The sequence below is a fragment of the Mercenaria mercenaria genome, chromosome 13 (genome assembly GCF_021730395.1).
Source record: "Mercenaria mercenaria strain notata chromosome 13, MADL_Memer_1, whole genome shotgun sequence".
In the NCBI taxonomy this organism is placed as follows: domain Eukaryota; kingdom Metazoa; phylum Mollusca; class Bivalvia; order Venerida; family Veneridae; genus Mercenaria; species Mercenaria mercenaria.
The window spans coordinates 71,775,278-71,919,456 of NC_069373.1; the positions used below are offsets into that span (position 1 = coordinate 71,775,278).

The 144,179-nt window shown below is 35.0% G+C and overlaps 1 protein-coding gene across 1 annotated transcript; it reads right to left on the bottom strand.

Annotated features, from left to right (window-relative positions):
* Nucleotides 1–19,401: 19,401 nt before the first annotated feature.
* LOC123529217 (E3 ubiquitin-protein ligase Mdm2-like) lies at nucleotides 19,402–79,047 on the bottom strand. Its single transcript, XM_053522223.1, has 8 exons — nucleotides 78,934–79,047; nucleotides 76,197–76,271; nucleotides 73,758–73,891; nucleotides 66,043–66,518; nucleotides 51,477–51,673; nucleotides 43,691–43,861; nucleotides 36,102–36,194; nucleotides 19,402–33,679 (listed from the first exon to the last, which is right to left on the bottom strand). Exons 1-8 carry the CDS (start codon nucleotides 79,012–79,014, stop codon nucleotides 33,149–33,151), a joined length of 1,758 nt encoding a protein of 585 aa, XP_053378198.1. The 5' UTR covers nucleotides 79,015–79,047; the 3' UTR covers nucleotides 19,402–33,148.
* Between the last annotated feature and the right edge of the window lie 65,132 nt (nucleotides 79,048–144,179).

Below are 144,179 nucleotides of genomic sequence, written 5' to 3' on the forward strand. Positions count from 1 at the left end.
TTTTATACTTAGGGATCAATTCTTAGATGTATGTACCAGAGAACTGTATCAGAATTTGAGTAGTAAGAGGTTAGTTAAAGCTAGGGATGTAGCAGAAGATGCAGATTTGTTTGCAAAGACTCGTGGAGGTCCCAAGTATGTCGTGAATCGAACCAATAAGGACCGAAGCCACAAACCATATGAAATACCTCAGAGACAGTATCCTAGTAGTCGTAATGTAGGCACTAGTAATAGAGGTAGTAGCAATGTTGCAAATAGAGGTAGAGGTTATCAACCCTTGGTGTACTGAAGTGTACTAATTGTGGTCGTATAGGGCATAGCTCATATTACTGTAGGAGTGGAAAGTACGGTAATAGTGCTAATGCAGCAGCAGATATAGAGGTAGAGCAGGAACAGGAAAGTAGTAAAGGGGAGAATAGAAATAGTAAGGAAAATAGAAATAGAGGTAGAGACCGTGACCGATCTAGGAGTAGAGGTAGAGGAAGAAATAGAGATAGAGATAGGAGTAAGTCAAGTAGGTCAGAGAGTGGAAATAGTATTATAGAACTCAGTGATGTTGAGGAGTTAGGTCTGCTTAGTGTAAGTACATGTCCTACAAAACCCGGTACTTGTAATGGTAGGGATGTAATCGCTATGCGAGATACAGGTTGTACATGTGTGATAGTGAAACGGGACTTAGTAGAAGCAAGTCAGTTTGTAGAGAAAACCTGTAGATGTAAGTACGTAGATGGGAGTGAACATAGGCTAGATGTAGCTAGAATAAATATTGATTGTTCATATTTCAAGGGTACAGTAGAGGCGTTGGTTGTAGATAATCCTACCAATGATGTTATAATTAGAAATGTAGTGGGAGCTGTAGAACCTCAGTTTAGTAGCTTAACGTCAGCAGTAGAAACTAGGGCGCAAGCCAAAGTTAAGAAGCAAGTAAAGCTTAAAGCTCCGTCTTTTAGAGGAATTCTTAGAAAAGCAACAGAAAGATAGTAATTTTGATTTGTGTAGAAAGAAGGCTGAGGAAGGTACGATTAAGCAGTGTAGAGGTAAGGGTTCAGTTAGGTTTGAAATTAGGAATAAATTGTTATATAGAGGGTATACTGCCCAGAATTTAGACAAAAGTAGACAGTTGATTGTACCTAAATGTCTTAGAGAAACTGTGATGAAAGTTGCACACGATTCGTTACTGTCAGGACATTTAGGTGTAAGGAAAACTAGTGATAGGGTATTAGGCAAATTTTACTGGCCAGGAGTAATGGCAGAGGTTAGGAGGTACTGTCAGTCATGTAGTACTTGTCAACGTACTATAGCTAAGGGTAGAGTAAGTAAAGTTCCGTTAGGAAAAATGCCTTTGATTGATACTCCGTTTAAGAGAGTTGCTGTCGACATTGTTGGTCCGATCGAACCTATGACTGATAGGAAAAACAGATATATTTTGACTATGGTAGATTATGCTACTAGATATCCGGAAGCCATAGCACTATCTAGTATTGAAACTGAGAGAGTAGCAGAGGTATTAGTAGATATATATAGTAGATTAGGAGTGCCAGGGGAAATGCTTACCGACTGTGGATCGCAGTTTACGTCAGACCTTATGGCAGAAGTTAGTAGATTATTGTCATTAAGGCAGTTAACTACAACACCATATCACCCTATGTGTAACGGTTTAGTAGAGAAGTTTAACGGTAGTTTGAAGCAAATGTTGAAGCGTATGTGTAGTGAGAGACTTAGAGATTAGGATAGGTATTTGAATGCTATGTTTGCTTACCGTGAAGTTCCGCAAGAAAGTTTGGGATTTTCTCCCTTTGAGTTACTTTACGGCAGAACAATCCGTGGACCGATAACTGTGCTAAGAGAGTTATGGGCTGGTAAGACGGAGAATGATGAGGTTAAAACCACTTACCAGTATGTTATGGATTTGCAGAAAAGTTGGAGGATACGTGTAAGATAGCTCAGAAACAGTTAGCAAAAAGTAGTGCTAGATACAAGATCTTCGAATTATTACAATAGGAAGGCTAGAGATAGGAGGTTTAAGGCAGGTAGTAAGGTACTTGTATTGTTACCTACGAAACATAGTACGTTGTTGTTACATTGGAAGGGTCCTTACGTAGTAGTAGAGGTAGTAAATAGACATGCTGAAACAGTACTGTGAAAGGAAGGATGATAGTAAGTCTATACCAGATAAGGGTATATTAAGTAAGGTTGGAGCAGCTATTGTAGAGGAGGATCAGAGAGATTATGACAGATTAGATCCGAATGAAAGTAGTGATGAGTTTTCGATTAGAGTAGAAAAGGATATAGTTTTGTGTCCTAAAAAGCAGGATACAGAAACGTACAAAGATGTAGAGATAAATCCAGAGTTACCAGTAGAATGTAAACAGGAAGTAGTAGATTTGTTAGAAAATTTCTCAGATGTACTGACAGATATTCCTGGAATACTAACTTAGTTGAACATGATATTCAGTTGTCAACTACAGATCCGATAAGAGTAAAGGTTATCCTATCCTTTTCATTCACAGCCAGAGTGAAAGAGGAAGTAGAAAAAAACTTTTCCTCCCCTATTGCCTCATAAGGAAAAAAGATAACAGTATCAGGTTCTGTATAGATTTTCGCCAGGTCAACAAACTGACGGTTTTCGATGCTGAACCTATGCCAAACATGGATGAGATGTTTTCAAAATTATCGAAGTATAGACATTTTTTCTAAACTAGACTTGAGCAAAGGTTACTGACAGGTTCCTTTGTCTGAAAAGGCAAAACCCATGACTGCTTTTGAAACCCCGAAAGGTTTGTTTCAATTCCGTAAGATGCCCTTTGGATTAGTTAAAGCACCTGCAACGTTTTGTGGACAGATGCGGAAGGTTTTGAAGGACCTTGGGCACTCGGATAGCTTCATTGATGATATCCCGGTGTATACAATCACATGGCTAGAACATGTAATAGCTCTTACTGAGTTGTTAACCAGACTAAGTGAGGCTAAGTTAACAGCAAAACCGACTAAGTGTTTTATAGGTTTTCAGAAGTTAGAATGTTAGGGCACATGATAGGAGATGTACAGACCCTTGAACCAGTTCCAAATAAGATACAGGCCATACAGAAAGCCGAGAGACCTAAAACCAAGAAGGCAATACGTTCATTCTTAGGTGTAGTCGGATTTTACAAAAGTTTATCCCAAATTTTGCCGCCAATGCAGTTCCACTCACAGATTTGACGAAAAAGGGTCAGCCAAATCTTGTAGAGTGGGGTGAAAGTCAAGAAAAGGCTTTCCAGACTTTGAAGGCTAGCTTAATGGGTCCGCCTATTTTGAAGTTGCCAGATTTTTCATCAGACTTTTTATACGAGAGTAGATGCTTCAGATGTAGGTTTAGCTCAGTATTGCTTCAGGAAAATGAGGAAGAAAATTACTGTACGTCTAGCTAGTAGGAATTGCTACCTAGAAGCAAAATTTCATAAGAGATGTTAAGCGCTAGTATGGGCAGTAGCTAAGTTTCACCGGTATTTGTTCGGTAAAGACTTTGTCTTAGAAACAGATCATCAGCCGCTCACTTATTTGAATAAAGCGAAACTTAGCAATTCCAGGTTGATGAGATGGGCATTCGCATTACAGCCATATAGGATCAGGATTAGAGCAATTCCTGGTAGAGAAAATGAAAGCGCAGATTATTTGAGTAGAGTGTAGACAGGTGGCTATATTATATGGTGTACAGATAGTGACAGTGTTGTTTTTTTTTTGTGTTTGTTATTTTCAGTATGTCATTTTGTTTTCATTTATGAAAATTTTCTTTTTAAGGGGGGGGGGTGTGTCACAATTGACATACGGGCCTCATTTGTATCTGTAGTGTAAATTTCAGGTATTGCATTTATCTTTTTGTAAATTTTTGAGTTATTGAGGTAAATGTCAGATTTCACTCATAAAGTACCTCTAATGTTTTTCTGTATTTCATAACTTAAATTTTCATGTAAATTTTATTAAATTTGGTTCAGTAATAAGAAAGTTGATATTTTATAAACTTCAGTAATTCATGTTTTTATCCCCAAAACCACTATAACGGGCCTCAAATTGTCAATTTCAATCCGCGCCAAAGTAGACATATTTCCCGGCTATATCATGATTCCCGTGGAAAAGTAAATAGTCGGAGTTCACGCATAAGCCGTGAGTCCCATGAAATTTAGTATTTGGCGAGACATTACCCTACAAATAGACTGGACTAGATATGCCTAGCCCACACCATATTTCGACATTAGATGAATCTATGTCAAATTGATTTTTCTTGCTAGAAATTTATGCTCGATCGAGGTAAGAAGTTTATTTGTTAAATTTTTGTATGATTTTTGAATTACGATTTTTACTTGGTATATTTTTGTTCATTCTACAGAATTCTGTAACATTTACTTCTCGGCATGTGATTTTGGCTAGTTTCGGTATGTCAGGATAATTTAAAATTTTCAGACTTTTGTAAATTATTTCGGAAAAAAGGAGTCTAAAATGTTCGTTTCTATAAGCTGTAAGATTTTTTATTGAATATTTGTGTAACATGATAATTGTAAAGAACTCTTTTTCAAAAACTATGTCAAACATTTCGTTGTTTATGGAACGCCGATACTGCATTGCACTGTAATGTATAAATCTATATGACAAGTCTAGTACCATGTATGTAATATGTTATTGTAATTTGAAATAAATTGTGTGCCAGTCTATAGCACATCTAAGCAGCGTCCGTTTTGATGTTATATTGATGCCAACTATGGTAAAACGTTTGATTTGCATTGAATTTTGTTAATTTGTAGTTGTAAATAATAGCTGCAGTTTATCATTTCCGTATCTATAATGTTTCATCAAACTTCTTATCTTTTTCATACTACAACTTTGGACTTTTAAATTTTTAATTTTAGATATAATGAAAGTAATAAGTGACGTATTTTAATCACGTGACGTATGAACTTAGTAGCACATATATTTTGTATAAGTAGCACGTATAATTTATGGGAGCCTACGGAGGTATGGTGTACCCAAAGGAGCAGTTTTATTCCCTGACTTATTTGTTTTTTAATGGTGCTTACTATATGTTATATATTTTAGCTTCTTCCGCCAGACGATTATTACCTGGTGATGATGTCACAACCCGGAAGTAAAATACCCGAGGTTGACTTGTCTTCATCCGCCTGGATGTGATTTTCCCAGCGCAGAGCTTTCGTCCCATGGTTGTGCCGTAAACAGCAAAGACGATGATTTTTGTTATCCTCTGAAGTCAGCTCAGAGATGCAATCACCTACCATCATAGGGAGCCAAAACGGAGTCAACGTATTCACGGTTTAAAGGCACTTTTCTTGAAGTTATGTTATAGTTTTTGTGCTACTTAAAGTTCGGAATTAACTGAAACAACTGTGCCACGTCACGTTACAACTGTCAATGTTAGAACTTTGTATCTAGAGATACTGAACTCTGATTTTCTTTTTTTTTTTTCCTTTTTATAATCAGTTTTTTTTTCTATTTTATTCATTGTTAATAATCATTTTATGTAAATAAATTTGTAAATATTGTAAAGGGTGTTGATTTGTTCTGATAGTTATTGTCGCCGGTACGTCCATCCTTGTCACAGTCATCTGCTGAATGTTCATTAAAAATTTTTTTTTATAGAATCCCGAGGGGGTATGTAAACAACACCAAATAATACTTTATTTTTCAAGATGGCCTCATCAATTGTGAACCACAAAAAATTCTCACAACTTGATTCCAGTACCTTGACATGTTTAACTAAACAAAAAAAAAATTAAAATACCAACTCCCCCAGATTTTTTTTAAACAAGAACTGTCACAGGAGTGACTCATACCCCCACCATACAGTCTTGTCACAGAAGAATGGCAACCATAAGTAATCTTAAAAATACTTAGAATAATATAAAAATGTCAAAAAAGCTTAATACTTAAAAAGAAGTTTACTCATCTTTGGAGTACTTCATCCTGGGCTTCCACATATAAGTAATACTAGTATAATTATGTGCCCTGGATGAGGGATGAGGTAAATATAAAAAATCTCTAATATTAGAGATACACTAAAAGTGAATACAAAAAAGTGTCTTACCGACCCATGTTACCCAGAAAAATGTATTTACTTTTTACATAGGACTGATAATAAAAAAGTTAGAAAAATACCTAAAATATTGAAAATCTAAAAATAGGATTTCTAAAAATAGACTAATTCCTGGAATTTAAGGGGAAGAAACTTAGTACAAAAGTTAAAAAAAGGTTACAGGTTACTTCCCTTTGGCTCTAAGCCAATCAGAATGAAATATAGTGAAAATACATCAAAATTAACCTTAAATTCTAAGTAAAAGGGGACATAATTCAAGAAAAATTGGTGTCAGAGTTATGCACCTTAATTGTGTCACATTATGTGGGTGATGAGGTGGAACATCTATTTTAAGTTTAAATGAAATCCATTCAGTAGTTAACTGAGATACAGTGAATATACATCAAAATTAACCTTAAATTCTAAGTAAAAAGGGGCATAATTCACGAAAAATTGGTGTCAGAGTATGCACCTTGTGTCACATGATGTGGGTGATGAGGTGGAACATCTATGTTAAGTTTTAATCAAATCCATTTTGTAATAACTGAGATATAGTGAAAATACATCACAATTAACCTTAAATTTAAAGTAAAAAGGGGACATAATTCATAAAAATTGAAGTCAGAGTTAAGCACATTATGTCACATGATGTGGGTGATGAGGTGGAATAACTATTTTAAGTTTGAATAAAATCCATCTAGTAATAACTGAGATATAGTGAAAATACATCAAAATTAACCTTAAATTCTAAGTACAAGAGGGCCAAGATGGTCCTAGGTCGCTCACCTGAGAAACACACCATAACACACCATAACAGTGTAAATATATTTGACCTAGTGATTTCATGGAAAAAAATATTCTGACAAAAAAAAAATTATCATTAAAATTGGAGCAAAAATCTTGAGTATAAATAAATATTATCTTTGATTCGACCTGTGACCTAATTTTTGACCCCAGAGTACGAGACCCATATTCGAATTTGACCTAGATTTCATCAAGACTATCATTCTGACCAATTTCATGAAGATCAATTGAAAAATAAAGCCTCTATCGCATACACTAGGTTTTTCTTTGATTTGACCTAGTGACCTACTTTTTGACCCAAGATGACCCATTTTCAAACTCTGCCTAGATTTCATTAAGATTATCATTTTGGACTTAATTTCAGGAAGATCAATTGAAAAATACATCCTCTATCGCATATACAAGCTTTTCCTTTGATTTGACCTAGTGACCTACTTTTTGATCCAAGAGGACCCATATTCGAACTTGACCTAGATTTCATCAAGGTAATCATTCTGACCAAAATTCATGAAGATTAATTGAAAAATACAGCCTCTATCGCATACACAAGGTTTTTATTTGATTTGACCTAGTGACCTAGTTTTTGACCCCAGATGACCCGTTTTCGCATTCGGCTTAGATGTCATCAAGTAATCATTCTGACCAAAATTCATGAAGATTAATTGAAAAATACAGCCTCTATCGCATACACAAGGTTTTTCTTTGATTTGACATAGTGACCTAGTTGTTGACCCCCAGATGACCCATTTTCGAACTCAGCCTAGATTTTATCAAGGTAATCATTCTGACCAAAATTCATGAAGATTAATTGAAAAATACAGCCGCTATCGCATACACAAGGTTTTTCTTTGATTTGACCTAGTGACCTACTTTTTGACCCAAGATGACCCATTTTCAAACTCTGCCTAGATTTCATTAAGGTTATCATTTTGGACTTAATTTCAGGAAGATCAATTGAAAAATACAGCCTCTATCACATATACAAGCTTTTCCTTTGATTTGACCTAGTGACCTACATTTTGATCCTAGAGGACCCATATTCGAACTTGACCTAGATTTCATCAAGGCAATCATTCTTACCAAAATTCATGAAGATTAATTGAAAAATACAGCCTCTATCGCATACACAAGGTTTTTCTTTGATTTGACCTAGTGACCTAGTTTTTGACCCCAGATGACCCGTTTTCGCATTCGGCTTAGATGTCATCAAGGTAATCATTCTGATCAAAATTCATGAAGATTAATTGAAAAATACAGCCTCTATCGCATACACAAGGTTTTTCTTTGATTTGACCTAGAGACCTAGTTGTTGACCCCCAGATGACCCATTTTCGAACTCGGCCTAGATTTTATCAAGGTAATCATTCTGACCAAAATTCATGAAGATTAATTGAAAAATACAGCCTCTATCGCATTCACAAGGTTTTTCTTTGATTTGACCTAGTGACCTAGTTTTTGACCCCAGATGACCCGTTTTCGAACTCGGCCTAGATTTCATGAAGGTTATCATTCTGACCAAAATTCATGAAGATTAATTGAAAATACAGCCTCTATCGCATACACAAGGTTTTTCTTTGATTTGACCTAGTGACCTAGTTTTTAACCCCAGATGACCCATTTTCGAACTCGGCCTAGATTTCATCAAGGTTATCATTCTGACCAAAATTCATGAGGATTAATTGAAAAATACAGCCTCTATCGCATACACAAGGTTTTTCTTTGATTTGACCTATAACCTAGTTTTTGACCCCAGATGACCCATTTTCGAACTCGGCCTAGATTTCATCAAGGTAATCATTCTGACCAATTTTCATGAAGATCAGTTGAAAAATACAGCCTCTATCGCATACACAAGCTAAATGTTGACAGACAGACGACAGACGACGGACATCGAGCGATCAGAAAAACTCACCTGAGCATTGCTCAGGTGAGCTACAAAGGGGACATAATTCATGAAAACTTGGTGTCAGAGTTACGCACCTTGTGTCACATGATGTGGGTGATAAGGTGGAACATCTATTTTAAGTTTGAATCAAAACCATTTAGTAATAACTGAGATAATAGATTTCAGGACGGGTTGTTTCACCAAACCCTATTACATCAAAGTTATCTGCAAAATAAAAAATATCAGGAAACGCAGCTTATTTTCTATACCACATATATTTAGAGTAGCAAATTTTAACAATAAAACAGTTTTAAGATTACAATTAGAGTAGCAAATTTTAACAATAAAACAGTTTTAAGACTACAATTATGGTTTGCTGTGACTTCAACAGTTATTCTTTTCTTCAGACTATGATGTCTTCCAGCTTAAATAATCTCTTCATCGTGTAATACACGTATCTCGCATTAAAGTATTTGCTGAAACAGAAAAGTGTTCAGTTTCTTTGGGCAAATTGAATTCATCGACATTAGACGATGTAGCACTGATACTACGCTGTATTTCACTTTGTGTTATATATTCATTTTGTGTTGCTGAATTTACTGAAAAAGAAAAGGGTTCAGTTTTTTTCAGGATCTTTCTCTTTACTAACACAAGGCATGCCAAAAGTATTTCTTAAATTTTGACGCGTCTTACGATACTATATTTGCTGAAATAAAAAAAAATGTTCAGTTTTTTAATTCCTTGAAGAATTTTTTAGAATCAATACAATTTAAAAACACGAACTATTCAGCAGAACATCGCTAGTATAACTTTTACACGAAACAACATTGCCATCATATCTGGCCGCACCACCACCTTCCGACTTCTATTCGTATAGCAGTAAAATTAATACCTCCATATCATGAAATATCTCCATCCGAAATCCCAGGCATTCAGCGCATTTGTTTGGTTAATAATGGTGATATATAGGATAAAACCATTTATAGACCGCAACATTTATAAATGTTTTATCTACATAATGACCATTATTGACCAAACAAATGCGCCGAATGCCTATGTCTGAACAAAGAGTTTTATTACCTGCGGCCAGATATATTTGAATACAACAAGAAGTGCAGCACACGGTGACTGGATTATTTCACGTGACTTTTTACCGTTATGCGATTGGCTTATTGCATTTATGGAACGCCATTTTGCAATATAGCTGGCACTCTATATGATATATAGAGAAATGCGCGGCGGTCCGGGGTTCCATTCCCGACGCGGTCATCTTTTTTTTTCTTGATTTAGAATTTTAAAAATATTTTAGAGACAAAAATTCATATTCTAATGTTCATTATATGACCAAAACTTCAATCTAAACAAAGATTTTTTTAGCCAAATCTTGAGGCATGCTGCTTTAATTATCACGAAAATTTTTAACTTCCATTTACTGACAAACTTAAGACGTGTTCATCCATATCAATTACAGAATAAATCTGTTAGCGGCCACATTGTCTCAAATGATTAGTACATGTTTTACAGTATTAATTCATTTAAATGGCACAATTAAGATTTATGTCACAAGAACATTGAGGCAAGCTACTAATTTCAGCTATTCTAAACCAGAAACGTTTTCTCCGCTCTTTTAGAAAAAAAGCCTTATAAGTTTTTATTTTTTAATTTTATTTAAATGTTTTTTCCGTCAATTTATGCAAGACCACTAGGATAAGAGATGGTTCTTGTCTAACAAAGACTTCTTGACATGTACGCAACCATTTTTAACTTTATCTGTGTTATAAAAGGGACTTGCAGAGAACATAATTTCACTTGTCCAATGTAAATAAATCTTACAGTATTTATCCTCTGGAGGAATTTTACCATGGTAGTCGAGCCCTTTAATATTATACACTATTAGAAAACAAACTATGGCACTGGCATATGAATAATACATAAATGCAATATGACAAACTTTCATAACATTACGAAGACTAGGGCCCGACTGATATAAAACAATTATTTATAAAATTTTCATCCAATGTATCCAGCCTGACCAAATATGAAATATAATTAAAAAAGATGTTGTATTCACAAAAAAATTGAAATTATCAGCTTTGTGTACATGTACTTTTGATGCAACCAACGCAGCAACTGATGTGTCATTAGTATTTTAATATTACTAATTTGTTAGTGCAATTTTAAATGTTGTCATTCGCTGCAGAACAGTGTAGCTTTGGATACGTATATACGAATGTTCATTTTACGAATTTGACCCGTTTAACACATGTTGATAATTATTTTGTTATTAGGATATGATTTGTTGAGATATCATAAAAATACTACTTTGTATAAGTTTCTTGCAAATTCCAAAACATGTGTTATGTTTCATTAGGTTTTTAGCTCTGCTATCCGAAAAAAAGCAAATGAACTTCCGTAACTTTCACAGGAATGTAACCTGTTCACAGACAGATCAAAACAACTATTTTACAGATAGTAAAGGTGATTTTACAAGACTCCTCTTGCTAAGTTTACAATATTATTTAAACGAACATTCACACTAGGCTAATATTGACTCATTGAAAAATAAAAACATGTCTGACTGAACCTGAACATCCATTGGAAATTTACTTATAATACAATATGATTAATGTGAGAGTTTTGACGAAATTAGTTAATTCAAACATTTTACTATTAATATACATAATTGTATATAAAAATTGTTCGTTATATTAGATATTTTATAACTGTTAAAGAAGCGGTACATTCATGTTTTTATGCACTTGAAAATTCTATCTTAACTAGAATATATTGAAATAAATTGATTATTTATTAGTAAATATTTACATGAATATGCATTGTGATGTCGTAAAGTTTGTTTTGACCATACATTTTTTGCTTAATTTCAATATATAAATCAATAAAGGGGTTAAAATGCTCGTTGGTCTTTTATCACAGCTTATTCTAAAATAAATTAACTGGCAGGAATCATTTGTAGTTCCTCGAATCTTTACGTTTCGGAAGGAAATGTACACACTCGGATGGACTCTGGTATTTGCAAACAATTTAAATGCATATTTTATGTAAATATTGATAGTCGTATTTGATATTTTATTTTCAACAATAGTATTTGATATTTTATTTTCAACAAAGTAAAGGATGTAAATAACACTATATATCTGGAAAAATGAGGTCAGTATACCACCCGTAACAGTTTGAGGAGAGGGACTGATCCGTATCTCTAGTATTAGATTCTAGAGGTACGAATACGTACCACTAAATAAATAGTGAATCGGATCTTAGTCATCGATGGTTCAATTTAGTTTGTATGTTATGTAATATGTAATCTAAGAGAGCGTAGTATGTTTGTGGTTTCCGGCCCATGTGGAATAGCGTATTGGAGTTTGCATACGATGGTTTATTGATTTTTCTTAGCTGAATTCAGATAGCGAATGGGTTCATAATAACTACTTCTCGTCTAAATATGTAGAGTTGGCCTTCGTTTAAACTCACGCTTCTTATCCGAATTCAGCTAGTGAATCGGGGCTTATACATCGCCTGTTCATTTATTTTGTTTATCCAAATTCTGATAGCGAGTAGGACAATTGGGTATTTCAGATAGTGTATAGGACATTTGCCATTGCTAGCCCAATAAACATTGCTTAGCAGAATTTAGTTTTATACTGCAGCTTGCATTCTATAGTCAATTAATATTGCCTATCCGAATTCGGATAGTGAATAAGACCATGGCGCGTCTAAATACTACCTTTCAAAATTCAGATAGTGCTGGTAGAGTTTGCCATAATTTTAAAATAATGCTCTTTATCCAAAATCAGTTAGGTTCTACGCTTATTCGTATACAAATAGTGAATCGCCTATTCATTTTATTTTGCTTATCCAAATTCGGATAGCAAGTAAGTCGATTGGCATCGCTTGCTCATCTTATAGTGCTTATCAGAATTCAGGTAGCGTATAACAATTGTCATTCACCTTTTAATTTGTGTTGTTTATAAGCCAAATTAACTTATTTCGAAAACCTTCTTTGTACTTGTATATCAAATATGAAAATAAATTTTGTAAATTTCAACTGAACTGGTGTTTATTTCTTAATATATCTACAAAAATCAAGTGTTTTGACAGTTTGGAAACTGTCAAATACAAATGGAACGTGTTTATGTTGACTTTGATTACACATATAAATTTGTATGGCTAAACATCAGTAGGTTATAAATATTGACTATTACAATACTTGTTGCGTTTCTTTTTCGTGTCAGTTTACAATGTTGACTATTATCCATATAACATTTTGGGCTTTATCTTCGAAATTTCTGTGAACACTTTGGTCAGTATCCATCGACTAATACATATGCTTATATATTTGTAAATTTGGGTTATTTGATCCGAGATAAAAACTTCCTAACATGTTCATATCATTGTTTATATAATAACTGAAAATTACAAAATAACATTCATTACCAAAAGTCCATTAAATGAGGTTGACAACGGTTTGAATCGCCAAAGTCGTTCTCAAAAGCAAAATGTAAACATTGTTAAAGGGTTTCCAAAGTGAATAATATGTCCCATATGCAAATTGTTTAATGCAAATGGTACAGCTTGTAAACTATTTTGAATCAGTTATAATACTTTAAACAATCAGAATGAGTAAACAGAAAATATTGAAATAAACAATGTTCTTACCAAGTTTGACAGTTCATCCAGTTTGTAGTATTTTGGAATTATCATATCATTTCGTATTATCCGGGTAACAAGGGTGAACAAGTTAAAATATATGTATCTTGTGCTCCGACGTGTTGGCTAGTTTTATATAGTAAATGTAGAGGTCTTAATTTGACATGTAGATGACGTATATGTACTGAATATTGTCTTTCATCGATTTATATATACTCAGCTTCTTTAAAACTAAGCACTTTAGCTTAATGCAGGAGAACATAATATTGTATGAACATCAATTCATATGCATTTCCTTTACGAGATATTAGTTTGAGAAACTGAAACATATTTTGTATTATTACATACTCATTTCTATTCCCCGTTAAGTTATACTGGTACCGGAAACGTCAATATTTTTCCATACACTGACGCCTGAATTTCATATCGGGTGCGTGACGTAATTCAGTGCGTGTTTTTGCACTATTTTTTCTATTTTGTTCGGTATTGTCAATCCTTTTCAGGCTATTGAACAAATTTATGATATTTACATTATATTTATACGTATAGATGCGTATGTAATAAAAAGGTTATTATCTTCAGCGGAAGAATATTGCGCTCCTAAAAACTCGTGCATATTTCCCGATACAAAGCTAATAACCTATAATTATAACTTAAACATGTTAGGATTTGAGAATAATTACGTTATAAAGAAGTATTCCTGTTTAATAGCGAACTTTCTAAGTCTTTTTTTTTTTTCAAAAATGTGTTGATGATAACATTCATTTGATTTTTTTGACAATCTTGCTTGTTGTATGTTTTTTTCGACTTTGTGGCTATTATAGATATATACATGTAAACCGGACTCGTTTATTATCTTATATTTAATTAAAATCTTGCAGACACTTATACTGCATGTACTTGTTTACATCAAAACCAAGCTTATAATTAAACTGTTACGACATAGTGTTATGAAGCTTTATTTTGTAATAATACAAGCATTTTTGACCTAATATAACAAATAATGATTTAATTAAATTATGCAAGAATTCATCAGTTCATTCACAATGTCTTTCATAAACTTCTCTGTCGAACCTAGCCTGCTACTATTTTACTTAGATACATTCTATGATTCCAGAGTATCTTCTCCTGATTTAATTCTAAACTAACTGCATGTAGCACGTATTGTAATGAATAATGAAAAAGTCTTGCAGGGATTTTCTTCGATAAGCATTTTTGCTCGTTGTATTTTTAAATACCCGATGTGGCGATCGGAGAAAAGGGTTACTGAAATTGAGCATGAATTGATCAATATATTAACCATGCTTAACACGTTAATATAATATGTATCTCGTGCTTCGATGTGTTAGCTAGATTTGTACTGTAAATAATGTAAGTCTTAATTTGACATTTAAATGATATAGTACTGAATATTGTCTCAGTATTTACATCAAAGAAGACTTTTGCAAAAATCTAAAATGCTTTTATAACACTAGCTGCTGGGGCAATTTGATCTGCCTTTGCGACCATGCAAAGATCAGCCTGCAATCCGTGCAATTAGTCAATATTTTGGTAAGCACTAGAAATTTAGCAGGCTAAGGTTAAAGAGAACATGTATTATAGAACATTAATTTGTATTCATTCGACATATATCTGCCTTTGCGTATTAGTTTCAGAATGTGTACATAGTTTTGTTTCATTTATTCATTTATTGGTTTTACGGCACCAACCAGTATGGGTTTATGGCGCAAGAGGACTACAAATTAAGTTTACATCTCATTTACATCGAAATAAAACATGAGGTATGGAACATATCGAACTTTCTGTACTAAGGGATGTGTAAGCCTTGCTGAAAAATCGATAATCTTGTAACTATGATCGTTATCTTTGTACATTTAATCATCTCCGAAAATTTAGCTGGGGTCCATAACCATGTTTCAAAAATCGAATTTATTGCCTTAAGCTAATATTAATGCTCAGTGGACACTTTTTACTGGGTAGAAAAACGTCAGTAATATTAGGAAAAAGATTTACTGAAGCCATGTCTCTCTCTCTTCTCTTATTTTTTATGCTAGTACAAAAAACTATAGATCATTAATTGTTAAAAAACACTTATCTATCCTTTTTTTCGTTATGTTATAAACGGTTATTCTATGAAAACTTAACTTAATAATTCTTCTTTTTCTCTTTTAATGTAAGCACAGCTAACTGTGCTGCCGTTGAAAAATGACAATAATCAGGTTTTAGCTTTGCATACAAAAACTCAAGTTTCATCATTACTGATATACCGTGGTTTAAACGCTTACTTTTCATGTTTTAATTAGGTGCCTAAACCTTATTTAAAAACAACTATAAAATGCAAATTTATATGCGATAGATTTATTCGTTCTCCAATTTATTTTACAACAATAAGCGTAGTATGATTAGGGATGATTAAACAGATCGTGCGAAATTAAAGAGAATCTTTCAATATATCAGAAAATCTATTCTTTTTCAAGTTATGGACCTATAAGACTAAGTTGCATTGAATTGAAGGCGTTTGTAATCGGATACGGAGTAAACTGCCTTATAATATATACTTTTTTTAGAATTTTAGATCAAAAACAAAAACTCTGTGTTATAGTGTTCATCATTTTTCACTTTAAGAAAGATCATTTTAACCAATTGGAGCCAGTGACTTGATTGACTAATTATGTCATTTATCCCTTTGACAGTAGATATGTTACTTCGCATTATATAATTTACATGACAATATTATTTAAGAATCTTTATTCGTTGCGAGGTATACCTAAATGAAGTAGCGCGAATAGCATATAAATTTGTTAAGTAGAAAAAAACTTATGTTCATTTTATGGCTTTTATGTTATTGCTGCAATTAATGTTTCCTTTCTTTCAACAACAGTTCATTGTGTACAGTGTCATAAGGGCCAAATACCATATCAGTCCCATCATTACATTCTTTACCCCTAATATGGTTTCTAGATTATTTCCGCTAAAGGTAATCAAAAGTAATAAGCACTGGTCACTTACTTAGAACAGTGCGTACGCAAAATTGGTTTGATTTATGTACCGTTGGAATATCTATAATATTTCAACAATTTGACAAAAATAATTGAATGAAAAATTATTAATTGTCATACGTTTGAAAGTGGATTTTACAAACATCTTAAATTCATCAAATTCATATTTATACGCCCGTTCGAAAGCAAGAATAGTTGGGTTTAAACAAAGAACTTTAAATCACAGTATTATATAACATGTTATATTATCATTTATGCTCTTTGTTTAACTTGATAATTTAAATAGATGTCTGCTAAAATTTTCAGTTTTTGATCTCATAGTTGGGGAGATCTAATGCACATGTGAACATGCTAATGAAACGGTTCAAATATTTATATCCTTGGGTGAATTGACGTCAAAAACATAAATAATCAAGATGACACTTTCTTTCAAGAACACACAACTTCATCCTTGTGGGTGTAATTTTTTCACTAAAAATCCTGTGTATATCTATTGTTCCTTCTTTCAGCCGAAATGTGTGATGATAAGACGTTTTGATTTCAACAAGTTTAAATCAGTCTATGAAAAAAGAACTAAAAACTGATAAATAATGATGATCTAAAACATTAAATGACTCGGACATAGACATTTATCTTTAGATCACAAAGTGTACAGGTTAAAATTAAAACAAGTCGTCTGCTTAGATATTACCTCTCGCATTCGGGAAACTTCGGAAATTTCCGAGCCGGTCCGAGTCTCAATTTTAAAAGTAATAGTGATTGTATAAAAAGCACAAAAGGTAAGCGAAATAATGAAAATATTAATTTTATTTATACACAGTTGAGTCGAGCACTAATTTTTCTTTGCAACATCACGAAGCAAAAACGATTATGTTTCCGTTTTCCTTATTTTGAGCGATATATCAATGAAAATGACCCTAAATTTTGTCCAAAATTAGACTTTTACTATTGACTTCAATAGAAAATAAGGGTGGTAACATAAATGGTTTAAAAGGTAAGTGAAATAATAAACTTACAATTTTTAAAATTATATCATCATTTAGAGGAAAGATTAAATCAACGATTGCCGCCGAAGCAAATTCATTATTTTAAACAATTTAAAAGATATAACGAATAAATCGAATTTATCCTTCTTTATTTAAGGTGTCAAAAAAATCGATAATACCGATTATTGGAAAAATTGAAAGTTCAATGTCAAGATTTGCATACCTGCTGGAATCACAGAGTTACAGCAAAACCAAATGTTAAGACCCTGTTAGCCGCCTCTTACGATCATGCAAGAGAAATGCAGTGGTTCCATTTCTTTTCAACACAGATCGTCCCAGAACCACATGGGGCTTAGTATTAGAACTTAAATATGTAAGGATTTGGGCATAATTACGTTAGGAAAAATTATACCTGTTAAATATTGAACCTCTCTGAACACGAATCAATTCTTCAAACTATTTTTTATAGTAACTCTACTTTGCTTTTTCTTTGACGGTCTTTCTGATTGTATGTTTTCTATCTCGACTTTTTGGCTTTTTCATACCATAGAAATATATATATATATATACGTGTGTGTAAACCGTAATCGTTAATTATCTTATATCTTTTCAATCTTGCTTAGTTGTATATAGAATGTTATTGTTAGCACCAAAACGAAGTTTGTTATTAAACTGTGATGACATAGTGTTATCAAGTTTAACTTTGTAATGTATCTGGCTTTCAACTTGCATTACGGTTTAATAGTTTGCCTAGGTTTAAGGCAGATGAATATTTAGGAATGCATAACTCATGAAGAAAATCATACAAAACGTGTGCAATAATAAATCTGGTTATTTTCTATGCCCATCTCTTTAATGACGTTTGTTCCATTTTTATGTCAGAAATATAGACGTCTTCATTTTGTCCAAATACATAGGTATATAGAATATCAAAACATGTACAATGTATGTATAAATGTGAAATTCGTTGTAAAATGTATATATACATTGCAGTAATTCACTTCAAACTAAATAAAATATTACCCCCAGCGTTTTCATAAGGAAGTCGACACATTTCTTATGATTATCTCTTTAGCGATGTAACTTTTGTGTAGTTCGGCTTTTTTACCCCTGTTATAGCATAAATATATCCGTGAACTGTAGCCCTTGTTCTTTATAAGTACATCCTTGTAGGGTTTTCTTTGTTCATGATGATAATTTTAGGAATGAACGTGTGATAAAAAGAACATTACATTGGTGACTTTCCGCATTGAATTTAGTAAACTTGTCTTGTTGACTAAAATGGATAGTCATTCATTTTATATCCTCTATAAAAGTAAATTTACTAGAATTAGAATAACATAATACCATCATCAATATTACTTTGGTCTTGCAGTTCAACTTTTATATCCAACAGTGTGACGTCTTTTATGCAAATATGAGTTGGAGAAATACATGTATTTACCGGTATTTTGATTATAACATATATACCAGCTCTACATACGTCATTATGTTAGAGAAAAGTCTAACTGAATATTACTGAATCGGGTTGGACTTGTATCAATTCGTCCCTAAAAAGTGAAATACGAGATTAATTCATTTTGACATGTTTTCCTTTTGTAAATCGACATTTTGACAATATTTAAGTACAATTCGTTGTAAAATGCATAAATACATTGCAGGAAATCGCTGCTAACTTTATGAAATATAGTTTTCAACGTCTTCATAACAGAATCGACTTATTTGCTACGCTCCTTCTCTTTCATAATACAAATCTTGTGTTTTCAAAATTTTGACCAGTTTATAGCAGAAGTATATTTGTAAACTATAGTCGTTTAGTTCTATATACGTACATTCTTGTGTGGGGTTTTATTGCATAAACGTATATATTTCCATAAATTTTAAAGTTCTAATTCAACTACACTCACGTGGATTTTGTAATTAATTTTACCAGTACGAACACTGGTTTTCGTGACATAACAACAATTTTATTGATATTTTTAAATTGTACACATGCTTTTTTATTGACATGAAAGAACATACAAAATGATTTCGTAACTTACAATATATATTTAACTTCGGATTCAACATTTTGGCCAGTATTACATCATAAATATATAGGTCTTGGATGCATTGTTGTTACATGGGATAAAAGAACCTGTAAAACAGAGTTCCCCTTTAGCCGGTGCTAAGGGGCATAGGGGTGACCCGTCATGAACGACTCTGTCGAACTGAGTCTGTTATTACTTTACTCAGATGCATTCTATGCTTCGTGAAGATTTTCTCCAGATTTAATTCTAAATTTGCTGCATATAGCACATACGTATAGTACTAAATAATAAAACAGTCTTGCATGGATTTATCTCGGGTCAGCTTTTTTGTTCACTCATTGACTTTCAATGACCTGATGGAGCATGAAGAAAGAGTAACTAATGAATTGATAAAAAATTTTACTGTGCCTATCACGTTAATATATATATGTATCATCTGCTTTGACGTTTGGGCTCGTTTGATACAGTAAATATATAGGTCTTAAAATGACACACAGAGGGCGTATATTACTGAATATATTGTCTTTCAGCGATATTTATATAATCAGCTTCTTTGCAAAAATCAAAGCACTTTTATTTAAAGCTGAAGAACATGATACCATTAGGATATCATGAAAACAATTTCATCTTCCAGACTTATTTTGTCTTCACTTCGACAATATAAAAACATTTATGCAGAATTCGTTTGAAAAATATAAAGATTTTGTAATTATAACTTTGATATGTCAGGTTTCCGGCATATTACCGTTAGGAAGAAGTATACCTGTTAAATAAGACCTCTCTCAACTGGTATAAATTCTTTTTCAAACTATTTATTGATAGTAACATTGATTAATTACCGTTTTATTTGACGATCATGCTAATAGTACGTTGTTGTTTCGGCTGTTTTGATATCATTAATATATGTATAAACCGTAATCAATTATTTTCTGATATTTAATAACAATCTTTAAGACTACTTGTTTGCTTCAAAACCAAGCTTGTCATATAAAACAGTTATTTATTGAAAAAAGATATCTGAATACGAAAATATGAAAATTATAAGTATTTCAAAATAGAGAAAAGTGGAAACTTCACAGGTCGCTCAACACGACAGAAACGAAACTGTTGCAGGCTCTGTTTGATTCAAAACTTTTTTAATGTTAAAAATCAGTAAATGACCAAAAAAGATATTACAAGGCCATGAAGGCCCTGTATCGCTTACCTGACCTACTGACCTCTAAGATCATCAAGATTAACATTCTGACCAAGTTTCAGTAAGATATGGTCATAAATGTGGCCTCTAAAATATTAACTAGTCTTTCTTCTGTTTGACCCGGTGACCTAGTTTTTGACCCCACATGACCCAGATTCGAACTTGACCTAAAAATCATCAAGATTAACATTCTGACTAAGTTTCATGAAGATGCAGTTGTAAATGTGGCCTCTAGAGTGTTAAGCTTTTCCTTCGATTTCACCTATTGACCTAGTTATTGACCCCACCTCCCAGATTTGAACATGATCTATAGATCACCAAGATTAACATTCTAACCAAGTTTCACTAAGATATGGTCATAAATGTGGCCTCTAGAGTGTTAAATAGCTTTTCCTTTGATTTGACCTAGATTCAAACTGGACCTTGAGATCATCAAGATTAACATTCTGACCAAGTTTCATGAAGATAGTCATAAATGTGGCCTCTAAAGAGTTAACAAGCTTTTCCTTTGATTTGACCTGGTGACCTAGTTTTTGACCCCAGATGAACCAGTATCAAACTCATCTAAGATTTTATTGAGGGTAACATTCTGACCAAGTTTCATTAAGATTGGGCCAAAATTGTGACCTCTAGAGTGTTAATAAGCTTCTCCTCTGATTTGAACTTGTGACCTAGTTTTTGACTCCAGATGACCCAATATAGAACCCGTCCAAGATTTTATTGAGGGTAACATTCTGACCAAGTTTCATTAAGATTGGACCAAAATTGTGACCTCTAGGGAGTGTGTTAATAAGCTTTTCCTTTGATTTGACCTGGTGACCTAGTTTTTGAACCCAGATGATCCAATATCAAACTCGTATAAGATTTTATTGAGGGTAACATTCTGACCAAGTTTCATTAAGATTGGACCAAAATTGTGACCTCTAGAGTGTCAACAGTCAAATTGTTGACGACAGACGGAAGAGGGACGGACGTAAGACGGACGACGACGGACACAGGGCAATCACAAAAGCTCACCTTGAGCACACTTCGTACTGAGGTGAGCTAAAAAGACCATCAAAGGATCATCTCTGTGAAGTTTCATCAAAATTGGCAATGTGGTTTAGGAGATGTTGTTTTAAGGAAAGTGTGGATGGACGACGGACAATGGACAAAAGCTGTACAGTGAGCGATCTCAATACCTCATCCTGAGCCTTTGGCTTAGAGGACCCCTCGAGGCAGGGCCATATTTGATCCTAGGGTGGATAATTCGAACAATCTCAATTGACAAAAATAAAAACTGCTCTACAATAAAAGCAATTGCTTGTGACAGTTTTCTACAATACAACTCCAACAACAAGAGCTGGACTATTCAACAGCCTTGTCAATTTCATGTAAACAAAAGTCGAAAATGGGGCATAATTTTGTAAAAATGCAAAACAGGGTTATGGAACCTGCACAGTGCTTATCAGCTCAAGACAGTGGACAAGTGTGTGAAGTTTCAATCCATTCCCATTAGTGGGTACTAAGAATTTAACCAAAAACTGCTAAGCTGAAAAAGGGGCATAATTTGGTAAAATGCAAAGTAGAGTTATTGAACCTTTGCACTGCAGGTCAAATCCTGACAATTAGTGGATACTGAGATACCAGCTTGCATACAAAAACTTAACCCAAAACTGCTAAGTCAAAAAAGGGGCATAATTTTGTAAAATTGCAAAGTAGAGTTATGGGACCTTCACTGTGCATGTCAGATCATGACAATGAACAAGGTGTGAAGTTTTAAACTATTCATAATAGTGGATACTGAGATACCACTGCTTACATACAACAAGAGGGCCATGATGGCCCTATATTGCTCACCTGTTATCATTGCACTTGAGGACAAGGTTCTCAGAAAAGGACAGGAACAACAATGGGAAGAAATTAAACCAAAAAGAAAAAAAAAATTCTTACAAGGTATAGATATGTCAAAATACACCTAAAAATTGGAGGTACCATCCATGTTGTACCACAGAAAAGTGGTCTCGGTTTTTCCCTACGGCCAATAATAAAAAAGTTACTAAAAATAAGCTATTTATAGTAACGTAAAAGGGAAGTAATTAAAAAAATATATATCGTAAGTGAACAAAAGAAGGATCTGCCAAATAAATCTGTTGACATAAATGAAATTTCAGATCAGTATCTTCATTAGTTAAGGAGATATACCCATTTTAATTTGAAATAAAGGGAGATAATTTACCATAAAATCAGTCCAAAGTTATCTACCCATATTGTCTCAGTCCAACTAATAACAATAATGAAAATTCAAATATGTCCTGTACGTACTTACTGATATAAATCCATTTTGATTACAATCAGGGGAGGTAATCAGATATAAAATAACTCTGGAACCTAAGATTGGATCTGATTTGTCATGGAATCCAAGATTTATTATTGTTAAAGATATTTTGGAATTTTGTATCAAATAAAACCATAAATGAAGTCTCTATATGGCTGCAAAAGCCAAAATAGCCAATTTTGGACCTTTAAGGGGCCATAACTCTGGAACCCATGATGGAATCTAGCCAGTTCAAGAAAGGAAGCAAGATCTTGTGGTAATACAAGTTGTTTGCAAGTTTGGTTAAAATCAAATCATAAATAAAGCTGCTATTGTGCAGACAAGGTCAAAATAGCTAATGTTGGCCCTTTCAGGGGCCATAACTCTGGAACCCATAATGGGATCTGGCCAGTTCAAGAAAGGAATCAAGACCTTATGGTGACACAAGTTTTGTGCAAGTTTGATTAAATTCAAATCATAAATGAAGCTGCTATTGTGCAGACAAGGTCAAAATAGCTAATTCTGGCCCTTTCAGGGGCCATCACTCTGGAACCAATAATGGAATCTCGCCAGTTCAAGAAAGGAACCAAGTTCTTATGATTATACAAGTTGTGTGCAAGTTTGGTTAAAATAAAATCATAAATGAAGCTGCTATTGTGCAGACAAGGTCAAAAGAGCTAATTCTGGCCCTTTCAGGGGCCATAACTCTGGAACCCATAAAGGAATCTGGCCAGTTCAAGAAAGGAACTAAGATCTTATGGGGATACAAGTTTTATGCCAGTCTGGTAAAAATCAAATCATAAATAAAGCTGCTATTGTGCAGACAAGGTCAAAATAGCTAATTTTGGCCCTTTCAGGGGCCCTAACTCTCGAACCCATAATGGGATCTGGCCAGTTCAAGAAAGGAACCGTGATCTTATGGTGATACAAGTTGTGTGCAAGTTTGGTTAAAATAAAATCATAAAACCACTATCGTGCAGACAAGAAATTGTTGACGCACGCACGGACAGACGACGGACGAAGGGTGATCACAAAAGCTCACCTTGTCACTATGTGACAGGTGAGCTAAAACTTAACCAAAAGCTGCTAAGTTGAAAAAGAGGCAAAATTTTGAAAAAAAAAAAAAACAAAACAAAAGTAGAGTTATGCGACCTTCTTAGTGCATGTCAGATCATGACAATGAATAAGTATGTGAAGTTTCAATTCATTCTCACAAGTGGTTACTGAGATACCAGCTTACACACAAAAAAATAACCATTTCTTAGTCGAAAAAAGGGGCATAATTTTGTAAAAATTCAAAATAGAGTTATGGAACCTGTGCAATGTATGTCAGTTTATCACAGTGAATAAGTGTGTAAAGTTTCAATCCATTCCAACAAGTGGTTACTGAGATACCAGCTTACATACAAAACCTTAACCAAATTAGAATCGGGATGTGGACGCTGATGCACAGGCGAGTCCGATTCTATGAATATAGTCAAGCTAAAAAGCAGATCATATAAGAAAACAAGAGGACCATGATGGTCCTGAATCACTCACCTGTCCCCATGTGACCCAGTTTTGAACTAAGTATGACGTCGTTTTTTCTATCATTTGACACAGTGACCTAGTTTTTTAGCTCATGTGACCCAATTTTGAATTTGGCCTAGATATCATCAAGATAAAAATTCTGACAAATTTTCATGAAAATCCATTGAAAAATATGGCCTCTAGAGAGGTCACAATGTTTTTCTATTATCTGACCTAATGACCTAGTTTTTAAAAGCACGTGACCCAGTTTTGAACCTGACCTAGATATCATCAAGGTGAACATTCTCACCAATTTTCATGAAGATCTCAAGAAAAATATGGCCTCTAGAGAGGTCACAAGGTTTTTCTATTATTTAACCTGACCTAGATATCATCAAGGTGAACATTCAGACCAATTTTCATTAAGATCCATTAAACAAGAGGACCATGATGGTCCTGAATCGCTCACCTCTTCCCACATGACCCAGTTTTGAGTATGACGTCGTTTTTTCTATTATTTGACATAGTGACCTAGTTTTTAAACTCATGTGACCCAGTTTTGATCTTGACCTAGATATTATCAGGATAAAAATTCTGACCAATTTTCAAGAAGATCCATTGAAAAATATGGTATCTACAGAGGTCACAAGGTTTTTCTATTATTTGACCTATTGACCTAGTTTTCAAAGGTATGTGACCCTGTTTTGAATTTTACCTAGATATCATCAAGGTGAACATTCTCACTAATTTTCATGAAGATCTCATGAAAAAAATGGCCTCTAGAGAGGTCACAAGGTTTTTCTATTTTTATACCTACTGGCCTAGTTATTGACCGCACGTGACCCAGTTTCGAAACTGACCTAGATATCATCAAGGTGAACATTCAAATCAATTTTCATGAAGATCCATTGAAAAATATGGCCTCTAGAGAGGTCAAAAGATTTTAATAATTTTAGACCTACTGACCTAGTTTTTGATCACAGTTGACCCAGTTTCAAACTTGACCTAGATATCATCAAGATGAACATTCAGACCAACTTTCATACAGATCCCATGAAAAGTATGGCCTCTAGAGAGGTCACAATGTTTTTTTATTATTTGACCTACTGACCTAGTTTTTAAGGCACGTGACCCAGTTTCAAACTTGACCTAGATATCATCAAGATGAACATTCTGACCAATTTTTTTATGGAGATCCATTCACAAGTATGGCCTCTAGAGAGGCCACAAGGTTTTTCTATTTTTAGACCTACTGACATAGTTTTTGACCGCACATGACCCTGTTTTGAACCGGACCTAGATATCAAGATGAACATTCAGACTAACTTTCATACAGATCCCATGAAAAATATGGCCTTTAGAGAGGTCACAAAGTTTTTCTATTATTTGACCTACTGACCTAGTTTTTGATGGCACATGACCCACTTTCGAAACTGACCTAGATATCATCAAGATGAACATTCAGACCAACTTTCATACATATCCCATGAAAAATATGGCCTCTAGAGAGGTCAAAAGGTTTTTCTATTTTTAGACCTACTGACCTAGTTTTTGACCGCACATGACCCAGTTCTGAACTTGACCTAGATATCATCAAGATGAACATTCAGACCAAATTTCATACAGATCCCATGAAAAATTTGGCCTTTAGAGAGGTCACAAGATTTTTCTATTATTTGACCTACTGACCTAGTTTTTGATGGCACGTAACCCGGTTTCTAACTTGACCTAGAAATCATCAAGATGAACGTTCTTACCAATTTTCATGAAGATCTTGTGAAATATATGGCCTCTAGAGAGGTCACAAGGTTTTTCTATTTTTAGACCTACTGACCTAGTTTTTGACGGCACGTGACCCAGTTTCAAACTTGACCTAGATATCATCAAGGTTAACATTCTGACCAATTTTCATGAAGATCTTGTGAAATATATGGCCTCTAGAGAGGTCACAAGGTTTTTCTATTTTTAGACCTACTGACCTAGTTTTTGAAGGCACGTGACCCAGTTTCGAACTTGACCTAGATATCATCAGGATGAACATTCTGACCAACTTTCATAAAGATCCCATGAAAAATTTGACCTCTAGAGTGGTCACAAGCAAAAGTTTACGGACGCATGGACAGACGACAGACGACTGACACCGCGCGATCACAAAAGCTCACCTTGTCACTTTGTGACAGGTGAGCTAAAAATGTGGCCTCTAGAGAGGTAAAAAGGTTTTCCTATTTTTAGATCTACTGACCTAGTTTTTGACCGCAGTTGACCCAGTTTTGAAGCTGACCTAGATATCAAGATGAACATTCAGACCAACTTTCATACAGATCCCATGAAAAATATGGCCTTAGAGAGGTCACAAGGATTTTTTTATTATTTGACCTACTGACCTAGTTTTTTGATGGCATGTGACCCAGTTTCGAACTTGACCTAGATATCATCAAGTTGAACATTCTGACAAATTTTCATGAAGATCCATTCAAAAGTATGGCCTCTAGAGAGGTCACAAGGTTTTTCTATTTTTAGACCTACTGACCTAGTTTTTGATCCAGTTTCGAACTTGACCTAGATATAATCAAGATGGACATTCAGCTCAACTTTCATACAGATCCCATGAAAAATATGGCCTCTAGAGAGGTCACAAGTTTTTTTTTATTATTTGACCTACTGACCTAGTTTTTGAAGGCACGTGACCCAGTTTCAAAACTGTCCTAGTTATCATCAAGATGGACATTTAGGACAACTTTCATACAGATCCCATGAAAAATATGGCCTCTAGAGAGGTCAAAAGTTTTTTTTATTATTTGACCTACTGACCTAGTTTTTGACGGCAAGTGACCCAGTTTCGAACCTGACCTGGATATCATCAAGATGAACACTCTGACTAACTTTCATGAAGATCCATTGAAAAGTATTGCCTCTAGAGAGGTCACAAGGTTTTTCTATTTTTAGACCTACTGACCTAGTTTTGGACCGCACGTAACCCAGTTTCGAACATGACCTAGAGATCACAAAGATAAACAGTCAGACCAACTTTCATACAGATCCCATGAAAAATATGGTCTCTAGAGAGGTCACAAGGTTTTTTTATTATTTGACCTACTGACCTAGTTTTTGACGGCACTTAACCCAGTTTCAAACTTGACCTAGATGTCATCAAGTTGAACATTCTGACTAATTTTCATGAAGATCCATTGAAAAGTATGGCCTCTAGAGAGGTCACAAGGTTTTTCTATTTTTAGACCTACTGACCTAATTTTTGACCGCACGTGACCCAGTTTCGAACTTGACCGAGATATCATCATGGTAAACATTCTGACCAATTTTCATAAAGATCCAATGAAAAATGTGACCTCTAGAGTGGTCACAAGCAAAAGTTTACGCACGCACGCATGGACTGACGGACGACGGCTGCGTGATCACAAAAGCTCATCTTGTCACTTTGTGACAGGTGAGCTAAAAATAGCACTTTAAAAGTAACATGGAAGTTTTGCAGTAAAACTCATATCATGGAAAATTTTTGCAGAAAACATTATAACATGGATATGTGGCAGTGAATAAAAAGTGCCTGAAAGAAAAACAAGAGCTGTCAGAGGACAGCAATGCTCGACTATTCAACAGCCTTGTCGATTGAATGAATATAAAAGTTGAAAAAGGGGCATCATTTAGTAAACAAGAGGGCCAAAATGGCCCTATAACGCTCACTTGTTATCATTGCACTTAAGGACAAGAAGGTCAAAAAATCATAATCAAGATCAATCAAAAGAATTATGAGAAAATATAGTTGAAATTTTCTTAAAGTTACTTCAAATAAAATTATTTTCAAATCAGGCCAGTAGTTTCATGCCCGAAGGATTACATCGAGCAAAATTTTGACTGATGAAGCCCAAAGGACAGGAACAACAAAGGGAAGAAATTAAAAATAAATCTAAGTCCTCAGAAAAAAATATCTAAGTCCAAAGGACAGAAACAACAAAGGGCGAAATTTAACCAAAAAGAAATAAAAAATTCTTACAAGGTACAGATATGTCAAAATACACCTAAAAATTGGAGGTACCATCCATGTTTTACCACAGGAAAGTGGTCTCGGTTTTTCCCTACAGCCAATAATAATAAAGTTACTTAATAAGCTATTTATAGTAACATAAAAGGGAAGTAACTGAAAACGAGCTGTCTCCATAGGATGACACATGCCCCCGATGGCACTTTGAATGAATAGTTATGGCCGATGTTAGAGTTTAGGACCTTTGACCTACGGAGCTGGGTCTTGCGCACGACACGTCGTCTTACTGTGTCACACATTCATGCGTAGTTATTTTAAAATCCATGCATGAATGACAATGATATGGACCGGACACGTCCATCAATGCACTATCATGAAAAATGACCGTTAATGTCTAAGTGTGACCTTGACCTTTGAGCTATGGACCTGGGTCTTGCGCGCGACACGTCGTCTTACTGTGGTACACATTCATGCCAAGTTATTTGAAAATCCATCCATCGATGACAAAGATATGGACCGGACACGCCCATCAATGCACTAATCTTTAACGTCTAAGTGTGACCTTGACCTTTTAGCAACGGACCTGGGTCTTGCGCGCGACACGTCGTCTTACTGTGGTACACATTCAAGCCAAGTTATTTGAAAATCCATCCATCGATGACAAAGATATGGACCGGACACGCCCATCAATGCACTATCCTTTAATGTCTAAGTGTGACCTTGACTTTTGAGCTACGGACCTGGGTCTTGCGCGCGACACGTGTTACTGTGGTACACATTCAAGCCAAGTTATTTGAAAATCCATCCATCGATGACAAAGATATGGACCGGACACGAAAATTGTGGACAGACTGACAGACTGACAGACTGCCAGACGGTTCAAAAACTATATGCCTCCCTTTGGGGGCATAAAAATTATTGTTGGTCAACAAAAGAAGGATCTGCCAAATAAAAACAAGAGCACTGCAATCGACGCAAATGCAGAGCAATATACACACAAAACAAAGTCATATGACCTTTGACCCCTAAGTGTGACCTTGACCTTGAAGTGAGCCATCCAAATGCACTCTGCACATTGTTTCAATGAGGTGAACATTTGTGTCAGGTTTCTTTGAAATCCTTCAAGGGGTTCAACAGTTACAGAGCAGAAGGGAAATTGCTAACCAACAGACATACAGACTGACAGACACCAAGGCGATAACATAATATGTCCCTTTGGGCGTATAAAAAAGAATCAAGATCTTATGCTGATACAAGTTTTGTGCAAATTTGGTTAAAATCAAATATTAAATGAAGCTGCTATTATGCCGAAAAGGTCAAAATAGCTAATTTTGGCCCTTTCAGGGGCCGTAACTCTGGAACCCATGTCTCTGGCCGAGGTCTCATGGTCAAAGATTTTTTGTTCAAGTTTGGTGAAGATCGGATGAGAAATGTTCGACTTAGAGTGCGGACAAGAGTAAAAAGGCCGATTTTTTTCGATAATTCAAGGGCCGTAACTCCAAAATGTCTGGACTGATTTGGCTAGTTATCGAACTTGGCCGAGGTCTCATGGTCAAACACATTTTGTTTAAGTTTGGTGAAGATCGGATGAGAAATGTTCGACTTAGAGTGCGGACAAGAGTAAAAAGGCCGATTTTTTTCGATAATTCAAGGGCCGTAACTCCAAAATGTCTGGACTGATTTGGCTAGTTATCGAACTTGGCCGAGGTCTCATGGTCAAACACATTTTGTTTAAGTTTGGTGAAGATCGGATGAGAAATGTTTGATAAAGAATGCGGACAAGAGTAAAAAGGCCGATTTTTCGATAATTCAAGGGCCGTAACTCAAAAATGCCTGGACTAGTTATTGAACTTGGCCGAGGTCTTATGGTCAAACATATTTTGTTCAAGTTTGGTGAAAATCGGATGAGAAATGTTCGACTTAGAGTGCGGACAAGCTTTGTGACAGACACACAGACAGACACACACAGACTGGAGTAAATCAATATGTCTCCCACACCACTGTGTGGTCGGAGACATAATGAAGCTGCTATTGTGCAGACAAGGTCAACAAGAGCTGTCTGATGACAGCGCGCTCGACTATTCGAAGAATTGATTGAAGAATGGAGTCAAAATATTTCCACAGATATTCAGACAAAAGAAATAAATACATTAGACAAACAATGTTCCTGTATTTCTTTGATTTCGATAAGTCTTGCACTAAATGGCAATGTATGAACCAATTTCAAAGTCCAAAAAGGGCCATAATTCAGTCAAAATAGTTATGTACTCTTGCCTACAGTTGGAAATCATAATGATAAACAAGTGTTCAAAGTTTAAAAGCCATATGTCAAATAGTTTTGACAAAACGTGGACTTGTATGAAAACAGAACCAATTTCGAAGTCCAGAAAGGGCCATAATTCAGCCAAAATAGATGACAGAGTTATGTACTCTTTCCTACAGATAGAGACTATTATACTAAACAAGTGATAAAAGTTTCAAAGCCATATGTCAAACACTTTACAAAAAATATGAACTGTTACGGAAAACTTTACCAAGATTTCTAAGTCAAAAGGGGCCATAATTCAGCCAAAATCCTTGATGGAGTTATGTACTCTTGCCTATAACTGGATATGGTGATGGTAAACAGGTGTTGAAAGTTTCAAAGCTTTATCTCAAAAGACTTTGTCAAAATATGAACTGGTACGAAATATTAACCCAGATTTCTAAGTCAAAAAGGGCCATAATTCAGCCAAAATCCTTGATGGAGATATGTGCTCTTGCCTATAACTGGACATGGTGATGGTAAACAAGTGTTGAAAGTTTCAAAGCTTTATCTAAAAAGACTTTGTCAAAATATGAACTGGTACGAAAAACTTAACCAAGATTTCTAAGTCGAAAGGGGCCATAATTCAGCCAAAATCCTTGATGGAGTTATGTACTCTTGCCTATAACTGGCCATGGTGATGGTAAACAAGTGTTGAAAGTTTCAAAGCTTTATCTTAAAAGACTTTGTCAAAATATGAACTGGTACGAAAAACTTAACCATGATTTCTAAGTCAAAAGGGGCCATAATTCAGCCAAAATCCTTGATGGAGTTACATACTCTTGCCTATAACTGGCCATGGTGATGGTAAATAAGTGTTGAAAGTTTCAAAGCTTTATCTCTAAAGACTTTGTCAAAATGTGGACTGGTACGAAAAACTTAACCAAGGTGTGACGCCGACGCCGTGGTGAGTAGGATAGCTCTACTTATTCTTCGAATAGTCGAGCTAAAAAAGCTAATTTTGGCCCTTTCAGGGTCCATAACTCTGGAACCCATAATGGGATCTGGTCAGTTCAAGAAAGGAATCAAGATCTTATGGTGACACAAGTTTTGTGCAAGTTTTATTAAATTCAAATCATAAATGACGCTGCTATTGTGCAGACAAGGTCAAAATAGCTAATTCTGGCCCTTTCAGGGGCCATAACTCTGGAACCCATAAAGGAATCTGGCCAGTTCAAGAAAGGAACCAAGATCTCACGGTGATACAAGTTGTGTGCAAGTTTGGTAAAAATCAAATCATAAATGAAGCTGCTATTGTGCAGACAAGGTCAAAATAGCTAATTTTGGCCCTTCAGGGGCCATAACTCTGGAACCCATAATTGGATCTAGCCGGTTTAAGAAAGGAACCAAGATCTTATGGTGATACAAGTTGTGTGCAAGTTTGGTTAAAATAAAATCATAAATGAAACCAATATGATGCAGACAAGAAATTGCTGACGCACAAAAATAACAAATTCTGGCCCTTTAAGGGGCAATAACTCAAGAACCCATGACGGGATCCGGCCAGTTTTCGAAGAACTGAGATATCATGCCAATACAAGTTTTGTACAAGTTTGATCAAAATTGCTTACAAAATGTGGTCTCTATCTTGTTCACAAGAAATTGTGGATGGAGGGACGGACGGACGAAGGGTGATCACAAAAGCTCACTCTGTCACTACGTGACAGGTGAGCTAAAAAGCAAAAATATTGTTATGGAACCTGCATAGAGCTTATTAGTTCATAACAGTGGACAAGTGTGTGAAGTTTCAATCCATTCCCATTAGTGGGTACTGAGATACCAGCTCACATATAAGAATTTAACCAAAATCTCCTAAGTTGAAAAAGGGGCATAATTTTGTAAAATGCAAATTTGAGTTATTGACCCTTTGCACTGCATGTCATATCATGACAGTGAACAAGTGTGTGAAGTTTCAATCCTTTCCCATTAGTGGATACTGAGATACCAGCTTACATACAAAAACTTAACCAAAAATTTCTATGTTGAAAAAGGGGCATAATTTTGTAAAAAGGCAAAACAGAGTTATGGAACCTGCTTTGTTCATGTCAGATCATGACAGTGAACAAGTGTGTGAAGTTTCAATCCATTCCCATCGGTGAGTATTGAGATACCAGCTTACATACAAAACCTTCCCTAAAAATTTATAAGTCAAAAAAGGGGCATAATTTTGTAAAAAAGCAAAATAGAGTTATGGAACCTGTATAATGTAAGTCAGTTTATCACAGTGAATAAGTGTGTGAAGTTTCAATCCATTCCCACAAGTGCTTGCTGAGATACCAGCTTACATACAAAAACAACCAAATCAGGATGCGGACGCCGGCGCATGGGCGAGTCCAATAGTTCTACTATTCTATGAATATTCGAGCTAAAAATGTGATGAAACTAAACTGGATCTGAACACAACTGGCAATTAGAACTACAAAATGTAATTTCTGACAACTTTTTGTATTGGTCTACGACACACTGGGCACAATTTTCCACGTCTCTTCAAATCTTTACCGCAAGAAAGACAACAAACTTGATGACCTGATGAACCATGAATAAGACTAGCCATCTTCGAGCGTGTCAAACAAATTATGCAAGGATCTTCTAATGCAACACTAGGGGGTTTGGTAACTATTGCACTGGCACTCTCCTTGTCATTTGCATTACAACTACTCTCACTTTGTTTCAGCTGCATATTGGAGAAAGAATATCGAGGTTCTGCAAGTTCTTTCATCAATGTATCATTTAAAGTTGTAACGCCTTCTTCACAAATTTCAGAAGCACTTTTACAAAGACTTTTGTCTTTTTCTTTCATTGATGTGACTCTGTCAAATTTATCTATGTGTCTGTCATCAGATCCATGCTGAGAGCATAACCAGTCTGTCCGCAGTTTCCAACACCTCCCACAATACCTCTGTACTGGTGGATTTGACTGGTTACATTCTGTACAAGTCCAACTGTCCTAAAAAGGAACAAGCAAATTCGATGAATTGGAATCCCCCGCCGAAAGGGTCAGAGTTGAGGAACGGCAAAAAATATATCCAGCAAAAAGTTAAGAATGTTACCAAGAAGCAAATAATTTCATTAGTCAAAATCAAATTAAAAGAAAATGAATGGTTTGTTTGGGTGGGGCTGGGGGGAGGGGGTGGGGGTGAGGATACAACAGTTTACATGTTCATTATAAATATTGATAGAAAATGAAAAATGAAAAAAAAAAAAAAAAAAAAAATGGTGGGGGGGGGGGGGGGGGACCAAGGTAAGGTGGTGACCAGGTGTAGGTACACAACATCACATGTTTATAATAAATGTTCATGGAAAAGAATGAAAGAAGTTTAATGAAATTCTTCCAATTGGTTGGTTTGTTATGTACAGATCTGTGGATTTTTAAACAATTCAAGGACAATAACTATATGGAAAATTGAACAATCGAAAAAAACCTTGAGGGCATCGTCGCAGTATCTTGGTTCATGTCTGTTTCAAGTTTGATGAAATTCTACCTGCTAGTTACTGAGAAATGGCTGCAGACGGACATTTTTCATTAAATCAAGGGCAATAACTCTGACGGAAATTGACCTATCAAAAAAAAAAACTTGACGGGCATCAGCACAGTATCTTGGTTCATGTCTATTTCAAATTTGATGAAATTCTACCTGTTAGTTACTGAGAAATAGCTGCAGACGGACATTTTTTATTAAATCAAGGGCAATAACTCTGAGGGAAATTGACCAATCAAAAAAAAAACTTGACGGGCATCATCACAGTATGTTGGTTCATGTTTATTTCAAGTTTCATGAAATTCTACCAAGTAATTACTGAGAAATGGCTGCGGACGGACGGACGGACTGACTGATGGCCGGACAACGCCATTTCAATACCCCCCTCCCGATTTCATCGGCGGGGGATAACAAAAGGTCAATGATAGCAATTGAATTCCCTTTAAAGAACAAGAGGGTCATGATGACCCTGAATTGCTCACATGAGTAATATGAGCCACATGTTTCAAACGGAAAACTGACACTAAAATATTAGAAAGTAGGTCAGTAGGTCACTGAAAGACAGTTATAAGATTGTTGTGCAAAACTGTCCATGTCATCCATAGTTCAAGGCTGTATCTTATAAAACAATGAAGTAGGCCAGTAGGTCAAGGTCACAGTCTAGTGATCCCTAATCACTTGGGTCATCAGGTAATTATAATTAAACAGTCTAGGAAATATGACCTGATAATTTTTGCAGTACTTTTTACCTATATAACTAATATAACAAGTGACCCCTAGGGCGGGGCCTCTTTTCACCCCAGGGGCAATAATTTGAACAAACTTACTAGAGATCCACCAGGCAATGTTACATACCAAATATCAAATGCCTAGGCCTTGAACTTTCAGACAAGAAGATCTTTAATTTTTTTCCTATATAAATCTATGTTAAACTTGGTACCCCAGGGCAGGGCCTCTTTTCACCCTAGGGACATAATTTGAACAATTTTGGTACAGAAACACTAGGAAAGGCAACATACTTAATATCGAAAGCCTAGGCCTTGCAGTTTCAGGCAAGAAGATTTTTAAAGTTTTTTTTTTCTATATAAGTCTATGTAAAACATGAGACCCCCTGGGGCAGGGCGTCTTTTCACCCCAGGGGCATAATTTGAATAATTTTGGTAGAGGACCACAAGGCAATGCTACATACACAATATCAAAGGCCTAGGTCTTGTGGTTTTAGACAACAAGATTTTTAAAGTTTTTTACTATATAAGTCTATGTAAAACTTGTGACCCCCGGGGCGGGCCTCATTTCATCCCAGGGGTACAATTCGAACAATCTTGATAGAGGACCATAAGATGATGTCACATGGCAAATATCAAGGCTCTACGACTTGTGGTTTTGGACAAAAAGATTTTTCAAGTTTTTTCCTTTCGGTTGCCATGGCAAACAGAGTTCTGCTTGGAATTAAACTCTTTAAACAATTTGGTAAGGGGACCACCCAAGGATCATTCCTTTGAAGTTTGGTGTAATTCTGCCTAGTGGTTTTCAAGAAGAAGATTTTTTTAGAAAATGTTGACGGATGCACGATGCACAACTGACGACGGACATTGAGCGGTCACAAAAGCTCACCATGAGCCTTTGGCTCAGGTGAGCTTAAAAAAAGGATTGCACCAGTTATCAGTTCTGATTTCTTAAGTTTTCATAAATATCAAAAATCACTGAATTTGAAGAAAATGCCATTACTTCAAGAGACCATTACAACCTTAGACAAGTATCTTTTCTAGTTCAAAAAGATAACAATAGCCTTTCATCCTTCTCTATATAAATAATGGATTGCCGAGTCACCAGTATTTTTACTACCTAAACTACCTTATTAAAACAAGGGAGATAACTAGCTATACTCACAGCCTCTGTAAGTTCTTTATCTCCATCGTTACCAGAATCACTGCAGTCAGCAAAGAACTCGACATCACTCTCTTTACATACAACCAGGAAACTCTGTAAAATATTCAAAAGAAGACAATGAAAAGAAAGATGCTGAATAGAAACTGATATATTATTTCATTAGAGTCTTATTCACTGGCACATATATGACATAGTCATATAATCATTCTGACGACTTTTACAAACACACTGCAAGACAGTGGGCTCGAAAACAATTACCGAGAAGAATGAACAAAATGCCAGATATGAGCTGCAGACAAATGTTGAGCAGTTGAAGAAAAATTTAAATCCTTACTTTGTACAGGATTCAACTGAAGAGGCACAATTAAGGGGGCTAACCAGCAAATTTTAGGCAAAAAAATTATCTTAAAAATCCATAAGTAGTGAGTATTCTGAAAGAGGCTAGTGGTATAAACTTACCAAGCTTATTAACAAAGATTTTTGCAAGCTATTCTTATAAATAAACTAAAACTAGAGCTGCTTTTGATAAAAGCACATGTCTCCCATTACTGCCTAATCATCCAAATAGTAAGTCAGTCTTTATATACTCTTTACTCACTACAAATATACCTTTGAAGAGTAAGACTGATTTTCAGTAAATCAAGTGCCATAATTCTGAAGTGCCTTTGATGATTTGGCTATTTAATGAAATTGGCTGAGAAATATCCTTGGGCGATTTGGCTATTTAATGAAATTTGCTGAGGATTACGGTTAATACCCCAGTCACACATACGGCGCGGATAGCCACGTCTAGCCACGGATAGAAACATAGTAATCCGTACCTGAGCCGTACCTTAAAGTAGTAATCCATATCATTCCGTACCAATCCGTACGGCTCATGTATGGATCGATATGGTTTACTACGTTTCTATCCGTAGCTGGACGTAGCTATCAGAGCCGTATGTATGACTGGGGTATAAAACATTTGGTTCAAGTTTGGTGAAGATCTGATGAGAACTGTTCAACTTAAGGTGGAATGCACCTAATTTGAAATTGTTGGGTTCTAGCTGTTTCGAAATTTTGTTTAATATAAAATTCAGCATATTCCTCATAGAACGCGTATTTTTACTTTTTTGATATTTCTGTAACTTTTTTCTCTACAAACCTGCAAACACGACTATTGACGTTCATTTTTGATGAACCATTATTTCTCGTCCGTCAGACTGTTTTCTTATATCTTTCTGTTCAGTAAACGAGTATCGATTTGCTTGTTTCTCATCGTATTTTCATTTAAAATGTCTTTGAAATGCTGTATAATTTGTGGAGATCATTTTAACGTTGAAGTCGATAGTTACGTTAAAGTGACGTCAGAGCGACAAATATGACGTTTAGTTTTGAATAAAACGTTTGTGTTAATCTTGTCTCATGTAAAACCCAAACGACAAACAAGAGGGTCATGATGACCCTGGACCGCTCACCTGAGTAATATGAGCTACATGTTTCGAATGTCAAACTGATGATAAAATATTAAGAAAGTCAGTAGGTCATATTCATAGTTAATGAAATGCAGTTTTACGATTGAGGTGCAAAACTGTATGTCATCAAAATTTCAAGGCTGTATCTTAAAAAACAGGAAGTAGGTCAAGGTCACAGTCAAGTGACATCATATTACTTGGGGTCATCAGGTAATTATAATTAAACAGTCTTGGAAATAGGATTAGATGATTTTTTAAGTATTGTTTTCCTATACAACTCGCATAATAACTAAGTAACCCCAGGGCGGGCCTCTTTTAACCCCAGGGGCATAATTTGAACAATTTTGGTATAGGACTAATAGACAATGCATCATACCAAATATCAAGAGCCTAGCTCAAATGGTTTCAGACAAGTTTTTTCCTATATAAGTCTATATTAAACTTGGGGCCCCCAGGTCAGGGCCTCTTTTCACCCCAGGGGCATAATTTGAACAATTTTGGTATAGGACTAATAGACAATGCATCATACCAAATATCAAGAGCCTAGCTCAAATGGTTTCAGACAAGTTTTTTCCTATATAAGTCTATATAAAACTTGGGGCCCCCAGGTCAGGGCCTCTTTTCACCCCAGGGGTACAATTTGAACAATTTTGGTCAGAACCATAAGACAATCCTACAAACCAAATATCAAAGGTCAAAGTGTTGTGGTTTCAGAGAAGAATATTTTAAAACTTTTTTTCCTATATAAGTCTTTGTAAAATTTGGGACCCCCAGGGCAGGGCCATATTTGACCCTAGGGGGGATAATTTGAACAATCTTGGTAGAGGACCACTAGATGATGCTACATACCAAATATCAAAGCCCTAGGCCATGTGGTTTTGTACAAGAAGATTTTCAAAATTTTCCCAATATAAGTCTATATAAACCATGTGACCCCCGGGGCAGGGGCCATATATGACCCTAAGGGGATAATTTGAACAATTTTGGTAGAGGACCACTAGATGATGCTACACACCAGATATCAAAGCATTAGGCCCTGTGGTTTTGGACAAGAAGATTTTTTAAGCTTTTCCTTTCGGTTGCCACGGCAACCACAGTTCTGCATGGAATTAAATTCTTTGAACAATTTTGAAAGGGGGCCACCAAAGGGTCATTCCTGTGAAGTTTGGTGTAATTCTGCCCAGTGGTTTTCAAGAAGATTTTTTTTAGAAATTGTTGATGGACGACACACTACGCACAATTGACAACGCACTACACACGACGGACATCAAGCGGTCAAAAAAGTAAAATACGCATTCTATGAGGAATATGCTGAATTTTATATTAAACAAAATTTCGAAATGGAACCCAACAACTTCAGATTAGGCGCATTCCACCTTAAGCAGGTTTTTTCTACCTAATTTTGGAACATAGCCTTTACCCCCAAAATTGGGAATTTTGACACGTAAATGTTCCAAAGTGGGAAATATTTAGTCCAACAGAATAAAGTAAGGATGTGATCGAGCATTTTCTCATACACTTGTTTCACTTTGTAGAACTTCTTTAACAATACTTCCATTACAAAACTGTCCATAAATTGGTCAATTTTTATGCAGTTTTGAGGAAATTATTTTCAGACTGAGAATGAGAATTTTTTACACTCATTTTGGTAAAATACATACTTTTTGGCATTGGGAATATAGCTGAATAATGGCTAAAAAAAGGCCAAAGAAAAACCTGTTAAGAGGGCTAACAAGTGGAAAAAAGGTAATTTTAGGTACATTGTAATTCAAGCATACATGTGATCTCCAGTGCGGGAGGGTCAAAATCCCATTCTCAATGCCAATTAAGCTCCATTTTTTTACCAATTTGAAGCAAAAAACTCTGTCATAAGAAATAATTCCCAACTGAAATGATTTGTGATTATTCAAAGAAAAATTTTGCTCGGTAATAAAATCACATAAATAATTGTTGAAAAAACCAACCCATTACTATTTTTAGAACAGGAGTGTTAAATATATTTCCCCTTAATATGGAGTTAAATTCTTCCAATGTTTACCAAATTAATTTGCTACTAAATCGGACATATTTCATTGAAAACTGGATGAAAACACACATTTATTTGATAACATCAATCTACATTATTTTGGTAAGGGTAAATACATGTTGATGCACATCTGTTTTATTTTTCATGTCAAAATCATCAGTATTTTTATACGAAAGTGGGTGGGGTAAGGAATTTACATAATTTATGAGTTGTGTTCAGACCAATTTAGAGCTTCGTTTTTTTTTTCAAGTCCTCGAGTAGAATAATGTTAATGCATGCTCACCTTCATTTCAGACCTAAATGGAGACTTTGTTTCTACAAATTTAATCTGTTAAGAAAGTTTAAAGTTAGAACAAGAGGGAGCTTCTGTAAGATAGCATGCTCGACTTTTCTCACTGACTGACTCTGAATTAAAGCTTTGCCAGTAAAAGGGGCAATTAAAGTTTTGCCAGTAAAAGGGGATAATAGCCAATAGCTTTGACTGTAACAGAGATATTAGACATTATATAAAACTTTTAACAAACAAAATGAAGTTAAAAAGTGGCATAACTCTGTCAAAATTTAAATCAAGAGTTATGAGGATTGCTTCTTCTGGTGTAGACTTATATACATTTTTGTGTGGCCAAAAATGTTGGATTTTGCCTCTAAGTTACGTGTTCGCACGCTTAATTTATGTCGATAAAAATCCTCCAGTTTTGAGAACCCATGGCCAACTCCAGCTGAAAAATGGCAAACCTCCAGTTTTGCGATTCTGAACTTATCACATGTATGAATTCAAGGGCCATAATTCCGAAATGCCTTGGCCGGTTTGGCAAGTTATCGAACCTGGCCGCTGACTTGTGGTGAAACATACCTTGTTCAAGTGTTGTGAAGATCGGATGAGAAATATTCAACTTAAAACTACGGACAAGAGTATCAAGGCAGTTTGAAAGACAGCTAAATACCCTGCTACTGTTTAGGATAGTAAAAGGGTAAACCTTTGACCCTTGACCATGAATTGACATGACTGACTCATGAATTCTGCACATCATCTTGATGAGGTGATCATTTGACCAAAGTTCCATGAAAATCTTTCAAGAGGTTTCGGAGATACAGAGCTCATACCTTTGACCTTGAGCCAACATGGCTGACTCATGAGTTCTTGATGTGGTTATCATTTGACCCAAGTTTAATAACAAGAGGGCCATGAAGGCCCTGTATCGCTCACCTGACCTTTTGACCTAAAGATCATCAAGATTAACATTCTTACAAAGTTTCATTAAGATATGGTCATACATGTGGTTTCTAAAGTGTTAACTAGCTTTTCCTTTAATTTGACCCGGTGACCTAGTTTTTCACATGACCCAGATTCGAACTTGACCTAAAGATCATCAAGATTAACATTCTAAGTTTCAAGAAGATACCATCATAAATGTGGCCTCTAGAGTGTTAACAAGCTTTCCCTTTGATTTGACCTAGTGACCTAGTTTTTTACCCTACCTGACCCAGATTCAAACTTGACCTATAGATCATCAAGATTAACATTCTGACCAAGTTTCATTAAGATACAGTCATAAATGTGGCCTCTAGTGATAACTAGCTTTTCCTTTGATTTGACCTGGTGACCTAGTTTTTGATCCTACATTATCCAGATTCAAACTGCTCCTTAATAACATCAAGATTAACATTCTGACCAAGTTTCATGAAGATACAGTCAATAATGTGGCCTCTAGAGTGTTAACAAGCTTTTCCTTTGATTTGACCTAGTGACCTAGTTTTTAACCCTACATGACCCAGATTTGAACATGACCTATAGATCATGAAGATTAACATTCTGACCAAGTTTCATTAAGATGCAGTCATAAATGTGACTTCTACAGTGTTTACAAGCTTTTCCTTAGACTTGACCTGGTGACCTAGTTTTTGACCCAAAATGACCCAATATCAAACTCGTCAAAGATTTCATTGAGGGCAACAATCTGACCAAATTTTAATTAAGATTGAGCCAAAATTGTAGCCTCTAGAATGTTAAGAAGTTTTTCCTTTGATTTGACCTGGTGACCTAGTTTTTGATCCCAGATGACCCAATATCAAACTGGTCCAATATTTTATTGAGGGCAACATGCTGACCAAGTTTCATTAAGATTGGGCCAAAATTGTGACCTCTAGACTGTTAACAAGCTTTTCCTTTGATCTGACCTGATGACTAGTTTTTGACCCCAGATAACCCAATATTGAACTCATCCAAGATTTTATTGAGGGTGACCAAGTTTCATTAAGATTGGGCCAAAATTGTGACCTCTAGAGTGTTAACATGCTTTTCCTTTGATTTGACCTGGTGACCTAGTTTTTGACCCCAATATTGTTAGACATTCTAACTATCTTGATAATTATCCATAAAATGCTTTGGAATTTTCCCCTCAGTTAGTCCCTTGGGGAAGATTTTACCTTAGGAGCTTTATGAATATCAGCCCAGAACTATAAACAAGAGGGTCATGATGACCCTGGATCGCTCACCTGAGTAATACGAGCTACATGTTTCAAATGTCAAACTGATGATAAAATATTAAGAAAGTCAGTAGGTCACATTCATGGTCAATGGAATTCAGTTTTACAATTTATGTGCAAAATTGTGTAAGTTATCAGTATTTCAAGGCTGTATCTTAAAAAACAAGAAAGTAGGTCAGTAGGTCAAGGTCACAATCAAGTGACATCATGTTACTTGGGGTCATCAGGTAATTATAATTAAATAGTCTTGGAAATAGGATCAGATGATTTTTTAAGTATTTTTCTTATATAACTCACATAATTACTAAGTGACCCCAGGGTGGGGCCTCTTTTAACCCCAGGGGCATAATTTGAATAATTTTGGTAGAGGACTACTAGACAATGCATCATACCAAATATCAAAAGCCTAGGTCGTACGGTTTCTGACAAGAAGGTTTTTAAAGCTTTTTCCTATATAAGTCTATATAAAACTTGGGACCCCCAGGTCAGGGCCTCTTTTCACCCCAGGGGTACAATCTGAACAATTTTGGTTGAGGACCATAAGACAATGCTACAAACCAAACATCAAAGGTCTAAGAGTTGTGGTTTCAGAGAAGAAGATTTTAAAACTTTTTTCCCTATATAAGTCTATGTAAAACTTGCGACCCCAGGCCGGTGGGGCCATATTTGACCTTAGGGGGATAATTTGAACAAACTTGGTAGAGGACCACTAGATGATGCTACATACCAAATATCAAAGCCCTAGGCCATGTGGCTTTGTACAAGAAGATTTTCAAAGTTTTCCCTATATAAGTCTATATAAACCATGTGACCCCCGGGGCGGGGCCATATTTGACCCGTGGGGGACAATTTGAAAAATTTTGGTAGAGGACCATTAGATGATGCTACACACCAGATATCAAAGCCCTAGGCCCTGTGGTTTTGGACAAGAAGATTTTTTAAATGTTTCCTTTTGGTTGCCATGGCAACCAGAGTTCTGCATGGAATTCAATTCTTTGAACAATTTTGAAAGGGGGCCACCCAAGGATCATTCCTGTGAAGTTTGGTGTAATTCTGCCCAGTGGTTTTCAAGAAGAAGATCTTTTAGGAAATGTTGACAGATTGACGGACGACGCATGACGGACGCCAGACATTGAGCGGTCACAATAGCTCACCATGAGCCTTTGGCTCAGGTGAGCTAAAAAGGTGGTAATAAAGAATACACTGGTTGTTGCAAGACATGCTTAATGTGAACAGATTATCCCATACGGGTATTTTATTCGGCATACTCATCTCACAAGTGTGAAAATGAGCCCTTGGCAATGTAAGACAAACTCTTCTTCAAAATCAAAGATGGACACAGGCTGACATCAGGTTTGCTTGGTCAAATCTGCACAGAGAACATTTGCCCTCTGGACTGTGCTGAATACATTTTGCTTTATAAAATCCAATGGGCACCAATTATAACCACCTGAGTTGAGCTTATGCGATACTATTAATATTCCCAGTGACTGATTTCACAGTATCTTTCACACCATATTTTACATTTTCACTGAAGGTTATGAAATCATTGCATCTGGTGTCCACTCATGAAAGATTTTTCAATCTTACAATGAAACAAACAAATATCCTCTCTTCCTTACCTCTCCTGATCGTACAGAACTGAGATCAGATTCAACTGGTGAAGGGATATCTGACTCTATGTCATATTCTATACTGAACTCTGTGTCTGATGGTACCTCAACAGCTGTAGAATCTTCCTCCAAGAACCAAAGATCATCTGAAGAATCCTGAACAATAACAGTTTCTTTTCCCTACAATAGGAGAAACAGCAGTAGAATCCTGAACTATAACAGTTTCCTTTCCCTACAATAGAAGAAACAGCTGTAGAATCCTGAACTATGACAGTTTCCTTTCCCTACAATAGAAGGAACAGCTTTAGAATCCTGAACTTTGACAGTTTCCTTTCCCCACAATAGAAGGAACAGCAACTGTAGAATCCTGTACTATAACAGTTTCCTTTCCCTACAATAGAAGAAACAGCTGTAGAATCCTGAACTATGACAGTTTCTTTTCCCTACAATAGAAGACTACAATAGAAGAAACAGCTGTAGAATCCTGAACAGTCTTTATCCTACAATAGATTTGTTTTGGGGTTAACGCCGTTTTTCGACAGTATTTCAGTCATGAAACTGGGCACATTTGACAAAGCTGGAGCTGTCAATGGAGTGTTTAATGACTCCAACATGGATGAAATATTAGATAATAGCTTGAGTCTATGTCAAAAGCATTAAGTAATAAGAGAGATAAGGATCAAGTGTATCAAAACATTAAATATTAAGTATAATTCTTAGCAAAAAGGGGTCATAATTCATGAAATATTGGTGCATCAGTGATGCACGTTCAGGGCTTAAGCTAGGCTAAGATTTTAGGGAGAAGTCACTTTCCCCTCAGTTAAGATTAGGGAGAATTAGAGAGATTTTAGGGAGAAGTGGCGAGATTTTAGGGAAAATGTGGACAGATTTTTAGCACCATGACATGCAAGATGAAAAAGGAACTAAATATGCTTAATGTAACGTTACTATTTTTATTATTCCCTGTCTTTGTTTACAAAGTCTATTAATTTAAAGTAAATAACAAATTCACTGAAAATGTCAGTGATTCTGTTTTCTTATCATTTTTAGCCTTGTGTATCTAATGTGATTAAACTGCAAATTCAAGTTCTTTTCACTCTTGCAATGATTGCCCAAACCAAGAAAACCGTTTAAATATAAATACAATTAAAACAAATTAATTCCGTATCAGTGAAAGAAATAAATCAAGCTCCCAGTGCCACAGGCACCAGTATCGGACCTGGGACAAAAATATGTTTGTTTTCATCCTAAATGAGTTCAAAATGAAAACAAGAGCTCGTCGAACATGAAATGCCCCCCTTGATGCATTCAGTAATTGTACAAGGAACAAATATTATATGCTCACTGTAAACAAAAGTTCTACCATTCTGGTTTAATCTGACTTTGACCTTTAACCTATTAACCTAACAAGAGATTACAGAGTGATCTTGTGGTCCAAATTTGAAGCCTATACCTTCAGAAATGTGAAAGTAGGTCACTAGGTCAATCTCAAGATCAAAGTTCATTTCAGTACACAATATGCTTGTGGTTCAAATTTGAAGGCTGTAGCTTGAGAAATGTGAAAGTAGGTCACTAGGTCAAAATCAAGGTCAAATTTTATTTTGGAACAAAAAACTATGCATGTGGTCCAAATTTGAAGCCTGTACCTTCAAAAATGTGAAAGTAGGTCACTAGGTCAATAACAAGGTCAAAGTTTTTTTTCGGTACACAAACCTATGCATGTGGTCCAAATTTGAAGGCTGTAGCTACAGAAATGTGAAAGTAGGTCACTAGGTCAAGATCAAGGTCAACTCATGTTAAGGTTCATCTTGCCACTCAAAACTATACATGTGGTCCAAATTTGAATGATATAAGTTATGGACATGAAGATTCTAAGTTTTTCCCTATTTCCATATTTGACCCTAGAGGGATAATTTGAACAAACTTGGTAGAGAACCACTAGATGATGCTACATTACAAAATATCAAAGCCATAGTCTTTGTGGTTTTGACAAGAAGATTTTCTAAGTTTTTCCCTATATAAGTCTATGTAAACCATGTGACCCCCCCAGGGCGGAGCCATATTTGACCCTAGGGGAATAATTTGAACAATCTTAGTAGACGACCACTAGATGATTTCATATACAAAATATCAAAGCCCTAGGCCCTGTGGTTTTGGACAAGAGGTTTTTCAAAGCTTTTTCCTATATAAGTCTATATAAACCAAGTGACCCCCGGGGTGGGGCCATATCTGACTCCAGGGAAATAATCTAAACAATCTTGGTAGAGGACCACTAGATTGTGCTACATACCAAATATCAAAGCCCTAGGCCCTATGGACAAGAAGATCAGAAACCATTTAACTGTTCCTGGCCAATGTGACCTTGACCTTTGACCTAATGACCTCAAAATCAATTGGGTTCATCTGTTGGTCATGGCCAACCTAACTACCAATTTTCCTGATACTAGGCCCAAGCGTTCTTGAGTTATTGCCTGGAAACCATTTTACTGTTCCTGGTCACTGTGACCTTGACCTTTGACATACTGACCTCAAAATCAATAGGGGTCATCTGCTGGTCATGATCAATCTCCCTATCAACTTTTGTGACACTAGGCTTAAGCGTTCTTTAGTTATCATTTGGAAACCATTTAACTGTTCAGGGTCACTGTGACCTTGACCTTTAACATACTGACCTCAAAATCAATAGGGGTCATCTGCTGGTCATGATCAACCTGCCTATCAACTTTCATGATCCTAGGCCCAAGGGTTCTTCAGTTCTCATCCGGAAACCGTTTTAATATTCAGGGTCACTGTGACCTTGACCTTTGACATACAGACCTCAAAATTAATAGGACCAAGCTGCCTATCAACTTTCATGATCCTAGGCCCAAGAGTTCTTGAGTTATCATCCGGAAACGGATTGGTCTACATTCCGACCGACCGACATCTGCAAAACAATATACCCCTCCTTCTTCAAAGGGGGGCATAAATATGTAGTGAAATATGAGCCACCTTCAAAAGATACATATGTCTACATGTTTCTTTTGAAGGGGGCTCATATTTCACTACATAATTTACATTTTGAACTCATTTAGGATGAAAACAAGGCCATATTTTTTGTCCCAGATCCGATACTGGTGCCTGTGCCCAGTGCTAATGCTCTCAGTCAGTCACTTTAAATAACAAGTATGTTAATTAAATACATGTCAATCGCAGTGACATCACTATGACATCACATGGAATACACGTCTTCTTTGATCTGCTGGTGTCTCTTTGATATGCTGGTGTCGGCACACAAGATATTTTCTAAAGGTCAAAAAAGAATGTGTAAGCTTATGTAATATAAATCCCTACTGCTTTGTTTATCAACAGTCAGTTTACAAAACAAGTGTCACCTTCGCACTTCTCTGAAATCTGAAGTAGGCGGAGTTTAAATAATGCCATCGTGTATTCCCGTCAAGTTTCAACAGGCCGATAGCTGATAACTGGAGGAGTGTGGATAAAAAAATCGGGCCACTTGAATTTCGCTTTCATGTTTGATTAGAGCAAAGTCGGGAGCTACAAAGCGACTATTTCACTCAAGTCGCTCCCTAGCTCAAGCCCTGACCTTGTGTCATGTTGAATCATATACAATTTGTAATAACTTGAGATATAGTGAAAACACATCAAAATAAACCTTTAATTCTAAGTAAAAGGGACATAATTCATCATAATTGGTGCCAGAGTTATGGACCTTGTGTAGTATGATATGGTTGGTAAGGTGGAACAACTATTTTAAGTTGGAATCAAATCCATTCTGTAATAACTGAGTTAGAGTGAAAGTGCATCAAAACTTTAACCTGAGTGTGTGTGTTCGGGTTTAACGCCATTTTCAACAATTCTTCAGTCATATAAAGGACGGCGTCTTCTTGTAGCAGTGAGCACAATGCCCAACTTTATAGTGCTGCCTCACTGGAATATCACGCCGTAGACACGTGGCGTGATACCCCACCCAGTCACATTATACTGACACCGGGCTGACCAGTCCTAGCACTATCCCCTTAATGCTGAGCGCCAAGCGGGGAAGCTGCTAGTACTATATTTTTTACGTCTTTGGTTACAATGCCGCAACCTCCCGCGCCCGAAGCAGACGCTCAACCACTAGGCTACAGAGGCGGTTAAACTTTAACCTGAAATTATTAGTAACAAGAGGGTTATGATGACCCTGGATCGCTCACCTGAGTAATATGAGCTACATGTTTCAAATGTCAAACTGATGATAAAAAATTAAGAAAGTCAGTAGGTCACATTCATGGTCAATGAAATTCAGTTTTATGATTTGTGTGCAAAACTTTGCATGTCATGAAAATTTCGAGGCTGTATCTTAAAACAAGAAGGTCATGATGACCCTGGATCGCTCACCAGACAAATATAAGCTACATGTTTCAAATGTCAAACTGATGATTTTTAGAATTTTTTTGGAAGATTTTCTGATGTACAATCAAGTAACCCCTGGCGCAGGGCCAATTTTACTCCGGGGGTCATGATATGAACAATGTTTGTAGAAGTCTACTGGGCAATGTTACATATCAAATATCTAAGATCTAGGCTTTCTGCTTTATTTTTAGCAAATTTATAAAGTTTTCCCTATGTACAATTAAGTAACCCCTAGGGCTGGGTCAATTTGACCCTGGGGTGGGGTGGGGGGGGGGGTCAAGATTCGAACAAATTTTGAAGAGGTCCACTAGGCAATGCTACATGTCAAATATCTAAGCTCTAGGCCTTCTGGTTTAATTTTAGAAAATTTTGAAGATTTTTCTATGTACAATCAAGTAACCTCATGGGGCGGGGTCAATTTGACCCCGGGGGTCATGATTTGAACAAATTTTGTAGAGGTCCACTAGGCAATGCTACATGTCAAATATCTAAGCTCTAGGCCTTCTGGTTTATTTTTAGAATTTTTTTGAAGATTTTCCCTTTGTAAAATCAAGTGACCCCTGGGGCGGGGCCAATTTTACCCCGGGGGTCATGATTTAAACAAACTTGGTAGAAGTCTACTAGGCAATGTTACATATCAAATATCTAATCTCTAGGCCTTCCGGTTTATTTTTTAAAAACTTTTGAAGATTTTCCTGTAGAAATCTATGCAAAATCAAGTGACCCCTGGGGCGGGGGTCAATTTTGACCCCGGGGTCATGATTTGAACAACTTTAGTAGAGGTCCACGGCAATGCTACATGTCAAATATCTAAGCTCTAGGGCTTCTGGTTTTTGAGAAGAAAACTTTTTAAGATTTTCCTATGTAAAATCAAGTGACCCCTGGGGCAGGGTCAATTTTGACCCCAGGGTCATGATTTAAACAAACTTGGTAGATGTCCACTATGCTTCACACCAAATACCTAAGCTCTAGGGCTTCTGGTTTTTGAGAAGAAGATTTTTAAAGTTTTTCCTTTCGGTTGCCATGGCAACCAGAGTTCTGCATGGAATTCAATTCTTTGAACAATTGTTGTAGAGCTTCACCCAAGAAACATTCCTGTGAAGTTTGGATGAAATTGGCCTGGTAGTTTATGAGGAGATGTCGTTTAAAGTAAAAGTTTACGGACCCCGGACAGTGAGTGATCCTAATAGCTCACCCTGAGCCTTTGGCTTTCAAGATTTTCCTTTGATTTGGCATAGTCACCTAGTTTTTGACCCTACATGACCATGATTCAAAGTTGACCTAGAAATGATTAAGAAAAATATTCTGACCCAGTTTCATAAAGATTGAGTCACAAATGTGGCCTCTGAAGTGTTCACAAATTTTTCCTTTGATTTGACCAGGTGACCTAGTTTTTGACCCGACATGACCCAGATTCGAAGCTGACCTACAAATCATCAAGCCAAACTTTCTAAGTTTCATAAATATTGGGTTACAACTGTGGCCTCTAGAGTGTTCACAAGCTTTTCCTTTAATTTGACCAGGTGACCAAGTTTTTTATCCAACATGACCCAGTTTCAAATTTGACCTAGAGATCATCAAGAAAAACATTCTCACCAAGTTTCATAAAGATCTGGTCACAAATGTGTGTTCACAAGATTTTCCATTGATATGACCTACTGACCTAGTTTTTGAACCAATATGACCCATATTCAAATCTGACCTAGAGAGCTTCAATACTAACATTCTGATCAAGTTTCATAAAGATTGGGGCACAAATGTGGTCTCTAGAGTGTTCACAAGCTATTCCTTTGATCTGATTTACTGACCTAGTTTTTGACCCAACATCACTCAGTTTCAAACCTGACATAGCGAGCATCAAGACTAACATTCTGACCAAGTTTCATAAAGATTAGGTCACAAGTCTGGTCTCTAGAGTGTTCACAAGCTTTTCCTTTGATCTGACCTACTGACCTATTTTTTGACCTCACATGAACCGATTTCAAATTTGACCTAGAGATCATCAAGACTAACATTCTGACCATGTTTCATAAGGACTGGGTCAAAAATGTGGTCTCTAGAGTGTTCATAAGCTTTTCCTTTGATCTGACCTATGACCTAGTTTTTGACCCAACATGACCCAGTTTTGAACTTGACCTATCAAGACTTACATTCTGACCAAGTTTCATAAAGATTGGGTCACAAATGTGGTCTCTAGAGTGTTCACAAGCTTTTCCATTGATCTGACCTACTGACCTAGTTTTTGACCCAACATGACCCATATTCAAATTTGACCTAGAGATCTTCAATACTATTTTTTTTCATGCAGCTATGGAAGGTGTGAAAACTTAGACGATACATTCGCAAAATCGCAACTAAAACAATTTGAAAACAGGCTTGAAGGGGATAACAATACATTCGTAGCAGTGCATTTTTCGTAAAATTACATTTTCGTAAAAGCGCGACTTTGTTACATAGAAATAAGAAGGAAAGCAGCCGGAACCACAGCACCTTTTCGTAGTATACTGGTATTTCGTTAAATTGCAATTCATAGCATCACGAATGCACTGTAGATATTTTTTATCTTGACCTTTGAACTTCAAGGTTAACCTTGCTCTAAAGTCTAGTACCCTGGGTTGTACGCTTTGCACATATATGGATAAGGTAAATAACTGATGCAAATTTTATGAAAATCTTCCAAGCTTTAAGAAGATATGAAGTAGACAAGAAGTAAAGATATTAGACAGATGACCTTCAAGTGTGACATTGGACCTAGTAACCTGGGTTACGCACTTTATCAGGTATAGAACTGCTGCTAGTTTTGTGAAAATATTCTATGCCATTTAGAAGATATGCAGCAGACAAGAAAGGAAATATTTAATAGTTTAGTTCAAAGTAAGACCTTCCAATTAGCTTGAAACCTGGTTTGTGTTCCCTGTATGTCTTTTTCACAGATGAAGTAAATATCTGAGGCTACTTTTATGAATGTCTTCCTAGCAATTTAGAAGTGGACACAAAGTTAAGCTATTAGACCAATAACCATAGTGTGTTACTGAACTTGGATCTATGTGATCTGGTTTGTGTGCTCTGCATGTCGTCATAGATAGTGACCTAGGTTAAGCACTCTGTGGTCATGATGAGTTTAATATCTGGCGTTAATTTTCAAAAAAAAAATCTTCACAGAAATTAAGAAGATACAAAGCAGACATGAATCATGGACAGATGGACCACCAGACATGTGTGACTCCAATATAGTCCTATACGAAGTAACTTTGTACCAGGGGTGGAGGTATAACAATCTTAACTTAAAATACATTTAGTTTAAGAAGTCGAGAGTCATGAGAAATATCTTCAGAATTTATTTTGAACCAGTTTTAATTTTTCTTAAGTACCAAAGGTTTCCGTTATATAGGCAATATACCTGAACACTTATTATTTCACTTCTTTCATTATCACTTCCGTCTCCCAAATCTCCTTGAAAGTACCATGGATACCCGTCTTTGTCGGAATCGTCCCCACATGTGATACTTAAAGATGTTCCACATTTTCTTGACGGCTCACCTGCTGTTGGTACAGGAAGTGGTTTTCGACCCGAAGCTTCACCTGGACTGTTTGTGTCTAGAAGTAAGAAGTCAACAACTTGATAATGACATTCTTTTGCAGAATATTATAGAATTAGCCTTGGTACTCAAGCTTGACAAGTTTTTTTTGTCATTTCTCGGTTTAGTGCTGTTTTTGAACAGTATTTACACTTATTGTCTCTTAATTCTGTATTAGGACTAACCTGTTTCATGCAAGTAACTGCAAACTTCATATCATAAGTCAGATGTGCAAGATGAATGATTTCAGATACATCTTTTATAATCATCACAGAGAACATATGCCCTGCCAAGGTACTGAACTAATGACCCAGTGATACATAGAACCGTGCTCCCCCTACTGATTTAAGTTTGCTGGCTTCAAACTTTTTGTAAGCTTTACTGTTAGGCAAAGGAAATTAAGAAAACAATAAAAAGATTTTTATTTAAAACAGTTAAATGGTAACAGATATTGTGAAACATTCTGTTCTATAGTTATAGTCAAATTCACCCACCTTTATTTCACATCACTGAACTACTTTGCATAATAAACCTTCCCAGTTAGCCAGGTAGTCAAAGTAAGACTATGAATTATGAGGTTTTAAATTCAACCGTTGAGCAGTGCAGACAGAGGACTGTGTAGCCGGAATTTTTTCTTCTAGACCTTAATGTCACATTAATGTTATGTCAAGAGAACAATAACACTCTTTAACATGGCTGATTTGTTTGTTTTCAGTTTTGCACCATTTTTCACTTGTATTCAGATACATAATGGACAGGTAACCAAACCAATACTCCTGGATTATGTTCCAGTACAAACCTGTTCTCAGAACATTTCTGTTAACAATTCTTCTAGATAAGAGGTGACTGATTTCTGACATTATGTCTTCTATCAAATCATAAAAAGTTAACCTGCATAAAATCAGTATTTATTTATTTATTTGGGTTTTACGGCACACCAACACAGTATAGGTTATATGGTGCCAAACAGGACTACAAATTTTGGTTTCACATCTTATTTACATCGAAATAAAAACATGAGGTTATGGAATCAAAATTTGCATACCTGCTGGAATCACAGAGTTACAGCAAAACCAAGTGTTAAGACTCTATTAGTCGCCTCTTACGATCATGCAAGGGTAAGGCATAGGTTCCAATTCTTTTCATACACAGATCGTCCCAGAACCACATGGGGCGCATAACAACAGTACCTTAATAAGAGCTGTAACGATAAGTGAGACATTTTGCAATGCCCCAGTCATCTACCTCTAACCCGCCCTGAGCATTTATGCCATGTTATTTTAAAATCCCTGCATCGATGGAAGAGCTATGCAGTGGACAAGAAACAGCTAGGGGACTGGATCTTACAGATGACAATTTATCTCATGGGGAGCATTTAAGCCAAGGAATTTCAAAATTTCTTGATGAATGGCAGCGTAATGAACATGAAACAGACCCTGTTTACCTTTAACCTCTTGTTACCTTGACCTTGGAGCTAGGAGTCTGGGTCTTGCGCATGACAAGTCATCTCATTATGGTAAACATTTATGCCAAGTTATTTTTAAAATCCCTTCACAAATGGCAGAATTACAGCCCAGACAAGAATTTAAATGGAACAAGGCAGTCTGAAAGACAGCTTAATCCCACCCCCCCCCCCCCCACCCACCCTGCCTTTGTTATGGATAGTGAAAGGGTAAATCTTTGACCTTGAGATGTAACCTTGACCTTAAACTGACATGGCTGACCCATGAATTCTGCACATTGTCTTGATGAGGTGATGATTTAACCCAAGTTTGATGAAAATCCTTTAAGGGATTTAGGAGATACTGAATGGACACAAAATGGAAGGCTCAAACCTTTGACCCCAAGTTGTAACCTTGACCTTGAGCCAGCATGGCTGACTTATGAGTTCTAAACATTGTCTTGGATAGGTGATCATTTGACCAAGGTTTCATATGAATCCTTCAAGGGGTTTAGGAGATACAGAGCAGACACAAAATGGAAGGCTCAAACCTTTGACCCAGAGTTGTGACCCTGACCTTGAGCCAACATGGATGTCTCATGAGTTGTGCACATTGTCTTCATGAGGTGATCATTTGACCCAAAGTTTGATGAAAATCCTTCAACAGGTTTAGGAGATAGTAACAGAGCGGATACAAAATGGAAGGCTCAAACCTTTGACCTTAAGTTGTGACCTTGACCATGGCTGACTCATGAGTTCTGCACATCGTCTTGATGAGAAGATCATTTGATCAAAGTTTCACGAAAAAAATCCTTCAAGGGGTTTAGAAGATATAGAGTGGACACAATATAAAAAGACTAAAACCTTTGACCTCGAGTTGCGAGTTGTGACCTTAAACTTGGGCCGACATGGCTGACTCATGGATTCTGCACATCATCTTGATGAGGTGATTACTTGACCCAAGTTTCATGATTATCCTTCAAGGGGTTTACAAGATACAGAGCGGACAAGAAATGGAAGGCTCAAACCTTAGACCTTGAGTTGTGACCTTGATCTTGAACCGACATGGCTGACTCATTGGTTCTGCACATTGTCTTTATGAGGTGATCATTTGACCCAAGTTTCATGAAAATCCTTCAAGGGGTTTAGGAGATACAGAGTGGACACAAAATGTTACGGAAGGATGTAAGATGGAAGGACCGAAGGACGGACGGAGACCATTCCTATAAACCCCACCCCCACCCACCATCACCACCACTCGTAGCGGGGGATTAATAAAACACCAAAGGGCAGTGCAATTTTAATATGACCCTTGAGGGGCATAGAAAATCAAAATACAAAACATGAGCTGATGGGTGCATAACCAGACTTACAGTGCGAGTACAATACACCAGCAGGTATTAGGCAACCTGGAGATGTAGTGAGTTTTCCTCGACAAACTATTCTTAGGAGCAGCAATATGAGTTTTGTATGTTAATCAAAACAGCAGGCTTGATCTGTTTGGACCAGAAAAATATTATAAATAACAAATGGCCAAGATGACCTAGGTCGCTCACCTGAGAAACCAAAGAAGTATAAAATACAAAGAATGGCAACTGGCTGTAATCTCGTGTCAGAGTGTGAATCGGCGTTATCTTAGTAAGAACAAACTTCGGCGAGCATGGAGTTATAATTTTACCTTTAAAACTACATTTTAAATACATGTTAGCTTCTAAAACAACATTAGTTTAATGTGAAATAGTCATAAGACACAGAGTACACATTTCTTACCATCAAAAGAAGCGTGGTCGTACGCAGATAATTAACTTATCGGTGAATAATTGCTTTCGCATACAAAATGGCGCGTGGAGAACGCGTCACTTCCAGTGAACGAGATCTCATTCAGTTGTCAAGTTGTTTTGGTGGGATTTGCTCTATTGCCTTTCATTGAGTTGCCGATCTATTTATTTTTATAGCTCTTTGGAGAAACACACCATAACAGTGTAAACATGTTTGACCTAATGATTTCATAGAAACAAATATTCTAGCCAATTTTTATTAAGATTGGACCAAAAATGTGGTCTCTTGAGTTTAAACAAGTATTTTCTTAGATATGACCTAATGACCTAGGTTTTGACTCCAGATGACCCATATTCAAACTTGACCAAGATTTTATCAAAGCATTCATTTTCAGACATCCCAACTTTTTCTGAATGCTAAGTGGGAGTTTTTGTATTTCAAAGTGGGAGACTGAGGTGTTCAAGGGCAGATTTAATGCTGCAATATTTACGTTCATGGTATTACTTAACGGAAGCTTTAAATACATACATAGGTACTAAAAACACATGTAATGTGTACAACATCTCTTAAGCACTCCTAAAAAGAAAAAAAAAAAATAATGCAGCAACTAAGGAAAATATTTACTTATTTGCTCATAAAATATCACTAGTAAATTAGTCATTACTCTTTAACATGTTAATGCATTTTTCAAGTGCTGAAATGTTAATATGTTAATATCTAATTCAACTCTTTATTCCTTCTTTGCAAAATTTAATACTAATGCACTTTTAGCACTACTGTACATCTAAACTCAAAACTCCACTGATAATTAAACCTGCAATGATGTTTCTTTTGATGGAGAACAAAAGCTGGACCAGAGTATGTGAATTTTGACATTTTTGGCATGACAGACAATGAATTGAAAGTGTTAAATCCTCAAAACAAAATGTATAGAGTTAAACTTAATACAAGTTTAGGCATAGAAAATTAACTGTTTGATTCTCATTCCCACTAACCAGTATCTAAAACCCCTAGCCCCAATTTGTTTATTGGTAAAAATCTGAATATCCAAAATTGTATGTCCAGATACTGTTATACATTGCCTTTGTAAACATTGCCCATATCTCCAATTAAAAGGATGTATTTGACAAATAATGATGATGCAAAGACAGTTTAACAGTAGTTAACAGTATGCGATAGTAAGATTTACCTTGACATTTCCTCTTACTAAAATGATTTAAGAAAAATGTTTATCGAAATCGGCACCGCAGTAAGCTAGTATACTTTCGGTTTCAAAATCTTATATGAAAAGATAAAGCCGATATATTTTCTGCAGTCATGGGGCCCATTACTTTGAAAAGTAATTGATTATTAAGACATCTTTTAAATATCGATTATTAATTGATTTACAGACCAACTTCTATTTATCGATTAAATTATTAATCAATAACCCAAAGTAATCATGACTAATGATTATTTTTGAAAAGCAGAGAATGAAATATAAATCACATAGCTCTAAACATATATACAACAGTGACAAAGTAGATTCATCTAAGCAGTCAACTTAGAGTCAAATGGTTAATTCTTCACGCTTATATATAGTTCAAATATGTTTGTTGCATTTGATCATCAATCATGAGGCACTGAAATGTATTATCACTCAGCCTGCAGCGTTCTGGCCGAAAAAACTTTCCAGCAATACTGAGCAGCCGTTCAACAGGGGCAGAGGTTGCAGGTACAACAAGGAATTTTCTTGCTAGACATGCAAGTGTTGGATATTTGTCAGCATTGTCCTTCCACTATTTGAGCGGGTCAATGTCAACACATTCTGACATTAGGTATCACGTAATTTCCTGCTTGATGGGATCACAACTACCAGACATATGTAACATTCCCAGACATGAATGATTTACTCTGCTTTTACAGTTCCTTGTCGGCAGGTATATTATCCGGAAATTGGAAATGCTTCCTTAGTAGCCATATACTAATACAAGTCTGAACTACTCTGGGAGCAAATTATTTTATAAATGGCACAAATATATTTTCAGGCAAAAGAATAACAAAGGACTAAACAATGTTGACATTTGAGGAAGATAAGTATACAAGAATGTACCTTGAATAGTGTTAACTAAACTTACCAAATTACCAAATCATGATCACAAGCTAAGAACAATTATGAAATTCATTGTTTATATTTCTTGAATAAATAGGATGTCTTTTTCCCCATATTAACTTTACTAACTTTTAAATCTCCATACAATAAGTATGGTGATTTAAAACTGTGACCTCAGGCAAAGTCCAGGTAGACCTATGAAATTGGGTACACCTAAATTAGGTGATAATTGTCAATCAATATCTTGAAAGTGTGATCTTCTAACCATACTTGTTAATTGCCACTCATTTATGACATGTATGACCACAATGCTGTACATTATAAGGTAATGATCAGCCTCATATATAAACAAGTAATCATATATTAAACATAAAACAATCATGATTACAGCCTAATTTTCTTAATTAATCAATTAAATTATTAATCATTAATCAGAACAAGAGGGCCATGAAGGCCCTGTATCACTCACCTGACCTACTGACCTAAAGATCATCAAGATTAATATTCTGACCAAGTTTCATTAAGATGTGGTCATAATGTGGCCTCTAAAGTGTTAACTTACTATTCCTTTGATTTGAACCCATGACCTAGTTTTTGACCCAACATGACCCAGATTTGAACTTGACCTAAAGACCATCAAGTTTAAAGTTTCATTAAGATATGGTCATAAATGTGGCCTCTAAAGTGTTAACTAGCTTTTCCTTTGATTTGACCCGGTGACCTAGTTTTTGACCCTACATGACCCAGATTCGAACGTTTCCTAAAGATCATCAAGTTTAACATTCTAAGTTTCATGAAGATACAGTCATAAATATGGCCTCTAGAGTGTTAACAGGCTTTTTTGATTTGACCTTGTGACCTAGTTTCTGACCCCACCGGACCCAGATTTGAACTTGATCTACAGATCATCAAGATTAACATTCTGACCAAGTTTCATTAAGATATGGTCATAATTGTGGCCTCTACAGTGTAAACTAGCTTTTCCTTTGATTTGACCTGGTGACCTAGTTTTTGATCCTACATGACCCAGATTCTAACAGGACCTTAAGATCATCAATATTAACATTCTGACCAAGTTTCATTAAGATTGGGTCAAAATTGTGACATCTAGAGTGTTAAAAGCTTTTCCTTTGATCTGACCTGGTGACCTAGTTTTTGACCCCAGATGACCCAATATCGAACTTGTCCAAGATTTTATTAAGGGTAACATTCTGACAAGGTTTCATAAAGACTGGGCCAAAATTGTGACCTCTAGAGTGTTAACAAGCTTTTCCTTTGATTTGACCTGGTGACCTAGTTTTTGATCCTAGATGATCCAATATCGAACTCATCCAAGATTTTATTGAGGGTAACACTCTGACCAAGTTTCATTAAGATTGCAAGGCTCCTGATAAGATGCATATTAGCGTAAATTACGCTTTGAAATAATGCATATTCGCATGTCTTCTAATTTTTTAGCGTATAACAAGAGGACCATGATGGTCCTGAATCGCTCACCTATTCCCACATGACCCAGTTTTGAGTATGACGTCGTTTTTTCTATTATTTGACATAGTGACCTAGTTTTTGAGCTCATGTGACCCAGTTTTAAACTTGACCTAGATATTATCAAGATAAAAATTCTGACCAATTTTCATGAAGATCCATTGAAAAATATGGTCTCTAGAGAGGTCAAAAGATTTTTTTATTATTTGACCTTCTGACCTAGTTTTTTAGGGCAGGTGACCCAGTTTCAAACTCGACCTAGATATCATCAAGGTGAACATTCTGACCAATTTTTATGGAGATCCATTCACAAGTATGGTCTCTAGAGAGGTCACAAGGTTTTTCTATTTTTAGACCTAATGACCTAGTTTTTGACTGCACGTGACCCTGTTTCGAACTTAACCTAGATATCATCAAGATGAACATTCAGACCAATTTTCATACAGATCCCATGAAGAATATGGCCTTTAGAGAGGTCACAAGGTTTTTCTATTGTTTGACCTACTGACCTAGTTTTTGACCGCACATGACCCAGTTTCAAACTTGACCTAGATATCATCAAGATGAACATTTAGACCAATTTTCATACAGATCCAATGAAAAATATGGCCTCTAGAGAGGTCACAAGGTTTTTCTATTATTTGACCTACTGAACTAGTTTTTAACTGCACGTGACCCACTTTCAAACTTGACCTAGATATCATCAAGGTGAACATTCTGACCAATTTTCATGAAGATCTCATGAAATATATGGCCTCTAGAGAGGTCACAAGGTTTTTCTATTTTTAGACCTACTGACCTAGTTTTTTACCGCAGATGACCCAGTTTCAAACTTGACCTAGATATCATCAAGATGAACATTCAGACCAAATTTCATACAGATCCCTTGAAAAATATGGCCTCCAGAGAGGTCACAAGGTTTTTCTATTTTTAGACCTACTGACCTAGTTTTTGACGGCATATGACCCAGTTTCAAACTTGACCTAGATATTATCAAGGTTAACGTTCTGACCAATTTTCATGAAGATCTTGTGAAATATATAGCCTCTAGAGAGGTCACAAGGTTTTTCTATTTTTAGACCAACTGACCTAGTTTTTAAAGGTACGTGACCCAGTTTCGAACTTGACCTAGATATCATCAAGTTGAACATTCTGACCAAGTTTCATGAAGATCTTGTGAAATATATGGCCTCTAGAGAGGTCACAAGGTTTTTCTATTTTTAGACCTACTGACCTAGTTTTTGAAGGCACATGACCCAGTTTCGAACTTGACCTAGATATCATCAAGATGAACATTCTGACCAACTTTCATAAAGATCCCATGAAAAATGTGACCTCTAGAGTGGTCACAAGCAAATGTTTACGGACGGACGGACGCACGCACGGACGGACGGACGACGGACAACGGACACCGCGCGATCACAAAAGCTCACCTTGTCACTTTGTGACAGGTGAGCTAAAAACGTACATGAAATTACAAAAACGCATGCAATGATTTTTTACAAGCGTAAACAAAATCTGAATTCTCTGGATGCTTTACATAACAGTGCACAATCGGCATTTATTGTGCCACATTGAACGTACACAGGCATTGAATGGTACTCTATAAACCTAGGTTAAACTATATTATACACTCAATGCGTGTGTAAATCAAATTGTTGGGAATCAATATTGATAGTAAGGTAGTGTATTTTAAAGCGGTGTCGATTTAAAATATCAACTTCCGGTGTGGAGTAAACAACAATATGTCTCTTTCTAAGAATGTACGAAGTGAACAAACGTGCTACGCATTCTTTAAACCAACAAAAAATAATTCCCAAAATATCGTTAAATTTTTATTGAATAATCTATTGGATTTAGCAGTGAGTGTGAAGCCAAAGCAAGCCAATGGAGAAAAAGAAGCAAAAACTTGAATGCTGAATTGAAACTGAACTGTAAACAATTTCATGGGTGTTGTTACACCCAATAAATATGTTATAAAACTGATTTCTGTTGTTTTTTTTTCTCATTTACAAATATTCAGGAGTCAAAATTACCTCTAGTCAATTTCAGATTTTAACATTTTACTCATTCGCAAGAATTATGATGAGTAAATATTCACAGGCAAAAAAAATTATCTGGAGCCCTGAGATTGGGCCAAAATTGTGACCTCTAGAATGTTAACAAGCTTTTCCTTTGATTTGACCTAGTTACCTAGTTTTTGACCCCAGATGACCCAATATCGAACTCATCCAAGATTTTATTGAGGGTAACATTCTGACCAAGTTTCATTAAGATTGGGCCAAAAATGTGACCTCTAGTGTTAACAGTCAAATTGTTGACAACTGACGGACGACAGACACAAGGTGATCACAAAAGCTCACCTTTGAGCACTTCGTGCTCAAGTGAGCTAAAAATGTATGATTAACGATGATTAATGAAAAATATTAACTGATTATTAATCATTATGATTACTTTAATGGACCGCCCAATGTCTGGTTTTCTGATCTAAATTTGATTGGAACTGATTTTTATTGATAGAAATTAATTAGAGCTGTCAAAGGAGTGACGAATTATACACCCACATTATGGCCTTGTCATAGAACTAAGCCAATATCAAGCTAAACTTGCTTGACCTTTGACCTACTGACCTCAAAATCAATACAAGCCATCTGCTAGTCATGATCAACATCCCTATGAAGTTTCATGATCCTCAGCCTAAGCGTTCTCTAGTTATTGTCTGGAAAAGGTTTCAATGTTCCAGGTCACTCTGACCTTTGGAACTCGTAATCAACAGGAGTCATCTGCTGGTCATGACCAACCTCCCTAATAAGTTTGTTATCCTATTCCAGTGTTCTGAAATTATTGTCCGAAAACCATTTTAAATGTTTCAAGTCACTGTAACCTTGACCTGTGACTCTTTGACCGCAAAATCAAAAGGGGTCATCTGCTGGTCATAACCAGCCTCCCTATCAATTTTCATGATCCTAGGCTCAAGCATTCTCAAGTTATCACCCGGAAACTGTTTAACTATTTTGTGTCATTGACCTTGACCTTTGACCTACTAACCTCAAAGTGGAAACTGACCTGTATTTTATTATGTTATACACTTGTACAAAAAAATATTATCCGAGACCCAAGCGTTCTTAAGTTATCATTCGGAAACAGTTTAACTGTTCCGAGTCATTGTGACCTTGACCTTTGACCTACTGACCTCAAAGTCGAATCTGACCTGCATTTCATTATGATATGTGTACAAAAAATAATGATCCTAGACCCAAGTGTTCTCAAGTTATCATCCGAAAACCATTTAACTGTTCCAAGTCACTATGACCTGCCTTTCATGATGATACACCTGTGATACACCTGTGTACAAAACATTATGATCCTAGACCCAAGTGTTCTCAAGTTATCATCCAGAAACTGTTAAACTGTTCAGGGTCACTGTGACCTTGACCTTTGACCTACTGACCTTAAAGTCGAACTTGACCTGCATTTCATTATGATACATCTGTGTACTAAAATATATGATCCTAGGACCAAGCGTTCTTAAGTTATCATCCAGAAACCGTTTTAACTGTTCAGGGTCACTGTGACCTTGACCTTTGACCTACTGACCCCAAAGTTGAACCTGACCTGTATTTTCTGATGTTACACCTGTGTACCAAAAAAATTATTTAAATCGGTTAAGCCTTTCAAGAGTTATCATCCGGAAACCATAAAACCAACAGACCGACAGACAGACTGACAAACAAGCTCACTCCTACATACCAACCCCACAAAACGTTTTGTGGGGGTATAAATACCTGTTTCAGTTGTGACACATTAATCAACACCTGGCTTTGTTATATCGTGCAATAAACAACAATCAACAGGGGTAAATACGAGTGAAAATATCCGAAAACTATTGTTGACAGATTCATTATTAGCGAGAATTAATTAATGTAATGGTGTGGATAATTTTACTTTGTTTGATTTTTTTTTAATCGGGAGATTTGGACTTCTTATTGGGGTGGTCAGGTTTTACATCCAGAATCGGGAGAAACCTGACGGGATCAGAAGGGTTGGAATGTCTGCATTCTGACAAAATTTCATGAAGATCAGTTGAAAAAACAGTCTCTATCGCTTACACAAGGTTTTTCCTTGATCTGACCTAGTGGCATACTTTTGACCCCAGATGACCCATATTCAATCTCAACCTAGACTTCATCAAAGCAATCATTCTAACCAAATTTCACAAAGACCAATTGAAAAATACAGTCTCTATTGTATACACAAGGTTTTCCTTTGATTTGACCTAGTGACCTAGTTTTTTACCTTAAATGACCAATTTTCAAACTAGGCCTGGACATTATCAAGGAAATCATACTGACATAATTTTATGAAGATCAACTGAACAAAGAGCTGCGTTCAATAAATGCTTGATGCCCCCAGTGGCATCCTTGTCGATAGATTTTGCACCTAAGTCCAAAACGAGGTCAAGGTCAAACTGAGGTCAGGTAATGTTTGAAGATGAGGAACGGTCAAATTTGGTTAACCAAGAGATGGCCCATATAAAGTAACCCAAGTCGAATATGAGGTCAAGGTCAAACTGAGGTCAGGTGATGTCTGAAGATGAGGAATGGTCACAGGTTACATTTGCACTAGTATCAAGTCATTCTAGAAAGGGGTATTGATGCTAGACGAAACAGTCCCATTTGTTTAACCTTGTATGGACTGACAGACGCATGGACGGACGGACAGGACAATCACTATATGCCTCCCGCATCAGTAGATGCTAGGGGCATAAAAATACAGCCTCTATTGATAACACATGACCTACTGACCTAGTTTTTGCCCCAAGGTGGCCCATATTGAAAACTTGACCTAAATTTAATCAAGGCAATCATTCTGACAAAATTTCATGACGAACAAATGAAAAATTTAGCCTCTACAGCATACACAAGGTTTTTCTTCAATTCGACCTAGTGACATACTAGTGACATACTTTTTGACCCCAGTTGACCCATATTCAAACTCTACCTAGATTTCCTCAAGGCAATCATTATGACCAAATTTCATGAAAATCAATTGAAAAATACAGTCTCTATCGCCCGCACAAGGGTTTTCTTTGATTTGACCAAGTGACTTAGTTTTTGACCTCAAATGACCCATTTTCAAACTAAGCCTAGATTTTATCTAGGCTATCATACAGATATAATTTCGTGAAAATCAATTGAAAAATACAGCCTCTATTGAATACACTACATTTTTCTTTGATTTGACCTAGTGACCTAGTTTTTGACCCCAGATGGCCCATATCCGAACTTGACCTAGATTTTATCAAGGCAATCATTCCAACCATTTAAATGCAGGTCAATTGAAAATACAGCCTCTATTGCATACACAAGGTTTTTCTTTGATTTGACCTAGTGACCTACTTCTTGACCCCAGATGACCCATTTTCGAACTTGGCCTAGATTTTATCAAGGTTATCATTCTGACAAAATTTTATGAAGATCAGTTGAAAATACAGCCTCTATCGCCTACAAAAGGTTTTCCCTTGATTTGACCTAGTGACCTAGTTTTTTACCTTAGATAACCCATATTCAAATTTGGCCTAGATTTCAACAAGGCAATGATCATTCCGACCAAATTTCATGAAGATCAATTGAAAACTAGAGATGCTTTTGAGAAAAGTGCATGTCTCCCACAACTGCCCCTATGAAAAATGTTAGTTTCTCTAGATGTTTTAGACGAGTGGATCCAATAAGATGGTCTAGATGAGTGGATCCAATCCGTAATCCAAGGGCCATAAATCAAAAGTGCCTGGGCGGATTTGGCTAGTTATCGAACTTGGGTAAGGTCTTATGGCCAAACACATTTTGTTCAAGTTTGGTGAAGATCGGATAAGAAATGTTCGACTTAGAGAGCGGACAAGAGTAATCAGACGGATTTTTTCGGTAATTCAAGGGCCGTAACTCTAAAATGCCTGGACCGATTTGGCTAGTTATCGAACTTGGCTGAGGTCTCATGGTCAAACACATTTTGTTCAAGTTTGGTGAAGATCGGATGAGAAAGTCAACTTAGAGTGCGGACAAGAGTAAAAAGGCCGATTTTTCGCTAATTCAAGGGCCGTAACTCCAAAATGCCTGGACTGATTTCGCTAGTTAACGAACTTGGCCGAGGTATCATGGTCAAACACATTTTGTTCAAGTTTGGTGAAGATCGGATGAGAAATGTTTGATTAAGAGTGCGGACTTGAGTAAAAAGGCCAATTTTTTGATAATTCAAGGGCCGTAACTCCAAAATGCCTGGACCGATTTGGCTAGTTATCGAACTTGGCCGAGGTCTCATGGTCAAACACATTTCGTTTAAGTTTGGTGAAGATTGGATGAGAAATATTCGAATTAGAGTGCGGACAAGAGTAAAAAGACCGATTTTTGGTAATTCAAGGGCCATAACTCCAAGACACCTGGACCGGTTTGGCTAGTTATCGAATTGGCCGAGATCTTATGGTCAAACACATTTTGTTCAAGTTTGGTGAAAATCGGATAAGAAATGTTTGACTTAAGAGTGCGGACAAGCTTTGTGACAGACACACAGACAGACACACACACACACACACACAGACTGGAGTAAATCAATATGTCTCCCACACCACTGTGTGGTGGGAGACATAAATACAGCCTCTACTGCATATAGGGCTGTCATTGATTGGGTCTTAGGCATACTGACAATACTGATATGTTGGAAGACAAATATCGACGATACATCGATATATTGATTATAAAGTTAGATTTACAACCTGTTTGTTCATGTGCATGCTATATACCTTCTTGTTGTAAGTTAATGTTATTTTTTGTTTTATTGCCTACTTTTCATATTACTGTTTGATTGTGTTGTATTTGTATTTATGAAATAAATGAAAATAATAAAGACTGCTGCGGTACAAGTTTAGACATGAACTTTTAGACACCTACAGTTACTTAAGCCACATCTTTGCTGGCAGAAAAGTTATTTTAGAGTGTTTATCTGGATAGATATTTTTTCCTGTAAAATATTGATTTTTAAAAATGGGAATCTATAATCGATCCGCCAAAAAATATTGTTTATATATCGATATTGTTTCTATCGATGACAGCCCCTATAATTGCATACACAAGGTTTTCCTTTGATTTGACCTAGTGACCTAGTTTTCGACCTGATGACCCATTTTCAAACTTGGCCTAGATTTCACCGAGGTTATCATTCTGACCAAAATTCATGAACTCAATATCAGTTCTAAATACAGCCTCTATCACATACACAAAGTTTTTCTTTGATTTGACCTAGTGACCTAGTTTTTGACCCCAGGTGACCCATTTTCAAATGAGGCCTAGATTTTATCAAGGTTATTCTGATTCTGACAAAATTTCATGAAGATAAGTTGAAAAAAACAGCCTCTATCGCATACACAAGTTAAATAATGACAGACAACAGACAAGACAGACAGACGACAGACGCCGGACATCGAGCGATCACAAAAACTGACCTGAGCATTGCTCAGATGAGCTAAAAATCAACATCAAAATTCTTGCTGGCTGGTCAATTGGGGAGACTTACATTTATGCTAGAAGAAAAATATACTCACTCTTTCTTTTCCTTCTTGAAGGGCTGACAGAACTCTCATCTGTTGATTCCTTATTCTGATCTTCCAGTTCAATTATTTGATCATGTGACATTTCACCAGTATTACCCTGGCTATGAATATGTCTTTTTGCATGTAACAGCAGACATTCATCTGCTTTTTTGGCATTTTTATCAGTTGTACCATTAACTGGATTTTTACAAGTTGCATTTTCAGCGCTGTCAACTTCATCACCGCTTGAGCTGGACAAAGAGGACTCTCTACTTTTGGTACGAGGTAGATTTAATTGTCTGCTTTGTGAATTTTGTGAGGATGTACTTGTAATGACAGATGATGAGGTTTGAGGAGTTGCTTGGCAATCAAGGTTAGAGCTCGAGGTAGGTACAGTACTTGAGTTGATACATGGTTTGGACACCAGATGGACCTTTCTCTGTAAATGTGTATCTGGCAGCTGTATGCAGTTTTCTGCTAGCAGGTTCCTGAAACAATGCAGAAAGAGAGCTTATTTCAATTGGACATAAACAAATACATTGTATATTTCACTTGCACACTATTTTATAACTTTAGAGAGGTTAATTTTATCACAAATACTAAATACTAGAATGGTGTGAGTGGCATGGAACATGTAGACAATTCCAAAATGACAGAAATGCAGAGAGCACAGGCATTTCCTCCCAAAATGGCTCTATTTTATTTCAACAATCATTTTGATTTCTCTAGTTATTCTGGTGGCCATCATCAAGCACTACCTTTAACCATTCCCACAAAGGCTGAATGTGTGCATTATAACATTCATACAGCAGTATACATGTACTAGGTATAATAACAGCACATGAATTCTGCAGTTAGGTCAGTTCTCAGTTGAATTTGAGCCTTTCAAGGAAATTGTCAATACTTCTATGTACTTACTGTAAAAGCAGAAATTTTCGCGAGGGTTTAATTTTCGCTAAATTTGTGAGGCCCTACATCTTGCGAAAATTAATCCTCACGTAAATATTCTCCATTAGTATATACAGTACAATCGCGATCCTACGAAAAGCCAAGGGACCGGCTGTTGTTTTCGTAATATCGCATTTTCGTTCGAGCGTAGCATAGGAGCACTTTAATGTCGACAAGTCATATTCCGTGATATCTTAACTTTTGTATCGGAGTACCTCAGGTCCAATTTTATATGTACATCTGGGTTTACTGTAAATCTTATTCGAATCTGAACTCAGATGGTATCTAGAATGTAAAACGGGTTGTTTTTTTTTTCTTCACTTTTTATTCACTGTACATAAAACATTTACTGGGTACATTGTTGGACGAGAAAAAAAAATCGAAATTGCATATTCCGATACCCTCAGCTACCCTTTACTGAATTGTTTGGTATAATAAAACGACAATAATACAGACGATCAGGAACTAAATATTTCTTTTATTTTTTTTTATGCAGTGACTGTTTGAGACGTATAGATATCAAAGCAAGTGCGGCTGGTATGCCATCCGATCTGATAGTTTTATGAGAAAAAAATTAAACAATAACTTGTGTCACAGTGTACAGCGTATGTGTTTCGAATTTAATTACTAAGTTTTCACACTTTATTTACTGTTTACACTCAGCTAAATAATACTGACACTTTCCACTCTTAAAACGGTTTAACGCCGTATGGAAGGTGTGAAAACTTAGACGATACAGGTATTCGTAAAATCGCAACTAAAACAAGTTGAAAACAGGCTTTAAGGGCATAACAATACATTGGTAGAAGCGCATTTTCGTACAGTTGCATTTTCGTAAAACTGCGACTTTGTTACATAGAAATAAGAAGGAAAGCAGCCGGGACCACAACATCTTTTCGTAATATACAGGTATTTCCTTAAAATTGCGATTCGTAGTATTGGGAATGCACTGTAATTCTATTTCAAGCAGGATACCAATTTTACAATTTTGCGAATATTTAACATCGCGAACATAGTCAAAATTTCAAATTTGTGAAATTTTTACCCTGCGAAAATATGTGCTTTTAAAGGTGGATAATCAGATTTTGGCCATGTAACGGATTTGTTCGAAACTTTAGCATCTGATCATTTACACTCATTTATGTTCACTTAACACTTAATACAAATTAGATTTTCACTGGAGGTATTTTTAAAATTTCATTTTCCTATCCTGGTTGCCCAACCAAGATAGAGTTATTTTATCATAAGTATAAATTTGATAAACATACTTTGCCTACGGAAATGTATAAATATTAGACATATTGTAATATATTTGTAAAATATTTGCATTAAAAATTATGTGTTTAGATGGAACTCATTAGAAACGCAAGTTTGAAAAATTATTATTACCTCCCTTTGCCTACCAAGATAGATTGGAAATAAATGAATTCAGAAGCTACACACAGCTTTAAAACTTGCATTTTGGTTCAGAGTTTTCAATAGTTGATATGTCTACCAAATGCAAATGTAAAACTAGACATTGTATCGAAATAAAAAGAAATACCCAGCTTTTTATATACTTTCATATTAAAGGGGAGTAATTACAAAATTTTATGAAAATAATAAAATATACATTTCAAATAGGAATCTAACTCAATATAATCAGTCTTTTTGTTCCTTAAATAATTCTCTACCAGAATATACAAAAAGTAAAAAATGTCATTAAATGTTGTTTAAATGTGATTGACCACCTTTAAAGTATATATTATTTGAAGACCTAGTGACCTGAAAGACTCAGCTTTGCAAAAAAAAGTACATGGAATAAACCAACAGCTTTAAAGCCTTTGTTTCTGGTGTATAATGGCTATCTATTATGCAAGTACAGTCGACATCGTACTTGCGACCACCTCTATTAAGCGATTTTTGTATTAAACAACCAGTCAAAATCCCTCCCGAACGTTTTCAGTATATATATTCATTCCATTAAACGACCTTTTTATTAAACGACTAGCGACCACATTAATGTAGTCCCAACAGGTAAAATATTCGATAAAAGTATCTATTAAGCGACCGGGTAGCAAAATTCTACCAGGCATTTCTTCATCTGTGTTATTAGCGAGTACGTTTTGCACGTGACTGAATGCAATTAACCTTTCTATCAGTCAAACTAACAAACAATCAAGCTATAATTTTCACAGTGTGTGGACTTGAAAAAAGTGTTCACGATGTTAAAACAGATTTTAAAACCATACATGTATGTTCATAATAAATACAGTTACATTAACAGTTACAAATAACTTTCCTTTTCATCTGACTGAAATTCATTTAAAGACCATTCCATTAAGAGACCACTTCTTAGCAGTCCCTTGGGTGGTCTCTTAATACAATGTCGACTGTACCTAGAAAATTGTAACAACCTCACAGGATCACTAAGTGAAATACAAATGAATTCAGACTCATTGTCTTCAAGTTAAAACACCTTATGCTCAGGGATTGAACTGGTCATTATCCACTAACCCTGTCTTGTACTCTACATACAGTGCTTACTGGCTGGCTTATCATAATTAAATAGTGTTCCAAGAATTTTTTACAATTGAACACTAATATTTTTTTTCAATTCACAATTAACTCAATTCATGAAATTAAATCCCAAACAATTAATATTCTTTACCTTAATTTCAAAGTCTGTAATCAAGATGTTCTTTAAAAAAAAATAGCGATTGGTAAGAAATTTTGGCTTGTCTGAATGAGCCTGTCATTTACCCCTGGACAGTTTAGCACATTTGATGACTTTCAAACTTAAGGTTTTACACGTCTATTGTGGAAAAGACAACTGACGCTATAGCAAGAAATGGAGGCACCAGGGCAGAGCCAGTATGTTCTTTTTAGCCAGCTGAAAGGCTTTCCAATATTGAAGAATTCTAAATCATCTGCAGGGATTCAAACCAATAGGGACTAAGGTAAAAAAAAATGTGGTTCAGGTAACATTGCTAAAACAAGAGGACCATGATGGTCCTGAATCGCTCACCTAACCCCACATGACCCAGTGTTGAACTGAGTATGACGTCGTTTTTTCTATTATTTGACAAAGTGACCTAGTTTTTGAGCATATGTGACCTAGATATCATCAAGATAAAAAATTCTGACCAATTTTCATGAAGATCCATTGAAAAATATGACCTCTAGAGAGGTCACAAGGTTTTTCTATTATTTGACCTAAAGACCTAGTTTTTGAAGGCACGTGACCCACTTTTAAACCTGACCTAGATATCATCAAGGTGAACAATCTCACCAGTTTTCATGAAGATCTCAAGAAAAATATGGCCTCTAGAGAGGTCACAAGGTTTTTATATTTTTCAGCCTACTGACCTAGTTTTTGACCGCACATGACCCAGTTACGAACTTGACCTAGATATCATCAAGCTGAACATTCTCATTAATTTTCATGAAGATCCATTGAGAAATATGGCCTCTAGAAAGGTCACAAGGTTTTTCTATTTTTAGACCTACTGACCTAGTTTTTGACCGCACGTGACCCAGTTTCGAATTTGATCTAGATATCATCAAGGTGAACATTCTGACCAATTTTCATGAAGATTTCTTGAAAAATATGGCCTCTAAAGAGGTCACAAGGTTTTTCTATTTTTAGATCTACTGACCTAGTTATTGACTGCACATGACCCAGTTTGGAACCTGACCTAGATATCATCAAGATAACATTCTGACCAATTTTCATAAAGATCCCGTGAAAAATATGGCCTCTAGAGAGGTCACAAATTTTTTTCTGTTTTCAGACCTACTGACCTAGTTTTTGACCCCACATGACCCAGTTTCAAACTTGATCTAGAGATCATCAAGGTGAACATTCTGACCAATTTCTATGAAGATCCATTGAGAAATATGGCCTCTAGAGAGGTCACAAGGTTTTTCTATTTTTAGACCTACTGACCTAGTTTTTGACCCCACGTGACCCAGTTTCGAACTTGACCTAGATATCATCAAGGTAAACATTCTGACCAATATTCATTAAGATCTCTTGAAAAATATGGCCTCTAGAGAGGTCACAAGGTTTTTCTATTTTTAGATCTACTGACCTAGTTTTTCATCCCACGTGACCCAGTTTCGAACTTGGCCTAGATATCATCAAGATGAACATTCTGACTAATTTTCATGAAGATCCATTGAGAAATATGGCCTCTAGAGAAGTCACAAGGTTTTTCTATTTTTAGACCTACTGACCTAGTTTTTGACCCCACGTGACCCAGTTTCGAACTTGACCTAGATATCATCAAGGTGAACATTCTGACCAATATTCATGAAGATCTCTTGAAAAAAATAGCCTCTAGAGAGGTCACAAGGTTTTTCTATTTTTAGATCTACTGACCTAGTTTTTCACCCCACGTGACCCAGTTTCGAACTTGACCTAGACATCATCAAGATGAACATTCTGACCAATTTTCATGAAGATCCATTGAGAAATATGGCCTCTAGAGAGGTCACAAGGTTTTTCTATTTTTAGACCTACTGACCTAGTTTTTGACCCCACGTGACCCAGTTTCGAACTTGACCTAGATATCATCAAGATGAACATTCTGACCAACTTTCATAAAGATCCCATGAAAAATGTGACCTCTAGAGTGGTCACAAGCAAAAGTTTACGGACGGACGACGGACGACGGACGCCACGCGATCACAAAAGCTCACCTTGTCACTTTGTGACAGGTGAGCTAAAAAATAGGGTTGGTAGGTAGGAAATTTTTTTTTATTTTATTTTTATTATTTTTTTTTTTTTTTTTTATTTTTTTTTTAAAAAGCCATGTAACTTATGTGTGGTTCAACTAACATTTCGAGGGCTTAGAGCGAAACTGGTCTATCTGCTTCTATTTCTATATACAGATAGACCAGTTTCGTTCTAAGCCCTCGATTTGTCAAAAATTGGGTAGGTAGGTAGGTTTTTTTAAGCAATTCTGAAAGGGGACTATTCAAGAAACATTCCTTTGAAGTTTGATCAAATTGGTCAAGTGGTTAAGAGTAGTCCAAATAATAGGACATTTCGGGACAGCATGATAACTCTTGACTGTCGCTGACTCTGTCACAGGGATGACAACTATAAAATATCAGATCATGAAACAAGAGATCACAGAGTGATCTTGGCCCCACAATTGAGCCATTTTTGAACGTTCCAAATTTCAGGACTAGCTCAAGGTCAAAATCAATTTGTCTTATTTCTACAGAAGAAATATTCTGTAAGAAACAATCATTATATCTGCAGGTAAAAGTATAATCCCCCACGAAAAAAAAAACAAGAGGGTCATGACGGCTCTGGATCGCTCACCTGAGTAATATGAGCTATAAAAAAAAAAATGTTTCAAATGTCAAACTGATGATCAAATATTAAGACAGTAGGTCACATTCATGGTCAAATAAATTCAGTTTTACGATTTGTGTGCAAAACTGTGTAGTTAATCAAATTTCAAGGCTGTATCTTAAACAAGAGGGCCATGATCGCTCACCTGAGTAGAGTTGCTTGCTTGAACAAATTTCTTAGCTAAAGCTTTAAGATCTAGGCCTTCTAGTTTATTTCTAGCAAATTTATGAAGATTTCCCTATGCACAATCAAGTAACCCTGGGGCTGGGTCAATTTGACCCTAGGGGGTCAAGATTGAACAAATTTTGTAGAGGTCCACTAGGCAATGCTACATGTCAAATATCTAAGCTCTAGGCCTTCTGGGGTTTTTTTTTAGAAAATTTTGAAGATTTTTCTATGTACAATCAAGTAACCCCATGGGGCGGAGCCAATTTGAACCCGGGGGTCATGATTTAAACAAATTTGTAGAAGTCTACTAGGCAATGCTACATGTCAAATATCTAAGCTCTAGGCTTTCTGGTTTATTTTTAGAAAATTTTTGAAGATTTTCATATGTAAAATCAAGTGACCCCTAGGGCGGGGTCAATTTTGACCCCGGGGGTCATGATTTCAACAACTTTAGTAGAGGTCCACTAGGCAATGCTACATGTCAAATATCTAAGCTCTAGGGCTTCCGGTTTTTGAGAAGAAGATTTTTTAAGATTTTCCTATGTAAAATCAAGTGACCCCGGCAGCGGAGCCAATTTTGACCCCGATAGTCATGATTTGAACAAACTTGGTAGAGGTCCACTAGGGAATGCTTCACACCATATATCTAAGCTCTAGGGCTTCTGGTTTTTGAGAAGAAGATTTTTTAAGATTTTCCTATGTAAAATCAAGTGACCCCCTGTGAACTTTGGAGAAATTCTGCCCAGTCGTTTTCAAGAAGATTTTTTTAGAAAATGTTGACGGACACATGACACACGACTGACATTGTGCGATCCCAAAAGCTCACCATGAGCCTTTGGCTCAGGTGAGCTAAAAAAAACAAAAAGAATTGCCTACCTACCTACCTATCCAACATTAAAAAGTTGGGTCAGGAGACAGCAAACAAAGACTTTTTTAAATGTGGCCTTAGTGCATGTCAGATCATGACAGTGAAGTCATAATCCATTCCCACTAGTGAGTACTGAGATACCAACTTACATATAAAACTTTAACCAAATCGGGACGCAAACGCAGACGCCAATGCAAGGGCGAGTCCAATAGCTCTACTATTCTATGAATAGTCCAGCTAAAAAGAAATTAAATGAAATTAATGTCTAAAATGTAAAACTTTAATTCTGCCTAAACTATGTTCCATTCACTTAAAAATCCCATGCTTAAACTTGAGCTACTCCTATTTTCTTCCAATACTGATTTGTGACATTATGATATATACCCCGCAACTTACAAGACATCATTGATTGTAAATTGTGGGACACCAAACACCTCTCCAAGCAGGTCACCTTCACAGTGCACAATACTAGGATTTTCAAAATCAAACATCTGTTTAGAGATTATGTATACTTTCAAGTATCTGAGGATCTGAAATGAAATATATATATGCAACATTTACATATTTAACAAGAGATCACAAAGTGATCTTGGCACCCAGTATTGAGTCATTTTTTAATGTTCCAATTTTCAAGACTAGATCAAGGTCAAAATCAAGGTTAAAGTTCATTTTGGTACACAAAACTGCATATGTGGTCCATGCAAGTGGTCCAACTTGAGAAATGTGAAAGCAGGTCACCAAATCAATTTCAAGGTCAAAGTTCATTTCTGTACATAAGATCATGCATTAGCTTCAAATCTGAAGACTGTAGCTTGAGAAATGTGAAAACAGGAACAAGGTAAAACTCAAGGTCTAAATTTGAAGCCTGTAGCTTGAGAAATGTGGAAGTAGGTCCCTAGGTCAAAGTTCATTTCAATACACAAAACTATATGCATGTGTTCCAATCTGAAGGCTGTAGCTTAAGAATTGTGAAAGTAGGTCATAATACGTATGTCAAAATCAAGGTCAAATTTCATTTCGGGACACAAAACTACGCGTGTGGTCCAAATTTGAAGCCTGTACCTTCAAAATCGTGAAAGTAGGTCGCTAGGTTAATTTAAGGTCAAAGTTCACTTCGGCCAATAATACTAAACACATGGTCAAAATTTGAAGGCTGTAGCTTGAGAAATGTGAAAGTAGGTCATTGAGTCAAAATCATGGTCAAATTTCATTTAGGAACACAAAACTACGCATGAGGTCCAAATTAAATGTGAAAGTAGGTCACTAGATCAATGTCAAAGTTTATTTTGGAACACAAACCTTTGCATCTGGTCCAAATTTGAAGGCTGTAGTAAGAAATGTGGAAGTAGGTCACTAGGTCAAGATCAAGGTCAACTCATGTTAAGGTTTATCTAGCCACTCAAAACTATACATAGGGTCCAAATTTGAATGTTGTAAGTTATGACAAGAAGATTTTTAATGTTTTTCCCTATATACAAGTCTATATATTAAACCATGTGGCGCCTGGAGCCCCGCCATATTTGACCCTAGGGAAATAATTTAGACAATCTTGGTAGATGACTGCTAGATGATGCTTCATACCTAATATCAAAGTCCTAGGCCCTGTGGTTTTGGACAAGAAGATTTTCAAAGTTTTTCCCTATATATAAATAAAATCTATGTAAATTATGGAAATAAACAAAGGGCCATAACTCACTAAAAAATTTATGAACCAGTCTGATTTTCAGAGGGACAAAACTAGGGTACCAATACATTATTCTGACAAAGTTTGGTCAAAGTCCCCCAGTAGTTTCTGAGGAAATGCAATAAAAGAGAAATTGTTACTGGATGGAATGACAATGGATGCAGAGTGATTTGAATAGCCCACCCTCTGATGATGATGGGCTAAAGAAATAGATATGCAAAATATCCAGTAATGTTTAAAATCAGGAGTGTGGAAATCCCAATATTTTTCACTTGTCCACAGACAAATGAGACTTATAAATCTACTTGTCTGCAGTGAAAACTTACTTGCCTGAATTTTCAACATTTAGGCATGCAAATAATTCTTTATTTTGGACGACAATCTACAGGTACAGGTAATAACAGAAGCAAACGTGATGAAGTGTAATTCTTGAAGCAATGTTCAGCGTTTCTAAATAATTCTTTCCTTTAAACAAGAAAATTTTTGCTTGTACATGGACAAACAGAATGCAAAAATGCACTTGTCTGCCATCAAAAAGTCCAAAGTCGGACATAGGAATTCCACACCCCTGAAAATGAAATAGATACGCAAATTTGATGTATGTTCTATAATAACAGACATGTAGAAGTTATGCATAAAATGAAACAGATATGTAAATGGAACAGATATGCAAAATTAAGATATAAGACAAAATATGTTTATTATAGTCTCACTCTGCATGAATACAAATATAATACTAACACATTTACATATAAAATATTCATGCAAACCTTTCTTAAAAGAAATATGAGAGACTAAGAGAACAGATATCGATTACAGAATTAAACTTTAAAATAGTTTCATATTAATATTTTATCAGTAAAACTTTTAAAAGGATTTTTATACAATTCACAGTAAAATCTCCATCTACTAAAAGTACTAAAAGAACAATATGTAGATATTTCACATTATATACACACACAATGTCATGCATTTAGCCTTTGGAAACAGACTGTATCAGTGTATGCCTAAAACATAATATCTTCTTGAATTTATCTAGCATCTTATCACAAAATACAAGTTATCATCATCCAGTAAGTATACCATGCTTAAATTCTTAAAGAAATAAATGAATAACTGAATTTTGTTTGACCCTTGACTTGTATACTTACTTCTTTCCTTGTGAAGACTTCATGTGTAGCTCCAGCCTGTTTCAACAGTTCCAAGAATGCTGCTTTCGGCCGTACCTGAAATTATTTGATTAAGTTCAAATAAACCAAATGTTAGTCTATTTGGCCATGTACTCAATGCACACTTTTTTCTGGTAAACGTAAGTTCAAGCCTCCAACTCTTCATCAGACAACTTCTTTATTCCTAAACTGTGTAAACAAAAGTACTGTAACACAGATAAATTGAGACTTTAAGTCAAACATTGTTTTTGACTTACTAAAGAAAACTTTTCTATTTGGATTGTAAATAAAATAGCACATAGCAAAACCAGTTAATTTTGAGAGCATGAATCTTCACGGTTTTGTCAAAAATTGCTAATATGCGAATTTTAATTTGTGTCAGGTTTTAAAGATACAAAACTTTGGACTTTTGCTTGTTTACTAGAATTAAATTGAGCACTGGTGCAACCAACAAATATTATATTTGTCAGATAAGTCTCCCATAAATTTCAACTGTAAGTGCATAAAAGACTCAGATTATGTATTATTAATCTTTACTCTGCTAAATTTCTACAAGAGGGCCATGATGGCCCTATATCGCTCACCTGAGTAGAGTTGCTTGCTTGAACAAATTTCTTAGCTAAAGCTTTAAGATCTAGGCCTTCTGGTTTATTTTTAGCAAATTTATGAAGATTTCCCTATGCACAACCAACAAACCCTGGGGCTGGGTCAATTTGACTCTGGGGGGTCAAGATTTGAACAAATTTTGTAGAGGTCCACTAGGCAATGCTACATGTCAAATATCTAAGCTCTAGGCCTTCTGGGTTTTTTTTTTTTAGAAAATTTTGAAGATTTTTTTATGTACAATCAAGTAACCCCCATGGGGCGGAGCCAATTTGACCCCGGGGGTATGATTTGAACAAATTTTGTAGAAGTCTACTAGGCAATGCTACATGTCAAATATCTAAGATCTTGGCCTTCTGGTTTATTTTTAGAAAATTTTTGAAGATTTTCATATGTAAAATCAAGTGACCCCTGGGGCGGGGTCAATTTTGATCCCGGGGGTCATGATTTGAACAAATGTTGTAGAGGTCCACTAGGCCATGCTACATGTGAAATATCTAAGCTCTAGGCCTTCTGGTTTATTTTTAGAAAATTTTTGAAGATTTTCATATGTAAAATCAAGTGACCCCTGGGGCGGGGTCAATTTTGATCCCCGGGTCATGATTTGAATAATTTTAGTAGAGGTCCACTAGGCAATGCTACATGTCAAATATCTAAGCTCTAGGGCTTCCGGTTTTTGAGAAGAAGATTTTTTAAAGATTTTCCTATGTAAAATCAAGTGACCCCGGCGGCGGGGCCAATTTTGACCCCGAGGGTCATGATTTAAACAAATTTTGTAGAGGTCCACTAGGCAATGCTACATGCGAAATATCTGAGCTCTAGGCCTTCTGGTTTATTTTTATAAATCTTTTGAAGATTTTCATATGTAAAATCAAGTGACCCCTGGGGCGGGGTCAATCTTGACCCCGGGGTCATGATTTGAACAACTTTAGTACAGGTCCACTAGGCAATGCTACATGTCAAATATCTAAGCTCCAGGGCTTATGCTTTTTGAGAAGTTTTTTTAAGATTTTTCTATGTACAATCAAGTAACCCCTGGGGTGGGGTCAATTTTGACCCCGGGGTCATGATTTGAACAAACTTGGTAGAGGTCCACTAGGCAATGCTTCACACCATATATCTAAGCTCTAGGGCTTCTGGTTTTTGAGAAGAAGATTTTTTAAGATTTTCCTAAGTAAAATCAAGTGACCCCTGGGGCGGGGTCAATTTTGACCCCGAGGGTCATGATTTAAACAAATTTTGTAGAGGTCCACTAGGCAATGCTAGATGTCAAATATCTAAGCTCTAGACCTTCTGGTTTATTTTTAGAAATTTTTTGAAGATTTTCATATGTAAAATCAAGTGATCCCGGGGGCGGGGTCAATTTTGACCCAGAGGTCATGATTTGAACAAATTAAGTAGAGGTCCACTAGGCAATGCTACATGTCAAACATCTAAGCTCTAGGGCTTCTGCTTTTTGAGAAGATTTTTTAAGATTTTGCTATGTAAAATCAATTGACCCCTGGGGCGGGGTAAATTTTTACCCCGGGGTCATGATTTGAAAAACTTGGTAGAGGTCCACTAGGCAATGCTTCACACCAAATATCTAAGCTCTAGGGCTTCTGGTTTTTGAGAAGAAGATTTTTAAAGTTTTTCCTTTCAGTTGCCATGGCAACCAGAGTTCTCCATGGAATTCAATTCTTTGAACAATTTTGAAAGGGGGCCACCCAAGGATCATTCCTGTGAAGTTTGGTGTAATTCTGCCCAGTGGTTTTCAAGAAGAGGATTTTTTTTACAAATTGTTGACGCACGACAGACGACGGACATCAAGCGGTCACAATAGCTCACCTTGGCACTTCGTGACAGGTGAGGTAAAAATGGACTGGTCTTTCATTCACTTTGGGCAGTACCATTTATCATTTGAAGGGGTATTCACTGAAAATTTACTGACTGAATAGTGGACAGTGCAGACCAAGATGAACCTGCACATCCCTTGGTCTGTACCGATCGCAAAGGCAAAATCACTTGCCACCAGCTGGCTCAAGGTTAAACTAGCACATGCAAAAAACAAACACAAAAATAGTGACTTCAACAATTACTTCACTGATGAGTAAATAATATTACAAAATATGATTACCATAGGAACTGCAATAGTGTACTCTTCCTCAATAAGGCAGTGAGTGGAACCTTTTTCTTTACTTTCACCTTGACCCTCCATTTGTACTGCAGTTATATAAACGTGAACTTTTCTGTATCTGAAACACAAATAATGTGAAACTAGAAAATGCTTTTGTAAAAAAGCGCATGTCTCCCCCAATGCAAAGTCCTATAGGCAAGAAGTCAATAGGGGTCAGGAGTGAAAGTCAAAGAGACACTGATGGTTGGCTGCAATAGGGATCATCTACTTGGCATGTCCAGTCATCCCGCTAAATTTCAACACTCTTGGCCTAGTGGTTCTCAAGTCACTGTTCAGGCTCCTGTGACCTTGCCCTTGGATCAAGTGACCTCAAAATAAATAGGGGTCATCTACTCTGCATGTCCAATCATCCTATTAAGTTTCAACATTGTAGGTCAAGTGGTTCTCAAGTTATTTCCAAAAAATGATTTTACATGAACAGGCCACTGTGACCTTGACCTTTAATAGACTGACCCCAAAATCAATAGGGGTCATCTACCCTGCATGTTCAATCATCCTATGAAGTTTCAACATTCTTGTCAAGTGGTTCTCAAGTTATTGATCGGAACTGGTTATCAATGTTCAGGCCTCTGTGACCTTGACCTTTAACGGAGTGATCCCAAAAACAATAGGGGCCATTTACTCTGCATGAACAATCATCCTATGAAGTTTCAACATTCTGGGTCGAGAGGTTCTCAAGTTATTGATTGGAAATGGTTTTCCATGTTCAGGCCCCTGTGGCCTTGACCTTTAACAGAGTGACCCTAAAATCGTTAGGGGTCATCTACTCCGCATGACCAATCATCCTATGAAGTTTCATCATTCTGGGTCAAGTGGTTCTCAAGTTACTGACCGGAAATGGTTTTCAATGTTCAGGCCCCTGTGACCTTGACCTTTCACAGAGTGACCCCAAAATCAATAGGGGTCATCTACTCTGCATGACCAATCATCCTATTAAGTTTCAACATTCTGGGTCAAGTGGTTCTCAAGTTGCTGACCGGAAATGGTTTTCAATGTTCAGGCCCCTGTGACCTTGACCTTTAATGGAGTGACCCCAAAATTGATAGGGGTAATCTACTTTGCATGTACAATCATCCTATGAAGTTTCAACATTCTGGGTCAAGTGGTTCTCTAGTTATTGATCGGAAATGGTTTTCCATGTTCAGGCCCCTGTGACCTTGACCTTTGATGGAGTGACCCCAAAATCAATAGGGGTCATCTACTCTTCATGGCCAATCATCCTATGAAGTTTCAACATTCTGGGTCAAGTGGTTCTCTAGTTATTGATCGGAAATGGTTTTAAATGTTCAGGCCCCTGTGACCTTGACCTTTGACGGAGTGACCCCAAAATCAATAGGGGTCATCTACTCTTCATGGCCAATCATCCTATGAAGTTTCAACATTCTGGGTCAAGTGGTTCTCTAGTTATTGATCGGAAATGGTTTTCAATGTTCAGGCCCCTGTGACCTTGACCTTTGACAGAGTGACCCCAAAATCAATAGGGGTCATCTACTCTTCATGGCCAATCATCCTATGAAGTTTCAACATTCTGGGTCAAGTGGTTCTCTAGTTATTGATCGGAAATGGTTTTAAATGTTCAGGCCCCTGTGACCTTGACCTTTGACGGAGCGACCCCAAAATCAATAGGGGTCATCTACTCTTCATGGCCAATCATCCTATGAAGTTTCAACATTCTGGGTCAAGTGGTTCTCTAGTTATTGATCGGAAATGGTTTTAAATGTTCAGGCCCCTGTGACCTTGACCTTTGACGGAGTGACCCTAAAATCAATAGGGGTCATCTACTCTTCATGGCCAATCATCCTATGAAGTTTCAACATTCTGGGTCAAGTGGTTCTCTAGTTATTGATCGGAAATGGTTTTCAATGTTCAGGCCCCTGTGACCTTGACCTTTGACGGAGTGGCCCCAAAAACAATAGGGGTCGTCAACTCCAGCAGCCCTACAACCCTATGAAGTCTGAAGGTTCTAGGTCAAATGGTTCTCCAGTTATTGCTCGGAAATGAAGTGTGACGTACGGACGGACAGAAGGACGGACGGAGTGACGGACGGACGGACGGACAGGGCAAAAACAATATGTCTCCTGGGGGAGACATAATTAAAGTCTGTTAAAATATTTATTGAGAATCCTTTTAACCATCTGCTTGCGCAAGTGCCAAGTCATACCAAGTGTAAATTGCAAGATTTCAAGATAGGAATTTTTGTAGCTACTTTATAGATTTTTCCACTGGTTCCTAAAATCACAAAGTGAAAAAGAATGAACAACATACATGTAGTCTCTGGTAACTAACCTTAATCCTTATCATGCTGGATATGTTTGATTTTGCCTTTGCGACCAGTACAGATCATATCATCAGCACTGATCACATTCATACAGTCTGATCATGATCTGCACCCAAGTTGGGATTTGGCCAGTTTTCAAAAAGAACGAGATATTATGCCCTTACAAGTTGTGTGCAAGTTTGATTAAACTTGATTGCAAAATGTGGTCTCTATCGTGTTCACAAGCTAGAAATAGCTAATTCTGGCTCTTTAAGGGGCCATAACTCTGGAATACATGAAGGGATCTCACCAGTTTTCAAAAGGAACCAAGATAGTATGCCCATACAAATTGTCCGCGAGTTTGATTAAAATCAAATACAAAATGTGTTCTATATTTTGTTCAAAAGGAAATTGTGGACAGACAGACAATTGACGAAGGGTCATCACAAAAGCTCACCTTTTCACTACTTGACATGTGAGCTAAAAAGAAAGAAACTTAAACAAGAGGGCCCTGATTGCTCACCTGAGTACCACTGCTTTATAACCAAAAACAAAAAGAAAAAATTCTTACAAGGTACAGATATGTCAAAATACACCTAAAAATTGGAGGTACCATCCATGTTGTACCACAAAAAAGTGGTCTCAGTTTTTCCGTATGGCCAATAATAAAAAAGTTACTAAATGAGCTATTTATAGTAACATAAAAGGGAAGTAATTAAAAAAATATTGTAAGCAAACAAACTAAGGATCTGCCAAATAAAAACAAGAGCACTGCAATGCAACCCAAATGCAGAGCAGTATTCACATAAAACAAAGTCATATGATATTTGACCCCCTAAGTGAGACCTTGACATTGAATTTAGCCATCCGAAACATGCGCTCTGCACATCCTTTCATTGAGAGAACATTTGTGTCAGGTTTCTCTGAAATCCATCAAGGGGTTCAAGAGTTACAGAGCGGAAGGGAAATTGCTAACCAACACACAGACAGACAGACGGACACCGAGGCGACAACATAATATGTCTCTGCGGGCGTATAAAAAAGAATCAAGATCTTATGGTGATACAAGTTGTGTGCAAGTTTGGTTAAAATCAAATCATAAACGAAGCTGCTATTGTGCAGACAAGGTCAAAATAAGGAAAGTCTAGAAGTAGATCCCTTGGCATAGAATGCAACAAATCATAAGAATAACAATAGCAGAATCTGTTTGACTCATTCTGTTTATGAAAGGTAACGTAATGTACAGCAACTGTCACACCCAATAGCACCGTCTGAAGTGAGACTCTCTAATTCAAAGACAGTGAATAAATTCCATGATACCAAATAACTAGAAAATATGTTGTAACACTGAATTTACATAGTTATATGAGTCCGAAAACTTTTTTCTGTAATTCCAACTGATATAAAAGTTTTCTTCTATACCACATTTTTTATTTTGATTACAATGAGATATGAAACAAACATTTTTCATTCAGTTTGGTATCATATAACCTGCACATTGTTTGTATGCTGTGAAACCTTAATCAAATCAAATCAATAGAAATTTCACAAAAAAACCCCAAAAAAAACATGCATCAATAAGCTGCATTATTTGAATTGCAAAAAGCGCTATTATAACTGTATAGAGTATCTTACATTATAGTTGATTTTGTCATCATTATTAAAGTTGTTTACATGGAAACTTAATGTAGTAATAACGTAATGTTCATGTAGTTCTGACGCTGATGTATCATAACGAATTAGCTTTCAGATAAATGCTCAAATATTGGTGGTACGGATAAAAAAAACAATAAATAAATTTATCATTGTAAGTCTGTGGAAAATATTAATAAATACTAAATACTGGTTAAAAATAAATGAAAACATAATCCAGAATGAAAATGTCTATACAGGGATTATTCTGCCTTCTTATCATAATGGCACTAAGTTTTATAATAACCTGTAACATTTCTGGTACTAGGTGTGTCATTATGCCAGGAAGGCGAAACTAAACCATATATTAAATTCTTAATATGTAATAATTAAAGGTTCAACTTTAAAATCTATTTTATTGTAAATATTTACATGCCCAGAATTTGTACTCTTTCAAAAAGGATCTTATAAAACATTTCATTTATAGAAGTTCTTTCATAGTAGTCTGTATTTCCTACTTTAAAGTTAGAATATAGCATTTTCAATATTGAAACAATATCTTATCAACAAAAGAGTTAATGCTAACAATGCAAAGTGTAAATAGGATTAATTTAGGTAAGACAGGCAAACATGGTACAGGTGACAACAGTGCAATTGTTGTGTTATTGATCGGATTAATTAAAAGGAGCAAACATATTAGTCAAGCATATGATATTCTGTAGTAATAAAGAATTTGACATGTGCATCATGTGATGACATTATTTGTTCTAGGTTTTCTTAAATAAAATGGAAAAACATAAAAAAAATTTCATGACATCTTAAGGAGGTAGGTTACCTTCATATTCTGTATGTGCGCATGTCCAACCGGAAGCTAACGTGACGATTTACGAAGACGTTTACGACAAACTAAATGTGTTTGTATATTCATTTTTCTGAAAACAAATCATGAACCTCGCTGTCTTCAAGCTGTAGCTTTATAGTTTAATAATATAGAAATAATGAAAAAATTGCCGCAGAAACGCTTCAAAACAATGTTGCCTTTAAATGACGTCATTGATGTCATGACATTACATGTCAGTCACGGCTCAAAATTATTAGCTTTTATCTTGAAAGTACGTAATTCTGTGCATTTCCTTTATTTTAACTATTTTCAATAAACCATTATTTGCTGAAATATTTTTTATGAGTCTTTTGCTCAGAATAATAATCAATATTTTGCGTCTTTTATGTAGTTATATTGAAATGTTATGAGGAATGTAAGAAAATAGATGATGGTAACCAATGTTATTTGGAATATAGTTGGGTGAAAGGTTACTTTTTACGGCCATTTTCAAATAAAAAATCTAGTAGTTTGATTTGTTATACCTATTTTTCAGTTTCTGTTGATAATTTGTTACTTATGTACTAAAACTAAGATCTAAAATTGTTCAAATTTCAGAAGAAAATAGTGATTTCTTGAACTGAATTGATGTTACCATGGAAACGAAGCCCGTGACCTATGTATCTAAATGTAAAATTCAAAAGCGTTGACACTGGTCTATTTAAGAAACAAAGCTTCGGCTTTTTATTTTCATTTCAACAATATCCATGTGAATAGTAGCAGGAACTTGAATGATTTTTGCACGAAAAATTCCAGACGAGGGGTACTGCTGTAAGTATTCTAACCTGTGAAATTTATTTGAATAAATGCAAATAACATGAAAATATAACTTACGTTAAAAATAATAATTATGTTTTAAAGCTACATTAACTAGAAAGATAATCTTATTCAGTATTTTTTATAAGAAATAACGACAAAAAGCATGATAAAAGCTATTTTAAACATCTCTGTTGCCATGGTTACTTTAAACTTTTAAGAAAAATGGGGTACCATGTAAAGTGCATGGTATTTTGCTAATAATATTATGCAAATATTCTATGATGGCTATTAACAGAATGACACTGTGTCAGAATAATTCGTTGTTGCTTGTAGCGAAACAGCCTTAAACCATAAATTGTAAATTTATACTGTATGCTAGCTTAAACAGCAGCTTAAAACAAGTTTATCTATACCATATATGTCATAAGTCCCGGATTGTCCAGGATTGTCCCGGAAATGACATACTCATCCCGATGTCCCGGACACTGCTGAAATGTCCTGGAAAATCAAAAATAGAGAAAACAAAAATAAAACTAGTTTTTTTTTATCTATAAATTGTTGAATTTTACATTAATAAAACACAACAAACAGTCCCCGGTGTCACATTGTTTATTCCTAATTATCCGATATCAGTTTCATGCCCTCGAGCGGGACACGTGTTGATTAAGCCAGCTCCGATCAACACTCATATCCATAACGTGCAAAATATGGTCTGGAGATTATTCTAAAGAATGTTATAGTATAAGTGAACAAATTAAACTGATAGTAAAACATACTCATGGTATTTTATTTTTATTTTTTATGATTTTTTTATATGTATACATATAAACATATACACATTGTATATGTACATATACATATTGTATGTGTTTGTGTATGTGAAAATATTTGCCATTTACAACAAACCAAAAGAGTTATGAAAATAAATTTTATTCACAATTATTTTTTTAAAAAGAATGATTAATTATACTGTAACATATGGTAACGTATTAATGTCCAGATCATAATTTGCATATTATGGAAATAGTTTTTTTTTTGGCCAAAACATCCTACCTCAAAAATTTTTTTGGCCAAAAGATCCTAGGCCGAAACGTCCAGGCCAAAACGTCCGTGGCCAAAACGTCCGTCCTCCATGGAGGAATGTGTACCATGCTCTAGTCAGCAAATTAAAGAATTGACACATCAAAATGTACAAATCAAGAAGGAAAATGACAACCTCAAGCAAATAAATGATGAACAAAAGGAGAAATTGACTCAAGTTGTAGATATTGCAGAGTCCTTGAAAAAAACACTGACAGACACACAATCTAAAGTGACTAGACAAAGCAAGGAAATAACATCTCTCTCCAAAAATGTTAAAGAGCTGGAATCAAAACTTGCAGATGCAAATGCTACCAATTCAGTCCAAGAAGAAGATATTGAAAAACTGAAACAGCAGAATCACAATGAAAAGCATAAAAACCTGAACAATTCTGTTACGAAATACAGAAACGGAGCGTATCTCAAATATAGAGTCATCCTTATCATCCATCCATGATGAAGTTAACACAGTAAAATCTGAAGCCCTGAGAATATCACAAAAAACTGAAACATCTGCCACTCTGATAGACATCCAAATGCTTCGCCAAGATCTTCAAAAGGAAAGGGATGCAATTAGTGCTTTGCAGGAAGAAATGCTAAAACTAAAATCTGCTCCCTCATCATGCAGCTTCAGGATCCACTGATACAGGTACTTGCGCTTCAGCTTCAAATTCACAAGTGATAGATTTGACAAAATGCTGTGAGAAACCTCAAACAAGTGGATACAGTGATACAACAGAGTCGAACTACAGCAATGAACAACAAGAGGGCCATAATGGCCCTATATCGCTCACCTGTCATCATTGCACTTAAGGACAAGAAGGTCAAAAATCCATAATCAAGATCAACCAAAAGAATCATAAGAAAATATAGTTGAAATTTTCTTAAAGGTACAGATATGTCAAAATACACCTATAAATTGGAGGTACCATCCATGTTGTACCACAGGAAAGTGGTCTGGGTTTTTCCCTACGGCCAATAATAAAAAAGTTACTATATAAGCTATTTAAAGTAATATAAAGGGAAGTAATTAAAATAAATTATTGTAAGTGAACAAAAGAAGGATCTGCCAAATAAAAACAAGAGCACTGCAATTCAATGCAAATGCAGAGCAATATACACTCAACACAAAGTCATATGACCTTTGACCCCTAAGTGTGACCTTGACCTTGAAGTGAGCCATCCAAAACATGCACTCTGCACATCGTTTCCATGAGATGAACATTTGTGTCAGGTTTCTTTGAAATCCTTAAAGGGGTTCAAGAGTTACAGAGCGGAAGGGAAATTGCTAACCAACAAACAGGCAGACAGTCGGACACCGAGGCCATAACATAATACGTCTCTTAGGGCGTATAAAAAGGAATCAAGATCTTATGGTGATACAAGTTGTGTGCAAGTTTGGTTAAAATCAAATCATGAATGAAGCTGCTATTGTGCAGACAAAGTCAAAATAGCTAATTTTGGCCCTTTCAGGGGCCATAACTCTGGAACCCATTATGGGATCTGGCCAGTTCAAAAAAAAAAAAAAACCAAGATCTTATTCTGACACAAGTTTTTGTGCAAGTTTGATTAAATTCAAATCATAAATGAAGCTGCTATCGCGCAGACAAGGTCAAAATAGCTAATTCTGGCCCTATCAGGGGCCATAACTCTGGAACCCATAATGGAATCTGGCCAGTTCAAGAAAGGAATCAAGATCTTGTGGTGATACAAGCTGTGTGCAAGTGTGGTTAAAATTAAATCATAAATGAAGCTGCTATTGTGCAGACAAGGTCAAATTAGCTAATTTTGGCCCTTTTAGGGGCCATAACTCTTAAACCCATTATGGGATCTGGCCAGTTCAAGAACGGAACTGAGATCTTATGGTGACACAAGTTTTGTGCAAGTTTGATTAAATTCAAATCATAAATGAAGCTGCTATTGTGCAGACAAGGTCAAAATAGCTAATTTTGGCCCTTTCAGGGGCCATAACTCTGGAACCCATTAAGGGACCTGGCCAGTTCAAGAAAGGAACCAAGATCTTATGGTGATACAAGTTGTGTGCAAGTTTGGTAAAAATCAAATCATAAATAAAGCTGCTATTGTGCAGACAAGGTCAAAATAACTAATTTTGGCCCTTTCAGGGGCCATAACTATGGAACTCATAATGGGATCTGGCCAGTTCAAGAAAGGAACCAAGATCTTATGGTGATACAAGTTGTGTGCAAGTTTGGTTAAAATAAAATCATAAATGAAACCACTATCGTGCAGACAAGAAATTGCGGACAGACGACAGACGAAGTGCGATCACAAAAGCTCACCCTGTCACTATGTGACAGGTGAGCTAAAAATCAAAGAATGACAAGCAAACTTACACAGTACTTATTTTAGGTGATTCAGTAACAAAAATCCTTAAAAGCTCCAAACTATCAGGAAAGGGACTACAAGTGTCAATAAAATCCCATCCTGGTGCTCAAATCAGGGATATACAGAGGAATGTTGACCAATAAAGAGAAATTCAACAAAACATGAAGAACTGTGATGTATTCTTAATTCACGCTGGGATTAACAATATCTCAGATGCACAGGAACCACCAGAAATAGTCGAAGAACTTTAAGTGAACTAACCAAAAGCTTACTAGAAAAGAATCCAAAAGCCAAAATCATAATTTCATCAATACTACTGAAGAAAAAAGATCGCCTTTCATTCAGTATGATAAAAACAACTAATTCCTTGTACAAATCATTTTGTGACAACAATGGACATGACTTCATTGATAATACCCAAATCTTCCTGCAAAACAACAGCATTGATCAAAGCCTCTACTATGATGAAGTACATTTATCAAGCAAAGGTGGGGCCATTTTTGGTAAAAACTTGAATCTAATCTGTACAAAATGCTACAGATAAATGGACTTTCAAATCAGTCAAATTTTCGGCAGGCTCAAAACTTGAAACAGCCTCACATTCAATCAAAGAGAGACATCCACACCATCCAGTGAGGAGACCAGTTCTCCCTCCCCCATGGGCATTTCATCAATGGGGACCAGCTTACAGACAATATCGATAGAAAATGAGTATCAGCAGAATTCTTCTCAAATTGACAACATTCAGATAGATCCTAATTTATCTGTTCAAACCAGCCAAAATACCAATGAAAGACAAGAACAAACTGTACTAGACTACTCTGATAAATTTCACACCAAATCAGGACTAAAAGCTATGCACTTAAACATACATTATTTTTACCCCAAATTCAGTGAAATTCAATTTTTAGTCAGTCAGCATGGTGATATTGATATCTTTTGTTTCTGTGAAACTTTTTTAAATGAATCTTTTCATGGTAATGAATTTCATCTCAATGGTTATAACATATTTCGTAAGGATAGGAAATCAAATGGCAGTGGAGTATTAGTATACATGAAAAATAAATACTATTGTTTACGCCGTGAAGATTTGGAAAGTGAAAATGTTGAATCTATCTGGCTGGAAATCAAACATGATAAGCAAAAATCTTTCTTACTTGGATATATATACAGACCACCATCATCACCAGCAATGTGGAATGATGATGTTGATAAAACCTTGGATTATGTTTTTGTGGAAAACAAAGAGTTATTGCTTTTAGGTGATTTTAACTATAACTATGAGAACAATATTACTTCAAACAATGCTTGGAATAATATTCTTATATCCTATAATCTTCAGCAACTTGTGGATAAACCCACCAGAGCAACTTCCAAATCCTCAACAATAATTGACCATCTTTATTCTAACATGCCATGTAATATAGTCGAAGTAAATGTTCCATCCATAACTCTCAGTGATCATTACCCTGTGTGTTTTACACGTAAATTAAAGCATAACCCTCAGAATGGTTCAGAACACAAAGTTATCAAATACAGATCCCTTAAACATTTCAATGAAGCTGAATTCAGAAACAGTCTGCAAAATCAACCTTGGTCTGTCCTAGAGGTTTTTGATGACCCTAACGATGCTCCTGATTACAACATTAAAATATTTCAAAATGTGTTAAATGAGCATGCTGCTGAAAAACAAAAAAGAGTAAAAAATCATAATCAGCCTGACTGGTTCAACGTTGATATCGCTGAAACTATAAAAGCTAGAAATTATGCTAACTATCTGGTGACATGGTTCAGTATAAATACCTGCGGGAAAAAGTAAAAATCTTAACTTCACAAGCTAAAAAGTCGTTTTATGCAACTGCCATCAGCAGCAATAAAAACAATCCAAAAATACTGTAGAAAAACCTCAAAGATTTGTCTGGCAAAAGCGTCAACCATCAAACAAGTTTAGTTCATGATAAACATGGCTTACCAATCACCAACCCACAAATAGCAGCAGAATCATTTAACAATTATTTCTCAAATGTTTTCAAATCTGCGCCAAATATACATGGAGACTTTAATGAACAGAACTTTGAAGATATTAAAAACTATGTTAACAATAAAGTGAATAGCACAAGGAATTTGTAATACCAGAAATAACAGAAGTTTTCATAAAAAATGAACTTAAATCACTTAATCCCAGAAAATCTACTGGTCTTGATGGTTTGGGACCTAAATTTTTGAAAGTAAGTGCTGAAATAGTTGCAAAACCATTGCAGACAATCATTAATCTTAGTATTAACAAGGGTACATTTCCTTCAATTTTCAAAATGGCTAAAGTAACACCTTTATTTAAAAAAGGCTCAAAATCAGAAATTAGTAACTATAGACCAATTTCTATACTGCCAGTTCTCTCAAAAATCTTTGAAAGACATGTCTCAAATCACTTGAAGTTATATCTTGATGAAAATAATCTTTTAAGTGAACATCAATCAGGATTTCGTAAAATTCACTCATGTGAAACAGCACTGACAAACATAATAGACCATTGGATTGAGGCTATAAATGACAACAACGTAGTTACACTTCGAGCTGATAAAAACCGAACTCAGTTTACATGAGCACCGAGTCTCAACGTAAGCATTGACTGGTGGTATAATTACGTGCGAGCAGGTCTCTTTTTGCGGTTGTTTTCACCAGTCAAGGTAATATTCTTTCGTAGTTTTTTCATTTTTAAAGCTTTGTTATTAAGAATTGGCAGAGGATGACCTACAATGGACGCGCTTTGATGATGATGTATTGAATTTTTCATGTCATTAGTATTTTTTTCTAACATTCAGGAAATATTCACTAAAAAACACGTATTTGGATACCATATCGTAGTTTTCTCGCTTAAAACGGATAAATTACTGTTAAAATGTCCTGTGATTTAGTTATACATGTACGATATACCCACTCTAACAGATCGGTCACCGTTATATGCAGTTTCAAAAATCACATAGCCCGGCAAAACCCAGCCGTTGGCGAAGGCACTGTCTAACGTCCGAGTCGGCGGTACACCAAAATGAAAATGCATATGTACGAGCTGGTGGAATTTATGAAAAACGATATTTTCAAGACTTTTCGGGATCCGACAGTGGACAAAATGCATTTTTTTCGATATATAGACTACCATTTCATGTTTCTTTGTTGTGCACTGTCATTTTAACATATGGCGGTTTCATACTCGAAGCCTGTACAAAATAATAATGAATTAAAGGGTGGCGGGGGACACAGGCCCCATCTAACTATATAGTAACTATATAATGCTATACCATAAGGATACCGTTAGATGGGGCCTATGGAGGGGGTCAGTAGCTGTGTGCACAATAAATAAATCGTATGCTTTTAGGTATAAATTATGACATTGTCACACTATGATGTGTCCATTTTAAAACCAGATAGAGATATTTTAAATTCTGAATTAAATTGGTAGATACATTTGATATTTTTATTTCAGTCATCTACCATGGATGAAAATGTAGGCATAAACATGAAAGTGAAGGCGGCTGTGGAGGTGGCAGTAGAGCCATTCGCTAGGATGTCTAGTGAATAGGTTTTTTTTTTGTTTGTTTTTTTAAATTGTCCCATTGAACGTTCGTACCAGCACAGAAACCTCCCACTTGAATCTGGCAGACCTGAGCCCTTCTAGAAAGTTGATCTGAGTATAGAATTTTCCAGATATAAAGTAGGCCCTAGATGTTCATATGTTAGTATTTTTTATTCTAAGGATGTACTTCTAATGTACAGAATGTTGGTGGCAATTTCCCGTGCAATAAAGGTAGGTATTGCCTTATATATAACAGTAAATGATCAATGGAATGTTTGATGTTACTCAATAGCTTTTATTCGATAGCTATTATATATAGGTTTTGGTCGAAACAAAGTCATTTAAATTAAGTGATTTCTTTAAATCGATAAAGTACCATAATTCTATGAGCACCGCATGAAACAGTAACTGAAATTTAAATTGCACAATCAAATATTAGTCAGGATGGTTCACGGAGTCTGTAAATTACGCTGCATAAATGTGCATAATTAAACTACACAAATTTCTCCCTTTAGGAATTCAGTGTATTCATTTAATTTTGGGTTGTATATAGTCGCAACTTGACAGCAATGGTTGAACTTAGGCTGATTATTCATATTGATTATTAAGGGGTGCTAAATTGGGTAGCCGTGTATAATTATATGGAATTAGTTTGTATACAGTGCTGTATCAAAGTATATACTTATATTTGATTGTTAAAACTTTCCAATACATTAATTCATATTTCCATTTCTTGTGCAGCTCGTATTTTACGTACACTCCTTTTCGATAACAGGCTGTGTCTTATTATGTATTATAATACAAAGGTCAACCACCGGGGTCAAGTTGCTTCCACTATACTTCAATTACTTTTCTCCCAAACGTTACTAGCAATAGTTACACCTATCAATATACTAAGCACATCTAGAAACGCATTTTTCAACATATATATACATGAACAAGAGTGCCAGAATCTCACAATATACGCCCGTCACAGCAAATTTCTTTACTCTAGCACCTGTATTTGCAAATGGAATTTTAATTTTGTGGTTGTTTAGTAATCATTGTAAGTATTTTGTTTTTCTAAGTCCACAAAAAAACTCCTTACCAGGTAGAGATACCTTAAAATACACCTAAAATTGGAGAGTAACATCTATGCTGTACCACGGAAAAGTGGTCTTGGTTTTTCCCTACGGTCAATTATAAAAAAGTTACAATATAAGTTATTTATAGTAACAACTAAGGGAAGTTAATCTTAAACCCGCCCCCCCCCCCCCCCCCCCACAAAATGAACCTTCAAAATTGGATGTAGCATGCATGTTGTACTACAGAAAAGTGGTCTCGATTTTTTCCCTATGACTAGTAATGAAAAAGTTACAATATAAGCTATTTATAGTAACAACAAAGGGAAGTAATTCTAAAGAAGGGAACTGCGCATGACACTTCGTCTCATGATAGTGTATAATTGTGTCAAATTACATCAAAATCCCTCCATGCATGAAGAAGAAATGCTTCGGACAAAGTCATTCTTGTATCTGACCTTTGGCCTCTATGTGTGACCTTGACCTTAGACCTAGGGACCTGGTTCTTGCGCATGACACTCCGTCTCGTGGTGGTGAACATTTGTGCCAAGTTCTATCAAAATCCCTCTATGCATGAAGAAGAAATGCTCCGAACAAGGTTTTCATTCTTGTATCCTTTGACCTCTAAGTGTGACCTTGACCTTAGACCTAGGGACCTGGTTCTTGTGCATGACACTCCGTCTCGTGGTGGTGAACATTTGTGCCAAGTTATATCAAAATCCCTCCATGCATGAAGAAGAAATGCTCCGGACAAAGTTTTCATTCTTGTATCCTTTGACCTCTAAGTGTGACCTTGACCTTAGACTTAGGGACCTGCTTCTTGCTCATGACACTCTGTCTCAAGATGATGAACAATTATGCCAACTTTCATCAAAATCCCTCCATGCATGAAGAAGATATGCTCCGGACAAAGTCATTCTTGAATTTGACCTCTAAGTGTGACCTTAACCTTAGACCTAGGGACCTGGTTCTTGCGCATGACACTCCGTCTCATGATGGTGAACAACTGTGCCAAGTTTCATCAAAATCCCTCTATGCATGAAGAAGAAATGCTCCGGACAAGGTTTTCATTCTTGCATCCTTTGACCTCTAAGTGTGACCTTGACCTTAGAACTAGGGACCTGGTTCTTGCGCTTGACACTCCGTCTCGTGGTGGTGAACATTTGTGCCAAGTTATATCAAAATCCCTCTATGCATGAAGAAGAAATGCTCCGGACAAAGTTTTCATTCTTGTATCCTTTGACCTCTAAATGTGACCTTGACCTTAGACTTACGGACCTGGTTCTTGCTCATGACACTCCGTCTCATGATGATGAACAATTATGCCAACTTTCATCAAAATCCCTCCATGCATGAAGAAGATATGCTCCGGACAAAGTCATTCTTGAATTTGACCTTTGACCTCTAATTGTGACCTTGACCTTAGACCTAGGAACCTGGTTCTTGCGCATGACACTCCGTCTCATGATGGTGAACTGTGCCAAGTTTCATCAAAATCCCTCCATGCATGTAGAAGATATGCTCCGGACAAAGTCTGTGGAAGCCGCCCGCCAGGGGCGTTCCCATAATACGTCCCGTTTTTCCAAACGGGCGTATAAAAAGGAAAGTGTGAAATTAAAACGAGGGAAAGAACGTTGCATATCTAGATGTACTTAGCTTTTAATAAGGCCAACTGTGGTTTAACTGTACTGTAAGTGTAGACACATGGGCAAATACTAGTCTGACGATCGCGAAGGACACATATCTATTCTGTCACAAAATCCTGCTAAATGCGTTAAGACCGTGCACTATGATGCTTTAGATGACTGTGCACAACAAAGAAACATGAAATGGTAGTCTATATATCATAAAAATGCATTTTGTCCATTGTCGGATCCTAAAAAGTCTTGAAAATATCGTTTTTCATAAATTCCACCAGCTCGTACATATGCATTTTTATTTTGGTGTACCGCTGACTCAGACATAAGACAGCATCTTCGCCGACGGCCAGGTTTTGCCGGGCTATGTGATTTTTGAAACTGCATATAACGGTGACCGTTCTGTTGAAGTGGGTATATTGTACATAAATAACTAAATCACAGGACATTTTAACAGTAAATCCATTTAAAGCGAGAAAACTACGATATAGTATCCAAATACATGTTTTTTAGTGAATATTTCCTGAATGTTAGAAAAAAAAACTAATGACATGAAAAATTCAATACATCACCATCAAAGCGTGTCCATTGTAGGTCATCCTCTGCCAATTCTAAGTAGTTGGTATTCCCATGGGAACAAATTGTGCACCCCTTGTCGCAGATTTGTTTTTATATTGTTATGAAAGAGACTTTATGTTGAGCCTTTCTCCAGATACGCAGGCAGATATTATAGCTGCATTTAATAATACATCACACTATCTGGATGATACTCTTAATATGGATAATCCGTTTTTTGGTCAATGGTGGGTACTATTTATCCTAGGGAGCTTCAGTTAATTAAAACTAACAATTCGGATACTGATGCTTCGTTTTTAGATTTACATCTCTCTATTTATGACAATATTATACATACCAAAATTTATGACAAGAGGGATGATTTTAACTTTAGTATTGTAAATTTTCCCCATTTGGATGGGGATGTACCTCAGGCTACATCTTATGGGGTATATATTTCTCAATTAATTCGGTTTGCCAGAGCGTGTAGCCATGTCAAGCATTTCAATGAACGTAATCTATATATTACAAGTAAACATCTTCAGCAAGGCTACCGTTATTACAAATTGCGTAAATATTTTGCTAAATTTTACTATCGTAATTCTGATTTAGTTTTGAAATTCAATAGTAATTTAAAGACACTTCTACGAGAAGGTATTTCTAAACCCGTTTTTTATGGGGATGTGGTTTACAAACTTCGTAAGATCTTGGGTCATGGTAATTTTCCAAATGTATTTGGTAAAATTATAAAACGTTTTATTAAAAGAGGATACGACCCAACTGTTTTGAGACATACCGCATGTTTAGTGTTCAACCAGTTTACAGCTGGACACTACGCTTCCCTCTTTGATTGTGTCTGACGGAAGAGGGGGAGGACTCTATGATAAGCAGTTTTTAAATCCTACCAGGACTGAACTGTTTTGATATCTGTCTTCTGGCCAGTTTCATCGGGCCCTTAAGGGTGTTTCTCTTGTTGCTCTGTCTTCTGAAAAGGCACTGAGTACATACATTTTTGGTTCTAAAGGTTTGCTTTTTATATTTTTATACACGAGCATTTTTGTGTTTTACATGTCATGCCTTTTTGTTTCCATTACGTGCGTTAGAGTTTCACCTGGAGGGGATTACTTTTATTTACACTGTCCCGTGTCTTTGGAACATGGTGGGGGTAAGAGTGAGGTTGGGTGTGCACCATAAACCGGCTTAAGCTCCCCAGTGGTGTTTTTGCCACTGACCGTTCCAAGGCGGTGCCCTACTGTGTTCCTTTGTTTGTTCGTATTGTCGTCTTGTGTAGGCTTTGTGTGTGTGCGCGTATATGTGTGTATGTTCCTTTGTTTGTTCGTTTTGTCCTCGTGTGTTGGCTTTGTGTGTGTGCGCGTGTATGTGTGTGTGTGTTTGTGGTGTGCACATCTGCGTGCTGTAGGTTTCGTTTTGGGGAGGCTGCGATTTTGGTACATGGCATTCCCTGTTTGATATTTGTCTTTGTTTTTTAATAACAAAGCTTTAAAAATGAAAAAACTGCGAAGGGAAATATTACCTTGACTGGTGAAAACAACCGCAAAAAGCAACCTGCTTGCACGTAATTATACGCTGAGATTCGGTGATGAGGAATGGATAAAAACCTAACTTTCATGAAATCACTTGAAGGATAAACACCTAACTGACTAGTATTCTATAGAAATGAATGAGTTGACATGTACATGGTCTGATTATTGTAAACGTTACTTTATTTTATAAGCAGTTTTGTCTTCAAACTTTGTCATTAATTTTACAAGATGTTATATGTATGCCCACTACAGTCAAATATTTTTTTCATAATTCTATATTATGCACATATCAATATTTTGCCCCAGGGAGGGGGCGGTGGGCTGACCTAGGGGAATTTGACATCTTTCCTTTTTTGGAGTCTAAATCCCCACCCTGGAGCAATGGCAATTTGTCAAAATCCTCACAGTTGGAGATGTTTTACATATCAAGTGACCCAGGGGGTGGGGGATGGACTATAATTAATAATCCATGAACTTACATAAGGTTCTTGCCTTTTCACATACAATCATTTACAGGCAATAAGATACACCGACCACCCATACAGTTAATTCTGGAATCGCCTTAATATATACATTTAAATAAGAGCATTGCCTAATGGGGGGCAGATGCTAACACTCGACAGTGTTTGCACATAAAGGTGTCAACTTTAAGTAGATCAATGTGAAGATCTTTCCCCAAGGGTTATTCTGTCCAAATATCATTCAAATCTTTAAATTTTATATTCAATATGCCTAATTAAACCTGAGTGAGAGGTTATTATAGAATCTAAATAAAATATTTATAAAAAAAAAAAAAAAAAAAAACCACTTCAAAACAGCAACTTTCTGACAACTAATCATAACTTCTAACAGCTATAACCTTATACACTGGTAACACAGTACATCAGGGGGATTCCAGAATTAACTTTATGGGGGTGGGGGAGAGGGGTCGGATGGCAACAAAATTTTGGAGGTCCATTGGAAATTCATTATTATGGATGGTGGAGTCCATCAGAAAATTATATGGGTGGTTGTCCTCACAATAAACGTCTTTATGGATGTTGGGTTGATTGCAGAAATATAAAAATATGGGTGGGTGAGTGGATGTTTGATCACCTCCCTTAATTAGTTACGGACATTTTCCTTCCTTTTAACTACAAGTAGTTATTTTACTGACAGTGATACACCGAACGCAATTTTGACTTCAGCAATCTAAGAAATATGACTTTTTTTCTGTTCATTAAATATTTCATTTTTCTGTCTCATTCCCATTGAATTTGCAGTCAGCGCCCTTAATTGCCGCGAGTATGTCAATTGACATTTATTTACGTAACAGAATCGTGTCACCGATTATGTACTATATCTCGCACTTGTGTAGAAGTCAATAAAGTCTGTGAAGACCTATTGATACTTCATTTTCCTGCCTTTCATTTGCGCTTGTGTATTCTGACTGGCATGTGACGCGTATAAATAAATGTTTAAAATCGAGACTGGCCGAAACGAAAACGTGTGTGAAATTTCAGTAAACTTTGGATGTCAATCTCTTTTCACTAATATTAGTCGAGTTTTTCCATGCTGCACAAATAGTTTAAAGAGGCATACAGAATCCTCGTGCAATATCACACATAATGATGTAATCGTACGTTAATAAATCAATAGTAGCGATTTCATTATCCAATGCTGATGTAAATAACATAACGTCATCATCCATATTAATAAAGACACAATCTGACTAAAGTACAAATCCTTACGCTACGCTTGGGCAGAAGATCAAGTACTTTAGTTATAGATTGATTAGGACATATCTGCCTCAGATATTTCAATATATTTGTGAAGCACTAGCCGATTCAGAAACCTTTTTACAAGAAAATTTGTATGTCGCTGAGTAGGGCTGGGTACCGCCTTGAAAAAAATACCACGGTATACCATGTCTTTTTCCTAATTACCACAGTATACCACCATATTTATCGTAAGACTTACAGCTATGGTAGTGGTCATAAAAATATTGAAAAACTCTCAGAAATACTTAATTTATTATGAGCAACAACGAAGACTAGTTACTTGACTAGAATTAAAGAAAAAAATACACTGGAATATTAACTTGACTAATGACTAGTTAGATTAATGACCCTTAGTATTTTTTACCAGCGTGTATTCGTCGGAAGACACCATATTGTCTCTAGGGAAGCACTGGGTCACATGTATATAGGTCGCGCTTGTTTGAAGTTTGATTCGTGCACGTTTGATAAACCAGTAACATTTATGAAGGCTTCATCAGATCGTTTTCAAACAAAAAATAATAAGTTACATACTGGGACATTTTAAACTATCATCATTCAAACAAGAAGTCAGGACTCGCCGAATTTATCAGACTCAAAGTAAAAACAAGTGCGACCATGACGTCATCCATCTATACGGAATAATCTGGAGGTTTTCGAAGGTTTTGATTGGGGATCACGTGGGCGATCATACATTTGGGTAGTTATTTTTGGAAACTAATAATAGTAGCATGGGAATTCCAGAGATATAAATCGGAAAATCATGCATGGTGTCAACTGCTGTTACGGAAGGCTACATAGACAATGTAAATTAAAAATAAACAGAATTAAGTAGGGATCATAAAATGCTGATAAAATACCGGTATTCCCCAATGGTACCACAGTATCATACCACAGGGAGATGGTACCACGGTAACCGGTATACCGGTAATACCGCACACCTCTATCGCTGAGAAAATCATAATATTCCCAACAGTCGTTCTCGTTTATAATTATGGTAAGTCACTAATGTCGCACACAGCCATATTTGCTGCAGTATTATGCAAATGTTTTCTTTGCTAATACGTGGCCTAACATGTATTTGAACTATTCAAACTGTTTGCACACGTGGTTTATCTATTTTTCTGTCGAACTGTTCAGTTAAATCACTTATTCATCAATGCAAAGTTAAACTGTTAACAAGAGCTGTCCGTGAGGCAGCGCGCTCAACTTTTCTCAGTGCTTGACTCTGAATTAAAGCTTTGCCAGTAAAAACTTCATATAACTCAAACCAAATAATTCTATGTTAAAAAGGGGCATAACTTTGTCAAAATTCAAATCAGAGTTATAGGGGATTGTTTCTCCCGATGTAGACACTGATAGTAAATACTGTAAAATCATTTAAATTCGCTGACATGAAATTTCGCGCAAACGTGAAATTAAGGATTGTTTCGCGTGCGCTTTAATTCGCGTATTTTCAATTTTAGTAATGAAAAATATAATTAAAAAATAATAACAGCGCGGTCTTAAATTTGCGCATCGGTCCTAGCGCAAAATACGCGAAAATTCGTCCTACGCGAATAAAAATGATTTCACAGTAACTATTTTAAGTTTCAAGTCAATAGCTTTGATAGTAACAGAGATATTTGACTTTATGAAAGTTTATCAAAAACTTTAACCAACTGCGACTCCGACGCAGGGGCGAGTGCAATAGCTTTGTATTTTCTTTGAAAAGTCGAGCTACATTTTTGCACTTTAAAGTACTAATTACAAAGCCAGCATCGTAAAAAGAAAACTTTTTCAAAACTTTTTTTACGTTGAAGTAAATGATGTGACTTGCGAAATATTTCATATCTATTCCTAAATATTCTACATCTTAATTATTTCCATTACGTTAAAAAGAATGTAGGCAAAAAGATCACAAGTTGTTACTTTCCCGTTTAGCCATTTAAAGGCCTCCAGATTTTCGCTCAAAGTTTTGGTTTATTTTAAATTCGTTTAAAATATTTAATTCAAGCACACCTACTTTAGCCCAGTACATAATCATATTCCTTAGAATTGAACCGGTAACCAGTGTTTTATATTAACAGGTGTCATTGGTTATTGATTATCGATAATACAGGTATTTTGATTGGATTGCTTATTTCTTTATATTGAAAAACCGCGAATTTAGCGTCACTTGGTTCTTAGTTTTTGATGTGTCACGTCATTTGAATTATGCCATATCAAGAGAGAGAGAGAGATAAAGAAAAACATGATTAAGTCAGGAATCAATCCGAAAATCCAATTTAAAAAAAAATCTGCAGTCTGGACCAATACACCACGGAGAAATTTGCGCATAATGGCCGTTAAAAATATATAAATTATAGCAGTTTACTTACACTATCCTGATATTTTGAATGGAAAAAAAATCACAAAATCAACTACTGGTAATTCTTAGGTGTTTCTATAAAATAATCTGTCAGTAAGTTTTAAAACCTTAAGAAATACAGCAATAATTTTCTGATATCTATTTTTTTCCTTTTCTGTTGTCGTACGATCCGGAGGTCAGTGTCTTTAAAACAAGTTTACAAAAACATGTACTGCCTGAAATCATTATTCTTAAAACAGATGACTAAACTTCTATAAATCCTGTCCAAAGAAATCACATTTTTAGTCTTGTCGGCGTCAGGGCATGATACATGTATCCTTTAATGACTCAACATGATTTTTCCGAAACCATATTTCAGTTGAAACTGTGCTTGATCGATATATACCTTTTCATACACTGTTCGCAATTCGTTGAACAGGCACCTAGAGATGTGAACGATGGAAACATGAATAATAAAACGAAATGAAAATCGGACTTGCATAAATATCGGGCCTTCTTGATAGATACGCAGGGAAAACTGCATGTGCCTTCCATGACCGCGTGCTTACAGAAAATTACGTATTGGCGTTCGCGTCACCAGAAACGTTACTGTGTTGAAACTTTATGTGTAATTATAAACAAAACGCTCTACAACCAAATGAAAATGCATGCTTAAGAGCTTGAATTTATATCGTGTCTGTTCGTCCATCACACTGGTTCTTATATTTTTTTCATTCGAGTTCTTAATATTGTATTTATGTGTTCAATTTTCAAAAAGAAAAGATGTTAACGTGTAAACTCTAACAGGCATGTAATGACAATTACTTCACTTGTTCTGGCGACTCTCTCCTTGAAGTGCTGGGTCAAAAGTGGTAAAGTAACAATTTTTACGGATGAGCTTATAATAAATTAAGTGGGTGGGGTATAGACATTTTTCTATTCTTACTGCAAATTCTCGAAGCGGAATGGAGCACTTTGGTGACTCTTTCATAATTAAAGGTTGCGGGGGTTAGCGGAAAATTCATAATTATAGGCAGTTGGGTTGGAGGAAAATTAAAAATCATGGGGGTGGGGGTGGAGGAAAATAAAAAGATTATGGGTGGTGGGTTTTTTCAAGAAGTGCCCTGTGACTCCACCATACAGTTAACTCTGGCACTGTCCTTATAATATTACATGTTTACTGATTACCGGACCCAGTAATTTTTGTCGGGGTGGGGGAGGGGGCAACAGTCTAGAATGCTGATAGCAGGTAGGTATTTGCGGGGGCCTCTGCCTATATAAACGAAGGGGTTCAGTAGTCTCTCCCCTGGAAATTTTTTAAATACAGGTACGTTATGGTGGGCTCTGGTGCGTTTTTGGGTCCTGAGAAAATATTATTCCTTTGACAAAGTAGTAGGGTGTATCTTAGATGAGTATAGGCCACTTTTTAGCCTGCTGAGGGAGGGGGCAGGGGAACACAAGCCCCCTTGGCCAGGCCCTGGGACCTCTAAACTCCAGGTCTAGAGGATCGATTACCGGACCCCTAGACTAGCAACTTCCTTCTTGAAATCAAATTTAGGGGGTGCGGGATTCTTAGGGGTTGAAAATCTAATAATCTATTTAGTCTTGGCTAATCCTTGAAAGAACTCTAATCCAAGAAAAAAAAAACATCATTTTTCACTAGGCTAGTATGTATGAAATAGGGCCTGAACTCGTAACTTTTCCCTCGAAACATAGTGAAAATGCATGACAAAATATAAAACCATAAGACATAAAATTGGTATCGGGCCTAAAAATATAAAAGACCATCCGTGTATACCTTTGAATATTTTGCCCAATTCTGGGCTTGCCTTCTGTTTTGACTGCCGAAAATGGCGCAGAACATAATCTAGGCACAGGAGTCTGAAATTCTATAAATAAGACCATATTAGTCTATCTTTACAAAAAATACCCCCTATGTAGTCTGAAATTCTATCAATAAGACCACAGAAGTCTATCTTTACAAAAAATACCCCCTATATATATAAGATATGACAGTATGGTCTTATTGATAGAATTTCAGACTCCTGTGATCTAGGTTTGAAGGTGTTCAATGCCTCCGCTACTATTTTCAATGTTAACAATTTATAACAAATCAGCATTTCTAACCTTTCACTTCCTATCCTTTTCTTGGCGGTCGGTTGACCAATGTAGTGAAACCGTGGTCACGTGCCTGAGAGACACGTGATGAAAATGTTAATATTGCGTAGGGAAACGTCAGGAAATACCTACTTTCACTTTCAGTTTAAAGAACAGTTTCGGCATATAGGTAGATTAAAATCATCCTCAGGCATTCATCTTCACAATCAAACATCAACAGAAGTAATATCTGGCATGAAAATGACCACCAATAGGCGGGAAAATTGCACTATATATTGATATGTACTACAATTGTGTGTATTTTATTAGAAGTTACTTGTAACGGGTTCATTGCACAACATCGCTTTAAGAATACCTTACAGTCACAGATTTTAGTCAGTTAAAAAGCTCAGTCAGAGCTTATGTTTTATTCTTATTGATGTCTTGCTGACTTAATTTTTAGCTAAAATTTATCTTGTTTGGATGTCAAGACGTGCGGTGCATGGATAACATCTTTATTTGATTTTGTTGGGTTTAACGTCCCACCGACACAATTATAGGTCATATGGTGACCCACCGACCTTCCGTAAGCCAGTTGGGTGGTAGTCATAGCTTCTATTCCGTCTAAACAGCTAGCTGATCACATGTACTGACATGCTGCCGTTTGACTAAGGCCCGATAGGGGTAGAAGAATTCAGAGCTCTATGTATAGATCTGGCTGGGTGGCTGCCTCACATGAAAAATTCAACGCCCTAAATGAGGAACCCACATCAATGAGGGGCAAGGGATTTGAAGTCACCGACCTTAATTAACCACTCGGCCACGGGAGCCCATACAAGGATAGCATATAAGACTCTAGCTGCATGACTCTAACTGACTTATTTCTTAAAGGGGTCTCAGAACTCAGATTCGAAATTACCGGCGGAAAAATAGGGGTCCTATGCTATATTGTATGTGTGTCTCTAGATAAACGTATTAACTTATTAATTAGCTAGATTTCTTTTAATGTGATAATATTTGTATTAAACATGTTAACTATGTATGTGACCTATTTGATAACTAATTGTAATAGGCCTACTTTGTGCTTATTGTGAAATATTTATTCTCTTATCTTATTTTCAGCATTGGACGAGAGGGCTAATGTGTTTTCCTACGGTAGTGCAGGCTTGGGGTGATCAATACAGTAATTGGCGGGTGCAATTCACGGCTACGCCCGTTACGGTGTGTCCTTTGGACAGTCACTTTATTGCCTCAGTCGACCCAGGTATACATAGGTACAAGCAAATTGATGGGCGGAGTAAGGTATAATTGATGATACTTATTCTTAAAATAGAGTCGCTCAAAAGCTCTACAGATTCATTGTTCATTGTTTTTCAAAGCGGCTCTGAATAAAATTTACCTTTACCTTTACCTTCCATGTTGAGTTTTCTACAGTCACTTCTTGATTAATATATAAGTATTCCTTTTAAAACTTGTTTTAAACAAATTTTACTTGTTAACTATGTAGCCCTTCCCTATAACAAGACATCAAACTCAGCTAGGACATGGATAATTAAATATATGCACCATAATTGTGTTTAGTCTTTCGTGAAGTTCTTGTTGTCCATCCCCTGTAGATCAGTCTAAATGATAACTTGTTCCAGTCTAAAATAACATGTTTTACTTGTAATAAGTGCAAATGTTGAGTTCTGCACAACACTGGTCTACAGGGCGGGGACAACAAGAACTACATGTAAGGCTACACACAGTTATAGAGGATATATATTTTATCATTCGTATCCTAGCTGAGTTTGATGTCTTCTTATAGGAAAATACTGTTAACTCGGCTACATTTTTTTAAAATATTATTACATTTTAATAATTTTATAGTTCGCGAAGAGTATAAAATACAACGGTGGCATAGAGGGGACATAGGAAATATTTTATCTATCTAGTGCGCACGAGTTAGCTTACACGTGTTCACGTGTTCATTAAAACGTGCGCATGTGATAACTATCACGTTTGTATAACACGTGAACACGTGATAAATAAAACATTTCCTATGCGAATGTGATAGCTATCGCATGCGAACGTGATAAACAAACTATTTCCTATGCGAACGTGATAACTATCACGTGATAAATAAAATATTTCCTTTGTCCCTCTATGCCACCGTAAAATACACTTTTTTTCGGCGAACGCCGTCTAAGAACGAATCCGTTACCTATGCCACGTGACTTCAGTTTGCAAACCAAACTACTTGATAACGCATTATAGATAATTTATCAAAATGGAAGATTTATGCAACACTCTGCCTGATTGGACGAGAGTGTCAATTTCTTTCACTCTGTTGATTGTGCTACGCTGAGTGAAATGTAGACAAAGCGTTTATCCTAAACGACGCTGTTCACAGTTTTAAAGCTAACTTTGGCTCAATATATTTAACAAGAATATTGATATATCTCAAAATGATAAGTAAGTTTAATAAATATGATAAAAACCTGTTCAAATACCAACATATATCAAATTAAAGAAAGAGCTGAATACGGTCTGCGTATCACATGAATAAGGGTGTGATAAGAGTCTTTTATGTAGAGAAGTGCTTTTTAAAAGATTTTCCTTGTTACAATTGTCGTCTGTATATGTAAAGGTTTCTTGCTTTTGTGACTTATTCAGATTGCATATTAAAATGAGTACTTGTTTGCTTTGATATATTTGTTATAAATTATTTAACTGATTTATTATATATGAATATTTTTATTTAGTATGGTATGCAAATATTGAACTCAGTTGAAATCTGTTTTATTATGTATATGCTATATAATGACTGAATCTCATCACACTGAAATGAAGGTACACTGCATACAGTTTATCTATGTGATATGACTACGGTCAAACTTTGCTTATGAAACAGAAATATTGAAATAATTACAATTGTATGTTTTGCTTGACCTTCACTTTTTTATAGGTGTGACGTCATTGTCCAAAGATTCATGAATAGCGAATATGCATTTGTTAAAGCGGGATCAGTTGGCCTGTTTTAGAAATAAATAAAAATAATAAATAAAAAAATCCTTTAATTGATTTTTTCTCATGTATTCTAATCAAACTTGATTTGTAGCATCTTTATTAGGCCCGCAGCCAACTTTGTTCAGCTGGGACATTTGACCCCTTTTAGGGGCTGCTAGAGCTAAAACTAGAAATGCCTTTATACAGCGTCACATGAACAGCTTGTTGGTTCTTTGTCATACTTGGTCTGGAGCATCATTATAAGGTCCTCTTCAAAATTTATTTATATAGGAACTTGGGCCCTATTAGGGACCACTATAGCTAAAAGTAGATATGCCTTTCTTCGCATTAACCACTAAAATGTAATGGATTTTTATCAAACTCGATGTGTAACAATATCGTAAGGTCTCCTGCTATTTTGTTACAAATGGGGATAGGGACCAATTTAGCTAAAAATATAAACACGTTTAATGACCTCTTCTCATGAACCGCTTCCTGAATCTTCATCAAACTACTGTTGTAATTATTCGTCTAAGGATAAACGAAACAAAATTGCAACCCTACGAAACCTTTGCGAAAAATTAAAAGAGAACCATTTAAATTGTTAAAGTGCGGTGTTTAGTTTTGCAATTTGAAAAATGTTAGATGAAAGATGAATGTTAGATGAAAAATTCATAAACTTCTTTCCTTATTACAATTCGCCGACCATCATTTTTAAAGATATTTCTTGTTTAAATATATTATACTTAAGTAGATATATATACTTAAGTACTTATATATATTAAATGCACTCTATAGTAAATATTCTCTGATTCATCGATAGAAGCCATCATATATCATTTTCCTAGGAAATCACTCTATTCCATGTCGTTGCTTCTCAAACCTCCTTGTCAAAGCCGGAAATATTGAACTTTTTCCTGGATAGAGCCATTCTACTACTGTGGCATAGAGGGGACACAGGAAATATTTTATTTATCACGTGCGCACGTGTTAGCTTCCATGTGCGAACGTGTTTACTGCGAACGTGTTAGTAAACACTTGCGCGCGTGATAACTATAACGTTTGCACGTGGTAGCTAAGACGTTGGCACGTGATAACTATCACGTTCGCATAGGATTTTTTTTATTTATTATGTTCGCACGCGATAGCTATCACATTCGCATAGGAAATGTTTTATTTACCACGCGCGTACGTGATAAATAACATATTTCCTATGTCCCCAATATGCCACCGTACTACATATGAGGAAGTTTTGACCTATTAAAAGTGGTCAGTTACATTAAGCAACATTTTCCACTTTCCTTTTATCAAAGTCATACAGAAAATTTATTATCCAATTAAATTCAAATGTATGACATTTTGTTGATTCGAAATGGCATTGTATATATGTTTCTTTTGCTAATTAGTTTCAATAGCCATTACAAACAGACATTGTACATTGTATCTGTATACTATATTCAGAAATGCATCTCGTAATAAATGTAGTCTACTAACTAGTATAAAAAAGCACTGAAAGTCTTTCATTTTCCTTCTCGCCAACTTTACACCTATTACGTTAAATATACATGTAATTTGCAATTTCATGAAAATATAGTAATAGCAGAAGTCCAAGTTAAGTAGATACATGCATCCCCTTGTCTCCGTCAAATGTATATAAGAAGAACTCTGTTTTTCACAAAAGTCCTCTGGAATAGGTTACCCCTGTCCCCATTTCACAACAGCACTGTCTGACTTTGAGTACTTTAAGAAAACAGAGCTAAGCTTAGCAATTGATTAATGGCAATTGTTTTTACCCTTTTTTTAAATCATTATTCCGAACTTTTAACAACCTTATCAAATTTCAGGTTGTTGCTAAAAGAATAATATACTGTTTCCTCACTAGCACCCGACGTTGATATAATACTCGTGAAAGCTGTGAAGCAGTATGATGAATATTTTCCGCATACCTGGCAAATCAGAGTTCCTACGTCATCAAAACACAGATTGTGTTATTTAAAGCTCTTTATTATTTATTACAGTGAAATAAAGGTGACATGTGAGGGTAGCCTAAGAGGGTCATACATGTACTTGGTGCCATTTGGAGAGCTCAGAGTGAAACTACTCTAAGTGTATATAGAAATAGAAGCAGATAGACTAGTTTCGCTCTAAGCCCTCGATTTGAAATATCATTATTTCAACCATAATTAAGTGTCAAGCCCTGTGGCAAGGAGTCATAGAACCTTGCGACCGTCCGAGACCAAGATATGGTATCTTGGATATCACTAAAGGTGATGACAGTTCATAGAATGTGATCGGATAATATTAGAACTTGGATCATTTCTTTTTTATTATTATTTTGAAAATATCAGGAAGATTTTCGATCTTGTTCATGTCCTACGACCAGACGATATACACATACTATACAATGACTTATAGGCATTGGTCCTAGCAACAGTTTAAAACAAAGATCCTGATCTGGAGGTGCCATGTCATTTTAAGTATTTTTATGCATCATAATGCTTTAGCCCTGCACATTCTTTGCAGGCAGAATGTATCGGCTTTATTTTTAAAACTTAAAAGTCATACAAATGTCTCCAAAGATCAAAACTTTAGGAGCAGTCGTAACAAGCTTATTCATTTACTTTCACGGCATTTGACAGACGGGAAACGTTCAAATTCCGAGCGCAATGAGGGTAGATATAAAGTTCTTGATAGTAATTCTTATTTCCTAGATAGTATGTAAACATTTCTTGTTAATAAAAACACCCATCTGGCATTATGCTCTTCCAAACTTAAATACTGTATTAAAGATATGATTTTTTCATTTCATAAAAAATGCACCTTACTTTAATATTATGGATTATATCCACTGATAAAACACAGTATTTCATCAGTTAGCATAAAATAAAACTTAACAGTTCATCCATATTTTTTACATTAATTGCTTTCATAAAATGCACAATTCTTTCTAAGCATAATGTCAGCTACATCCTTTTTTAACAAAAAAAAAAAAAAAAAAAAAAAAAAAAAATAGATGCGATGGTAAAGAAAGGGAGAAAAAGACAGTCACATTCAATTTGTATTATAATACAATTTATACGGTTTTTATCACTCCAGTCCAGTGGCTTTTAATCGTTTCTAAATAGTTGGCATATGAAACATCAGAGAGCTGCTTATTCTTGTACTACTACTACTGCTACTGTCAATTTCACGTTTTTGACTGCTGCAGCTGCTGCTAAAGCTACTGTCAATTTCACGATCTTTTTTTTTTTTTCATTCTTACTACAACTGCTTCTACTACTACTCCTGCAATTTCACTGTTATTGCAACTGCAGCTACTACCAATTACACCTTTTTCCTACTGCTACTGATCGTATTGCTACTGCCTCTTTCAAATTCAGAATTTGTCTATTGCTTCTGCCAATTTCACTACATTTGAAACTGCTACTACTGCTACTGCGAATTTCACGATTTATGCCTTTGTTTTGTTTGTTTTGGGTTTAACGCCGTTTTTCAACAGTATTTCAGTCATGTAACGGCGGGCAGTTAACCTAACCAGTGTTCCTGGATTCTGTACCAGTACAAACCTGTTCTCCGCAAGTAACTGCCAACTTCCCCACATGAATCAGAGGTGGAGGACTAATGATTTCAGACACAATGTCGTTTATCAAACAGTCACGGAGAACATACGCCCCGCCCGAGGATCGAACTCACGACCCCGCGATCCATAGACCGACGCTCTACCTACTGAGCTAAGCGGGCGGGTACGATTTATGTCTATTCCTGCTGATATCACAACTTTATCAACTACTGCTACTGCTACTGCCAATTGAACAACTTTTGCAACTGCCTCTACTGCTACTGCCAATATCACGACTTCTGCAACTGCTTATGTTGCTACTGCCAATGTCACAACCTTTGCAACTGCTACTACTGCTACTTCCAGTTTCATGATTTTCTACTGCTATTTCTTCTGCTACAGTCAATAATGCTACCGCGATTTCACGATTTTCTACTGCTTTGCTACAGTCAATAATGCTACCGCGATTTCACGATTTTCTACTGCTCTGCTACAGTCAATAATGCTACCGCGATTTCACGATTTTCTACTGCTCTGCTACCGTCAATAATGCATCCGCGATTTCACGATTTTTCACGATTTTCTACTGCTCTGCTACAGTCAATAATGCTACCGCGATTTCACGATTTTCCACTGCTCTGCTACAGTCAATAATGCTACCGCGATTTCACGATTTGTTTACTGCTGCTATATACTAAATTCTGGCATTGAAACTTTCACGACGTTTTTATATTATTTACAACTGCTTCTGCTCTTAATATGTGATATTACGCTTTTCCTTCCCCGGATAACAAGATAGCGCAATGGAGTATATTTTATCCGATGTCTCGTCTTTTCAGACATATTATTTTTTAAGTATAATTTAGATCAAGTTATTCCTTAAAACTGTGTTACCTTCTGCGAATTTAATTTTGTGTAAAACTCAGATGTTAGGTATAATAGTGTCAACATCGACTAAATCGGTATCACCTTACTATATCGCTTCGGTTTTCGTATGTCTAGCAATCAACACAAACTCAGTTTTTAACCAACTTTGAATAGAATCTGTTCAAAAAAGAGTCCTTTAAAACTATGCAACGATTTTATTCAAAGTTGAGATCACGTTTATTTGATTGAAATTATTTATATTTCGAGGTGATAATGATACATGAAAAGTGATGTTTAAATGTGCATGACATTGTATATATTTACAAAATTAGATATGAAAAACAACAAAATATATTGAAAATCCTTTATTTGAATTGTCTATTTTCTTCTACTTCAACAAAACCCTGTTTTAAAGTCTTCAGAAAATAGTCTTGGGAAATACAGAACTTAGCCGACTCCGGGACAGAGGAAATGTGAAAGAGATAACCGTTATAACGCGGAGAAGAATGTTAACCACAGAATAGAAACTAAAAAAAAAACTTCTTGGGTAATTATATTATCATGTTCGCATAAACATCATCAATTCATTAAACTTAAAATTTTGGACATGTTTCAATTCTTTGGAGAATAACTGGAAATCCTGATTTTGAATATAGCGCATCATCTGATTAGCACCGCGAAGAATTCATGGTACAAAGGTTGTTGCTCTGCATAGCAGCTTGGCTAGTTGAAGACGTCATACTTTTTAAAGAGCGTGTAGCTTTCAATATATATGTAAGGAAGTGTATGCATAGCCACAGAATAGAAATGAATTTAATATAGAATACTTGCTCCTAACATTAGGAACTGACTGGACATAAATCTTGGTAAATGTAGTGCTAAACTGTTAAATCTTTCATAAAACTAGACTCACACTGTCCAGGATGGGCTTGCGGATGTGTTCTGGATAGCATCCGTAACGCATCCGTAGAACTCCTAACTCATTCATAAATCATCCGATGTATCCGTTCAGAAATCGGGGGCATACAGGGACAAGGATAAAAAGTTTTGAACATGCTCAAACATGTTTTAACTTTACAGAGAACTTTAAGTTTGCTAATTTATTCTTAATTTTTGGTGGTGGTGATATTTACCAACAAGCTGATTCATCCGTAAAAAAATACAAAATTAATTTTGTACAACTTCATGATTAAGTGAACCATTTTTTTCAGTAATAAAATAATGTGAATATATAAAAGTAATCAACTGAAAGCTAGAATACACACCCCGTGTATCCGGAAAGGTCGTGTAATCTGGTTGCTAAAGTGTTAAATTGCGGCGAAAATGACAAATGACAAGAGGTACGTTATTTTGAGTCTGTTTTATTCATTTCGTAGCCACACGAGTAAAACGATGAACAGATATATATGCAGTGGTCCTTCCTTTACACGGAGATGTATTTTTTCCTATTACAAAAGTCGGATCAGATTTAAAACTTGAAAAGCATGTCCAAAAATCAACAGTTCAATCAATTAAAAATAATTAAAAATACTTACAGACCCTAGCGAAAGCTCAGATTTCGTGAATATGTAGTGGAACAATATTAGAATATTTACTCGCAAAGATGAATGCACTGGCCTTGGTACTTTTCTCCAAAATGACAGGTTTTCTGCAGTTGGTGGCACAAAATGGATACTGCACATATAATATGGTGGATACTGCACATGTCCAACGTAAAATGAATTGGATACTGCCCGTGATGCATGTTTTATTATTCTTTTACAGAGACAAATACAGGGTTGGGATTGTTTCATTTAATATTATCAGGGCTGAAATCGACCATATAGTCCAAAGTTTATATATTATAATACCTCATTGCATCGTTGTTTTTTTTTCCTTCAAAAATATACAAGTACAATCAAATACATAAAGTCAGTGAAAAGTGCAAGTGGATCGTGCTACAATTTATTTCAACATTAGTTACAGCCCCCTCCAAATGGTCAAATTTGGTATCAATTTTTCCGATATTTAGCATTGAGATAGAACCATCTTCCAAGATTGACTATCAGTACAAAAAGGACTTTATGCTAAAGGTGTGTATGAAGTGTATTTTTAATTGCGAAAAGTAGGTATTGGGAAAGATTAAATAGGCGATGGGATTAGATTATCTATTTTTCTGTATGTCTGTCGTCTGTCTGTCTGTCGCGAAAATTATGTATTGGGAAAGATTAACTGGACAATGAGATAAGATCCCCCCCCCCCCCCCCCCCCACTCTCTCTTATCTGATAAGATTTGAATATTAAATATCGAAAAATTATATTTCTGCGTACTGGTTATACACTTGTCTCATAATATTTTATTTCAGTAAACCTTGTGTCATCAATGATGGATCAGTTCAAGTGTTACTACTGTGAGGAGGCATACCTAACATTGTCTGAAATTGTGACATACTGCAATATATTCTATAGTAGGCAAACAATGAAATTCAAAGAAATTATGTTAGATGAAATGTCTGGTAAATATGGATACAGGACTAAATTTGATATCATTCCGGAACATATAACTCATCAGAAAAAAGAAGTAACTGTTCAAAATGATATGGTTGTTGTTAAAAACAAGGATAGTTCTATTGCTGCAATTAAGACACAGTGAAACCCAAACAAGATACATGTAACACTGCAAATAATTCTGTTTTTTGAAACGCCCAGGAATCCGAAATACATTTGTTCTTACTGCAACACATGTAAAGCTGGTGTGTCAGCGTTTTTTTCCTTCTTTATAAAGTACCCCTAAAGGGACCTTTTCCCAATTGAAAAATGCAATCTTTTTTCCCAATTATCATCCAAAAATTCCCCAAATGACCAAATTAAGTTTGCATTTTGATGATTGCAGAAATAAAACTTGGTTACATTGACCATGATTTAACCATTTAAACAGTTTGTTTGATGCTATTTACATGGAATTAAAGGAAAAAGCATTCTACATTATGTTATTAATTAACTATAAAGATTCCCAATCTGAGTAAAAACCCCGCTATTTTTCCCAATTTATAAAATAGTTACGGTTATTAATTTTAATATTAGGAGATCGGATGAGTTACAGTTATATGCACATTTGTAAGACTCTAACATGTAGATAAAATTTATATATTTTTAATGTGTTTTGGTCTTGAAAAGGTAGCTTTCAGTTGAAACAATATTAATAAACAAGGCAACACGGACAGTAGCCACCTTCGTCTCGGGCAGTATCCAGACAATTTCACCATATTACTTGTGCAGTATCCGTTTTGTGCTACCAAGTGCAGAAAACCTGCCATTTTGGAGAAAAGTACCACGGCAACTGCATACATCTTTGCGAGTAAATATGCTAACATTGTTACACTACATATTCACGAAATCTGAGTTTTCGCTAGGGTCTGTAAGTATTTTTAATTATTTTTAATTTATTGAACTGTTGGTTTTTGACACGTTTTTCAAGTTTTAAATCTGATCCGACTTTTGTGATAGGAAAAAAATACATCTCTGTGTAGAGGAAGAACCACTGCATATATATCTATTCACTGTTTTATTCATGTAGCTATATCATAGTGTCTGTCAACTTTCAATGCATTTTCACAAGATACCAGGAAATCCATCATCCACTGATGGCCAAAGTCACTTGTAAATTCAATGACAAATTTTGCACTTTCTGTTGTTCTTTGATTTCACATTTAACTTTGGCAAATAAGGAAAGACTTACTTTTGATGATGCAAGTCTTAACAATAAATGCATTATAATCTTCAGTTTCTTTTTGATAAATAGATCTGATGGTACCCATTAAACAAATCTGAAAAAAAGGATCTATAAACAGTTATATAATATTCTTGTTTTTCAACTCTACTTGAAAAATAAAAAGTAAGCCTTTAATGCATGTTTTCTTGGATTGTGAGTTTGTAAGCTCTTTAGGATTCCTTTGCCCTAATAAAGTTCCATGTGCGTACCCCTTCTCCGCAAGAAAATTGTGTTCATTTTACATAGCTGATAGAAGAAATGTTCCAGTCCTTAAAATCAAAGTTATTTCAACAATACATTATTTATGATGTAACACTGTATGTGAAGTCCAAACTGAATTATACCGCCTGTTCATTATTTAAGTACTACCAAATTATTGCTGATATATGTGTACAATTTTAAGGATTGCAGCAAAACGTTGTTTTAATCACCAGCCATTATTAAATGACACTGTTTTAATTGATGAGAAATTGATGGTCATCTTGAGAAAAAAAATGTTTTGCGGAAACTCTTTCTAATGATCTTTCAAGGATTTATTTACACAATCTAACTGTCATTTCGGCTGTCAGTTTTGCAAACTGGGGCAATACAGAGCCTCAGACATGTTCTTCTGGTGTTTTAATGGACAGTTATGATAAAAAGTATTAAATTTTAGGAATTACTGTCGCTTCACAGTGATAATAAGGCCCCTAAACAGTGAAAAACGCCCGCTCTGAAATTTTGAAATCGGTCTGCAAAAACTGGTGAGCGGAAGCTGATTTACAAAAAAAAAATATTTGTTTTTGATTTTGGAAAAAAATGGAGCGGGAAATCCGTTGACCAAGTTATCAATGATTTGGTGTGGCCTAATATAATACCTAAAAACGGGCAATAGCACAAGTTACACGCGATACTTATTTATTCACAGTTATTTACAATAACTGAACAGACGCTTTGTAAAGGGAGTATATCATTTGCTGCTAAACTCTAAGAGAAGCTAGTGCGTACATTGATGGGGGGGGGGGCAGTACGTTTGGGGTTGGAAACTGATACAGCTAAACATACTATGGATTACATTGTGTCTATAATGCTACACGAAGAAGTTATTAATCCCCCGCCGTGGCAGAGGGATTATAGGAATGGTCTGCGTCCGTCCTTCCGTCCGTAACAAAATCATGTCCGGTCCATATCTCCTAAACCCCTTGAAGGATTTTCATGAAACTTGGGTCAAATGATCACCTCATCAAGACGATGTGCAGAACCTATGAGTCAGCCTTGTCGGTTTAAGATCAAGGTCACAACTCAAGGTCAAAGGTTTGAGCCTGCCATTTTGTGTCCGCTCTATATCTCCTAAACCCCTTGAAGGAATTTTATAAAACTTGGGTCAAATGGTCACCTCATCAAGACGATGTGCAGAACCCATGAGTCAGCCATGCCGGCTCAAGGTCAAGGTCACAACTCAAGGTCAAAGGTTTGAGCCTTCCATTTTGTGTTCGCTCTATTTCTTTAAACCCCTTGAAGGAATTTTATAAAACTTGGGTCAAATGATCACCTCATCAAGACGATGTGCAGAATCCATGAGTCAGTCATGCCGGCTCAAGGTCAAGGTCACAACTTAGGGTCAAAGGTTTTAGCCTTTCATTTTGTGTCCGCTCTATATCTCCTAAACCCCTTGAAGGATTTTCATCAAACTTGGGTCAAACGATCACCTCATCAAGGCGATGTGCAGAACGTATGAGTCAGCCATGTCGGCTCAAGATCAAGGTCACAACTGAAGGTCAAAGGTTTGAGCCTTCCATTTCGTGTTCGCTCTATATCTCCTAAACCCCTTGAAGGAATTTTATAAAACTTGGATCAAATGATTTCCTCATCAGAACGATGTGCAAAAACTATGAGTCAGCCATGCCAGCTCAAGGTCAAGGTCATAACTAAGGGTCGAAGGTTTGAGCATTCCATTTGGTGTCCACTCTGTATCTCCTTAACCCCTTGAAGGATTTTCATCAAACTTGGGTCAAATGATAACCTCATCAAGAACTCATGAGTCAGCCATGTCAACTCAAGGTCAAGGTCACAACTGAAGGTCAAATATTTCAGCTCTGTATCTCCTAAACCCCTTGAAGGATTTTCATGAAACTTTGGTCAAATGATCACCTCATCAAGACGTTGTGCAGAATTTATGAGTCAGCCATGTCAGTTCAAGGTCAAGGTCACAGCTAAAATCAAAGGTTTACCCTTTCACTATCCATAGCAGTGGCGGGGGATTTAGCTGTCTTTCAGACTGCCTTGTTATGTAGGGATAATACACGTTTTTTTGTGTATTAACGTCTGCAGAAGCCCGCGGGATTGTTTGTGACCGAGACTGCAGACGTTAATACACAAAACAAACGTGTATTGTCGCTATTCTTGCATTAAAATATATTTCACGACAATTTATTTATTGTTTTCATATGTGATGACCTGACGATTCCTGTACATTTTTTTATTTACCATTCCAGTTGTTCTTGGAAACGTAAACATGTTTTAAATATCCGTATCCAGGGCCCAGAAATAAACAACAGTATCAAAAGCACATCCTGAAGGTGTTTAAGCGATTTTTTTTATCTCTCATTATTACAAACATAAACTTACCAATAATTGTTCATATCATTTCACAATTTGACTCGATCACAATTTCAAGAATAATAACTTTACATTCAAGTTATATTGGGTACGGACACGCAGTTGGAGTACGGATGAGTACGAACGTAGTGTCAAGTTTCTAAGCTGTTTATATAATGCACCTGTCAATATTTTGCCCGCCCGGGGGAGTGGCGGGCATACACGGGACTTTAGACAGAAGACCATTCCCGACAGGCGGGAATTTGACAAACATTTGATGTACCAACCAGGCTCTAGGGTGGGATTTAGACAAAAAAGGTTGTCTCTACTGGTCCAGTGCCTAAATCCGGACGGTGCTTAATAATTCGGACACCTTTATAAAACGCTTTACTATCATGATTTTTTACTAGGATGAACATGATCGACGCAAACGAATGCTTTGATGACCAGTTGTCAACAAAAGTGTGTGAATGTAAGTATTTCCAGGGAAAATTACCTTTAAATATCCGCACTGCTAAAAGTAAGAATTGGGTGCCGTGGGGGATGACGTCATACAGCGCATGCCAGTTATTTGAGGTGCGGCGAGGTACTAATGTAATGAGAAAACAATTCTGCCTATTTCAGACGACTCTTTTTCTTAGTTGATCAAATCTGACGTAAATTCTGTACAACCCTCTGTATTTATTTAAGAAATTTAACCGATTTCTGTTTTATAATAATTAATTCAATGGAGAAGGAAATACCAGCATTTTGCAGACAAGGGAAGCAATTCAAAAGATAAAATTGGCGCGGCGTCATTATAATGCATTCTTGCATAAAAACTACTTTTTTCACTGGATCCGCCCATGTATGAACGGGAGAAAAATCGTGTGCAAACAAGGCAATTCTCGTGCTGTTAATACCCGAATTTTATTTTTGAAATGCTTTGCCAGGGATATATGTATGTATTTTTACGCACACTGATATTTGGCATCTGCGTATTGTTTCTTCCTTAACAACCTCATCTTGTAGCATTATAAATACAATGTAATCCATAGTATGTTTAGCTGTATCTGTTTCCAACCCCAAACGTACTGCCCCCATCAATGTACGCCCTAGCTTCTCTTAGAGTTCACTCCCTTTACAAAGCGTCTGTTCAGTTATTGTAAATAACTGTGAATAAATAAGTATCGCGTGTAACTTGTGCTATTGTTCGTTTTTAGGTATTATATATTATGATTTTGGTGAGTATCAGTCGGTATTGTTTTTATCTAATTTCTCGAAGAATTTAAATAAACAGCTTGGAAAACTTGACACTACGTTCGTACTTATCCGTACTCCAACTGCGTGTCCGTACTCAATATAACTCGAATGCAAAGTTATTATTCTTGAAATTGTGATCGAGTCCACCAAAATGTGAAATGATATGAACAATTATTGGTAATTTTATGTTTGTAATAATGAGAGATAAAAAATCGCTTAAAAACCTTCAGGAGGTGCTTTTGATAGCGTTGTTTATTTCCGGGCCCTGGATACGGATATTTAAAACATGTTTACCGTTTCCAAGAACAACTGGAATGGTAAATAAAAAATGTACCGGAATCGTCAAGTCATCACGTATGAAAACAATACATAAATCGCCGTGAAATATACTTTTATGCAAGAATAGCGACAATACACGTTTGTTTTGTGTATCAACATCTGCAGAAGCCCTTGGGATATGTTTGTGACCTCGACCTTCGGTCTCGGTCACAAACAATCCCGCGGGCTTCTGCAGACGTTAATACACAAAAAAACGTGTATTATCCCTACATAATTGCGTCAAAAAGTATAACGACAGCAACAGAATCTGCATGTGGATGAGAAAAGTTGTAAACATTAATTTTCGCTAAGATAGATTTTATTGCGTATTATTTTGCAGTTACACATTAAATTAGAAACTAGTCCACTCATGATCACGTGATTAACATGTAATAAAACTTCAGTCGAACGGAGATGTCTGTATACATTTACAGGATTGAATCTGACTGCTTTGTTTCAAACAAAGTTGGGCTAATTGTTATTTTTTGGTGCACAAATTCGTTGCATTTCATACCGAAATAGTGTCCGAATATTTAAGCACTCTGAAGATCGATTTTGACAGCTTTTACTGGCCCACTTCGGATGACTTTTTCTATAATGAAATCAGCAATATATGACTTTCTTGTTTTGCATAGAGATTTATAAAGAACCTAAAATTATACATTTGAAATTTGATGCAAGTGCAGTTTCGGAATGCAAAGTTTTCGTCATAAAACCACCAAAAGTGTCCAGATTTAGGCACTGGACCAGTAGGGCGGGGATTTAGACAACAAAATTTTTGAAATGTCAAATTCCCCTGGGTCAGGTCGCCGCCCGCCCCATCCCCCCCCCCCTCCCCGGACGGGCAAAATATTGACAGGTGCATAAATTCTTCGAGAAATTAGATAAAAACATACTAACTGATACTTACCAAAATCATAAATATGATACCTAAAACTAAAGAATCGCACAGGTAAACACGCGATTCTTTAACATTCACGGTTGTCTACAAAATCTGAATTGACGCAGAGTTCTAAAAGGGGAGTAAACAAGGGAAGAAACGAGTACGTACAATGTTGGGGGCAGCGCATTTGGCGTTAGTTACTGATACAGTAAAACATTCTATGGTTTAGATTGCATCTTTAATGCTTCAAGAAGAGGTTTTTTATGAAAGAAAAAAGACGCAGATACCAGATGTCAATCTGCGCAGAATTACATATACGTCCCTGGGAAAGCATTTTCAAAAATAAAAATCGGGCATTAAAAACTATGCTATTTTGAAATTATGAATTAGGTGGGTGGGGTACATGATATGATTTCTGAGAAATTTCGAAGTTATTGTAAAACAAACTTTTTTCCAATGTGACCAATTTATTACTTTTCTAAAAAGCACATTACAATTTACAAGGTGTTGGCAAAATTTGCCATTTTGTGCACATGCCTTTACACATTAAAGAAGTCCGAACTATCGGTATGATGTGCGGGAAGGGCCCGAGCGCTTACGGGATTTGTACTGCTCAGACAGATATATATAACTTTATCATAAGTCCGCAAAGTGCAACAAAAGAAATATCAGTATTAATTATGTAATAATATTATTTATTTACACGGTATGTCTGACAAATGACATTGAGAATTCTTACTGACCTTTCAGAAAGCTGCATTTTCAAGTACCTGATATTTTCCACTTTGGTTAAAAAAGCATTTTTACAATAAATAACTGACTACAGAAGGTAATAAAAATACCCTTGATCTAGAGAATGCTACAACTTACTAAACTTCAAAGTTTAAAATTGTATTGAACACGTTTGCTTTAATTTAAGGTGAAAATTAAACTAGAACTCTATGATAAAAATCGAATAGATCATTTCAGATATGTTAAGACAGTGAGAAAGCAAACATATCGTACGTATTAATTAGCATGGACTATTTGCACTGTGAATATACATACTATTTACACTTAAAATATAATTTCACTAGTACATACTCATATACATATAAATGGAGGTGTTTGTCATGGGATTCGATCCGATAAGGCCGGTTCTTGAGCTGCGAGCTGACTGAATAGTTACCGACTTCTATCCGCATGGCGCCTGGCATAGTGGTAGGAGTTGGGAGGTAATTGGAAAGCACAATAACGGTGTCTCATAAGCCAAATCGGCTGACCCTTTCAATAAAAGTGGCACTCTAATAAACAAGACCTTTACTTTTACATTTTAAACACTAGGAATATGTTTTTTTTACTTATAAGACCAAAGCATTAACCCTCGTGAAAATATAATGCATACGACATTCACTGTTGATATATAATTGTAATTATATATTTTCACATTACACTGAAACAAACAAATACACTTTTGCATATTCATTTATATAAAAATATAAATAAACAAACAAACCAAAGCGGGAACAATTTTCCACAATGAACTTTTCCCAGGTTTTGTTGGTGGGGAAAGACTCCAAGTGCCCCTCCAGACATGTTTTGGGGCTTAGACTAGTACCTAGATCGAGACACTAACCTCAGCTGGATGGCTTCCTTACGTGAAAAGTTTTACACATCAAGTGAGGGTTCCATCCCACGTCGGTAATGGGCGGGGAGTTCGAAGCCAGCGACCATGACCATCACGTTTTTTTACAAGTATAAAACTTAAATATTTAATCAAATTTCGTGAACATAAATGATACTCAAAATGATATTTACGGTCAGAAATTACAAATGGTTTGCCGAATACACCATACTTTTAATTACAAAAGTTTACACACCATGTGGGTCGGAAAGCACGAAATTTACGTTCTTGAACGTATATGTGAATCGTCATGTTTGAAATGTAAACAAAGGAATAAAAGTTACTGTTTTCATGTTCGAGGAAAAGCTCGAACTGTGATTGTCAATGTTCCCGATACGGAATATATATGAATGTATATACATGAGCCGTTTCATCTTACAGGACTTACAAAAACATTGTAAGCGATTGTTTATTTATTGTATTTATGTTCTAGTAACCTTTGACATTTTACTCGAGGACAAGCCGGGTTTGTGACATATACGTGTATGTTGTTGGGCTGGAAAAAGATAGGTCCAAAATTTTAACTAAAAGCTATATTGCATAAATTCCTCGTTATTTCTGTGCATACTATTCGATTGTTTAACGGTTAGAATATCAGAAAATTGCAGAAAATAAAACAAATCTTTGAAAAAGTCCCGATCTTTCATCATTTGTTTGGTTGGCTCATGATTACAAATTTAATGTTAGTAGGTCGTGATGTCCACGAAGCCGTGTAAAGTGATAATTTTGATGACACGTTGGATTTAAGTAGTATTAAATATAGCGTTTTTGAAACATCTGACCCCACTTAACCTTTTGACCACTTCTAAAAAACCGACCAATACCGGACAATTTAAAATCCACAGGTTTTAAACCCAGTAAAAACCTCTGATTTAACTAAAGATGATTTAATTAAAGATGATTTAAAATGAAGAAAACATATGTCTTTATTTAAAAATAGTTTCCACTTAAAAGCTTTAAACACTACACCGAGAGACAAAATGTAGAATAAGTTTGGCCTAATATAACATACAGGAAGTAAAATATAATGTGGTTGAATTTAGACCACATTTATTTTCTGTTTAAATTACTCTTTTACTTCCTTGTTTTGTAATCCTTCTACATAGATAAAACAACTGTTAAAGACATTAGAAATGACACAAAATGTACACAATACCAATAAATACATTAATAATTATCCATGAAACAAGAAAATTTCAAACTAAAAATAACACAGACCGGGAAACCAAATGCTAAATATAACAAATATAACAAGGTCAGGTTATCTATAAATCTATCCCCCTTTTTAATAATTGAAATTAAAAAAAAACAAGTAATATCTCCCTTTGATAATTGAAATTCATACAAATTATTTTAATTAATATTGGAAGAATAAAATTACTTTAGGAGTTGTTATTATTTAAAGACAAAAAGTAATTGAATAAATTATAACACCTGAAAATACAATTATGATAATTTCAAAACCATAACACCATTAAAATAAAGAATATACACTATATATAAGCACGTTTCAACATTTATATCATAGAGTCGTGTTGTGGTTACGCTTAGTTCCGGAAGTCGATCTGAAACGCTTCCTTGTTCTGTTTTAAAGGTACTTGCAGTATGTTTGTGTACTGGACGCCTGTCTGTTTAACGGTACAGCCTGCTGTTATGACATTGACTGTTGTGCACATAAAAATTCTTCCATCAATGTTTAATTACACTGAATTGCCTTACTTCGTTCTTGTCTCTAGTTCGAAAGGTTTCGGAGGCAACGAACAATGGGGTTGAAGGTGATTCGGCTGCCCAAAACCGGGCAGGTTGATGATTTAGGAAAACCAGCTGTATGGTGAATCCTACCAGAGAGTCTTCTTAGGAAAGACTAATGGTTCACCCCGGCGGTCGGGTGTGCACGTAATAAAATCTACGGGCGTCGGGGGTTAAAATAAATGTACAGAACACGGTCTTTTGCAATTTTTAAAACACCTATTAAACAAGTATACAAGATTTAGTACAAACATCAACTCAACCGTTTGAGTATGCTATAGGTATAAACTCATGATTGAATATCAAAATCTTTTTATAGTATGAACTCACTCATCGTTGAGTATACCAAGGCATATCGATGAATTGAACATACGCTTTTTGAAGTAGTATGGAATATTCCCATTATATTAATTATTCCAGTTAAAATAAAAACACAATAATTATAAATAAATAAACTAAAGATTTACTTAAAAGTTTGTTTTACAAATTCAGGTTCATTAAATATATGTTCATCTCCGATATGTAGAATCTGATGTAAACTATCCTTCATAAGCGTAAATGTGTTACTTCTGTATGATGTTAATCGTTATAATATGAATGTCAAACAATGTCCCTTGTGTTTAAATTAAATTTTAATTTTTTTCTTATACATAGATATTAAACTGATCAGTGTCAAGTCCTCAGCTGCTACATTTGCACTGTAATGGAATAATTGAAATGGATCATCAACATTATCATCCCACCATCTAAAATAAAAAATGTTATATGGGCTTTTTTAGCGGTTTAATACGGTTCGCCTTAGGCTCGAACCCGTTTAAAATCTTAATATTTATATATAAATTCGGTTTTTTCGACCACAAACACACCTCTCAAAAGCACATCAGGTACAGCATTTTTATTTTTTGGTTATTTGTATATAATCTTTATAATCTACAATAATTCCAGTTGTTAATTCAAATATATTAATAGTTCAGACCGATCAGATTTTCATTATGTTGTAATATATCCAGGCACACATGACGGATAAAAATACTTTTTCATTATCATGTAAATCAATAAAACTGTATTATAGTATTCGTAAGAGAAACACTCCTGTCCCCACTTCCTCTAACCTTTCTTCTATTTCCCTGTCTTCTTTTTAAGTTGAAGATTATTTCACTAAATCATCAAGTCGTTTTGTTGTAGGCAACTTCAAAAGCAGATAATTGTTAACAGTAATCCTTGTTCTAGCTAATTGTGTGTTTCTTGTTTTAGAAAACATATTTACTTTTTTGTAATTTCTTGGGTATTAGTAGAAATTTACTTGGGTATTAGCATTGATTGATTCTCCATGTATTAGCTGATTACTCAACTACAAGAGTCCAGATCATTTATATTTTTTTTAATTTCATCATATAATTTTATCATTAAATATTATCTTCAATTCATTAATAATCTTTTAGTAAAAAACCTGTAAGTTAAACTTAAGTCGGCATACACTTTATATTGTGACTTGGTCAACATACTAATCAAGTTTCCAGAAAATTGTTTCTTAAAATTTACTAGCTGATCATTAATTGTTGTAAAGTGCTTTAGTATAGCAGTGATTGTTCTTCCTTGTTTAGACTGATTTTCACTACAAAGTCCATTCACTTTTATGTTTTTCAACTTTAGCATTAAATTCATTCAAATCTTCTTGTATTTTTTTTGTAATATTACATAAGTCCTGCATACTTTAAATTATGACGGAAGTCAACAATAACTAAACCAATTTCCGAATAGTTTTTTATAGTCATCTATTTTAGAAATTAATTTCATTTTTAAGTTAACTAATGCTGTGTCATGATCATACCCTCTTTTTGAAGCCTGCTGCTGCCTTTTCCAGTTTCAGATTTATATTCCTGCAAGTTTTATTTTGAAAATTAATTCGTAATAAATCTTTATGATTATTTTCAGTTGTCAGTATTTAGTTTATTTATTTCTGTCTGATTTCTAACTGATACATATTTTGTAACTTTTTCTTCATCCACAATAATCTTGTCTTTAGTTCTTCATGTTTAATCATAACTATCTTTTAATTCTTTGAATTTTGAGTGAATAAAATGTTTAAATTAACTCGAATACTTCTTTTATGTTGTCATCTGTCCAAATCAGATTCTTTCAGTTCTTTAATAAATCAACCCATAGCCTTTCAATTTCTTTTCAATTTTTATCTGTAATTCAACTATTAATAATGAATTCTTTTAAAAATCTTTGTTAATTCCTTCAGTATTCTTTACTCTCTTCTAATGTCTGTTTTTTAATAAGATTTGATGACCTTCAAGATATCAGTCCATCATATAACACTTTGAACTTTTTAAACATAAATCGTCTTGAAAAAACTGCATCGTTGGTTAATCTGGATCTCCTAGGTTTTAATAAGTTGTTACCCTCCCATATCTAATGCTCCTGTTTCATTGTGTTTATCAAGTTCCTATTTCTGTGAAGATACGATTCGTTTTCCTTTTAAGTTTGGGGGGGAGTATTTAGTAGGACATAATCACTTAAATCAATATCAAATTTAACTTACTTATACTGTCAGGTTCACTATTTGTGCTATATTATGAAAAACTCCCCATTATATAATTATTATATATTACCAGTACAGGTGTTTTCTAAACAACTTCCTTGGGTTAGTCAATATATAAGAAACATATTTTTGATTTGTTGCATTAGCAAAAGATTTAGGGTTTAATATTTTGTTCAATACAAAACATATCATTATCTCGTTTACCTGGACTTTCAATAAAATAAAATGTGAACATTAATTCGGATTCTTTTGGTGTTTTTAAAGAAAACTGGCATTAAATAAATAACACAACATTTTGTTCCGCCTTGGAATAAAGTATTTTTGAGTTATTTTCATTTTGAACTTTTTTATCTTCACAGACAAAATCACAAATATTACTACTTTTTAGTTTTCTGATTACAAAGAATACTCACAAGGATCCAATTGGTTAGGATCAGCTGAATTTCAAGTATTCAATTGGATCAACTTTAATTTTTTTTTTTGCAAAATGACTAATTGTTATTAAATCTTGATATTTAGATTGTTCTAGTTTTTAGCATATAGGTAAATTTATCATATAAAAAGAATGTTTTCGAGTATAAGCTTTAATGTAATTTGTTTTTCAGATCCAGAAGATCCATATAATTAACATTCGAAAACATGAATCCGGCATAAAAGATAACGTTGTTTAAAGATATTGATTTATCACTTTTGTATCATAATTTGGAATTTCCATTTATTATATAATAATACATTAACTTACATATCTACGTTATCTTACATTATTATACATATCTTACATTATCTTACATATATATATAAATGCAATCAAACTTAATGAAAAAAGAATAAGAAAAAAATTAGTCGGGCAAAAAGATGAGAGATCTTAGAGAAGAAATATGAGAGGAAAAAAAATTAAAAAACTACAAATCGGGATAAAGTACACTGAAATTTATAAGCCAAATACTGAAGGACTAAAAAGTCAAAAGAAGACTTGTCAATCAAGTTAAACAATACCTGGAATTAAGGAACAATAGCGCTACTTCCAAAAAGTAATATCAGAAGATCTGACACAAGTTATTGCGAATTACACAAAGGAATACAAGATGAATCTAAAAACAACAAATGAATCTGTCGGATGGTCCTCAAATGAACTTAAAAGATTAGAAGATTATGGAAGAGAAAAACAGATGGGAATACTGAAGCACAGAAGAATTAGAAGAATTAGAAGAAGAATTGGAGCAAGACCAAAAAGATTTGATCCGGAGGTATTAAATAAAGAAATTGATTTAGATCTTTTAGATGAAAAACAATATTATACACACAAGAAGTGTTTGATTTTTTTCACCACTGAATCTGAAAATCCTAATAAAAAAAATGCTAGGGAAGAAGTACGATATCATAAAAAATGTATCAGAGGATATAAAAAAATTGGGTAATAAATCTGTGCAAATAACCAAATGAAAAATCCACAGATCTTGATTTAAAGCAACAGAAAGCAATAATAGCTAAGTCGGATAATTAAAAAAAATATAGGGAAGTAACTCAATGATATTCTAAAAACATGAAAAAATATGGGAAAATGATAAGACATCATAATCAAAAACAAAGTTTTCTTAAAGACCAAAGTTCTGAATCCAAAATAAAGTTTCACCAAATGGACAATATGGTAATTTAATTATTAACTTAAATAACTTTATGGTCAAAACAAATAATTGCTAAGGATCAAAGAACCTGAAAAGAATAATTAATACTGAAGTAGATTAATGATTTGATTTGATTTGATTAATAAAAGAATATAACAATAATAAAAAACATTCAATTCAGTCTAGAAAAATATTTAAAGAATAACAGAAAAGTCAGGATGACCTGTCAATAAAAGATCTATGAAATTTAAAAAAGTATAGAGGACAAGGTCAATGACTTGTCCCATGTAATCCAGAAGAATGAATTAATGAGTTTGGAGTTAATTGTGGTTTATATAATGCTGGAAATAATAATGAAGAACTAAAAAATGAAGGTAATTAGAATAATTGATGAACTATTAAGAAAGAATTCACTCTTACCAAAAGAACATGAAATGTTATATAAACAATATTTTTTCTTGAAAATATAAATGGAACAAAAAATAGTATTAAGTACTCAGAACAGTTAAAGATAATAAAAATACTCCGAGTGATTTACAATCGAGATTATAGTCGTTCTTAATTTAGATAAAAATAAAACTTATGTTTTGGTATGGATAGTATTAACACTATGACCTATTCTGGCATAATATTAGTGATGAATAATATAATTAAAAGACTTCGTTAAATAATGTAAGGATTGAAGATATATATATATACAAATGGTTCTTACAGTTATCACAATATTAATAATTATATCAGGAAACATTAATAAGTAAATGTGATTATGAATTTGATAAATCAGACATTGCTGCATTAAGTTGGAATTTTGATTTAAGTAGATTTTAAGATTTGATTTCAATTACAGATAATTATATGTTGGATTTAGAATGTCAAATTTTATCATACATTGCTGGATTAAGACAAAAAAATTGGAAAATACTGAATGGGGACCTAACAACACTAAATATAACTATCTCTGTGGATACAATTTACATTCATTGTGATTCTAATTGATAATTCACTTGTTGTGTAATTTCAGTGAGTATTATCTATGCTTTAAGTACTGCAGATTTAACAATAGCTTATCCATTTACAAAAGAAACCACAAAGAGTTGGATATCTGAAATTAATAAATATATTATAAATTCAATTAGAATATATATTACAGATGTATTTTGTAGAATATTTAATTTTAATGAGGTTGAAACAAGTTGTACACTAATATTAAAAGAAATTAATAAAACTAAAAAGTTTTAAAACTTTTATTAAAACTAAATTTTTAAACTTTTATTATGAAATTATAAATTTTAGTTTTATATAAGTACAAAGAAAGTTTATGAAAAAAATAAAGGAATAGTTTGGGTGGGGTGCGCAACACAGGAAAAGAAATCAAACACGGAACAGGTATCTTTTGACACGTTTAAAACGAAAATTGTTTTCAAGCGGAGTTGCATCTTCAATTACAAGCTGGAAAAAAAGCTTTGGAAACAGCAGGAATAGCAGCACTTGAAAGTGAACAAAAAAGGTGGGAACAGAAAGTTGGAAAATTAGCTGTAAAATTAAAAATTTTTGAATAATGGTATTTTTAAATAGAAGGGCAGGTTGTAATTTAATGGCTAAGGAATTACAAGAAAAAAATAACAGTAAAATTATAATATAAAAATAATAAGGAGGAGGATGATATTAATAAAAGACAAATAGATTATTGTCAGGATCGGGGACGTGTAAACGTAATTAACAGATTAATTTATAGAAAACTAAAGTTTAACTTTAATAAAAATTAGATCTAAAGTTTAACTTTAATAAAACTAAAGTTTCTAACTTAATAGAAAAAAATAAATAATATATAATATATACTTTTTAGAACAAAACAAAAAAAATTTGTGAAAAGATATGAATAACTCCTATTCAATTTAGATACAGGCCTTAATTCTTCCTGGGAATAATGTTAACAACAAAAAAACGGATATCCACTTTACATTAATGAAGAAGTTCTTATTTTGATTGGTTTAATGTTATTTTGAAGTAAGTTTTAAAGTAAATAACTTGCTAATGGTAATAATTATGCTGATTGGAGACAAATGCTCTAATAATAATGCAGCTTCTTAATTGATCATTTAGGTGGTTAAACAAAATGGAAAAAATTGTTTATGAATGTAATAATATATATAAGGTATAAAGTTAAGAGTTTAGGTTGAACTATCTGGAGATTATGCAAAATCAACTGGAACAAATGAATTATCTCTTTAGATACACTGCTGTTTTGCCGAGAAGCAGGAATGATCAAGCTGGATATAATAAAGGTTATGCTACTAGGAAGTTTTAAACCAATGTGGTGCGGAGGTAAATACTAAACTTCCATTAACTATTATTCATTTTTTCAGGTTTAGAAACTTATATTTTACCTCCAAGTCAAATCAAATAACACTACAGCTGACAATGATGAATGATTATTTTTAGAAGCTAATGCTGCTGGAACAGGTAGGGTAATTGTAACATAATTAATGCTATGGGTTCCACGTTTAATTTTCAATGAATTTTGGACTTAATCAATATCTGAAAGATTTACAAAAGCAAGATGGTCCATACCTCGTGAAATGATGATCAATCAATGACACACAACAATTAAATAAAACTTTTAGAATAACGGCTGTGTAATCAAAACCACAACATGTATTTGTTTATTTACAACGACCTGATAAAAGTAATGGCACAAATACATAATCCACATTATTTGATACATTAAAACTTAAGTGCAGCAAATGATGAATTTAATTGGCCACTTGAGATGCGGTCGTCTTTGAAGTTGGTAATTGTTTTTAATCCAGAAACATATATACAAGTATATCAAGAGATATAAAAATGATGGAAGTAATTAATTAATATTATAAACAAAATAACAAACTACTGGAAGTTCTATTAAATAGATTTTAATTTTCAAAGTTTGTTTGGAATTTAATTCAATTTAACTTGGAAAATATAAAAAGGAAATGTAACTCAGAAGATACTAATCAGTTACATTAACAATTAAGTTAACTACACTTCCCACTGCAAATATCGTATTACGCAATTGTATTTATATGAGGAAACCGTTAAATAAATACCTATTGGAAATGAACTTGTTATATGGTTAAATAAAATAACTTAAAATTATATATAATGGATCAAATTATATGAATATAAAGTTATACCTAACAGATGGACAAAAGAAAAATTTTAGCAACAAGCTAATAATAATAAAAATTCCACATACTTATTAGATTAAAACAATGAACAATGACATGGAAAATTCCCTTTATTATTAACAAAAACACAATTAATCAAATTAAAAAAGCTGTTGTAAATAAGAAGGATTTGAAATGGTTTTGGGGGGATTTAATACAAATGTCCAGTCAAGGTCAAATGGCGATTTTAGGAGCTTTGCTGGTGGGGGTGGTGGGTATAACAATTCTTCCAATGGCAGCAAAAATAGCTCCAAAAATAATAGCCACTTTAGGCTTGAAGCCCTTTCTGGACTGGCCAGTACTGGTGTTAGTAAAGTTACTTGTGAATGGTATTATTTCAGTAGCTAATGCTAAGGAGAAATATGATACACCATACTACACCTAATCAAAGAAAAGCTAGTAAGATCTGGAGTGAATAAATTAAACACAAAAACAAAAACAAAATGGCGGCTTTTTAGGTATGTTGGCCTGCTAGTCAAGGTATACCTTGGATTACTTCCTTTGTTAAGTGTAAGGGACAATGGCCAGGGTTGATTATAAATTCCCAGAACCAAAGGTTTTGGTCAACAGATTGATTCTCAGAAAAGACCTTATAGACGAATGTCCTATATTAAAAAAAAAATAAAATATATAAACAAACCAATACTAACTTTGAAATTGAACAAGGTAAACCAATAAAATTAAAACTTTAGGAGTGTTTAGTAAAATAATTTATTAAAATTAAAAGTAAGACGAGGTGAATAATAAATTTGGACGACACCTATGGGACCTGAGTCACATTGGGTCTGTTACTTAAATAATATGTATTTCGATCCATTTGGACTTCCTCCGCCAAAGAAGTAATTAAGTATATACCATATGTAATAATACCACAATGGTCAATATGCAAGACATCACAAGTATGCTTTGCGGATATTATTGTTTATTTTTCATAAAAATGTTCAAGATGGTATAAACATTTTATGATTTATTGTATAAATACTAATAATTAATAATGTAAAAACAAAATGAACAAACTATTATAAAAATAATTTAACACTTATTTATCTGGAATAATTAATATAATGGGAATATTTAATAATATAAATAAAAAGTAAATAAAATAGAAGATGGACGTCAGTCCTTGAGAGCTGGAAACTCGCACAATTAATAAGAAAAACCTCCAATGTTCTAAACATGTTAAACCGAAGATACCGATAGGGATTATTTCAATGGAAACTGTAAACGCTAGTCCCAGGTTTAGTTCAAAATGGCAATAATGTAAGAATTAGTTTTACTAGCATTTTAAATATTCTTGTTGATGCAATTAAATTAGATAAAGGAGAAGCGAAATTACAACTAAAAAATAAAGAAAATGTAATTCATCAAAGTTACGATGTAAAAAATAACAGAAAAAATGAATCTATTTCTATTAATTAATGCTAATAAATTGGGTTAAAATAAATGATGTTATTTATATTAATATCCTTTAAACGGTAAAAATATTCAGTTAACAATTTATGGTCTATAATTTTAAGAGTTAATTTAAGAGTTTAATTAAGAGGTTTTTAAGAATTAATTAAGAAATGCTAATGTATCAATACCATTATCAAGAATCTATCTTTTATCATCCTAACATGATAAAGATGTTTTTATTATAACATAACTGGAAAGAATATGCTTATCAGAACGAATAACTTTAAAGGTGTGATACTTTGGTTGAATTAAACAAGGGGTAAAAAATCTTGTAATTTTATGAACTATTGTTTTCCCTTTAACAACAAGTTTTTTTAATTCATTACATTTTTTAATATTAACTTCGTTTCTAATAAATATGAATACATATACTTCTTAATCCGACAAAATTCAACAATGGGAAATGCCGGCAGCTTCATCTTTAAATGGAATTGGTAGGGGGAGTATTATCGAAATAAAATTTGAATTTACTATTAATAATCACTATTATCAAATAAATCTTGTCCTTATAAAAATCTCAATGCACTTTGGTTTTATCATAACATAAAGAATCAGTGTCAGTGAATATAATTACAATTACCCTCGTACTTTTTCCTTAATGTAATGTATAATGAAAATCATACATTAAATATTTGATAAATCTAAAATGCACATCCAACAAAACAAGGTCTGTTTAAATAACAAACTTTCCTTTTATCTATAATTCCAAAAAGGTTAGAGTTAAACAACGTTGAACAACAAATGAAGGTTTGGCTTATATATTTTTAATAAAAGGTTTCATCATGAGTTAATTTTAATATTAATGATTCCTCTTGCGTAAATTCTCCATCGACTTACCGAATACAGAATTAGTCATTAACGTAAAAAAGTCTTTTTCAAATGAATTTTTTGCTTTAGATCTTTTTTGATTATTTAAAAATCAATATACTTTTTTAACTCAAGGACTTTCGTCAAAAGTTAATATTTAGTGTATTTTTGTTTACTTTTTAACCCAATTGTTATATAGTTTCAAGATTTTTATAATGAACTCCATAATTTGTTTTTTTCATTAAAAGTTGGAACTAATTTATATTACATTACTTTTTTGTTTTTTTTTTTTCTATTTCAAATTTTGTTTTAATATTTTTACTATAGTCCAGAAAGCATTTCGTCGGGTATTTTTAATTTGTGTCAAGGCGAAAGGGGGAGAATCGTTGTGGTTTAGGTATTCTTGATATTCAAGATCACATTCAACTTAAAGTTAGTTTTACCTTTTGCAATAATTTCTTGAATTGTTTTTTCAGATATAAATTTTAAGTTTCCAGAGGGTAAAGTTGACACATGCCCAACGTCAGGTTTTGGCGTCGAGGTAACATAATGTTATTTGCTGTCAATTTAGGAATCATAATCTTTCATATATTTATTGTATGCTTACTGTATTGTTTGAAATATAACTATTCCTCCTCTCAGTCCCTTTTCCAAATAAAAGACACATATCAATCAAGTTTTATTAAATCTAACTTAATTCAGTCATTTTTAACATTGCATCCCAAGCTAGCCCTGACTACTAAAATAATGACAAGGTCTAATTTGTAGTATCTCTAAACATAATTTTTCCTAAAATTTTCGACTACATCAGCTAAAATAATACGTCAGTTTTTAAATTAGATAATGGAAATCTCCCATTGTTTTTAGTTTAAATTTCTTCCTGATAGTTTTAGCATGCTCATATTCGTTGTCAGATATGTGTGTTTCAATTTAAAATTGAATAAAAATCTTTTTAGAAGGTAATTTGTTTCTTTGAATTTATCAAATGAATCCATGTCATCATATGGATAAACACCTTTGTCCTTTAATATTTTTATGTAATCAAATCCGCTTGAGATAATATTTGAATTCTGGACTATTTTTTTACTAAGTATCCAATGATTGAGACATCAACTGGAATAATCAATAAAGCCCAAGTCCAGAAATCATAAATGCCATAAACTTTCCATATTGTTAGAATAACATTAATCTCTTTTTTAAAATTCCCTATTTGTTCATAATCCAAATGACCGTTATAACCTCTTTAAATTCTGAAAAATAACAGAATTTTGTGTGTTAGTCTAAAATTAATATTACATTCTGATTGAGCACTTCCCTCTGAATTATCCTGTTATATGAACAATGATCCCGACATGATTTCATTTTCCTTATATTCTTTTTCACAGAAATGACAAAAACTTTTGTTTTTTAAATTCACTTTCATCTTTTTTAGACATTCATAGTTCTTTGTTAAAAATTATCTCTAAATATTCTTTACAGTATCCTCTTCCTCAAGCATTTTTTTCAATAAACTTATAAACTGCATTAGGACCTCTATAAATCTGGTTGTTTAGATATATTATCGTCATACAACAACAACTTTTATACCGTAACCACAAGCTATATGATTTTGATATGTTCATAAATGACGATTCATTGATGGTAAAGCAGTTAAAACATTTTAGTTATTGATTCAAAAGCAGCAGAAATTACAAAGGTCTGCTAAACCTTTATGAAATTTTTAATTGTACTTGAACTTCCTCTTTTTGAGCATTTTTACACCTTGGTACCATTATTAGCGTAAACAATTTGGTATAGTTCATTTAATATTCCTTTCTGATTATAGGGGCAGACAGCTGTTACAGAAGTGTTTTTTATGTTGATATTTTTTGTTTTTGAAACATTAATCTATAAAGTCTTTATCCAATCATAATGTTGGACTACAGTTCTTGAGGGCTTACAGTCATCTCAGTTATTTTATTAATGTATTTATCTTAGTAATTAAGCAACATGTCACAGTGTTCTTCGTATTGATATTTTGATAAGTACAATGGATACATACTATTTTCTTCATATCCAAATATATTTAAATGATATATCATTTAAAACTTCCAATTTTAGATAATTGATTTAATGTAAACATAAATTTAATCCAGTAAATCAAGATCGTTTAAATGTTTTTTATATTTGAAACTCTAGGAGGTTTTCTTAAAACAGGAACCTATTTGGAACTAAATGACCACCATCTAAAACTCGTTAATCACATTCTTTATATTTATTAATCCTTCTTGGATGTATGTAATGGGGGGGGGGTGGGGGGGGTAATTCTAAATAACTTGAAGCAGCCAACGATTTAACTTAATCTATTTATATAATGACATCAACTGACTCTATTCTCCAGCCCACTTCCTTCTGAAATCCCAATTACCAATACTATTTATTATTCATCACAGCTTGATGTAAAGTTTTTTTTATTCGTTTGTGTTAAAAATTCTAAAGCCTTTGATTTTATCCATTTTTGCAAAGTTATTTTTAAAACAACGTTTATTTTTAGACCTGTAAAAGTTTTAAGTTCAGATTTAAGTATTTCATAAGAGTCCGTTATATAAATATAATTGATTCTTTGGATCTTGTCTATACTGTAAATTTTAATTTCAAATTTCTAATAAATAGTGTTTTTGTTGGATCTCTCGATTTTCCCATCTATATATTATATTTAGAAAATAAAATTCGTTAACAAAAGGATTAAAAAAATAATTAAAAAATAATTAAATAATAAAGTTTTAATTATCTTTAAGAAGAATTTAAATATTTAAACTTATATCTTTTTCCATTAGTTTTTGATATTCCACAATTTACTCGTTTTCTCCTTTGCAGCACATTGTTATTAACCCAGAATTAATACCAAGGACTTTAGACCTGCATAATTTTGCTTTATATGGTTTTGTACTTCATTAGTAACACAGTCGGGTTACAATAACTTTTTTAGGGTTGTTTCTAATATTATTGTGCACGGGGGGGGGACTATCAATAATCTTTCAGCAGTTTCTTCTCATAATAGACAACCACAGTTCCCATCAAATAAATTATTTTTTTAAAAGATAAGGATCTATAACATTGGTAATTTTTTTTAATAACGGATTTTTAGATTCCAATCACTAACTATTTGATTAAGTTTGATTAATAACATTTCTTCTTTAAGAACTTTCTTATATGAATTTTTGTCTGGATTCATTATTCATCCTAAAGTGCTTGATAATTTTGGCATAACATTCAGCTACCTTTCAAATTAACCATCTATATAAAATATACTTTATAGAAAAAAAATCTTTAAAACGCAGCCTATGAAATTATATTGATGAAAATTTGTTTATATATTCTATATTTTGAATAAGATTTTAAAGTCATTTTTTCTAAATGTTATCAACTGTTACAATTTTAGATACCTTCTTGAGACCATTCTGTTTAACCATTCTTTCGTGTAATTTGTGTAGTTTTTCTAAATAATCTAAACAACTTTGTTTTTTCCTTCCGTTCTTGTTGGCGAGGGGTTGAGAGAAAAACAGTTGTGGGGGATAGGTTTAACATTAAACAAATCCATCAATTGGTTTTTTTCCATATGGTTTTAAATAAGATCAGTTAAGAAGAAGAGGTTGGTATACGCCCACTCGGTCATTTATAACACCGTGTCGTGATGTTCTTTTGTAAACAAGGTTACTGTTATTAAATAACAACGTCAAGAACAGATACACCATCAAACTGTTTGAGGCAAAAGATAACATTTTTATATGACTATGTTAAAGTTGTAGCTGAAAAGGAAAATGAATATTTGGAAGGTTCTTGAGCAGCAAGTTCAAAAAGGTTATATTAATTATAATCAAGTCCATAACATTTTGCATTCGGAATTGGTTCTGGAATTCATATAAAATTAGGATTATATCTTTAATAATATCTAAAACGTACTTTTTCCTAGATGCAATATTACCTTCAACTGATATAATTTTTCTCCATTTATCTAAAATACGTTATAGAAAAAATCTTTAATAAATCTTTAATATATCGTTTAATAATCTTTAATAATCTTTAATAACTTTTAAAACAACTCTTCTCTTTTTTGCTTTATATCCGTTAAGTTAAATTCTTCATATGCATTTCAAGAGGTGTTGAATAATTTTTTTCTTTTCTGCATTTCTAATAGTATTGTAAAAATATCCTGAAAAACTGTATTTGGATCTCTTATTTTCTTTCCAATCCTGTCTTTTGTTATAAGTTGTTTTATTTGTGATGATGTGTTATTTTAAAATAAATTTCTTCGTCACGTTTTAGTCTGTTTGAAATATGGTAAATACTGAAGGAACAGCACAGCAACTGCTACAAATACCGGAATAGCTGATACAAGTGCAATGCAGCTGACAACAAAGACACCTGCTGTAATATCAAAAACCCAGTACTTACCTCCCACAAAATTTTATAACTTTTTCTGTAAGCAGCAGCTAGTTTAGTTAAGTGAATATTTAATTGATCTATTGTTTTCATTCCATTATTATTAGAATTAGATTTTTATTGCTCATTATATAATTAAACTTTTTTAATTATCTAAATAAATTTCTTTCAATTCCACTAAATGGTACCCAACTATTACATTTTTCACTATAACCTTTCCATTTTACTAAAGCTTGTTTGTTCTATAGTCTCGTCTAATAACTTTTCCAATTCAAAAACTTCTTGTGTAGTAGGTAAAAGTTCTTGTCCGTTAAATGAACGGCTTGAACTATTTCATTATTTAAATCTTTAAGAGAGTATGTTTCTGGGATTTGTATTTTAAAATTTATAAATATAAAATATTTCCTCTGTCCAGTTTTGGTGTATATCCTTTTTCGAAATGTCTTTTAAGTTTGCTTAAGCGGACTCGATCACCAATTTAAATTTTGGTTGGAGACGTCGGTATCCATTAAAAATAACCATATAAAATTTAAAGTAAACAGTACTTTATTTAAGTGTTTACGACTCAGTTGGTGTCATTTTATACTATGGGGGGGGGGGGGGGGGGGGGGTTGTTAAATTTATCAACAATCCTGCAACTTATCTAATAAGTATAAATATTAATTTGCTGTACAAAATTTCACATTATTCTTTTATTTAAAGTTCTATTAAATCTTTCAATTACTACAGCCTTTGGCCTTCCCATTAAATTGTATGATACAATTAACTTATTTTTATTCACAAATGATTCAAACTTTTTATTAATAAAATTCTTTTCCTTCATCCACCCCATAAATTTATTGTAATCGCCCTTTAAATTATTTTTTCAAATGCCTTCCTGTTAACAGATTCTCCGGTTTTATCTTTAAGGAATAACCCAAGCATATTACTAAATATATCAATAACGGTTAACAAGAACTTTACTCCTTTATTATATTTTGAAAAAGCTTGCATGTCAACTAAATCGCTGACGTCAAGTATCATCAATATCATTAACTATCACTCTTCTTTTCCTAAATTTCCTTTTATTGGTTTGTGTAAAATCTTCTGCTAATTCATCACTCCAATTATTTCGGGGGTAGTAAAAGTTTGCTCTACCCCCTTTTCCCGTTTTTTGATTTTGTCTGGTGTTTATAAACCCATAGGGAACTGTTTGTTCCTGTCCGAGACCAAGTTTTGTATTTCGATATGATAGGCTGGTATTACAACTAAATGTTTGCAAATCTTTCTCCAATGTTTTTTGACTTAGTGTTCTTTAAATGGAAAGCATTTGTTTTTCACATACCGTTTACCTTAGACCTGAGCCGTAGCAAAAAGTACATGATTCATACATACTGCATCTAAGTTCGTTGACAGGAAGGTCCGTTATCTAAAGGAATTCCTGGTCCCAATAGTTATATCCGTGGAAGTGTTTAAACCTTTTTTTAGGTAAAATGGTAACATTGCTTATGAATATCTAAATACCTGCTTTGATAAGTACTTTTAACAATTTTGCTTCATTTTCCCACAAGACGACAGGTAGCTTTTATCATTTTTCTCCATTTTTTGTTGTTATTATAAGTTAATAAAAATTATTAAAAAAATCAATAAAAAAAAAAAAATAAAAACATAATGGGTTTATATTATCAGTAAATCTCTTTTCTTTCCAAACAATAAATTTATTTTGTAACTCATCTATAACATATGGTATTTAAAACTTCTAGTTGGTTTAAACTGGGTTTTAAAACCTGTGATTTTTAAATTGTCCGGTATAGGTCGGTTTTTTTAATGAAGTGGTCAAAGGTTAAGTGGGTCAGAATGTCAAAAACGCTATATTTAATACTACTGATTGATTTATAATTGTGAGTGATCGTTAAGTGAATCAGAATGATCGGACGGTGGAAATGTTAATAAAAAAGTGAGGCTTTATTTAGATTAGAAAGTGAATCGTACTATACAATACGAAATCCAAGTAAAACACTACTTTTATTTCGTCACTGAAGAAAACATGGCGGACAATATTTTTTGTAAAAAAGCGGTGCATGTGTGAATTCTGTAACACAGTTTTTTACGACGATTTCTTAGAAAACTAACGCTCACTCATTTACACTGACATATCCTTGATTTATTAATATATATTTGTATAAATGTGAGAGACTAACGGTACCAATACTTGCACGAAAAAGTCCATGCATTTTTCTAGTACACTGTTGGACATCGGGTGGAGGTGGGTGGTGTTGATACATTTATCAATTACTATGAGATACATGTTCTCATGATGAGTAGTTTACTCTTGACCTGGTGCTATTTCTCGTGTTGTTACACAATTATCGATTTTACATAGAATTTTACATATGTCAAAATAGCATGCTTAAGTTGTGTTACCACGTTTACATACTGCAAAGATCAAAAGGAAAACTGCCGCACGATCGATAATTTAGCAACACAGTTAGAACTAGTTTTACTTTATTCCTAACACAAGCCGACGGAATTTAACGACCCATACACACTTGAATAGCCAGTTTTCGACCTACTTTAGCTAATTAGTGGTCTTTAAGACTTAAAGACCGGCTCCGTCCTACCATTTAACCTTAAAATTGTCAATGGAAAAAGCATGATAAAATCCCGACTATGAACATGATGCCTGTCAAAAATACCCTATTCTCAGAGCTGTTTTTTTATTTGAAATTCTTGACAAAAATACCTGTGTTTTGTGGGCTTTAAAAAATGTGCGCGTGGCTGTTTAACTAACCTTTTAATCATGGGTGGCATACACACAATGAAGATCAGGCTTAACACATCCAAACAAGTACTTGCAAACAGCACGTGGTAAAAGGCTCACCAAAGTGCTAGTTAATCACATTATGATAAACTGAGCGCGATATCCCATCACAATATCAAGACTAAGTATTTGATCACAATTTTATTGGTTCTTTTAACCACAGAAGTAATAAACATACATTTAGTGTTATAGCTCTATGTTTTATCCAAATGTGTAAACATGCTTATTGTAATATGTAAATATTGTTTTATTGTTTAATCATTATCGGTCAATATATCTATCTTTCGCCTTTGGACTGAACCATAAATAAAACGCCAATTATCGAAATAAACAAAGAATTTGTATGAATGGATATCACGTGGTTTGCAGTGTCCTATCAGAACTCATGTTGCTATACAGACGCCTGAGAAAAAAGCCGCGCTGAATGTACAAACATATCATTAACCGTATTTTGTTGAAATTCAGAGTGGTTTAACCTGTGTGATGTGAATTATTAATTGAAAATCATGCCAAAGAGGAAGTCGAAATCCAGCGACAACTTGGACAATGATTTGTCAATACCACGCCTATGCAGACATTTTTCTAGGACAGACCAGGTTGGTTCAGGTTGAAAAATGAGATACAGTTCATTATACAAGTTCAAAATTTGATATTTACCCTTATATTAAAGCTAAAAGAATGCTTTTTATACGGGGCATTTATAATTTTAACAGTATGGCACACCCTCCAGATTCGCCTTTGGGCTTTGATATTAATGATAAGAAGTTTTAGATGCATATGAATAGCGTTTGACCATCTTTGTGTTGTCTGGCATATGATACATGCTTTAACGTAATAAATCATCATTAAAAAAAGTAATCACTGTCTAGCATGCAGCATTTTTAAATTATTATTTTTGTGTGATTAAAATTAAAAGTGTCCAATGCAAAGAATGGCATTTTGGCGAAAAAATTCCCAAACTTTTTTTGTTGAAATTTGGCAGAGTTATGTAAAAGCACTCTGAGTCGATCAAGTATACCATGAGGTCCTATCAGTTTTTTCCCCTTGACTTTTGAAAATAAAGGGTCATTGTGACCCCCAGATGTGAATCTTTTCCAAACTTGGGGTCATACAGATATACTAAAATTAGTATTTTGAATAAAATTTTGTTTTACTTATACTAGTGATTATCAGATAGAAATTTTCCTCATAAATAATGATTAAAATGTAAAAACATCTGATGTTTGACTTTTAAATATGTGCAAAATGGGTTTTAGTACTTTTTACCAGAAATGTTATAGTAGAAACAGGCGACCTGAACCACTGGGTCCTACTGTACTTGCTGCCGACGATGTCATAAACATCGCCAGCTTGCTTTGCTTTTGAGCCATTTTTTTTTAGTAAGGCTGTGACTAAACATAGAGTTTGTGCGCCTGTGATATATTACAGACTCCGTATATACCGGATTAACTAAATTTGTGGGGAAAATATCTTAAAAGTTTATAATTTGCCGGGTGATTTAATTATTTTGTGTTTATATTTTAATAATGGGGACATGCAAAAAAATGAGTATTTTGCCGTGCGTTCCAATGGATAATTATTTCGCGCATGCGCAAAACGGCTGCATCAACTCTGCAATGAGAAACATCTTTTAGTAAACAGCAGACTAGTACTACTGGTAGTAGTAGTGAGCAGGGAAACATCTGTTACAAAGTGTTAATCAGCCCAAAGTATCAGACTGGGTATTAAATCTGTAAAATGTGAATCGGCGCCAATATAAAAAATTGGTGACACAGTCTGCATATCTGCATATAATTACGAAACTGAAAGTACATTTTGGTGGCAGGGGAGCGTTTCGTAGTTTTGGGCCCCCTTCGATTTTCTGTATAAACAGACAGGGTAGATTTTAAAGGCATATCTATTTTACTGGTTATTTATCATTATTAATTCTTTAATATATTTTGGGGAATGTGGAACGGTTAATGATTCTACAGGGGGCGGTGTTTAAAATTCCTAGCTCCATACTTCCGGCTGGGGCCCTAAAACGTAAATATCAGAACAAAAAGTGGGCCAGACCGCGGCTGTCATCCAGCCACTTTTTTCAAGTGAAATTAGGGAAAAAAAAGTGGTGGTTGGCAGACACATTCCACACCACCAACGTCGCACAATACATATATCATGAAATTGATTTAAAAATAGAAACGGAGAATGGCAGAGTTCAAAGTGAGGCCCGGTTAGGCTGTTTGTGGTCTATAAATTTGGGTGCTTTGGCCGATTTTCACTACCTCTGGGGGGAAAAGCGCAGATGCATAGACCGGAGAGGCGTCTTTATGTATGTATAGTACCTGCAATGGTCCATAGTAGTTTCAAGAAAAATAAGCAAAACGAGATTTCTATGGATATTTAAACCCACTGGTACCCACACTCAATGTGGAATTCGCAAATTTGCACTCCCCTGCAACCTTTTCAAATATCGCTCTTTGTAAACAAAATGGGGCAAGGGACAGTAAATTTAAAACTCCACAACTCTGCGCTGATTACATTGCAAAAAAAAATCTTAAAAATCCAATTGGGACAAAATCAAGACAATTCATTAGCGAATATCTTGCATAGACATAGCACTTCATTATTTGACATTTTCAACTGCCAATTTTGTTGCTTCTGTGATAAAAACGAGTAAAAACGCAGGTTTCACGACACTAATGCCCAAATGCACATCTTGCGCGACCTGTACCGTATTATCTGCAAATGACTGACCTAAAACACATGCATATTTTTAAAGCATGTGGCCAGACGAAAATAATGGTGGGAAGAAAAGTGTCTCATAACCGTTTACTTTTTCCGCAAATTTGAGCTAAAGGTGGATGGATGGATGACCGTTTCCAGTTCGTCTGACTTCCGTTACCTCAGGTAAAGTTTTAGACCCGCCCGTCTACTGGAGCTGGGAAAAATCGATACATGCACATAATTATTTTACACAATAATCACTCGTACGCAAGAACCCTTTAGTTCTATAAACATCAAAAATAACCAGTTGACTATATATGCCTTTAAAGTACATATTCTATTTTATTTAAAACAAGAGGGCCAAGAGGGCCCCTATTTTCGCTCACCTGAGAAACACACCATAATACACTATAACAGTGTAAACATGTTTGACCTTGTGATTTCACGGAAAAATTTTCTGACCAATTATTTATTAAAATTGGGAGCAAAAACCCTTGAGTATAAACAAGTATTTCTTTAATTTGACCTAGTGACCTATTTTTTGACCCCAGATGACCCATATTTGAACTGACATAGATTTCATCAAGGCTATCATTCTGACCAAATTTCATGAAGACCAATTGAAAATACAGCCTCTATTGCATACACAAGGTTTTTCTTTGGTTTGACCTAGTGACCTAGTTTTTGAACCCAGATGACCCATATTCAAACTGACCTGGATTTTATCAAGGCTATCTTTCTGACAAAATGTCATGAAGAATCAGTTGAAAAATACAGCCTCTGTCACATACACAAGGTTTTTCTTTGATTTCACCTAGGGGACCTACTTTTTGACTACAGATGACCCATATTCAAATTCTACTAGATTTTATCAAGGCAACATTCTGACTTACTTTCAGGAAGATAAATTTGAAAAATACAGCCTCTATTGCATACACAAGGTTTTCCTTTGATTTGACCTAGTGCCCTAGTTTTTGAACCAGATACCCATATTCAAAACTTGACCTAGATTTCATCAAGGCAATCATTCTGACCAAAATTTTTCATGAAGATCAGAAAAAATACAGCCTCTAGCGCATACATAAGGTTTTTCTTTGATTTGACCTAGTGACCTACTTTTGACCCCAATGACCCATTTTTCGAACTCGGTCTAGATTTCATCAATTTTAAATCATTCTGACCAAAATTCATGAAGATTCATTGAACAAGAGCTCGTCGAACACAAATTCCCCCTTGTTTGCATTCAGAAAATTGCACAAGGAACAAAAATATTATGCCTCACTGTAAAAAAAAGTTCTACCATTCGGTTTAATCTACCTTGACCTTTAACCTATTAACCAAAAAAGAGATTACAGAGTGATCTGGTGCCATCCACTGAGCCATTTTGAATGTTCCAAATTTCAAGACTAGATCAAGGTCAAAATCAAGGTCAAAATTTTTATTTCGATACAAAACAATGTGCATGTGGTCCAAATTAAAAAGCTGGGCTTGAGAAATGTGAAATAGGGCACTAGATCAAATTTTAAGTTTAAAGTTCATTTCGGTAGACAGAACTATGCATGTGCTTCAAATTTGGAGGCTTTGCTTGAGAAATGTGAAAGTAGGTAATAGGTAAAAATCAAAGTCAAATTTCAATTCAGAACACAAAAATAAATATACATGCGGTCCAAATTTTAAGCTTTTAGCTTCACAAATGTGAAAGTAGGTCACTAGGGCAATCTCAGATCAAAGTTAATTTCGGGACACAAAACTACGTAAGTGGTTCAAATTTGAAGGCTGTAGCTTGAGAAATGTGAAAGTAGGTCACTAGGTCAAAATCAAAGGGTTTAAAATTTTTTTTGGAACACAAAACTGCAAGTGGTCCAATCTGAAGCCTGTTCCTTCAGAAATGTGAAAGTAGGTCAAATAGGTCAATCTCAAGATCAAAGTTCATTTCAGTACACAAAACTATGCTTGTGGTTCAAATTTGAAGGCTGCAGCTTGAGAAATGTGAAAGTATGTCACTAGGTCAAAACAAGGTCAAATTTTATTTCTGAACAAAAAACTATGCATGTGGTCCAAATTTGAAGCCTGTACTTCAGAAATGGGAAAGTTTTGTCACTAGGTCAATAACAAGGTCAAAGTTTTTTCGGTACACAAACCCATGCATTGTGGTCCAAATTTGAAGGCTGTAGCTACAGAAATGTGAAAGTAGGTAACTAGGTCAAGACAAGGGCAACTCATTTCAAGGTTCATCTTGCCACTCAAAACTATACATGTGGTCCAAATTTGAATGATGTAAGTTATGGACATGAAATTTTTCCCTAATAAGTCTATATGAACCATGTGACCCCTGGGGTGGGCCATATTTGACCCTAGAGGGGTAATTTGAACAAACCCTTTGGGAGAGAACCACTAGATGAAGCTACATTACAAATATCAAAAACCATAGTCTTTTTGGTGTCGACAAGAAATTTTCAAAGTTTTTCCCTATATAAGTCTATGTAGACCATGTGACTCCCAGGGCGGAGCCATA

Excerpts from the sequence above, each read along its gene's own strand:
- LOC123529217 (XM_053522223.1), bottom strand. The coding sequence starts at position 79,014 with ATGGAGGGTCAAGGTGAAAGTAAAGAAAAAGGTTCCACTCACTGCCTT. Across the intron at positions 51,674-66,042 it reads TTCAAGAAGGAAAAGAAAGA|ACACAAACAGTCCAGGTGAA; the intron begins GTGAGTATATTT and ends TCTTACTTCTAG. Across the intron at positions 33,680-36,101 it reads ATAAAGAACTTACAGAGGCT|GACAGTTGGACTTGTACAGA; the intron begins GTGAGTATAGCT and ends GTTCCTTTTTAG.